This window comes from Cucumis sativus, chromosome 3, assembly GCF_000004075.3.
Source record: "Cucumis sativus cultivar 9930 chromosome 3, Cucumber_9930_V3, whole genome shotgun sequence".
In the NCBI taxonomy this organism is placed as follows: domain Eukaryota; kingdom Viridiplantae; phylum Streptophyta; class Magnoliopsida; order Cucurbitales; family Cucurbitaceae; genus Cucumis; species Cucumis sativus.
In genome coordinates, this window is record NC_026657.2 from 19,537,798 (window position 1) to 19,651,399 (window position 113,602).

The window sequence follows — 113,602 nt, forward strand, 5'->3', positions numbered from 1 at the left end:
TACAAATATCAACCAAAATGTATACTAATAGCAATTGTCAATCACCAATATCAACCACATCTCAATGAATATCAATAATATAACTAAAACATGAATACCAATAACATACCTAAGATACGGCTGATATTTACCTAAACTTTTATTCTTGATATATAACTGATAAGAAATGGTCTACTTTCAATTTCTTTGATGCTTGTAACTACGCCATATATGCACTATCATTGATGATTGACATCGTCCTAATACACATATATCATTTATATCTACCCAACTTTCTATCACTAATTCACTGATATCACTGATATCTTTGATACCTTGACGCCATTAGTTTCTACCCCATCACTAGTCGTATCACTAAGATATCACTAGTACATAGGCATCATTAATAGATTGAAATTACTCATATCTACTCTTTCTATCGCCAATGTACCAATACATGTGTATTTTAAGCTTGCAAAGGATTAATTGATTATCTTCACACAATAATAAAAAAAACCCTTTACAAGTTTATGAAACAATTTGAGTAATTTATTTTTCTTATGGAAAGTGTGAGTCTACTTGATTTTTCCAACGTGGAATTCTCAACATCTCCAACAAAAATCAACAAATCAACAAATCAAAGTGAACTAGTTGAAAAAGCAAACTTGTAAAGCTTTGGCCAAAAACCAAATTGAACTGAATTAAATCATGCATGTTTCTAGTAGTAGAAATATTTGGAGCGCGGCAATACCTGGAAAAGAATAACAGTTTCAATATCATTTGTAATAAAACGCTTAATGTGTTTGATCATTGTATCATGTCTTTTGAAACCAAAATTATTTTCACTCATTTGTTTAATTGTTTTAAAACTATTTTTGTTACTTAAATGGTTCTTATGTAAGAAGCTAAGTTATGAAAAGCGTAGTCAGAAAAATAATAGTGAACACATGCATGACACATAATAAGGAAAAAGTTAGTAAGAGGTGGGCCACAATTATTATTTTTATTTGCATCATATATTATTACATATTAGTATTAAACTTATGATAATTTTAAAACTCTTTTGCACCTAAGCTAGCAAAGAACACAAAGCTAGCTAGCTAAGCAAAGAAGAAGAAGCACAACAACTGTGGCCTTATTTTCCCTTTTTCATGTTTTGCCATCTCTCTACTCTTCTATTACTCGCAAAACGATGCTTTCAAGACCTGCGGCTGCGGCTGAAGCTACTGCCGCTGGTTGGAGGGAAGAGGAAAGTGTGTTGCCTTCTTGTTTGCTTAAGTTGCTGAGCCTCAGCTGTTGTGATTTGGAATGATTGTTCTAAGACTTGAAGTGGTAAGGCTCTGAAGAAAGATGTGTAGCCAGCCACTGGGCTCTTCATTGGCTGATTTGATGTCTTGAAAGTTACCCATTCAAACCCTTCTTGCCCAGCTCTAGCTAATGCAGGGTAGAATTGAGGAATCACAAACATGTTTCCTCTTGATACTCTCTCATTGAATACTTGGTTTCCGTAGTCGTCGGATATTTGAATTTCGGCCTCTCCGTCTACTACGTACACCATTCTGTGATCCGTCATTGACCAATGCAAGTTGTGTTGAGCATTCTACAATTACGAAAATTCGAAATCGTTAGGTTAATTATTATAGAGAAAATGACATCTAAAAAATGAGTGTTTTACCGCGAAAAGGTGGCCTTTCTCAGCACTCATGCCCAAGAATCTTAGGATAGGGAGCTTGAGTTGGTTCAAGATGTTAACTCTACCAGCTTCTCTAGAGAATAGATCAGCTTCTCTTTGGGTGTTCATGTTGTGTTGAACTCTAGCAGTGCATACGGTTTCTTCTATCCCATTTGAGTCTTCTCCTCTCCTTCTTGAAAATGACGTTTCGCTTAATTCTTCCTCTTCTTCCTCCGGAGTTAAAAAGGACATCTCTTCGTCACACTTCACAATGAGCCCACTGCTCCTTTCTTCTTGCATTCTCCTCACTAATTCTGATGGAATGTTGTAAGCCTCTGAAAGAAACTCTTGATCTAACCCACTGAAGATGTTCACAAGATTTTCTGATTTTGATCCTCTTATTTCCCTTCTTGATTCACTTGGAACTCCACCAGCCAAGAAAGATCCCTATAAAAAATAAATAGCACGTCAGGGTCAAATGCAGAACCGGTTCTTGCGAGTTTTAAATTAGGTAGAGAATTGAAATACCCTGACGCGGAGGTCGAGTTGGTTGTCATCATTGTTGAGATCCAGGAAGGCCACGGCAATGAGGTCTTCGCCGCCATCGTTGTAGCACCATTGGACGGTACCAGCGGGAATGACGATCATGTCACCACGTCGAACTCTGCGAATCTTTTGGTGTTGGTCTTCTTCTGTTCTGCCGGCGCCAATTCGTCGTCCCATGCGCCTTGTAGACCTTGAAGATTGAGCTGACTGTGATTCGTATGTCTCTGCGCACCCTGGGTAGTTCATCCCGAAAAACGCTTCACCTGTTCCACCCCATTTGTAAACCATTGCTTTAGAACATGAATAATTGACTTTCGTAACATATATTATTCATTTACATGTAATTGTAACACAAATAAATTTTTAATTGTTATACCATTTGGATGTATGAAGAATATGAATATAAATGATTCAATATCATGTAACCTCTAGAAGTTTAGGGCATATTTGGGCGTTTTGTTAGGTTTAAAATTAGTTTGAAACATATTTTTAATGTTAGGTGATTAAAGACATATTTGGAAGCAATTTTGTTAAGAATAATATACCTTGCTCGATGTAAACAAGCATAGGGGCATTGTGGAATTTAGGCAAAGAGAGAGAATTGGGCCTTATGATGTTTCTAATGGCACCAACTCCAGCACACTGAAACTCTTCATCAGCCTCATCCCAAAGCTCAGTGATGCCTCCCTCCGACTCGATCCTTCGTGATGGTGGCCTAACCCGAATCTTGTCAAGCTTGCATAGCTGAGCTTCTGTGGTGAACCGAAACCCACGCCTCTCAGATGGGTCCCGAGCGTTCACGAGAGACTCGCAAGCAAAGAAACATAGTAGAATCGCCAATAAAACTTTAACAGCCATGGTTGGATGGAGGAGTACCTCTTATCAATAGAAGTAAAAGGGAGATGGTGAGATGAAATGGGAATTGAGGAAAGGGGTTAATTTATAGGGCAAAGGGGAGTATTTTTGGTGTTGAAACAAGGCAACATTTGGAAATAGGGAATCTTGGACGTGGTGAATGCATGGAAACGCTTACTGATTGTACCAAACATTTGTCTTTGTTTTGCTTTGGCTTTTTGTATCTTTTGCTGTTCTTCTTTATGTGCAATTCAACAGTTGTCTATTTGTTTCCTTCTATATGTTTTGCTAAAGTTTGCATGTTAATAATATGTGAATTGTATATGTAAAGTTCATTTACACAATGTTTTTTCTAATCACAAACCTTCTATTTTACTGTTTTTTTTTTTTTTTTTGTTAATTTTATTTTATTGGTTTTGATGTTAACTTATTAATAATCAATGTTATAAAGTTGTGGTGGATTAATTATTTTCATTATCATATATTATTGCTAAACTAAACAATTAGTGAAGCTATTAGTGTAAAGATTGACATGGACAATATATGATGGTTCAAATTTACATATAATTTCTCCTTTGTACTAAAACAAATTATAATATATTACTAATGTATATGTATTAGGAAAAGTTTAAACTTTTGTACTAAAATGTTCAATTTAGTTTGCGTTTGAATATCTTTAGGTTTACATTTTTGTACAATTTTTGTCAGTCAGTCAATTTTTCTTTTATCAATTATTAACCAAAAGAGTTGATGAGTAATTATTGTTTTCACAGAAAACCACTCAATCTTCTTCTTCTCTTACGCAATATTCTTTGCACCTTCTCGCTTTAGTTTGTAAACTGCGAGCTCCTTCTAATTGGAAATCATAATTAACGTAAGTCTGCAAGCATGTGTCTATTAATTTTTTAGGAAAAATTATCACATACACACAAACATACTTTCTTGCATTTTACTTAAGCACCAATTTAGTTTCCAAGGAAAGAAAATAATAAATAAATCAAGTCCTCCGTAATCTCTCTATCAACTTAGGAGGTTAAACATTAGTTACACTTTCATTTTTTTTTCTTTCTAGAAAATAGCAAAACAAAAAATTGTTTTGAATTACAGCATAATGCATGTATCATGTGAGTTCCTTGTGTGTTAATCCTAAATTGTTCGGATCAAATTATTATTATTATTATTATTATATGCATTGTAATTAATCCAATGGTTTCACTAGTTATAACATAATTAATTTATCAACCAATCAATCCACTTCTCTATCAACTTTTTTGTTCTGTTACTCCTAAAATACACTTTACACCTTATTTTAATTGCACTATTATTTTTTTTAAAGGAGACAAAGTGCCTAGATAGACCGGTATGGATTAAAAGACCCACCTTAAGATCAAACAAGATACCAATATTATTGATAAACAAAGTGATTACATAAAAGGCTAGAGGGAAGCCCAAGAGGAGGACTCTTAAGAGAGAAAATCGGATAAATTAAGAGCTAAAGAACTAGGAGTTGTAGTCTTTGAATAGGTGATGGTGGTTACACCAAGTACCTATGTAGTTACAATAGTATTTCTAAAGGTTTGGTAAGCTCTTTTGCTTCTTAGCAAAAATCTTTCTATTTTTCTTTCAGTCCAAATGCATCAAAGAATTGCCACGGTTACATTGAGTATAATTACATTTCTCATGTTTGTTGGATTCAAATGGTTGAGGGAATGAAAAATTGATTTTAGATCATAGGTCGTTGGCACCTATTCTGTATAAGGAGAGTATCCCATAAAAAGTTAGCCGCTCTGTAATTGACTAAAAGGAGGTGATCTCTAGTTTCGCAATTGGAGTGACACATGACACATCAATTTAGGTCTAAACAGGTATGAGGGAGCCTATCTTGGAGAACCTCCATGGTGTTAATACTTTCATGCAGGATAGACCACGAATGTAAAATATGCATTTCTTTGGGATACTGACTTTAAGAGATTCTTGAAGATATGGGGTCGACTCCGTTGTTACTATTCTGTGGGTGAATGGAAGCAACCTTCTTGACAGACGTTATGATGAAAAACCAGTTTTTTTTAGATTCCACAATGGCTTATTAACACCTTTGTCTTCCCGCGGTCTAAGAAGTTATGTTATGATTTGATTTCAAAGATCCAGCTCTATGTCGTTCATCATTCTACAAGGGGCGATATTTCATTAGATCTCAGTATTGTTTCAAACTTCCTTCTCTGAATTGTTTTTTGTTTGAGAAAGAGCATAGAGTCTTGGATAATTGGTAGAAAGAGGACCATTTGGACTTCATTTGTTGTGCCAGAAGGAGACCATCTCTCCATTATTAACCTCCCAAGCATAATTGTCTTTAAATCAGTTAATGCCTTTAACTATAGACCTCCAGCTAGGGAACTCTAGGAGTGTTAAATTTACCACTCCTTGGTATTTTGCGAGGGTGAGTCTCTTTGTATTTGGCCATGATGATTTTTCTCAAAAGTGCATTTGGTTCCATATAAGGAATCTCCACAACCATTTAGAGAGAAGAGCGATGTTTGTGTCATGTGAAGCTTTGTTACTCCTAAACCTCCTTTTGCCTTTAGAGTTCTGATTTTAGCCTAACTAATGAGATAATCAGAGCCTTTTGCTTCACTGGATCCTTTTCAAAGGAATTTTCTCTAGTATCTTTCGATATTTTTGCAAACTAATGTAGGGGCTTTAAAGATGACAACTGATAGGTGGGGAGGCTAAAAAGAGTAGAGTTGATAAGAGTGAGCTTTCCGCCTTTTGATAGATGAGAATATTTTCATTTCTTGAGCTTTTTATTAATTTTATCAACAATATTTCCCCAAAAAGCAGATCCTTTTATGGATTACCTCCAAGAGGGACTCCCAAGTAAGAGAGCAGTAATTGTTGAATAGGTATATTCCAAATGTCAACACGTGAATTTGCACGCTCCTTTGACACATTTAGAGGGCATATAGTGTAGACTTTGATGTGTTTATGTTTAGCCTAGAAGCTTGCTCGAAGAGAGTTATTTCCATATGCATATTTTGTAGAAAGAAGTCATTGTCTTCTATAAATAGGAGGCTATCATCGGCAAAAAGGATATGAGATAAGTAGCAATTGTTGTCGAACTTGACTCTCTTTATAGAGTTGATATTTTTCAGATCAGTTAAAAGTCGGTTGAAGTAATTAATCCACAGCTTAAACAAATACAAACAGTGAGATGAGATCACCTAGACGAATGCCCCTATTTGCTTGGATACGGCTATGAGGCTTACCATTGATGAGGATGGAGCAATTGATGTTGCTTATGCAAGAATTGATCCAATTTCTCCATTTGATTGGAATTTTTTTTACTCGAAGCATGTAGTTGATGAAACTCCAGTTTATCTTGTCGAATGCCTTTTCATTGTCGAGCTTTATTAAAAACCCTTGGTCTTACTTGCTTTCCAAAAGCCAATTGCTTCATTAGCCATTAGGATTGCATCTGTTATTTGACGACCTTTCACAAATGCAATGATTTTCAGAGATTGTAATTGGTAGAGTGGTCTTCAGCCTGCTTACTAAAGATTTAACAATGATCTTGTAGAACGAAGTTGTTAGGCTAATTGGATGAAAATCCTTCGACGTAATGAAATCTTTCTTTTTATCAATCAAAGCTATGAAAGTATTGTTTATAATTTTATCGATGATACCATCTGAGTGGAAGTCCTTAAAGATCCTCATGATGTCAAACTTCACATATTGCCAGAAATCTCTGTAGAACTTAATTGAAAAACCATCGGACCGATGGGCTTTATTGTTATCAAAAGAGAATACGATATTTTAAATTTCATCCTCTTGGAATGGGGCAAATAGGGAGGAATGGAAAGAATCAGCAATTGGGTTCCAATCCATATTTTCAATGAGAAAGGATTCTCTTTTGCCACCATTGAATAATGCTCCATAATACTTGATGAAAGTATCTGCTATCGTTGCATTTGAGATATGTGAGATATGTGAGGTGCTATGTTCATCTTTAATCTCATACATGAAGTTTCTCTTTTGGTTGGTCGTACAAATCCGATGGAAGAAGCTAGTGTATTCCCATCCCCATCTTTGGTCCATAACTTCTTAGATCTTTGAGCCCAAAATGAGCTTCTTTTAGGGTGATTTGACTGAGGTCGTTCTTGAGAGACAATCTTCTAAGACTATCATTTGGATTCATGGTGTTTAGCTCTTCTCTGTTGTCAATTGTATCAATTTCTTTGACGATTATTTCTTTGGCTTTGATCATGAATTAATTTGATAAATTTCTCTAATCAAATCTCATATTATAACTTTTTACTTTATTTATATATATATCTTATTTTTGGTTAATCCAAACTAAATCATAGTTTTTTTAAAAAAATGCTCATATAATTTTTACTATAATTTCTTTTTAAATATGAAACATGAAGATACGTATCGTCTTTTACCAACTTTTCTTATTTTAAAAATTGGAATTATGAACTAATCAACATATTAAAACAACATGTATCTTTTTTGGAACTTTGATTTGTCTTCAAATCCCTAATGCATGTGTTTGAAACTTTTCCTCAACCATGGTTGGAACACCACTGATCAACAATCTCACCCTTAGAGGATGGATTTTTCTTTTAAAAATTTTCAATATTGGTGGAGCAACTTTGTGTTCGGATTATAACCTAAAACTCATAGATAATAAGTAATTCGTTAACCGTTATTAATAAAGTGTTATTATCATAGTAATTTCAATAAAGTGCGATTGATTTTATTATTATTTTGTCTTAATAACCTAAATTCAATAAACTTACGTACATCCTTTGTTTAACGAGTCTTGTACTGTATATAGAAATATACAGAGATCAATGTTCGAGATATAGTTTAAACTATCTATAGTATATATTTAAGATTGAGTACCTTATCCTAGTAACACTATGGGTATATACAAGCCACTTTGCAATGAGTTTACATAAGAGTGACTTGCAAGTGAATTGAGAGTGAGGATATCTTATACATTTGTGTACGGTGACTTGCAAGTGAGGACATCCAATGTGTTCGTGTAGGGTGACTTGCGAGTGAGGATATCATATGCAATGAGTTTGCATAAGACCGGACCACAAAATATTAACCACCAGATGTAACTCTGTTAACTAGTTAGGTTTTTATTTTACTAGAATGATCTTGATAACTTATAAGTCCTAATATTGAGTGCATTAGTACTTGGCACTAATAAGCTTACCATTTTCGGAACAAGATCGATGGGAAAGCTGGAAAAATAATCAGATGAGATGAAATTCACTAATTCATGTCTTTAGGGTAAGTAGATGATTGTTTCCTTAAGTGGTATTTCTATGACTTGAACAAAGAGTCTTTTCCTCTCTATGACACAAGAGGGGTTTCTGTTATTGGTTGGACCATAAACAAATTGTTCATTAGAGGAGCACTAGTATTTAACGCCTAGAAGTTACCTGGGAGTAAAACAGTAATTTGACAGCAGTTGATGTTATGGACAACTTATAAAAGACAAACTTATTGTTATTGGTGTATATCCTTGGATACCAAAATATATCTACACTAAGAAGAGAGTTTATTTGTGATTCTTTAGTGTAGTGTACACACAACTAAATAATATTGATTAATATGGTTGATGAGTTTAACCAATGAATTTATAAGTTCATTAGATCATCTTCCTAGCTCGTAAAGGGTAATGTGGTTTATATATATTGGATGCAATTTGAAATGTTCAAATTTACTTAGGAAATTAATATAATATATACATTAAAATATAAAATTTATATCTTAATTAAACTTTATTATATAAATTTAATTTTGGATATGATTTTAAATTAATTTATGAGAAAATAAAATATTTAAATGAGATCAAATATTAATTTAATGTGAATTGGATTTATATTAAAACTATAGGTTAAAATTTAATATGTATGTAATATGTATTAAAACTATAGATTACGAAAGAAACTTATGTATGAATATGGTTCAAATTTTGATTAAATTAAATATAAGATATTTAATTTAGAAATTAGATAATTAAAAAAAGAATTAATAGTTTTAGTTTAATTTTTTTTAATTGAATTTGAGAAATATTCATTTAAATAAGAAAATTAATTATTAATTAAACATAATTTAATAAAGGAACATTTTTAAAAATACCAAAATAAATTAAAATATTTGCAAGTTATAGCAAAATTTTGGATTATTTTTTTATAAGGGTGTGCGGGTAGGTAGTAGAGAGTAGAGAGAGTTTGGAAACAAGTTTTTTTATTTAAGAAAATAGAATTTGATGCGAAACAAATGAAAACATTTGATTAGAATTTAGATATAGAGTTTTACTGTTGGGCTATGGTGTTTTCTCATGGAAGTCTGAGGAGGAAGAAGTATTGATGAAGAAAATGGTTTTGGATTGGAGGACGTCCACATTTGTTAATTCTTTTTTGCTTAAGAGGATGATGGTGCCAAAAACTTGATCCTACCTTTTACGGATTAATTATTCCTTATTCATGCTCTCCGATTGAGGAGCAATTTTAGGACAACTTTCCTACTGATATATTATTTTTAATTACTCTATACCTTTCCATATATTAAAACAATATATGTTTTTAAACACATTCTTGCTCTCATTTCATTTTATAATTAACAAAAGTAACCAAATAAACTTATAAAATATGGCTTTCACATTTCTCAATAAACTAACCCATTTTTCAAATTATCAAATGGTCATAAATGGGATAAGTGAGATGAAGATTGCTATTTTAATAATAATAAAAGACAAAACGAGTGGTTCTAAAAATATTAAAGAAAACATGTTAGTTCTAAAAAAATTCACTCAATTTCTTTCTATTTTTTATTCTAACTGTTGGAGAGTTAACGACGAATTCAATATGTCACGTCAAATGGAAAGACGTGAGTCATATGTTTTTTTAATCCAACAAACAAAAGAAAAATAGTGACTGATTTGAGAGTATTGTCTTAAATTAATGGTTACTTTAATTATTTATCTTTTTCACATTACAAAATTAAAATGTATTCTCTCTTAGGATATCTTTTATAAATTATAGGATAATTATTGGAAATATGTTTATAATATTTTCAAATATAAAAAATCTCCATACTTTATCAGTACTGACTTTTGGATAAGTATATCAAAATAAAGAATGATCGAAAAATATGAGCGATTTTAATCTAAAACATTTTGTACTCGTGTTTAAAATGTTGTTAGACCCTTAATTTTAAAACAATGAAGAATAAGTCTTTTGTTAAGTTATAAACTACTTGTGAATGCTTTCTTTCATAGTGGTGATTGTGTGCATAAATACTTTAAATCTATATAATAGATTAAATCCAAGATATCATTTAATTCATGTCAAATTGTCAAGAATAAGTTACATACTTGATTCCATTGATGATGACTATAAAATGGTTGTTGGCTGATGGCTATAAAATGACTATTGTTTTCTTCAACCAAAACCTTGAATATTCTTAGTGGGATCTTTCTCTTGATTGGATGCAAGAAAGACTGGGTTGTTATTGTTTTGGTATATTGAGGATCATAGCCCTAAATCTTTAATTTATATACTAGTTCAATTAGGATCCCCATTAAATCCTAATCAATCTAGGAATATGCTTCTACCAATTTAATTCATACTCAATTAGGAATCTTAGGCCTTAAATAGAACACATCATGGATCTAATTTAATAAAATAACCCAATGTGATAGATTATTAATTTACATACATAGCTCATACTTTAATTAGACGTATTATTTAAATATGCCTAACAATCTCATTCGGGCTATGTTTGAATTCCTGATATAATTAAATTACATAAACCTTAAGTACGTACAAACAAATTGTTTTAATAATAGAATTCCTCTTTAGTTCAATCTGGTCCATCTCCTGCATCAAAATGTTACCAAGGCGGCTTTTATCACTTTAATTCCTTGTAACTAAATCTTCCTTGATCACCAATTCCAATACATTCAATGACATATATCAAGTATAGATGGATAGCATGAAAACTATTTGTAAAGTGATCAAGATCATGCTTGTTTTCAATTGGTCCAAATTCTTTAGTCAGATCATTCTAAAAAAAGCTTTATCCTAAATCGCATTTGCAAAACTGTATGCATGATAAATAAGTTCAGATAATAGAGCATAAACCATCAACTTTATTTTATATAGAAAACAACAAATTAAGATCAAAGAACATCCTTAATAACAAAATCCCACTAAACCATGGAATAAGAAAATTGACTAATGCTTGTCAGTTTTGTGTTTGGACTTAATAATTTTGTTTGTGTAAATCACAAGTGCAATATGTCATTAACTCAGATTATTTCGCGTAATGCGCTCACCGTAACTCTCTGTATAACACGGTTCAATTCTAGGTGATGAGTCATGGGTCATGATCATAGCATGTAAAATGCTCACTAGCTATACGTCCCTTCATCACATGATGCTTAAGTCCTCGTTGAGTACAAGTTTTCCTACTGCTTGTCCAAGCGCAAGTGAAACAACAAGTTTACCTAGGTAATCTAGGATCGAACACAGGGAATTGTTTACAGAAGTTAGTTCTAGGATCCACTTATCATTTAGGTGAATTGAAAGAATTAAAAAATAACAAATGTAAGACTTGCTAACTACACAACGATAGTCTGTAAAGCGATGCTCAAAAGAAGGTGTGATGATGCAAACTACCTTGTCTCCAAGAAATGAATGGAGGAATATCTATGTATTATCATGCAACTAGTAATATGATAAACTTAATGCGACGTAACTCATTAAACCATATTTATGATTAAGGCATGCTTCTCTTGAAGTTATTATGTGCCACACATGGTCGCTTTTGGAGATTCATATGACTAAGTACGACTTTGTGAGTTATATCTAGAAGAATTTACTTATAACCCATATAGGCTTTCGCGATTACGGATTGCTACCTCTTAGTACTATTGTCCAGACTTGCTCTCCTTCTGGGATGCAAATGTTAGGAATAACCTCGCAAGGAGAGACAAAATCTTTTTCACTCGCAGTAGTTAGATTCTAGCTACTTTCCCTTTCGGGTAGTTGGCAACTAATGATGGTCCGATGATACAGTTACCTCAACTAACACAATATAGCTTTTAAGCAATTCTTCTTATCAAGAACTTATCATCTACCCAAACTACAATGAATACACTAACAAATTGAAAGTATAGAGATGCTGGATTGAGAAGTTGTGTGTGTTTAAAGAAATACAAAGAATGAAGGTCGTAGGCCAATATACAATATGTGCAACACACAATATAAAGAAACTACTAAAGGATCATGACAGTCATACATTATTGCATTAACATACTCCCTTCTATGTATAACTAAAATAGTTCTTCTATTAACATAATCTATAATAAAGATAATCAATAACGATCCAACAATAAGTGTCTTTATCGAAGACGATGTTTTGTTTAATATAATTCATTTATGTATATACTAATCATAAGAACATAACCATGAGATAAAATCATAAACAATAAGCAAATGAGCTTAAAGTGTCAAATAACATAATCTTGATTTCAATAATGATATCTACTAACGTGAATACGAATAGCATGATTATTGAATGTCTTTGGTGGCAATCCTTTAGTTAGTAGATATGCAATCATAAGTTTACTGCTAATGTAATTGATCGACACGTTTTGTTTTTGAACTTCTTCTTTAACAACAAAGTATTTTAATTTCATAAGTTTAGCACCTTTAAAATACTTGTTGTTTGTTGAAAAGAAAACTACTACAAAATTATGACAATAAATTCTCAACGGCTTGGCAATACTGTCGACAATTCCAAGCCTTGAGATAAAGTTCTGCAGCCATAAAAACCATGAATTATAGCCTCAAAGCATGCTACAAATTCAACCTTCATAGTGGATGCAACAACAATATACTACTTCGCACATTTTCATGAAATTTCTCTTTCAGCTAATAGGAACAAATAGCCAAAAGTGGATTTTGGTGTATCCACATATTTGGCAAAATCTGAATTTGAAAATTCAATCATGTCAAGAGGATAAGATCTCTTTTAAGTAAGTATATAGAACAAGGATTATGATTAAACTTACTCCACTGATCCTTAGGTATATACATAGATCAACGATGTTTTCTTTAACACCAAAAGATGTGATGATATCAATTGCACTTGAAATACCATTGTCTAGAAGCTCGTTTAAGTTCATATGTCAACCTCTTTAATTTACACACTATATGTTCCTTTCTTTCAACTATAAAACTTTTTGGTTGATCCATGAACACTTCTTCATCTAAATTCCTATTTTTTAGGGTTTAGGGTTTAGGTCTTAAAGACAGTTTTCACATCTATTTGATGAAGCTCTAAATCATAACAAGCTACTAAAGCCATAATAATTTTTAATGAGTTCTTTTTCGAGACATAAGAAAAGGTCTCTTTGTAGTAAGTGTCATCTTTCTGAGTATAACCTTTGGCAATAAATCTAGCCATGTGACGTAGTTCAATATTGTCATTTGAGTCATGTTTGGTCTTAAAGACCCATTTACACCCAACTTCTGTAGGCAATTCTACAAGGTTTTAGACTTCATTATCATTCATTGATTTTAACTCTTCTCTCATGTCATCTAACCATTTGACAAAATTATCTTCTTTAATGGCTTGTGAAAATAAAACTTAATCATTATTAATACTTAAGTCAAATTCTAACTCATGCAAATAAACCACAGTCATCATAAACAACTGAACTTCTTTGTCTTATAGATCTTCTTAACTCTATTTCTTGTAGTGATCCCTCAATTACAGGTTCATTTGTTATAACATCATTATGTGGTGTTTGATCATTAATTTGTTCTTTTTGTGGATTGTTAACAGAGTCAATAACTACAAGAACAATAACTTGAGAAGAAGTTATAGATGAAGAATTTTCCACCTTTACTTCTTGAATTTCCACTTTACGTGGTTCCAAACTTCTACTAATTAGATCATTTTCAATGAATCTTACATTTTCAGTTTCAACTATTCTTGTATTGTGGTTAGGACAGTAAAATCTATACCCTTTTGATTTTTATGGATAACCAATGAAGAAACCACTAGTTGTTCTTGAATCCAATTTTCTTTCGCATGAATTATATAAAGTCTTACTTTCGCTTGACAACCCCAAACATGCAGGTGTCTTAAATTAAGTTTTCTTCATGTCCACAGTTCAAAAGATGTATTTGAAACTCTATTGAATAAATATTGAGCGGTTCTTAATGCATACATCCACAAGAACACAGATAAAGACGAATTAATTAACATACTTCTAACCATATTCATTAATGTACGATTATGTCTTTCTACAACACCATTTTATTGTGGTGTTCATGGTATTGTATATTAACTGAGCACATATACCATGATTTTCTAGGAATTTAGTAAATGGGTCAACAATGTGCTTTCTCTTCATACTTTCCATAAATTTTATAAAATCCTTGGCTTTCAATATTGTAATTGTGGACTTGATATTGTTTGCTACACTCATTTGCATAAACATTAGGCTCAATCTATTTGATCTTCTCAAGCTTTATAGAAAGATCTATCATTATCACTGCTAACAAAAATAAATGTTGGAGGTTTCTCACGTAAGAGTGTCAAATCCAGATCCAAAACTCTAAGATGGAATCATATTTATTTGTACCAATTAGAGAAATTGAGTCCATTAAACTTGATCATAGATGTAGCATGTGAATGAGTAGAAACGGGAGCAATTGCTACAACGACAAAATAAATACGCTTATACATTATCCCTTTAAGAAATAAACATAAAGACATGACATGAATTCAGATAATATTAAATAATCATTAATGTATACATTGAAGTTCTTCTTTGAAAGACACACCAATGTACAATCTTTATACTTAAACATAATTGGTAATTTAAATGCTTAAAATAGATACATTAGTTATCTTTGGATATACTAACAATATCTAACCAAACACTTCAATTAACCACAATAAGATCCAAAATGATAAAACTATTATTTATCTTTGGACAACTTAAATATTTTATAACAACGAAAATCAATACACTTATGACAAATCATTTATGTTTCATAATATCATCTCCTTCATTAGCATTGAATGAACATGAATAATTGAATCAACTTTAATTTGATATCTAAATGTTTACCAATTTGGCCACTTTGATGACTAACAAACCGTTCATAACATAGGAATATCATGATAAAACAATTTCATTAACCACAATAAGATTCAAAATTATAAAACTACTAATTACTTTTGAGTAATTTAAATGTTTTATAATAATGAAAATCAATAAACTCATGATAATATCTTTATGTTTCATAATATAATATGATTGTTTAGCATCACATAAATATGAGTAATTGAGTTAACATAATTTGATATCTATTGAACTTACTAATTAATTTGGCCACTTTGGTGACGAACAAATTGTTCATAATATAGATATCATATTAAAACATTAACAAATAATTATTTCCTTGATTTGCAAAACAATATCAATGGAATATATATCTGTAAGACATACCATGGCCACTTTGGTGACTAACAAATTAATCATAACATATATATATATATTACAACAAAACAATTGCAAATATTGATAATTGAATTAACGTAACTTTAATTTGATATTTATAGAACATTTAATAATTTGGCGACTTGGGTGACCAACAAACTATTTATACTATAGATATAAAAAATAATCACAAACAAATACATGCTTTAAATTATTTTGTGATTGGACAATAAAACATAATTATTTGTACCAAAATTTATGGAATTTAAACCTGCATAATTTATTATATTTTAAATTTAAGCAACTCAATTTTAAAAAAAAAGTAGTAACATTAATGAAATAATTAAGAATGTAATTAATCTCCAACAACTTTAATCTAAAAATAAAATTTTGAATTTTGGAAAACTCTAATCTTGATAGTATGATTATCTTGTGATTATCTTTTGATGATATCTTAATCTTTTTTTGTTTTTTTCATAACAAGAAGATAAAAGATTTTTCTTTGAAAAATTGCATTAGATGACAAAAAAATTTAGAAAAAAACAGTTCATAACACCTCTTTTTTGCAATTACAAATTTGACAAATCAAACGGTAATCAATTTTTAAATTTGTTATTTTTATAATTTTGACAATGTAAGTGACAAGGGCTCTATTATCATAATTTTTTTTTGTTATTTTTGAAAACTCTCATTTTTCTTTCCCATAATAAGAAAATAAAAAAAAATATAATTTTATAATAAGAAAATTAAAAATTTATCTTCTTCGTAATAAATAATAAAATAAAGATTTATCTTCTTCATGAAAAGAATACAAAATTTTTTCTTCAACTTCTAAAACTTATTTGTTTTCCCCAATTAAGTTTAATTGGATATCTACACAACATACTAATTTGGTCACTTTGGTGACTAACAATTATTCCTAACATACAGACATCGAATAATATAATTCCCAAGTGGTTTTAATCGTAAAATTTGCAAAATTATTAATATTGCAAATAATTTTTATCAAAACGCTCCTTCAATCTAAATGATATAATTTAAATCACTAGGATAAATGGATACTTTTAATCATACTTTATATCATTTTCATTATATATCCATAACACATAAAATACAATTGATACATAATTGATGTGATCATCATAAAAACAATTCCACATAATTTACCTCACAATTTGTAATTTGTAATTAGATACTGTAATAATTTCATTTAACTTCATACAAACATACATTATTCTTCAAAATTTGATTGCACAATTTAAATTTGAAAGATAAGTGAGTAGTTTAAACAAAACATATGCATAACAAGCATCAATTTAAACATAACCAAATATGTTTATATGGAAATCATCAATCAAATCAATTATTAAAGAAAGAAAACAATCAAATTAATAATTGATCATTTAACCAAAACAATCAAAATTATGATTATCATTAAACAGACAAACGTACACTCATGCACTATGGCCAATCGTCCCGTGGTTTTATGCGCATATATATATATACATCATTAAATTTCTTTCTTCCTCCCACATTTTAAACTTAATTCAAATTAACAATCAATAATTAAATAATTTTTAATCAAATAATCTTACCTCAAATCCATGAAAACATGCCGCCCAAACATTTAAAACAAATTATTAATTATCCACATAAAATCCCAAGATCTCACGTCAAGGTTCTAATATCACATGCAAACTTTAATTTCCTGATTATACAATAAAATTCTAACATTATATATGTTAGTAAGTGTCAATGATCTTTGAACTTTAGATAAAGAATAACTTCCATTAATAATCTTCTCGATGAATTATATTTCTCTCACTTACCTTCTTTTAGATCTTAATTACATTTTTCAATGGAAAGAATGAGCTACCTAGTGCGAGATAGCGAGAAGACAAATTCTCAATGTTCTATTTATAAACATCATCCATCATGGTGTTTAATTAAGACATTATCTTTTTTACCTAATAGTTTAATAAAATAACATACAAGCCATATGGGTCACATTATATTTAAAATAAATCTAACATTCTACACTTTCTTTTTCGAAGTTATATAAAACATGTTTAATCTTTTACTATAATACATTTAGGATTATATGTCCATCGTTTATCCTCCACTCTGTATGTTGTAATAAAAATATAAAATCGGCCCAAGTACAACCAAGTTTGATCCAAAGAGCCATGCCCAAGGTTGGGCCATGGGCATGAGCTCGGCTATTGAAGGTTGGGTCAAATCGATCTAAGCCCAAATTAAACAATGCCTTAGGCCTTTAGGTTTGGGTCCAATTGAGCTTGACCCTCCACTTTTTAAGGTCTGGTTAGATTGGATGGCCCAATGATAATGGTGACAATGATGTATTTAGTTTTTCTTACACAATTTTGCATACAGAGAGGGGATTGAGTTTTTATCACCATTCATATATTGAATATAAAATTAAAATCATTTGTGATCAATTTTCCACTTAGTTGTAAGTATGTTTTTTCTGGAAAAAAATACATTACACGTAAGTGCACACAAGCATTCCTAACAGATTACCACCCTTTAGCACTTCTATCATCCTAAGAGTATATACAATACAAGATGATACTAGAAAATGGTTAAAGGGAGAAGCCATATAGGATATAACAAAACAAACCAATTAAATGAAAGTATTAATGTTAAGAGCGGGACGAATTGTAGTTGAAGAAGAGAAGGTGTCTATTAGACCTAGCATCCAAAATGAGTTTACAAATGCCTTCTCAAGTGTTGATAGTGCTGGATGGTTTGTTGTTAAAAATCTTGTTGTTTTGCCAAACCAGTCTGGGCATAAATCTTACCTCATAGAGCTTTCGTGGTGGGACACGAAAGAAACAAATGTTCCATATCCTCGTTGTGCGCATTGCAAAGAGAGCACCAATTGGGATTGAGGTAAGAGTTGGGGAGCTTTTTCTGGAGAGTATTCATAGTGTGGATGCATCCATATGGATCAAGATCCAAATACACAATATTTGCAAATATTTGCAATATAAAATATATTTTAATTTAGTCATAACTATGTTGATATTCTCAAATATATATAGAATATTTGCAATCTGCAACAATTCAAAGTTCTTTAAAGAAAAAAAAAACACATTCTTGGTTCCTCTTTTCCATCATTTTGTAACAAACACGTTATGTTATATGTTTATAAGAACTTAACAAAAGTAACAAAATATATGCATATAAAGCTATATGCTCGTGAAAGATCGACTTCTCTTTATTGATAATATTTTTCTTTATTGACATTCTCTCTTCTCCCTATCATTGAAAAAAAGACTTTCTTTTCATTGTTCTTTTCTAAGGAAATCTCCTAGTGCTAGTTGAAGGAGGAAAAAGGAAAGTGTGTTGGCTTCTTGTTTGTTTAAGTTGCTGAGCCTCAGCTGCTGTAATTTGGAATGATTGTTCTAAGAGTTGAAGTGGTAAGGCTCTAAAGAAGGATGTGTAGCCAGCCACAGTGCTCTTCATTGGCTGATTTGAGGTCTTGAAAGTGATCCATTCAAACCCTCGTGGACCCGCTCTTGCAAAAGAAGGGTAAAATTGAGGAATTACAAACATGCTTCCTCTTGAAACTCTCTCCTTAAACACTTGGTTTCCATAGTCATTGGCTATTTCAATTTCTGCCTCTCCTTCTATCACATATGCTAATCTGTGGTCTGTCATTGACCAATGAAGGTTGTATTGAGCGTTCTGTAAGGCCACAATAGTAGTGAATATAACATGTTAATCAATAGTATACCAAGTTTAATATGTGTTAGATGATCTGCATTCAAATGAGGACAGTTCACAATTAGTATACAATACATGGGTTACTTCTATCTTTTTTTTTTTTTTTAGCTCAATTGGTCTACAGATGTCACTTTATGTTTTTCTAATATAATATTAGAGTCCATGAAACTCAAATGATATTTAGTAAACAAAACAAAAATCAACTTTGACATTTGACCTAACAACAATGAACCAAAAAAGACAGCATCTTAAACAGCACGTTAGTGCTAATGTATTAATACATGTGTGAGAAACAATCATAAATGGTCGAATAACTTTTTGTTCTTCGAAAGAAGATTAGGATTATATTAAAAAAAAAAATGCAAATATAGCAATTAGATAATTAAAGTATTTTGATGTTATAGAATGATCTAAAAGAATTTGCAAAAGTAAGAAAGTTTAAATCCAACGTGCTAAGAATTTATTAGTGGATAGATCATATCACTAATAAGAGTGATCTATTGGTGATATGGTCTATCACTAATGGAAATCTACCAACAAAAGAGTATTTCTCATAAAAATTTGTTATATTTCTAACTTTTTTATTTTAAAATGTTGTCATACATTTAACTATTTTTTTAAAAGTGATAGAATTGTAAATGACTAGCGACCTAGAAATAGGTGACGAATCAATTTTTTATTTTAAGTCATGTTAGAATTGTAAATGAGAATGATTTCTATTGTATAAAGTAATAGTGTAAATGAGTATGTTTTACCGGAAAAAGGTGTCCTTTCTCGGCACTCATGCCCATGAATCTTAGAATAGGAAGCTTGAGTTGATTCAAAATGTTAACTCTACCAGCTTCTCTAGAGTATACATCTGCTTCTCTTTGTGTGTTCATGTTGTGTTGAACTCTAGCAGTGCAAATAGTTTCTTCCAGTCCATTTGAGTCCTCTTCCCTTCTTGAAAATGGCAAGGCGCTCAATTCTTCCTCCTCCTCCTCTGGCGTCATAAACGACATTTCTTCGTCACACTTCACAATCAAACCACCGCTTCTTTCTTCTTGCATCTTCCTTGCCAAGTCTGATGGAATGTTGTATGCCTCTTCAAGAAACTCCTTATTGAACCCATTGAAGATGTTCACAAAATCATCTGATTTTGATACTCTTCTTGCTTCTCTTGGAACTCCACCAGCCAAGTAGGAGGACTGCAAAAGCAAATAACACCTGATCGATCTCTTGCTTTTTCATACTATGGAGGTAAGATTTTTAATGGAGAATATTGAAATACCCTAACACGGAGGTCGAGTTGGTTGTCGTCGTTGTTGAGATCCATGAAGGCAACGACTACAAGGTCTTGGCCACAGTCGTTGTAGCACCATTGGACAGTGCCAGCGGGGATGACTATCATGTCACCTCGACGGACCCTGCGAACCTTTTGGTGTTTGTCTTCCTCTTTGTCCACGCGTATTCGCCTCGATGACCTTGAAAGTTGTGCTGATTGTGCCTCATACTCCTCTACATTACACCCTGGGAAGTTCAGGCCCAAGAAACCTTCACCTGTTCAATATTTGTAAACAATTGTTTATAATATGCTGATAAGAAAGTGAGTAATTCTTTAAGCTAGTTAATGATACACAAACATAATCAATTATATTCCCAAATGTGGGGACGTTTTTTATTTTGAGTGAATATGTTAAGAAATCGACAATCAAATAAACACATCAAATATAAAAGAGTACAAAAATTAACAGATAGATATACCTAGTTCATTAACATAGTTTGTTAACTACGTTCATGACAGAAGAAAGAAGAATTTTATAAAACTACGTTCTAAAAGTTTACGTAGCATATTTCTTCGAACCAATAGTACCAAAATCACAAATAATGTAAATAATATAAATTTGAATTCTTGGCTCACTAATTAACGAGGCAGCAAGAGATTCTATGTTTTGCCAACGTGAATGACAAGAGATAATAGATTCAAGTCATTTTAACAAATTTCAATCAAAATAAAGCTTAAAATAATGTGTTTGGAAGGTGAATACTATTAAAAGTTTGATACCTCGCTCAATGTAAGCAAGCATTGGGGAGCTATGGAACTTAGGCAAAGAGAGAGAGTTGGGCCTTATGATGTTTCTAAAGGCAGCAACTCCAGCACACTGAAACTCTTCATTAGCTTCATCCCAAACCTCAGTGATACCTCCCTCCCACTCGATACGACGCGATGGTGGCCTCGCCTGAATCCTGTCCAGCCTGTATTGCTGAGCTTCTTCCCTGAACCAGTGCCTCTCCGGTGCGTGATGAGTGCTCACCACCGACTCAAATGCAAACAAACACAGCAAAATCCCCAGTACAACTTTGGTAGCCATGGTTAGAAACAACCTCCCTTGTTAAAGTTGAATTGAAAAAGCACTTAATATATAGGGCGAAACAAAAGAAAATATTATCAAAATGGAATAATCTTTGGTTGTGGTGTTTGCATGGAATTGGACTAATATATACACCCACCATGTGTCTTTATTTTTCTTTAATTTTTGTGTGCACCCACCAGTTGGCTTTGTCCTTCTTTTCTTGCTCTCGCTGAAGTTCTTCATGGTAATTGAAAAAATATATCTTTTCTTTCTTATTAGTTCATCTAATTTAATTTATTTGAATTTTGATAATGAGCTAATGTTAAAGAAGTTTGGAGGTTTGTGTTAAATCCAATCCGTCCTTAATATACTGTTTAAGGGTATATTACCAAACTATAAACCCTACCGAAGTGTTAAATATTCAGTTTCTAGAAATTAGTTGGCTCAGTTCGATTTTAAGGAAAATTTTTGAAAATTTTAGGATGGCCTAGTTTAGCTCTTTTTTCTAATTTACTTTGAACTTTGGTTCGGTCTCGGTTTGCTCTCAAACCAAACCGAATGGTGGGTTTTTTTATACTATAGCCAAAAAAACATATATCATATTAACAAATGAGTTAGAAGTTTCATACATCACTTTTGAGATGTTGAACTCTTAAACACAAAAAATCAATACCCGTCCCATGGAAAATAAATGTGAATAAATATTATGGAATGATAACTTATAGATCAATCACAAATTGTCACGTTATTTTTCGAAGAAATGATCAAATTTAAAACTAATTAAAAATAATCTTATGTTTCAAATTAAAATTGAAAACAAAAATGTGAAATAAAACCGGAATAGTGGCAAAAATAGCAAATAGATTTAAAATAATTAAGTATATAACAACATTTTTAAAAAATTACTGATATAACAAAATTTGTCAAAATCTATCAATGATAAAAGTCTAACACGATAGACAATATAACAAATTTTAGTCTATTATCGATAAGCCATAAGAGTCTATTCGTGATAATTGAGATTGTTTTGTTTTAGTACTTGAGATTGTTTAGAAAATTTTATAGTTGAACTGTATTCACAAATTAGTAAATTTTAAACATGACCCAGATATAAATTTTTGTTTTCTTTGAGACTTTGAAATTATTTGAGATTGAGATTTTGTGTAAACTCGGGTCTTTATTTGAAATTAATGACTTCGACTTACTTGGAAAAGTTGGGTCGTTACACTATTATTCCTTTCTCTAAGAACATGAATCATTCCTACACATAAACTATTGTGATGTCCACATCATCATTAGCATCCCCTAGAGAATTTTCCAATTCAATTCTTGTTGCTTAGGTTATAATACAATACACTCCTTTCAACGCATTGACCAACTTCTTATTGCCAAGTTATCCTTTCACCTCATGGTTCCTTGACTCATTATGTGCATGCACATAATAGCTAGCTTATGATAGGGATAAAACTAATGGTTTACTTGCATAGATGAAATTCATGCAATCATCAAACACGAAACTTTAGCCAAGAAAATGTTCGTGCTTTATCATAAACATTAACAAGTTAAACATGCATTAAAACAATACAAGACTCATAAACAATACTTCTTTCTTTTAGAAAATCACTCAGAAAACACTGAGTTCTTTCATGTGAACACCTACTCCAAGTCTTCTTCTTCTTGTCTGGTGACTTACTTAACAAGAAAACACTTAAGTAATATACTAATTCTAAATCATATTAGTCACTTATATATTAAGCTCCCTTAAAGTTGCTAGCTTCTACTTGATACTTTACACGTGTAAGCTTATTAGTTTTCCTAACCATGATCAACCTAACCCGACACATCATCAGCTGTCTAATCAAGATTAGAAATTTCCTTTGATTTTCCTAACTCTCAATGCATACTCTTCTCGTGTTACAACACTAAAACATCTACTTACTTGCTTCATTAAATTTTAATGCACACTATTCTTATCATGTTGTCGACTTAACAAGATATGCCTTTCAAAACGCCTATTTCAAAAGTGCCTTTTTCTTCAAAATCCCTTCTTTTTAAGACACGATTCTTACATTATAAGTGATATCTCTTAGGTAAACATATCAATTTTAAATTAACGAGGTTTAATTCGGCTATCAATTGATATTTTTTACAGTCTACTGTCAATGATATTCTTCTATTGCTATCCTAATAATATCTATCAGTGATCGTAGCAGAAGGATATCTGTCATAGCATCCATAATTAAATAATATTCCTAATAGGCTACTATATATCAACAATATCAAGGTAATGCTATGATAAAGTGATATTGTGGTTGTTTGTTTTTAGCATAAATGGACAAAGAAAAGAGATCTGATTCGCATGCTATCAGTAATCACTTTGAATCGCTAATAACATACTATTCATATGATAACTTCTATTGCTAATAGTATAAATAAAATTGATATAGTTACAATTTTGGTTGAAGTAAATTCATGATTTTAGTTTTTGCTATCAACATTTATATCATTTAGAAATTAACAGTTCAATTGTTGGTGATAAATTCATGAAAAACATATTGACATATTAGGCATAATGTTAGTGATATTAGTGATCACAGATAGCATGAAAGGAAGGAAACTGAAGGGCAAAATTGACATTTTCAAAAAATTCATGACATGTAAAAAATTGCCATTTTTGTAAATATTGTTCCTTTTTGTTGTAAGTTTATTTATTCTATAATTTATGCTACCTAAATATTATTTAGTTTGGTTCACATTTTATTTTACAAAGGAGACCATTTTTATTTTGTTAGTATAATAAGAGGTTGAATGATTCAAACCATAAATCTGATTGTTAATAAATATTGAGTGTCACTTCAATTATGTTTATTTTCGCTAAAATAGACTACTTTTATTTCTTTTTGAAAATGTTTCCTTAAATCTATATATAATAGAAAAATTTTAATACTAATTTATAGCAACATTTTATGAATCTTAATTAACCTCATACTGAGCTAAAATTGTAATCGTAGAAAATGAGATCAAAGTTTCACGGGTGAATTTGGGGCTACTGGAATAAGTCAAATATTAGAAAAAGATAAGATTAGATGAGATATATTTGTAATGTATTTGAAATTACGAATAACTCATATTTCTTAATCCTATCTCTAGCGAGAACAAGTTCACGTAAATACAACATTATTAGTTTCATATGAAATAACTAAAAATTTGAAGCGTCTCTTCTCTCTATTGTAGAGTTTTCATGTTGGCTTTAGCATCATAAACATTTTTAATTGTTTTGGTCTTCTCTTTCTCAAATTACAAATTTAACACTGCTATTGTTGAAGGTCAAGTGCCATTTTTTCTGTCAAAATTTTGACATCAACAAAATAAAAATAAAATGACTAAAATGAACCTTTTGAAAGAATAGATATCAAAATGGACAAAGAAGTTGTAGATGAAAATTAAGAGGAATAGTTTGAAAGTATAAAAACCAAAATGAACTAAATTTGAAACTACAATAACCAAGTAATATTAAAATTAAAAAATATAGTACCTAATGCATTGTTGATGTCAAAATTTGGATAGGAGAAAACACATCTAACCTTCACATGATAACAACGGTAAATTTGTATTGAAATTCAATTTGGAAAAAAAACACAAAATACAAAGAATATAAAGAAAATGATTAAATCTCAAACGTATTAGCATGCTTTTCCAAGGACGAAGGAAAAAAAACTAACATTTGTATATTATTTCCTTTCTTCACATAAATCACCCTCCAATATGTAGAACACCACTATTGAAGTCTTTCTTGTTATTCTCAAGGTGAGAATCACATAGAGGCTAACGTGTGTTTATGTGTTTTTATTTTTTTTTTGGTGAATGAAAAAAATCTTTCTATTTCTTTAGAGAGATCTTCCATAGAATAATTGTCGAGAGATTTTGAAAACCAGAGAAGTGGACTTTCCCATTTCCTCTTTATATCTTAATGAATTTAAGAACGAGGGAGGGGGAGTTATCGAATAACTCATTCCCTCCACTAACGTTATTAATTAAATTTATATGAATTAAAATAAATTTTACATATATTTACACCATACTATATCTAATATAAACTTTATGTGAAGCCTCAATCGAGAAAAGGAAGTCTTGCGGATTGACTAGAATGATATTATAGATGGAATGCTTTGCTTGTCTTATGATTTTTAGTGCGGTGAAGGACCCTTGTCGGAAGGTTCTTTCGGATAAGTGTTGAGACATCCCGGAAGAAAGGATACAAAAAGAGAGTAGGCGATTGAAAAAAAAAGGCGTAAGCTGAAGGTTCTATTGGGTGAATGTAAGCAACGCGATGAGAATGATTGTGAGGAAGTCATTCCGTTAGGTGCCAAGAGTGACGTGTTTGGAAGGATATTGCAGAAAGAAGTATCTGCGCCAAAAGATTGAGGCGAGGAAGTAAATGTCTTGTCAAAGTGACACGACAACTCGATTTGGAAAAGAAAACGACTGTGACAATTTTGTGAAGAGAAAAGGGTAGTCGGACAATTAAGAGTTTGACTTTCCAAAGAGATAAGCTGTGTGTCTTAAGGAAAAGTCAAATCGCTTATTAGGTGTCAAGATCGGATTGGTGGCATATGTCGACGTGTTAGTAAGGTGACACATGGAAAACATGGAAGTGACCCTTGGAGGTGAAAGATCTTTATAAACAGGGTCGAAAGCCAAAAGAAAAGGAAAGTTTTTGTACAAAAGAAAATGATAGATTTTCGGATGAAAGTGATAAACTTGATTTATAAAAGTTTTCGATGACTGATTACTTTTCTGTAAATAATCAAATATGTTTGATATGTTTGTTTGCTGCAAGCGATAAGATCCGTTTTATAAATGATTGTAAACAAATAAACGCTTTTTATGAATAGATATGAGCATTCTTCTAAAGGCAATAAAATGACATTTATAAATGGTTGCAAATGACGAATCGAATTTTGAATGTAACTTCTAAAGTTTGACCCCCATTTTGGAAAAATAGGTATTCTACAAACGTGATATTGAGTATTCTTTCCTTTCTAATTGTGTTTATAAGTTACCTTACTAATTTGTGATGATCTGTACTAAGAGTAAGCGGTGAGTCCTTGCTCCCTTAATATATTTTCATGATTGTAAGATGAGACGTTGGTTGAGCGTGACTCTCAGATCTGAGAATGATTAAATGTAGCCGGATGTGGTGGAAACCCCATGTAATACACATGATACTATTGAATGTGAATCTCAAGTCCTAGAGTTGAACTTGTTATGAAATAACCCCAGCGTATGGCATTGTAAGGCTCGCTATGCAAGGTCTAAGCCTGATTGGTGACAAGACATTGGTTGAGTGTGACTTCTAGGTTTGAGATGATTGAATGTGGCGGGAGGCTTGTGAAAATCCCAAATAACTCGTGTAATACTGGTGTATGTGAATCCCAAGTCTAGGCGAGCAGAAAATCCCAGATCTTAGAGTTGAACTTATTAAGAAATGATTCCAACGTAGGACGTTGTAGCGCTCGCTGTGAGATTGTTCAAATTGTTGTGGTTGATGCAGATGCATTAGTAGTGGTGGTTGATGTGATGTGCATTATTTGTTGTGGTTTGATGCAACGTACTTTATCTATTGCAGTTGACTTTTCTATTTGTGGATTCTATATGTTTTCCCCAAAAAGGTTTTCTCAAAAACCCCTTACTAAGTTTGTTTGACTTACATTTTAAGTGTTTCTCTTGTCCAGGTTCTCAGACGTTGAGGCCATCCGCAGGTTGGTTTTGAGGTGTTGTAGTCAAGTTAAGAAGGAAAGACATAGTTACTTTATAGTCTTACATGGTACCCTATCTATGACATCTCAACAGACGATTAAAGAGTCGGTTGTTAAGGTTGTTGCTCCTTAATGCCTAAACCTAAGTTAAGTAGGAAAGAGAGAGTGAAAGAACTAAAGAACCGAGGCAGGGAAAGAAAGCGCTGAAGATTGCCTTTAAAATTGGAGTGGTTGGGTGGAGAACTTCACAACTCTAAGTACCCTACCTCAAGGGAGCAATTGAAGCGGCAAATGAGGAAAAGGAAGATCCGAGAAGATGTCCTTAAGATGGATAGTGGACGATAAGGCAAAAGAAAATGGAATTAGAGTCTTAACCACCCCGACATGAAAGGTTACAAGTTGGCTGAGAGAAGGATGTGAGAAGATCATAGTTGGTTTATTTTATGAGAAGCAAAAGTTGTAAATTGTATTTGTACTTTGTAAGCGTTAAGTTAATAAAAAAAAGAAGTTAAGTTATTTCACTTTGTTTTTGTATTACTTAATGTCTTTTTTTCGTTGACAAATATGTGAAGGTCTCTAAGGATCAATGGAAGAGTATCACGAAGAGAGGAGGAGAATAGTTGTTTCGCTCACTAGGTGTTCGGTGCATTATCTCGCTAGGTATGTGTTGAATGTCTAGGTGGCACGCCCTCCATTTGGTGGTGTGGTGTGACATTTGGGACGGGTCATGACAGGTGTGATAGAACTAAGTCATGCACAGCGGAAAAAGAATCGAATTTCTACTCTAATTGCCACAATTAACATGTAACCATAAACTAATCAAATTAGGGTTTTAAGAAATATTACCTTTGAAGCTTTCAAAAGGTTTGATATCTTCTTACCAATTCTAACCGAGACCACCACTAGTACTCAACTGCTATCTCTAGACAAAGAACCGGGTTGTGGGACCCAATTTTGGTGTAGAAAGTAATGGAGATAAAATGAGATTGGAAGCTTTCTTTTTTCTTTTGTTGAGATGATGAAAATGATAAAAGAGGCAAAAGTCCTTCAACATTTGAAAACATCTCTATTTATAGCCTAATTACATGCAAAAATGCATGCAATTCATTTGCCAAATCTCAACACCTAATGTTCCACTAACAATTAGTGGAACTTAGTGGGCTAGGTGTCTATATCTCATATAGCCACATATCCCACTAAGAGTTAGTAGGATTATCCAACAAAATGTTGGATTTTCCCACTAACTTAGTCCAAGGGTAAAATGGTCATTAGATATTTCTAGTCAAAAGTCAAACTTTGACTTTTCTTAGTCAAAAGTCAATATTTTGACTTTTTACCATTTTGTCCGTCTTGACTAATTCCAACCTCCCAAGCATGAATCCGCATTCATTTTTCCAAAATTCAAATCACATTTGAATATAAGGCCGGTCAAAGTTTGACTTTTCAAAGTCAAAAGTCAACATTTTGACTTTTTACTATTTTTGACCAATTCCGAGCTTCTTAGTATGAATCCGCATTCATACTTATAGTATGTAAAACATAAAGCTCTATTTCTAATTAGAAGACCGACGACTATATCACTGTATATGTCGGTTTCCCTTTCTTCTCCCAATTCGAACAATTCGACTTATTTCATCACACTGTTCTAAGTTTAATCCATATGAGCTAGCAGAGGAACCTAATGGACCTATAGATCATGGGCTCCAACGATTCAAGATTAACTAGCTAAACTCTTTTAAACCGAGTTAATCAACATTCGTTAACTAACGGGTCATTCCACTAAAGTCCCGTAGTTGCACTCCCCTCACTATAGATATATTTGTGTCCATTTGATAAAACCATAATCAGTAAGTTAATCCTTCACAGGTTGCTCGTAACCTTGGCTGGGTCAAAATACCGTTTTACCCCCAAGATTACATCTTGCTCCTTAAGTCCCACTAATCCACTATTGAACAATTGGTTTAAGGTTCAACCTATAAACTTAATCCCTCTCGGGCCAATGAGAGGGTGGGGCCCCTTGTTCAAGACTTGGATTCAGTGCTTAAGAGAGCAACCTATCTACTAACCCTAAAGCGGGTAGGAGTGAATTCCATCTTGTACCCTATGTTCCCAGCTATCCACCCGATCTTACCCCTGAAATGGGAGGCTTATTAGGCCAACGCTGATGAGCTGCCCTCACCTATGCAGATCTAAGGATAATCTCGTGTGAACAGGAGTTCATAGTTAACTCAGGATTAAGACTAAGTTACCTAGGTCATCAATAATTGAGATAGTCAGTTTTAAACAGTAAACGGTGTTATAACGTAAAAATGACTAATTCATGGTTCAGTCTTATGTAAACATTTTACATAGGATGCCCCCACTTTCATGTCTCTACATGAACGATTAGGATCACTTCGTTTGTACTACAAAGTGGGCTGCATCCATAGTTTCTCTAAATAAGGCGCCCAACCTTTATTTCATATACTATAGACTATTTAGGCTATATACTCGAACTTGATCCACGTTTATGTTTACACATAAAGTTCAAGTTTATTAAAAAATAGCCTTGGAACTTGATTTATTGGATTTAAGATTATAATATTTAATTTCTCAATAACAACTTTATTGAACAGAATATGATTTACAAACTACGAGTTTTAGGACATAAAATTCCAACAAGGTGGTATTAGAGCATAAGTTTCTTGGAAAAAAAGAGTAAGAGTTGAATGCAAGGCTGAGTAGCTTGATACTAAGTAGTATCAAAGCAAAAGTTTCATGGGACAAAAAGAGCAGAGCTAAGTGGTTTGGCATCAGGTAATAACAGAACGCAAGTTCTTGTAGAGAAAAGGATAAGTGTTTAGGTTAGGATTTAAAGGATTGATGCCAGAAGGAAACAACGCATAAGATCCTTAGAGAAGGGGTAAAGATAAGAGTAGAGTACAGTTAAGTAGTTGACGGCAGGCAAAAGTCAGTTTTGTCTAGTTCGCTGAAGAGAGGGACAATCTTTAGTAGTTAACCCAATTAGTTTGGCCGTGTAATGCGAGTTGTTTTACTATGTAAAGTATTGTGAACAAGTTTCCATATGACAAATGCAATTCAGGTCAAGTCATTTAAGGACTTCTTGGTGAAATATAATCTCTTCTAGTGACGGTGTTAATAAGTGAGACTATTTGTTTCATGGTCTGATCTTATACAAACTCTTTGTATAATCCCTTGCTTTAATATCTCGACATGAATGATCATGATCATTTTATTTGTAGCACTTTAGAACGCTTGTAACAACTACAAAGTACTTTGTATTTGTAATGTCACCATCTATTATAGACCGTTTAGGTTATAATTTAAATATGATCCACTTGTATGTCTCCACATACATGTTTAACCTTGGATGTTAGTTTATTGGTTTTGTAGGTTAACGCAGAAAAATATCAAATAAAACTAAACACTTTATTTTATTAGATAAATAAAACGTTTGTACAAAACAATTACAAACTACAAAAGTACAAAGTTTAGGACATTAATCCCAACAACTAGACAAAGGTGAAGCGCATTAGCTTGGGCCAAGGCTCAAGTAAGGCAGTTTCACTTGAGCTATTTTGGTTTTAAGTTGCCAATTTCAGCTTGTATTACATGGGTTTGTTTGTTTGACTTTTTGGATGAGAAAAATGAATATCGTGATAGAGATGATCATTGCATTAGAGTTATGTGATCATCCATAGCATATCAATAAAGTTTTCGTATGTTTTCAATTTTTCTCATAGTTTTGTTAGATGTTTTCATAAAGATAAAGATCGTAACAAGGATGGTCATCATGTTAGAGGCTACAATAAACATAGTCATCTATAACGCAATAAGTTATAAAATGCGATAGTGTGGGTTATGACATAAGCAAAATGCTATATATCATATGCTTACATTATGAGGGATGAGTCATCAAATCATATAGATCCAAACACTAGCACAAAAACTCAAAATTGAATCCCAAATTCATAATCGAGACAACTGGTGATTGTTAGTCAAAAACACATTTTACCATTTAATTTTCTAATACTGTTGTGGAGACATATGTTATCACTAAATTTGAATCCTGATAGTGAATTTTGAAATGAAAATAAAAGTTTGAGATTATCTAGATTTTTTCCATGGGTCCATGGAGTATTTCAAAACACAATCTAATCAACACAAAGAAAGAAAAGCTAGAATGCGTTGAAAAGTTTGATTTCTTATTGGAAGAAAAGGAGGAGAAAATTATGGCAAATCAAATCATTGATGGAAGTTTAAAGAACCCACCAACCCATTTAATTTCCATTTGTTTAGAAATAAAAAAGAACCTTTTTTTGGCGTCTAAAGAAACTCTGAGAACTAAAACAATTGCTCACTTTTAATGTATGTAATCTTTTAAACCATTGGATGGATATAAACAATGTTTGATGTGTGCTAACAAGTCATCAGCCAACTTTTTTCTTTATAAATAATGTTAAAACAAATAAGAAGAGAAAAACAGGAAAATTAGTTATCTATCCCTACATAATACTTAATTTAATAAATCTACCTATAGATTTGATCAGCAATAAGATACATCTTTGCCATATTTCTTTTCAGGGACTTTCTTTTACATTTAAAAATATATATATCATTATTGGTGGTATATTTTTAGTCTAATTTTACCATTTTTGTTAATAAATTTTGAGTATACTGTTTACATTTGATCTAACATTTTATCAATCCATAACATTTTGAAATCTTCACTAGTCTTTACTTTACTTTGATAGCACTGAAAATATTATCTAATTCTCCTTAACTTGAAATGGTTCCATGATTTTACGTTCTTTATTATTTGACTAGGTTATGAACAATTCAAAGGTAGAGTCGGGTGTTGTGTAGATTTAAGCTCAAATGAGAGATATTGGCATCAACTAGGGATCAAGAGTGAAGAAAAAAAAGATATTTTGGCCTCTGCCTTGTGGTGCCACAATGCCTTTACATTACTGCCGTAAGGTAGTAGGCATGATAATTTCGAAAAAGCACCCCGAACTCTGCCTGCAACATTGTCTCTAACGCTGCGAGGCCATCATAGTTTTATAAGAGAACATTTCATCAAGTCCGCCATTTCATCTTTGATTCCAAAATTCCAAAGCACGTGTTCTTCCTAACTTTCTCCTCTTTTCAATTATTTTTATGCACTGAACCTCTCCCTATTGCTAGACATGTTGAGCATGAGGAAAGGGACTCTAGTCTAGCTTAGATTCTTAAGATTTCATTGTATTTCTTGACTTACGACGAGTGTATGAACTAAATTATCCTTTTCTCGGTTTTCAATTCTCAAATGATCGGAGGATTATTATTCATATTGGGCACATTTGGATTTTTATGATGTTTGCTTGATAGCTATGTAATTCTATTGGTTGCATGATATATAATTTTGTATGAAACAATAGGTTAGATTAGCTTTCTAGCAAATCATTTGACCAATATTGTTCTAATCAACTTAGAATTGAACCATCAAATAATTGGTTAGAGGCATAAAAATTAATTATTTGTCCTAACTTTTCCTAGATCTTGATACAATTAGGTTGATTGAAATTGGTATGACTATTTAATCAACTTATCTAACTAAATAGCTTAGATGAAGACAATCAATCCAATATAGTGATGAAAACCCCATAAGCAAACCTGAATAAAATGAATTTGGTAAACTCAAGCTAGGTTCTTTTTATATTGAATTCCCCAAATTTTCTTGTTTTTGCAATTTATTTTCTTTGCAATTCAAACGATCAAATGCCCCTTCGATTACCTCTAGTTGAAAGCAATTTATATGAGAAATTCAATCTACTCCTTGAGTTCGACTTGGTCTTGCTACTAAGACTAATTCTTCTGAACAGTTCGGTTAAATATTTGATCAGAATTTGGAAAAATATTCATTTGATCATACCCATCAAATCTTTATTAAAAGTTATAACTCTTCCTCCATTGCTCAAAACTTGACAATTTTCATGTAAGTATACCAATATTTTAATCTTTCTTTTCACATATTGATTAATAAAATATCATTTTTTTTTCTAAAACCACTTTGCAATATGTTGTACGAAATTTTTTGGAAAGGGGTAAGCACCTGACCTTCAAGTGACATGGACAATGAAATTGTTTGAAGAGAAGTTTAAAGAATGAAAGAGTGTGGCATGCTAAAGAGGAATCCTACACACTAGTGTGGTGCTTACTACATACACTCTGATGTCTAAGTTGGAGAGTGAAAGAATGTGGAAGTTAGAGAGAGTTTGAGAAACAAACTTAAGTTACTCATATGAAGTCATTATTGTTGGAATTTATATCATCCTAAAAGTCATAGTCTGTAATTTAAAATCATATTTTATTCAATAAAGTTGTTATTAATAAATTATTAGTAAAATTGAATATTATAATCTTGCATTTATAAACTAAGGTGCTCAGGCTATCTTGAGTAACCTTGAACTTTATGTAGAGACATAAACATGAATCAAGTTTGAGTATATAACCTCAATTATCTATAGTATGTGAATAGGATTGAACGCCTTATTTTAGTGACACTATGGATGCAACACACTTTATAGTTAGTACAAACGATGTGAATCGTTCATATAGAGACATGAAAGTGGAGGCATCCTATGTAAAGAGTTTACATAAGACTGAACAAAAATAGTTACGTTTTTACTTTATAAAAATGTTAACTATACAAAATTGACTATTTTGATTATTAATAACCTAGGTAACTTAATCTTGAGCTAATTATGAACTCTTGTTCACATGGGATTATCCTTAGATTTGCATACACTACAAGAAAATGGGGCTCTTCCGACGTACAAAATTGTAGGGAGATATATGAAGAACGTCGAAAAAGCCTTTTTCGACGCATAAATATACGTCGGGAAAAATGTGTCGGAAGAGGAACTTCCGATGTTATATGAACGTTGAAGACGATGTCAATATAACGTTAAAAGAATACCTTCCATTTTAAATGGAAGGTATATACATTCATTTCTTGTATTCACTCCCCTCCCATTAATTCTTTATTCACCCTTCTTTAATTATTAATTCAACACCCCCTTTCTTGAAAATTCTAATCCAACCCTAAACCGCTTTAATTTTCAATCAACGATTCTAATCATCCCCTCATAAAACATAATATTATTCCTAAAACATAATTCAAAATCCTATTCCTAAAACAAAAACTAATTCAAAAACAAAATTTCTAATTCCAAACATAATTTCTAATTTAAATCATAATTTCTAATCTAAATAAAAATAAATTACATCAAACTAATATAAAATAACCCTACTTACCAATATGCGACAACGAGTGGCGGAAGACGACGACGAAATGGCGGCGAGCGGCGGGCATCCACGGTGAGGTGAGATCTCCTCTTCTTCTTCTCGGTCTCCCTCTCTCTCGTTTTTTCTTTCTCTTTTCTGTTTCGATTCTGTAAAACAAAAGGATTTAATAGAAGGAGAAATCTTGATGTTGCCCGAATAATCGGGATAGCCACCCTAATCCCGATGCCTTTAGTGATGCGTCGGCATTAGGTACTCTTTTTTCCAACATTACTAACGTTGAGTCGGAGGAAAGCCAAATGGTACAATTAATGATCTACCCCTCATCTGAAGCGACACTGTGGACATCGAAAAAACTCTGATATTTTCGACGTATCATTTATGACGTCGGGAAAATATATCTTTTTTACCGATGTTTTTGATGTCGCATCGAAGGATATTTAACAGTATAATTATTTATTCTGAGCAGTCCCGACGGAATTCACATGCGTCATGGAATAGGACCTCCCCCGACGTCGACATTGGTGCGTCAGTAGAAACCACCTTCTACCGACATTCGGTTTCTCCACGATTTTTTGTGCGTAGGAAAAATCCCAATATTTTGTAGCTAGTGATAGGTGAAGGCAACTCAACAACGTTGTCCAATAAGCCTCTCATTTCATTAGTAAGACTTGGTGGATAAATTGGACATAGCTTGCTGGACTTGTTTCTTTGCTTCAACAGAGTTTCCTTCGTCTCGGTCTTGAACACTTTATCCACTGGTTTTGCTCCCGTTTGGTGTCCTCGACCTTGTAGCCTAAAGTCTCTTTACTTCAACCTGCACTCCTCGACCTCTACTCTTCGCTCCAACTTGATCTTCTAAATATTGGTTGCCTAAACCTTATCTCTTCCTGTCAACTACATCTCTTAGACATGGGTTTCAGTGTTTGCTCTTTTATCTTCAACTTAGTCTCCTCATCCTATGACCAAATATGGATATGTGAGCTATGTTTAGAAGAAACCACTTATGCTTCTTATAGTATTTCGTGTTAAGGATGGTTACTTCTCAGTAACCATTGTCCACGCTTGCTCTCCTTTCGAGATCCAAATGTTAGAAACACTTTTGCAGAGAGTTCCTCTTCACACGTGATAGTTAAGTTCTAGCTACTTTTTCTCTCGGGTAGTTAGCAACTTATGCTGGCCAAGCATTCACAAAAGTACAATTAACACTTTAAAATGTATAAGAAAATCTTCTTATCAAGAGCTAATACCTACTCAAACAATTGATAACACGTTAACTTGTAAAGGAAGAGAGATAATGGATTGAATGACTATATTTATGTAAAAATATCAAAGAATGTGAGTATAGGTTCGTAAAGAATATGTACAAGATGAGGTATAAAATATAAATGAAAATAACAAAGATGGAAAGAATAGAAAGGAGATTGCTACTACAACTTAGTAAATCAGTGACAAAGAATCTCTTTGTTCATTGCGGTTGTATACTCTCTAGGTAGCTTGCTCAAGCTCTCTCTCTTTCTATATATATATACAGACTTCTTCGGCCTATTCGGGCCTTCTTCTCTTGGTGGAGACGAAGTGCTTGTATAGGCTGCTTTTTGGTGGGAAGCTTCTATTCCTCTAAGTGTGTTTGTTTTATCCTCTAGCCATGTGAGGTCACATCGTTTCAACTACCATTCTTGTCTTTTTGTGAGCTTTCCTCACTTGATGTTTTGGTTCCTCATCTGTAGTTGTTAATCGCCAAGTGAGATTCATCGCATAGCCCATGCGCGAGATGTCATGTATGAGCTGCTCCTTTCTTCCTTTCCTACATGTCCTGCATTTATGTAAGTTGTATTTCTAAATACTTATATGTTTACAACATAAGTCATGTGTTTTGATCATCTCATTATTCTAATAAGAAAAAAGCTATAATAACGGTCATTCTTGCACATTATCAGCTGTGGAAAAGGAAACGACGGTGACCTTTTCGGGAAGAGAAAATGGCAGTCTGACAATTAAGATTTTGGCTTCCCAAATTGATAAGATGTGCATCTCAAGTAAAATCATCGCAGACGATTATATTACGTGTCAAGATTGACTTTGGTGGCAAAGTGTGGCATGTTAGTAATGTGACACGTGTAAAGCATGGAAGTGACCCTCGAAGGTGAAAGACGTCAATAAATAGGGCCTAAACCCAAGCAAAAAAGGAAGTTTTTGACAAGAGATTCTATATTTTCTGATTAAAGTGAGAGGAGAATGTTTTATATGTTGAACAGACGATTTCTTCAACCATCGAACGAGAGGAGAAAGCCAAAAGTCGAGAAGGAAGAACTTGAGGCTAAGTATCTTTTGTATGTGATAAAATGAATTATATGATTTGTTTGTGCATTGATACATTGTTTTTCAAGTATTGTTTGAAAGTAATAAATCTGATTTATAAACTTTTGCAACGATCGATTACTAGAGTGTGATTAATCAAATAGGTTTTACATGCTTATTACTGTAAGTAGTAATATTTGTTTTATAAATGATTGTGAATGATTAAACATTTTATGTGAATGGATATGAGCATTCTCATAAAGGTGATAAAACGAGATTTATAAATGGTTATGGATGACAAATTGGATTTCAAATGTAACTTCTAAACTTTGACCTTGATTCTGAAAAAGAGACGCTCTATAAATGTGATTTTTTGGGCATTCTTTCCTCTATGGTTGTGTATATAAAATGCTTTACTAATATGTGATAATCCATGCTAAGGGTAAGCGGTGAGTCGTTACTCCCTTATCGTATTCACGTGGTTGTCTTATGAGACACTAGTTGAATGTGACTCCCACATCTGAGAATGAATGAATGATGTAGGACCCTACTGAAAATTCCAGGTAACTCGCATGATTTTGGTGAGGGCGAATACCAAGTTTAGGCGAGGGAAAATTCCAAGTTTTAAAGTTGAGCTTGTTGGTAAATGAATCCAGCATATGGCGTTGTAATGCTCGTTGGGTGAAGTTTGAGTAAGACGGTGATGAGACGTTGGTTGAGTGTGACACCGAGGTCAAAGAATGATTGAATGTGGTGAGATGCTGGTGGAAATCCCATGTAACTCACATGATACTGGTGAGAGTGAATCCCAAGTCTAGGCAATGGAAAAATTCAATGTCTTAGAGTTGAAATTGTTGTGAAATGATTCCAGCATATGGCACTGTAGCGCTCGTTGTGTGATCGTTTGAATTGTTGTGGATTATGTAATGTGTGTTAATTATGCGATGCGACGTACTTTATCTGTGGTGGCTTGATATTATTATTTGTGGATTCTATGCATTTTTCCCAAAAGATTTTCTTAAAACCTGTTGTTTGACTTATGTTTTAAGTGTTTTTCCTCCCCAGGTGTTGGTTCTAAGGTGTTGTAGCCTAGTTAAGGAAGGAAGACATGGATACTTTGTAGTTTTACATGGCGTGCTAATCACAACATCTCATCATACGCCTAAGGAGCTTGTGGGTAAGCGAATGACACCTTTGTGCCGAAGGCCCGACTCGAAAGGAAGGCAAGTGCATTGTCTAGGTTGTGAAGCCTAACTCGATGAGTGGTGGAGATTCAAACTCAAGGTTGTTTATATATATATATGCATGATTAATTCGACGACAGTTATATAACATGCGAAATGCTATGTGATAAGTCATTGGTTTATATATATATGCATGATTAATTATAGACCACTGTTTATATATATATGCATGATTAATTCTATGTGATAAGTCATTGGTCATGATCATTGCATGCGAAATGCTCATTATGTACCTCTTCATCGCGTAGTAGCTAAGTCCTCGTTGAGTACAAATATTCTCACTGTTTTTCCAAGTAAAAGCAAAACAGTAGGTTTTCCTATGTGATCCAAGGTCGAAACGGAGAAATTGATATCAAAGCAACTAATTTTAGGGACTACTTTTTAGCCAGTCGGTATGAACGAATGTAAATTTGAACTATAACTACTTATCTACACTAGAGAATTCTATAAAGGGAACTGAGATGGATGCGAGATGGAGATAAGAACTAACTTGTATTAAAGAATGGAGTGAAGGGACGTCTAAGTATTACTAGGTGATTAAGCCATGAAAATCTTCATGCGATATAGCTTTCTTAACTAGTTTATGGTTAAGGCGAGCTCCTCTCGAAGTCTTTAAATGCCACATATGGTCACCTTTGGGGATCCAAGTGATTCAGCCTAGTTAAGTGAGATACATCTCAAAGGTTTCACTTATAAAACATATAAAACTTCACGTTTAAAGGCAGCAACCTCTCAACACCTAATGCCCACACTTGTCCTCCTTTTAGGGTACAAATCTTGGATGTTGTCTCGCCAAGGTAGAGTTTGTTTCCAAACTCCTCCTTGCACACGTTAGCGTTGTCCTTGTTACTTGCCCTCTCAGGTAGTTGGCTATATGCACTAGCCAAGTGATGGAATAGCTCAACCTAACGCGATAATAGTGATAAGCTAAACTTCTTAAGAACTTGTCACAACCCTAAACTATGGATAACACATTTACAGGTGAAAGGTAAAGATTTGATGAATTGAAGAGGTATAAACATGTGGATTCTTCTCTACCCAGACTAGAAGCTTTCACTTTACAATGTGACCAAAGAAGAAGAAGAAGAAAAGGTCTTTACAGGAGGTGGAAGGTTAACCTTTCCACCTCTCTCTAAGGTTTTGGCCCATTTAAGCTTTCTCGTAAATGGTGTAGAAGGATTCTTTTTATAGACAATATTTGGGCGGAAAACTATTCTTCTTGATGTGTCAGCATCGAAAGCAGTATATGCCAACAAGTTACATCACTCCAACTACCAATTTTGTCTCTTAGTGAACCTCTTATTGCGTCTTGATATGGCCTTCTTGCATAATATACGCATTTTGACACTTTTACTATGCATTTTGGCTTCATTATTCTACCTAAAATGCTATAATAACTTCAAGTTATCAGTGAGCTAAAGAGCCAAAGTTTTGAGTATGGGGAAAACTAGTCCTAAATGCGATCCTCTAAGAGCGATAGTTCTAAGAGAGATAGTTAGGCGACCATGGTGGAGGAGGAAGTGCTACCTTTACAGCTCTAGATACCTACTATAAGGAGCAACGTTTAGAGATGGAGAAAGAAAAGGAAAACTTCAATGACTGTCCTTGGGTTGGATTGTATATGACCAAGAAGAGGGAGAAAGGACGCAAGCAAAGTTAAGTGTCCCCAATGACTGTTACACAGAGTAGCATTAGGCAGTGGATGAAGGAAGGAAGGTGTGTTGCCTTTTGTGGGTAGAAGAAGGATGTGAGAAGATCAAAGTTGGTTTATATGTAAAATGAAAGTTTTAAAATTATCTTGTACTTACGTAAGTTTTAAGTTAATAAAGAAAAGAAGGTAAGTTATTTTCTCTATGTTTTGTATTTCTTTGATTTGTTTTCCACTGCATAAGGTGTGAAAGTCTCTAAGGCTCAGTGTAAGAGCTTTTCAAAGAGACAAGAAGAGTTAATATGCTCACTTGGTGTTCGACGTATTATCTTATGAGAGATATGCATTGAATGTCTAGGCGGCACACTCTCCATTTGGCTGCATGGTGTGACATTTGAGGTGGGACATGACATTTACCTTTTGCTTAACTTGGTGATCTTCTCAAGTTTTTTATATGGTTACCTTCAACTGGGTTTTGTTCTCGTCCTTCCTTCTCATGCTTCGTAAGGTATGCAAATTGTTAATAGAGCATTCTCTTCGCGACATATAGTGTCAATTATTAATGCCCAATTTTGGATAGGGGTAAGTGTACCTAACCTTCACATAACACTACTAGTAAATTCGTTTGAAGAAGCGTTTAAATAGAAGAAGAAAATGACCTACTAAAGAGAAAACCTTAACATTGAATAGTGTTTGTTACAGGCACTCCGATGTTTAAGTCAAACAGTGAAATAGTGTGGAAGTTAGAGAAAGTTTGAGAGTCGGACTCAAGTTATCTCACATATAAAGTTATTATGATATATTTACAGACAAAGTTGTCTTAGGGTATTCATAAGATATTCAAGTCACTATAGGATAAAGATGACTAATTGGGCCAAAGGGATACCTGGTTTTGTGTCTGGCTAAGGCCAGCCTTGGTCAATATTCTTTCTTAAGCTATATCTTGGCCTAAAGTGTTTATTTTATGGATTAGGTGAACATAAAATATGCCTCCTTGGACATTTGGCCAGGGTCAACGCCAACCAAACTTCTGGTTTGAGCCTGGCCCAAATCAATCCTTTTTCTATGTCCACTTCAGTATTTAGTTGTGGCTTTCAGCCTTATGTATCATGCTTATTCTTAACTTTATCCTTTCTAAATATCAATTATATTCTTTAGTCTAAAATCAACTATAACACAATCTATAATCAAATAAAAACTTATAAAAGTATAATATTTTTAACTTACAGAATATGAAAGATACATTCAAAAATTCAAAATTGAAGTAAGATGAAAGGAAAGTTAAAAATAATAATGAAAGAGGTAATATAAAATATGTAATTAATAAAGGTTGATAAAATAAAATGAAAAACCATAAATTATATGTAGAAAATGTTAAATATGGTTGAAGAATCCAATTTGAATACCTCTTATATAGAATTTGATATGTCATATAGTCAGTCACCCACAAATATGTCGGCATTACTATTTGCAATAATATAAAGTTTATATTATTGGGATATAGATTAAGCACTTTTAAATCCCCACACACATTAGTTTTTAGGTGAAAAAGTTGTAGACAACCTAAACAAAATAATACGAATATATTAAAAATAACAAAAGCAATGTTTTTTTTTCTTTCAAAAATGATAAAAAGTATGAAAAGTTGTACAATTTTAAGAATAATAATTAAGGATATAGCAACATTTTATAAAAATTGTAAATTTAGCAAAACTATCACGGATAGACTTGTGTCATTGATATATTTCGTATGATCTATCAGTGATAGACCAATATTATTTAAGATCAATAAAATAAAAAATCAACACCCATCCTTATTTTGTAAATACTCTACCAATTTTTACCATTTTTGATCATTTATAAAAGTAACTAAATAGTATATTTCGTACAATTATAACAATGTTATGTTATTTTGATTGTGTTAGATAATTATTTTGTTTTTCTATTATTTTTACTACAACGTTTATTTAAAAAAAAAATTAAACAATTTTCCTATTATATGTATGTATACACATCTTTTAAGAAATTGACATTTTTAATTAAAACACACATGAGAAAGTGTAAATCCTATTTTTAAGGGATAGTTACAAATTTAAGAATTAAATTCAAAATAATTAAATATATAACAACATTTTTAAACAATTGCAAATATAGCAAAATTTGTCAAAATCTATCAATGATAGAGTTTATCACTGATAGATCATGTTGTAAAAATTGGTCTATCACCGACAGATCATACGAGTCTATCAGTGATAGTTTTGTTATATTTGTAATTTTTTTAAAATGTTGCTATATCTTTAATTAATATTTCTCAAATGACCATTTATTATAATTACCTTATTTTTAAATATATGTATTAGGGTAGCCGAAGATGTCTTCTATTTTTGTGGTTGAAATTTAAATGTTAAAATTAGTTTGCTTTTATGCTAAAAAAAAATCTTAAGTTTGTTGATGTCTAACTAATATTAGGTGAAAAAATAATTCTTAATAATTTTGGAAACAATGTCTCATGGCCACTTTTTCTTGAAAATTATTATTATTTTATCAAATTCAATAAATAATAACTTCAACTAATTAACAATAAAAATTATTCTTTCAAGACTTTTCTAATTGCCACAAAATATTTGTATAACACTACTATAAATTTATTGGATGTGTTGTGACATATTCAAATTTTGATTTCTTCATGATCAATCACAAACAACTATAAAAACAATATAATTTTCTTGATACAATATTTATCCTAACAGCCATCTACATCAAAAAAAGTTCCCTTGTTTTATTAAAGAAGTACAAAAAAAACGTTAAAAAAATGTAGATTTTTTAATTTGTGATGGACAAAGTTCTCTTAGTTTTGTTGATGGTCCACAAGCGCCAAGAAAATTATTTCTCGATGGACAAAACATCAAAGTTATATATTAGTAGACTGACAATGTCCATCGAGTTAGATATATATGTTTTCTTGATGGACGAGACACATCAAATAATGAATTTTCTTGATTTGCAATAGCTATCATCGAAAAAAAAATTAATATATTTGTTTTGGTTTTCTTGATTGGTTTAGAGTTTTCTTGATGAGTTTAGAGTTTTTTGATGGACAAAGATAAAAAAAAGATCATGGACAAGATCCATAAAGAAAAATGATATGCCCATCAAGAAAAAAATTTATAGTTATGGGTTTAGGTATAAGATCATGTGCATGAACCATAAAAAAAATAAAAAAACTATTTTTCATGAAGCACGAAATTCGGACCCTCGTTAAAGGGCTCAAAAAACACGATATTCATCAATAATATTCTTAAAGCTGTACTATTTTTTTTCAATTATTAGGGTCTGTACATATCAATAATATAATATTATTTTTTTAAAACTTAAGTGTTGTAATTATAATTAGATTGAAATAAATGACTTTATCCAAATTAAATTAGTTATTGTGTTCAACTTTATTGAGTTGAATTGAAAGTTTATAATTTAGCATTTTTAAAATGTGTAGAAGTGGTAGAATTGTAGAACATGAACTCAGCTCAACTGACACCTATATATATTTTGTGGACAACAGGTCTTGGGTTCTTTATAAATTTGAATATCAATATTACAATTGTTAGTATAATTCTCATTGAAATTGATAGTCGAACTTTTTTGTTGTCTACCTACTTCACGAACAAAGAACATCAATGTACATTTTTAAAATTAAGATAGACATTTATAAGATGAATCAAAATTAAAGTTTGTAAACAGTTATAGAATGAAGTAATTAAATATAATACGTATAAGTTCCATCAATTCAATTTGAAAGTACAGTGGATGACTTTTTTTTGTTTTTAGCATTGATGTTATTTGGGACCAACTTAAAGGTATGTTAATAATTTAAGAAATTACCAACTTGAAGAACAAACCTAGCTCAATTTTCTCAAACTTTTTTTTTTCTTTTTTTTGGTTTCTATTTTTCTGATTTTTTTTTTCTGTTCTGATTTTTCCTTTCTAAACGTTGTGATGTGTAAAACCCCATAAATTTTGACAACTTTTGGAATGGTGAATACAATCTCTCCCCCTAAAAGGTCAAAAAAATGGAAAAAAAGAAAAGAAAAGTAGCCTATTGTCATTATAACCCACTAAGTTTTTCCCACCCAAAAGAAAAAAAAACTAATTAGCTTCATCAACCTCATAATATCATATCTTTCAACTCAGATAAATCCCCTCCTCTTGAAAAAATATTGTCCAAAAATCCGTAGTCTCATGAGTTGGCTGCTCATTTGTAAGATTACCAAGTTGACGTTCACTAGTTTCACCTTCAAATCCTTGTTGGTTTCCCACCGTTGCCATTTGGTCGCTGCCCAAAACTTCCCTCCAAAAATTCTCATCCGCCTCCGGTAGATTATTCGTCCACGACTCACCATTCTCCGCCGTGATGATGGAGGAGCTTTCGCTGGAGCAATGAGGTGGTGAAAAAGCCAAAGCAGAGCTCGGCATCGATCCATAGTTTGTATATTTGAAGGGTTGTTGTGCTATGGATTCTTCTTCGTTCATGACGGGGTAGTTTCTGAGCTGTGGAGTGGCGTAATTTTGTCTTAGTCTTTTCTTCAAATGGGTGTGCCATACGTTTTTAATCTCATTGTCTGTTCTTCCCGGTAACCTTGCTGCAATTGCGGACCATCTAAAATCCAAAAACAAACTTTAGTTTTTTTTTTCTTTTAAGAAAAATAATATAAAAATGTGTTCTTTGTTGTACTACACACTCGGGCACAAGCCATGATTACATCAAATAAAAGCATAAGACTTTTATTATGGGTTGGAAAAACATGGTTGTTAATTTCAATATATGGTAATTTTGTTTCTTAGTGTCACATGATGACATAAAATGGATTAGAAGACAATGCACTGATCGAGTACAAGGATAACTAATTAATTAGCAAATGGTTAAAACCTTCAGCCTTTTTCGAGGAAATCAGAGTCACGTGAGTGTAATAAGTTGACAAATTATGAAACAATAATGTGCATAACAGTTTTAAATTGTTTTTATGTATTACGAATTTATCTCCAAAAGTTTAAAATAATATATAAACTTTTAATTGTTATGTGATAAAAACTCTAGATATATTTTGGAGGACTACATGATAAATGATTCATGTTTCTTGGTTTAAATTTTTTTATTCTCTCATGATGTACCGACATGTCACATAAACAATCGATGTATATATAAAAGCATGTTTTAGATATATTTAAATGTATTTTCTATAAATTTGAATCTATCTATTTCATTCCTTTCTACAAATATAAAGAAAATATGCTTAAAATATATAATTATAATACAACAAATTAAACCCTTTGAACACCTTTTGATGTGGGAAGATAATTGAATATTTTGGCCACTCCCACAAGAAAATTGAGGGAGGGAAAGATTCTGAATATTATTTTCGATTGTTGATATATAACTAAGTAAAAGAAATTGTTGTGATAAGCTTTTCAATATTAGAACAATAATATTGGATGCGTTATGGATAGTTCCACTTATTTTTACTCATAAATATTTTAAACAATTATATGAAAGAAAATTTCCATGAGACAAATTGTTATTAGACACTAAATAGGTTGAACAAAGATAGGTAGACGCAATACATTCAAATATTTATTTATAAAGGTTAAGATGGACATAATAAATGGTTTGGAGATCAGAAAAGAAGAAAGAGTGATGGAACAAAAACCTGTTTCCAAGCATTTGATGTAGATTAATAATGGTTTCCTCTTCTTCTGCGGTAAAATTTCCTCGTTTAATGTCTGGCCTTAGGTAATTTGTCCATCGAAGTCTACAACTTTTTCCACACCTTAATAAACCTGATAAACCCCAATAAAATATTGTGAGAAAAAACTCTCAATCCATTTTAAGAAAAATAAAACATATCGTTAGAAGTAAAGTTTTTCGAGACCTAGTAATCCTTTTGAGATAAATGGAAAATCTTCTCCTTTCCTCACTCATATCGTTCTTAGAAAACAAAAAAAAATCCTCAAATTTTGAATAAAAGAAGAAACGTTACTCGTAATTTTAAGTTTTATTTCAAATGACTTGTTAAAAGCTTAAACACTCAATCGGTAAGCGCATGATTTTGTAAAGATGAAGAAGTTAAAAGATATAAGATGATGACAATTACCAGCTTGTTTAGGGAGGGCTCTCCAATTTCCATGGCCATAGAGGTTAATATAATTGATGAGAGTCTGATCTTCTTCAGGAGTCCAAGGGCCTTTCTTCAGCCCCATTTTCTCACAACATGGAGCTCTCACCATCTTGTATATTTCCGTATTGAGAGTTATTGTAAAAGCTCTAAAAGAAAGATGAAGGCTAAAATATATATATATATATATTTATATATATGAAAGAAAAGAGGTGTGTGTGTATATATATATGTATTAATAAAGAGAGGAAAGTGGGAAGAAGATGGGTACAAAAAAGGGTACAAAAAAGAGGGCGCACTTGTGATTGTTGTTTATAAAAGGGGAAAGAAGAAAAAACCAGCCTACAAAGTAATAATAATAATAATACAATATATCCTTCGAGGAAATGTCGACTGAAGAGCAGTCTTTCTTTTTCTTTTTGTATTGTGGGGCTGTTTGATTGATGTGATCCCAATAGAGCTTTTTTTTTTTTCTTTTAGTCAAATTAAAACGTGCCCTTTTCTTTTTCCACAAATGCATTCACTTTTTTCATACCCTTTGTTACCCAAAGAGAAATCATTTTCAAATGTTGAGATAGATTATAGTAAAAATTGTATGGATGATCAAAAAGTTGGGTCCAAAATGGTAAATGATTCTTTACGTTACATTCAAGTGAAATTATAAAAATAAACTCCTACACCCAAAAAAATCTCTCTTTCTCTCTCCCTCTCGTGACACTGTCGTTGTTCTTTTCCTCACCCATAGATCACTCTCCTTTCTCAAAGTTGAGGTGGAGAACGACTAATATTGAAAGAAGAAGTTAGGATTTGGAGCTTGGGAAGGAGAAGAGGATGATAGGAAGTGTACGATTGAGGTAGTGAGGTAGGAAGCGGTTGAATCGATAAGTGTGAAAAACTGAGAGGTTGGATGCATCCTATAAAGTCCAATTTACGTTAATATTTGAACTCATTTAAATATTTTATCTCTTATCAATTAATGTGAATTGAATTCATATTAAAATTATTAATTACGAGAGAAATTTATATTTGAATATGATTCAAATTTAATTTAAGGTAAATATAAGATATTAGTTTAGTTTAATTTTATTTAATTAAATTAATATCAAACTATAAGATGTTTGAGAAATATTAATTAAATATGATTTAAATAAAATATTAATTAGATATGATTTAATTATTTATTTTGTTAATTTATAATTAATTAGTTTATTTGAAATTTTTATTAATTTAATATTTTTTAAATGAATAGAATCTCATGATTCTCTCCTACTTCTTTTCCTACTCGAGGAAGAAAAGAGAGTTAATATGCAGAAGAAAAATAGTTTTTCTTAATCAATCAATGAAACTAATGATTTTGCTTTTATGCAAAATAATTTTTCTTTAAACTTTTTTTCATTCCAATCGACTCCCACAAACCAATCTCATCCCAGAAGATAGAAAGGTTTTTGACAGGTGGTGTTCCCAATTTGGTGGATCATAGATTCAGGGATATCAACAAGAGTAAGTTCTATGTATCTTTTAATTTTAAAATGTGTTTAGATTTTTGTTTAGAATCTTGATTCTAAATATTGTCAATGTACTGTTGTTTTGAGATTCTCAAATTAAATTGAATAATGATTATGTAAAATCTTCCACTGCCAAGGGCTTTTATCCCTTCAAAGTGACCCACAAGTACAAACAAAGATAGAAGAAAGAATACTGAAAAATTTTACTCAAAAGATAATTGAAACATTAGGGTCTGCATCGAGGGATTTAGAGATGAAGTAAGGAATAAAACGGCTAAAAGCTTTAGGAGCAACAATATATGAAGGTCCAATGGACTCTGTAGATGCTGAGGTGTAGCTGAATTTGGTAGAGAAGTGTCTCAGGGTTATGGGCTGCCATGAGGAAAGACAAGTCAAGCTAGCTTCGTTTTTGCTACTAAAAGAAGCTGAGGATTGGTGAAAATCCATCGAAGCTTGACGAGGCGATACAGATGTCATGGATTCGAAAACTGTTAGATATATCTTTGAAGAAAAATATTATCCTAAGGTTTATCATGAGAAGAAACGAGAGGAATTTATGAAGTTGGTTCAAGGTTCGATGTCAGTAGAACACTATGAAAGGATGTTTATAGAATTGTCGAAGTATGTTGGTTCAATAATAGAAACTGAAGAAGAAAGGTGTAGGAAGTTTGAAAAGGGTTTAAGTAAGGAGATTTGTACCCTAGTAACAGTTGTAGCAGCAAGAACGAACTTTTCTCAGTTGATTATTACAACTTTACGAGTTGAAGAGAGTCTGGAGGAGGATGAACCTGAGGAGGAGCAAAGACAAGACACTTCTATTAATAAACATCAAAGGCGGGAGTAAAAAAATTTGTTTGTGGAACATCAGGAAGGAAGAACTTCAATACTTGTTCTACGGTAAGCACAAGAAGTACTTATTCAAGACAAGGACAAAGAAGCTTTAGTCAACTAGCAAAATTAGCTATAGTTTCACAGTCAGGATAAGAATCTATAGCTAGCACGACAAGGAAACAATTGTGCAATAACTGTGGAAGTATAATTGCGGACAACGTCTAGTTGAAGTGGATTTTTGCTTCTAGTGCAAGCAATCTGGGTATTTTAGAAAGGACTGTCCTCAATTGAAGTTTGAAGGACAAACGAATTCACAAGTACAGTCATAAATTGTTATTCAACCAAAGGTCACAACAATTAGAGAAGGAACAAGTGATGTCAAGCACAAAAGAGTTGTAGGCAAACCACGACATAAAGGAAAGATGTATGCCCTAGGCCAGTAAGAAGCGACTGAGACACTTGATAACGTGCCAGAATGATTGTTATTGTAGCCTATTATATTAGAATAATGAGGGTAAAATGCAAACGGAGATGATCAGAACGCATGAATTATGTTTTAAACGTATAAGTATTTAGAAATACAGCTTACATAAATGTCGTTCCTGTTTTATGTTGTTATCATGTTTAAACGCAACACAGGTGGGAAAGGAAGAAATGAACAACTCATACATCATATCTCACGCAAGGGCTATGCAATGGGTCTCACTTGGCTATTAACAACTTCAGACAAAGAACCAAAACATCAAGCAAGGAAAACTCACAAGAAGACAAGAATGCTAATTGGAACGATGTGACCTCAGGGGGCCATAGAACAGCACTGAGATACTTCGTCTCCACCAAGAGAAGGAGGCCCGAATAGACCAATGAAAGTTTGTATAGAGAGAGAGAGAGAGCTTGAGCAAGCTACCTTGAGAGTATGCAACATATTTTTACATAAATATAGTCGTTCAATCCATTATATCTCTTCTTTTATAAGTTAACGTGTTATCAATTGTTTGAGTAGGTAATAAAAAATGATAAGAATAGTTGCTTATACATTTTGACGTGTTAATTGTACTTTTGTGAATTCTTGGCCAGCATAAGTTGCTAACTAATTGAGAGAGAAAGTAGCTAGAATTTAATTATTATGAGTGAAAAGGAACTTTACCTCTCCTCGATTGTGTTTCTAACATTTGGATCCTTAAAGGAGAGAATGTGTGGATAGTGGTTACTGAGAAGTAACCATCCTTAATCACAAAATAGTATAAGATGCATAAGTGGTTTCTTCTAGACATAGCCCGTCTAGCCATATTTAGTCATATAGATCTCTGAAAAGTAGTCATATGTGGCATATATGAATTTGAGAGAAGCATGCCTTAATCACAAGTGTGTCTTAGCAAAGCATTTAGCACATGTGTCTTTTTTAAGCATGCATTATTAGTGTTGTGACTATTGGTTGAGTCAGGTTAAGTTGTTTGGAAAAGTGTTATCAAATTATAGCAATGCTTGTCAACCCCCGACCCTCTTTCTGGGTCAAGTTAGGAGTTAGAGTTTTGGGATGGGGCGTGACATTGTTAGTTGTTGATAAAATTAGATTGCATAAAATAAATGCAGAGGGTAAGAGTTAAGAAATTATATTAGAACACCTTATTCAGATTTATGTTCTAAAACTTGTAGATTGTAAATATAATATGTTGACCATTATTAATAAAGTGGTATTATTATAATTTATATTATTAGCTTTCTCTTAATAACCCAAATCCAATAAACTAACGCTCTAAGTTGTTTGATGAGTCTAGAACAGTATATAGAAATATACAGGGATCAATGTTTGAGATAAGCTTAAAGGGTCTATAGTATAAGGATAAGGTTTGGTACCTTATCCTGATAACACTATGGATATGAATCACTTTATAATTGATACAAACACAATGATCCAACATGTTCGATCGTGTAGGTAACATGCGAGTGAGAATATCTTATGCAATAAGTTGGCATAAGATCAGGTCACGCAATAGTAACCACTAGATGTAACTTCGTTAACTAGTTAGGTTTTTATTTCATTAGAATGACCTAGGTAACTTAGTCTTAATCCTGAGTGTATTATGAACTTCTGATCACGAGGATATGTCTTTTGATTTATATGCGTGAGAGTGGCTAGATTGTCAACTCGAGTGGAAAGTTGGGAACAAGATCGAGTGGGGAGTTGGGAACATAATTACACAAGTTGGAATTCACTCATTTGTAACTTTAGGGTAAGTAAATGAGTGTTCCCTTAAATGGTGTATTTGAAACTTGAACAAATGGTCTTATACCCCCTCGTGAGAGGGGTTTCTGTTTATTGGTTGGACCATAAACATGTTGTTTATTAAAGGGGGATTAGTATTTAAGGATATGAAATAACTTAGAGGTAAAATGGTAATTTGACCCAATTGGTGTTACGAACACTCGTGAAGGACCAACTTGTTGTTATTGGTCTATATCCATGGACACAGAAATATATCTATAGTGAGAAGAGTTCAACTGTGAGTCTTTAGTGGAATGTACACACGGTTAACGAATATTGAGTAATGTGGTTAATGAGTTTAGCCAATTAATCTCATATTATTGTAGCTTCTCATAATTCATTAGGTTCCCTTTCCCGCTCGTAAAAGGTAATGAGATTTATTCATATTGGTGGTAATTTGAAATGTTCAAAGTTACATTTTGAGAAGTATTATGATAAGTATGTCTTGATATAATTTGAAATGTTCAAAAACCAACATTATTTATATTGTTTTAATGTAGCACCATACATTATAATATAAAATTACATTTTAATCAAATTTTATTTTATAAATTTAATTTTGGATATGATTCAAAATTAATTTATGAGAGATAAAATATTTGAATGAGTTCAAATATTAATTTAACGTAAATTGGATTTATATTAAAATTATTGATTATGAGAGAGATTTATATTTTAATATGATTCAAATTTAATATAAGTTAAATATAAGATATTTAATTTAGCTATTAATTAATTGGAGAATTAATAAATAGTTTAATTTTATTTAATTAAAGTAATTTAAAACTATAAGATATCAGATATATATTTATTAAATATGATTTAAATAAAATATTGATTTAATATGATTTAATTAATTATTGATTAATTAATTAATTAGTAGATTTGAAATTTTTATTAATTTAATAATTTTAAAATTAATAGAATCTCATGATTCTCTCGTACTCCCTCAAGGAAAAAGAGTTATAAATATGCAAAAGGAAAATAGTTTTTATTATTCAAAATTAATTAAGTCAATGTATTTGCTCTCAGCATAAAAATAGTTTCCCTCTAAACTTTTTCTCATTCCAATTGGTTCCCAAAACCAATTTCATCCCAGAGAATAGGAAGGTCTTCGATGGGTGATGTCCCAATTTGAAGTTTTTATTCTTTTAGATTCAAAGGCGTCAAACTACGTAAGTTTTTCTTTCTCTAATCTATAATTAGAAAACATGCTAAAAATTAATTTAAGTTATAATAAGCAATATTTACTAAAACTATGATGGTGTCGTGGTGCTAGGGTGCAACACCTTAGCACTAACAAGAGAATTTTTCACGCATTAGAACTCGAAGCACTCAAACACACCCCACCTTCGCCAGTCTTCCTAACCCCTGTCATTCTTATTCTCGGACACCCCATCAACCATTCCCTATCATTTCATTTCTCCCTTTCTCTACAAGTCGATCCCCCTCCCTTCACTTCATTTATCCCTCGCACCAGACCATCATTCATGCACCTTGTTGGTGAAGGTAGAACTGGATAATGCAATGAAGTAGGTACTAACAGCAATAATTAGATGAATGGATGTTTGGATGACACCTAGATCAAAAGACCCTTGGAGCTCAACAATTATCTGGTTGGTGAATGTCTAAACTGAACTCCTAACTCCAAAATAGAAACTTATTAGATGACGATCGAGTTGCAGATTACACTTTCTTTAGGATATTATATTTTGAGCTTTGCTCAGAGTGCAAACACTTTTTTATTTGCCACATGGTCTCCAGTATAAAATACTCAAAAAATTCAATCGGAGTTGGATCGAAAATGAGATGAAGAGAACATTATATAACGATAGGTTTGATAACACCTCAATAGTCATGGTCAAAGCATAATGCCTCAACGCATTGAAAATCTCAACGCAATCACAACTCATTGCCTCACTTCAACGCATTCACCTGTCAACGCGTCAAAGAAAAACTTTTGAAAAATAATTTTACTAGTTAAAAAAATTATATATATATTAAATAAAAATGATATTAGTATTATTCCTCACTGCACCCGTCGGTCACTAACAATAATTAGTTTAGTTAAAAAAAAAAAAAAGGTTAACGTTTAGAATAAAAGCAATTTGATATTGAGATCTCTTCCAAAGTTTCAACCTACTCTCTTTTAACTAATACCTTTTTATGTTTACTTTCTTTAATCAATCATCACTTACACTCATTTTCCACTCACTTTTATTTACTCTACACATAAAATCTCTCTCTATATATAAACATTGTTTTCATTGATATACTTTTCACAAAATATTTTGATAGTTCAATATTGTAGGATGACAGGTATGTAATACTTAAATTGACATTGCTATTGTCAAACAAAATAAGAGAAAAAAGAAAAATAAAAGTTGACAATGTTTTTTCTATAATTTTTTCCATACATAGTTCAAAAAGTATATCTTATTATTATTATTATTTTGTTTTGAAAGGAATGGTGCTGTCTACGTTGGCTTGAGTATGAGATCTCTGTTTCATAAAAACTTGGTGGTCTTACTAAAAACATAGCCATATTTGAAAACTGAGTATGGTTTTTAAAATGGTGGGTAAATGTAGATGTGGAAGCAAGAAAGAAAAAATAAAATAAAAGGTGAATATGGAGAGCCTTTCACATTTTTCCAAGTAAATAGCTGTTTTGCAATAAAATTATTGAATTAATTCTCTGACCAAAGTCTTTCAAATCTTAGACTTTAAAACACCCAATCAAACATATAAATTTTGAATTACTAACTTTTTCAACACCTTACCTTAATTAATCTTATTACCACCAATACATTAATGCAATCCATATAATTAACACCCAAAAGTTTCTCTTTTTTTCTCCAACAAAATAATTAAAAAGAGGTAATACCTTATATCAATTCATTACAATCAATTTAATTCTTTTTCCTTAACCACCCAATCAATTAATTTAACTGTGTCAATATATTAACCTTTTCTTTTAATTAAATAATCCTAAATTTTCACTACAAAATGATGTTTATTCGACCAAAATAATACAACTCACATACAAATACTACCAATTTTGAGGTTAATAACAACTAAAAAGTTTGTATGTATTATGAGTTCTTCATTCTTCATTTCAATATTCTAACTTACTAAGAAATGATATTATACAGGGAGATTAATTTGAACCTAAAAAGCTATCTTGCTTGGTAGAAAATATTATTAGCCTTAATTACTCAACTAAGCTTAAACATTTAATAAATATAAACAAACAATATATATAAAAAAAAGTGGGTCAAGTATGGATGTGTGTGTAAACCTAAAAAGGATTTATATGTAATAATTTAAGTACACGATTTATTGTCACAAAATGAAGCAATTTTGACATTTTGACGTTGAATTTTATAAACTATGATGAGATGGGATTGAAGTTCAACAATAGAGGCTATAGAGTGGCTGGCGGATATAAAACAATATCAATTACATTTCTTTTTCTTTTTTCTTTTTTCTTTTTTCCTTCTTCTTTTTATTTTTTGGCCTAAAGTTAACAATAATTCATTTCTTTTTGGTGGCTTCTTATTTTCTTTTTTATATAGTGTCATTTGTGTAACCTTATCATTTTCTAATATTTAACCAATATTTAGTCTACAATAACTTTATCTGAATTAACACATAATCATAACCTTACTTTGATTGCAAGTAATTGTAACCATCATATATAAATTATATATTTAAGAATAAAATTTGATTGACAATATATATCATCCAAAACGCAACAAAAATAATTAATAATAATGTGTGGTATGTGTTTATTAAGTTGATGATTGAAGCAATAAAATTATTAATTAAGTTGTTTATTTTGTTTATATGAGATGCCAATTTGGATGGAGCTTCTCTTTTAAGTAATCATTATTCCTCGTTTACTAGTTGGATTTGCCTTTTGTATTGTTTTAATATTGGAAAAGGATATGTAGTAGGCCTCATGTTGTTTATTTTGAAGAAAAATCAACATAAAAGAAAATGTTGTGTGTGCACCAAGGCTGAGGAATATTCTTAATTTGTGCCAAATATCACTCTTTACCCTATTCGATTAAGTTTTAAAAAGATTATTTTCAAATATAACAAAATGAACTAAAATATTTATAAATTATAGTAAAATATCGTCTCAGTTTTTCTACGTGGATTGTGGTAGATTACTATTAACTGTGTCATATACCTATATCATGGTAGACGCATATAGTAGTCAATTCTAGTTTATTATGATCTATCACGAACAAATTGTGATATTTTTTAAATATTTTTAAAGCTCAATAACCTATTAGTTAGGTTCCAAATAAAAGGTTAACAAGCTATTATACTGCGTCGACTAATTAATAGAAAAAGCAAAACATGAATGCACGGATAACCATATTCAAATGTGAGGAATATATATATAGGAAGCAAAGTAAACTATGGTAAATGTAAAAAAATTGGTGAAAATATTTTATAAATATAGAGAAATTAATGCTTTCTATTAGTTATGGATTTAGATAGACATCTATTACTTTATTGATGAATATTACTCGATGTATATCTTATTCTATTCAGTCTATGACAAATAATGTTGAAACACTTCGATGAAGTTGTACCTCAAAAGAATAAATCTACAAAATAGAAACTTGTTACTGGTATGGTTGAGTTGCGAATCTCACTTCCTTTAGAAAATTTTGCAGTTCTACTTGGTATGTAAATAGTTGTGAAATTGCCCCGTCGTCCTCGAGATAAAACAGCCTCTGTTCGTCGATTGAAGCTACACCAAAACCGAACACAGAACCAACACTCTAATGGATACTTGCTCGAAATTAAAAAGAAAAAACAAAATAGAAAGTGAGAGAATAGTTTTTATTTTTTGATTTGGTGATCTCAAATGAGAAAAGAATTGTGATATATTTAGTGGACAAAATCTAACTTTGTTAACGGTTCAACGGTAAAAAACTTATGTAACAGTTTAACAGTAAAAAACGGTTCGATTCACAAAATTAATTAAGAAAAACAGTTCAAGATTAATTTTGGCAAAAATATAAGTCTATCATTATTTACTTCACCACACCTTGTTCGCCCACCCGATCAGACAGATGGCGGCATGCATGTATGGAGATATTGACAAAGCCACATCTGTCTATCTCCTCGCACTTGCTAAAACTTGGGTACCCCTTTGGGTCCCAACCCACAACTCAAAGTATGGGTATGTAAGGGAGCTTCCACTTTGCTTTTTCTAAGTAGCGTGGGAATTCAATTTTGAATAAAATAATAATATATTTTATTTAAATAATTTTTCATCAACAATCCCTCACTTGAAAAAACTTTACTCACCAGTCTTCCACTTGAAAATTTTTCTAAAACATTTTCATTGAATAGTATCCATCTGGGTAATATTGTGCTTAAGCAAAGGTCTCTTACAATTTGAACCTTTACGTAGTGACAATGATTTAAAATATTGTAAAAAAATTTGCCTCTAACAACATTGCACACACAACATTATTTGAGTGAAGTTCTAAATGGTCGTACTTTAAGGTCTTGCATGTATATCCTAGTTTAGTGGATAGTATAGAGAATTTGCCTAAAATTCCATAGGAAGCGACCCTCACTTCCACATCCACACAGGTGAATCTATCAGGAGTATTCTTGTTGCTGTGTACTCCATTTGTCATCATAAATATAGGATAACCTCAAATTCTTGTAGTGCATGTTTGTATTCCGTGTTTAAAATTGTTGGTTGTTTTTATCTCCGCTTACTAGACGTATAACGTTTACCTCATGGGAGTTATGCATTGAAGTGACTTTGGGGTGGGACGTGTCAATTCCTCTTGAATTATAAAACTCATTAAAGACAACATAATCATATTTTGTTCCTCTATCACTATGAAATCTCTTAATCCTCTTACTAAACTGATTTCCTACTTTAATTACAAACACTTTAAACATGTTGAATGCATCACTTTTATTCTTAAGCAAGTAAATAAATGTGAAATCAAAACAATCATCTATTAAGGTTATAAAATACATTTATTATTCCTAGTTATCATGTCATCAAATTCACATAAATTTGAAAGAATCAATTCGAGTAGCTTAGTTACCCTAGTTATAGATTTATGTGAAGTCTTAGTTATCTTAGCTTGACTACAACATGCACATTTATCAAATTCGTGAAAAGATAATTTAATAATCATGTTTAAAGCTACTCATGTTGCTAAATTAACCTTTTATTTACAAAATATCGCCCAACATGCCAAATATTAAAAGAAGACAACATGTAAGCAGAAAATAAATTCTTATTGATATCTAAATTCATTTTAAACGTGTCATTCATTGCATAACCTTTCCACATAAATACATTATTTTTTTAAAGTAAAGAGATCTGATCCTATGGTTTGTGTAAAACCCACTTTATTGAGGAGATAGCATGCGATTGAGTTCTTACGAATTTCAAGAGTATGCAGGACTTTCTTTAGAATAAGTGTCTTGCCAGGGGTGAATTTGAACTCTACTTTCGCAACGTCAGCTACTTTTTGGGTGTGAGATGATCCTCATAAGAATATTCTTATCCTTAGTTTTATTATATTTTGTACAAAGACTAAGGTCATGACAGATATGGCGTGAACATCGGTATCTAGCCACCAATTCAGGTCCCAATCACATTTATCTCTGTGAGCATATAAGTTACTAAAAATCTTCTTCTATCAATTTTACCTGCACAACAAAACAATTTATATTTCTACAATGTTTGGCTAAATGTCCAAGTTTATTACAATTAAAACATAAAAATTGTACTGTACTTCCAGGCTGGGGTTTCTAAGAATTCTTCTGGTTGTTGGAACCACAGTTCTTTGTCTTCTTTTTCTTTCATTTCAATTTCAGGTTTGGTTTTAGAACATCAATGAAGTTTTCTTGGGACATTGTTTACCTCCTTTTCGGCATGCTAATGGGCTTCCTCCTCAATTCTCAATCGAGTGATTAGACTCTCTAGGAAGAACTCTTTCGTCTTATGAATTAGGGTATTCTTAAAATCCTTCCACGGTGAAGGTAACTTGTCAATAATAACAACTTGAACTTGTTCATTAAGTGGCATGCCTTCACTAATTATTTCATGAGTTATCTTGAGCAATTCGTACGATTGTGCCTCTACTGACCTATCATTAGTCATCTAGTATCGCAAATATCGACTTTATCGCATACATCTTAGATATGGCCTCGTTGGTACCATACTTTATTTGTAATGCATCCCAAACATCATTTACGGTGGACAGAGTATTGTAGTAGTCATATAATTCGCTAGTATGTCCATTTAGTATTAAATTCGTACATATGAAATCTGATTCTCCCCATGTGTCAAGACTCTAAATCTACACCTAAGTTGGATCGTCTTTTGGAATTGTTGGTTTTTCAGTAATGCATACTGAAACAACCTTCTTCATGGTTAGGAAGAACAACATCTTCTACTTCCAATGCTTGAAATGAGTTCCTTCAAAGCAGAATGGTCGGTTGAGATCTGAAGACATCATATCACTCTAGATTGAACCGACCATTGCATCATAATTGAAACGTCTTAAAATTGTTGAAATATTTTGATGGAGTTATACGTCAAAATAATAAATTTGTCAAATAGAAACTCGTTAGTACAATGGTTGGGTCGTAGATCTTGCTTTCTTTAAGACATTTTGTGATTCTACTCGATATGAAAATAGTTCTAGATTTGCCCCATCGCCTCCAAGATAAAACATTCCCTGTTCGTTGATCAGAGTTGCACCAGAACCGAAAAACCAACACTCTAATGTATACTTGCTTAGAATTTAAAAAACAAGATAGAGTAGAAAGAGAGGAGATATTCCTCACCTTCTGTAAAACTTGGGTTCTCTTTGCTCATTTTACCATGAATGAAAAAAAAAATAAAAATTATTTGTACTTATTAGAAAAAATTATAATTGCTCTTAAATAAGATGCCTGCTTGTTTTATTATATCTTTTAATCATAGCCATTTATATCATAGTTTGACTTAGGAAGTGACGTTGGACAATCATCAAATTTGTTTTAGAAAGCATGTGAGTGATAACAAAGAGTGTTAATTAAAAATTGTGTTTTGGTATATGTTGGACAATTTTCATCCTTGAAAATAACTGAAACCAAGTAAGAGGTCAATTTTTCCGTGTTGATTTTAAATTTCAAATCTTGAACCTTAGACGTTATTATGAAGATTAGACGCGTTAAAGTTCAATAACTCAAAATAAAAAAAAAAAAAACAGGACCTAGAATTAGATAAAATTAGTTTAGGGTTGGAATTGAGGCAAAATATTAGTTCCCATGTTTTCATTTATTTATTGCTAATATCCTACAACTTTTTTTCATTCATTTCATCTTTTCTTTTTAATATTTATAAATTATATATCTCTTGATTCTATTGGATTTACTCAAGCAAACAACATTCCGTTAATGATGTGAACGAGAAGAATTTTAAGAAAAGAAGCTGTTCTAATTCAACCTCGGAGTTAATTATTTTCAACAAAATGGACCAATATTTAGAAAGTCATAAACAAAGACATCCACTAATTAAAGGTGTGTGTAATTATGTTTATGGGGACTTTGAATTAAGGTTAATTAAGTAAGATTAATTATTCTTTTTCGTTTCAACTCTACTTTAAGATCTGCCCGTGAGCTATTTTTGACAATATATTAAATAATTAATTGTTCAAAGAATTCTTGGTAATGATGTCATAAAATCTAATTGAGGATTAAAGAAAAAATAAAAAGAGGTTTGGACGTTGATTATTTTCAATTAAAGTGAGAAAAGTGGTTGGAATCTGCCAAATAAAATTAGTCAGCATCGTGTTTGCAATTTAATATAGTAAAATACATTATTGTTTTTCTATCTCAAATGACTAACCCTACTTATTGTGTTACGTGTTAATGATGTCATTTACATTTGGTCTAAAAGCTTCCCTCCCACCTCTTACACGATACTTATATTTAATTCGTTTAATATCAATGCTGGCTATGGTATGTTTGAAAGATAGTTAGTTTGAATGAAAGTTAATTAGTTCCAATGGGTTATGCTAATTACTTCCCTATTTCTTAATGTGTACCTTAACATAAGGAACTAAACATGATTTTTACAACTACAAGATGGAAATATATATATAGATTTAACTTCAAAAAGAAAAAAAAATTATCAAACAGATCCTTGGCATTTAAAATGATAATTTCTCCGTATGCCAAAAGCATAAAGCAGAAAATTTGGTTAAAAAGTAAACGTCAAGGGGAGGTGATAAATTTCTTTCACAACGAACAAATTAAAATCTTCATATTTTTATTAACTAATAATAGAGATATTTTTAAAAATAGTAAAATAAATTAAACTATTTACAAGCTATAACAAAATTTTGGATTCTATCAATGATAGAAACTGACATACTTCTATCATTATCTATCAATATCACTTATACAAGTATATCAATGTCTATTATTGATAGAATCAGAAAATTTATCCTATGTGTTGTAAATATTTTGTCAAAATTGCTATTTTTTATAATTCCCTTTAATAACATCAGTTTTTGGTATAAATTGCTTTTTATAAATGATATGTTTTATCTCAAAAATAAATTGATCTATCTTAATAGATAATATGAAATTTTCTTATCATTCCAAACGTGAATCCTCGACACGTTTTCTCAAAATGTTGCCTGTTTAAATTCGTCATTTTTCAGTCGAATTTTATTTTTATTGAAGGTTCATCATTTATACTTTATAAATACAAAATAAATTAGCACTATCAAGAATAACACATATATTTTGAATAGTTACGCACATATCTTAATAAAAATGACAAAGATATCAAAAAAAATTCAACGTGAGATGTTGCATGAAACTGTTAGATTTCTTTTAGTTTTGAAAAATTAAAACAAGCATGAGAATGAGAAAGGGTTGTGGTAAAAGCTAGGAAAAGAGAAGAGAATGGCACACACATAAATTAGCTTTAAGGGCCAGATCTTGTCAAGATCTACCGTTGCCTTCAACTCTGCCGACAATAGTGTCCAAAAAGACTTTGTAGATAATTTATATTCTTTGCTTTTTACGCATGGCCCTTCCTTCATTCATTATCCTATTGCATGCATTGAAGTTTTCTCTTTATTTTAAGTACTCAGGATTGAGGGGAAAATACAGTGCAATCTTCCTAGGGATTTTCTTACCCATTTGAAAAAAAAAACAGCAGTGAGGTAACTTGGTAATTCAGTTTGGGATATACCACTTGTGTTTGTAGGACAATGTGTGCAAGAAAGATGACCACTAATATTAAAGAGTTAAATAGTTTACAACGTAGTACTATCTTATCTACAATACTTGAGTACTACAACAATTCACGTAGAGTTTAACTCATTGATCGCCAAGACTCCCCTACATATGAGATTCTCTCTCAAGTGTATTTGATTTAGCTTCCCTAAGTGTGAAAATCCTTTCTCAATAGCTATGGTTTAGTGTATCTCTCGCTAAAACGAGATTATCTTTAGTGTGTTGCGTTTAACGTATGAAGAAACTTGCACAACAGGATAGCAAGCAAAGAGCAAAAAGAAAATCTTTTAATTTAAACTATGTAAGTTATAGTAGATTCAAAGGCTTCAAACTACATAAGTTTTTCATTCACTATATCTTTTAATTTAAAAGCATGCTTAGCCTTTTAGAATTATGTTTCTAAATATTGTCCATGTATTAGTATTTTGGGATGCTGAAATTAAATTAAGGAATGAATCTGTAAAATCTTCCACTGCTTAGGGCTTTTATCCCTCCATTTTCAATGTGAAAAAACAATGCATTATAAAAGGGAATGCCAAAGTAAAACGAAGTTAGATGAGGAAGGACAAACGCAAACAGGAATGGCATCCCACAGAAGCTTACGTGAGGAGGCTCTGCGACAGATAGGGGAAAAAAGGTTGTAGATGTAGAGATTAGAGGAAAATAAGAAAAGAGAATGGAGGAATAATAAATTTACGATTTTGTAGCTTATAATTTTGTTGCACTATGTAAAGTTATAGACAGAAAAGTTAATTAATAAAATAAAATGTTATGAAAAGTTTTGGAGTTAGCTTTTGTTATTTAAATTTCGAGGATGAAATTTCTAAAGATGAGAAGAGTTTAAGATTCCCGTACCTACATTAGAATGACTCAAATTTGATGAAGTGTTTAGAGAAGGCAGTGAAAGGCTGCATTAAGAATCTAGCTATTCGAGTTAATTCGCCTAGAAGTAAGATGACACGATAAGACATTTTGCGTTTAAGTATTATTAAACGATTAAAAGTTCTTCGGTAAATGAGAAAAGGCAAAGAAATGTTTAATCTTGATTTGATAAGAGTTTACGTGTAAGGTTAAGAGTTAAGCATGTTTAAGATAAACATGGAACTTACACGTGTGCCACTAAGAGTAGGAGCTGGCAAATTATTAAAGAGTTTAAGGACAACTAATCTTATTTGGAGTTAGTATAAATAGAGGAAAGAATCAGATGAAAAGAGGATTTTGAAAGTTTGAAAATAAAAACTAAGTGTTAAGTTGTTGTTGAAAGACTACGCAAGAAGAAGAAGTGCAAAAGCAATTTAGGTTCAAGTCAATTAAGTTTTAGTGAGTAATATTCTTCTTAAAAGAGTTGGGTTATATTAATAGGTTTTCTTTAAAGTTCTTATTGATTTGAAATTATATTTAAGATATGAATGTTTTAAAGAGGTTTTGAAAGAAAGTTTATACTATGTTTTATATGAATGGAAAATGAAATTATGTTCAAACAATAGTTCTCGTTCTATCATTGAGTTAACTATTATGTGCACATAAGGGTAATGGCAGCCATGTAGAAAGTGACTACATGGTGGAGTGAAGTTAGTCAATGCATAAATGGCGTATATTGTGCTTAGTGGCCTAATCAACAAGAAGTGAATCAGGATATTCCCGAATGCTATGGATGAAAAAGACATCACAGTAGTATTAACGCGAGATGATAAGACTTGGTATAAGAAATGATTCGCGTTCTTGGCAAAAGGATTGTTTGAGACTAATGTGTTTTTATGCTATATGATGTATTTATGTGAAATGTTATGAAATGATGATGTTTGTGGAATGTGTTCCAAAAAGCTTTTCTTACTTCCTCACTAAGTCTTTTGACTTACGTTTTAAGTTTTCACTTTCCAAATTACAGGCGTTAAGGCTAGAATAAGAAAGGGTGAAGAAGTTGCTAGAGTAAGGTAGTGGCTTGTTTAGGCATCTGGTTGGTCCATTCAGACGTCTGACCTTCTCTTTTCATGGTAAAGATGCAGTTCCTTTTTATAGGAAGATTTAGACGAAAAATCTAATCTTGTGAACATGTCAACGTTGAAAGTTGCCTCTCTTGTCAATTCATGTCAGCTCCATCTACCACTTTTGTCTTCTAACAAACTTTTTCGCGCATTCTGATGTGGTCTTCTCACCTATTTTTCACGCTAGTTCCTCTGCAATTTGCCAACTTCTTCTTTTGTTGATAATCTTGCGTTTAGATACTAAAAATGGGGTAAAGTAAGCATATTGCTTATGTAAAGTTTATTTTTAAATATTTATGCATTTACAACATAAGCTAGGCTTTTTGACACTCTTATCATGCATTTTGGTCTCATTTTTCTATCTAAAAGGCCATAATAACTTGTATTTCTACAAGTTATCATTTTCACCTAATAAGAATGTCCACAAAGAAGACATGACAAGCAACAATGTAGAAGATGTGTTTGAGTTCATTGGCAATATTGTTTGCAAGCTAATGAATGAATCTTCTGAGTTGTTATTAAAGGCTCGTGATCATCTCATTTGCGCATCCAAGACTCTTACATGGAAACTAAAAACGCGCGACAAGAAATTTTGATTTACATCGCACCTTCCAAAGTTTCAAAAACAACTTCATAGCCCTATATAGACACTACAAGAAATTCTTGCTCTTCTAATGCATATTCACATCGTCGGAAGAAAAGGCATTAGAAGATGGGACATCTTTCGAGCATTAATTGGAGCATTGGAAGAAATAGTTTCTCCAAATGCATACAACAAGTGTTGGCAATTAGTAACCAACTTTCATGTCAGCCATGCACGACGTTGGGAGATGTAGGGCACTCCCAATGCTCTTACACCACATTTGAAGATAGAAGATAATCCATGACATCACTAGTAATGGCATTGGGAATTGATGGGAAGCTATTGATTTGTTAATGCATGCGTCGCCAGGTTGCCTTTAAAAGCATTACCAGATATATGAAGAAGAGCTCAAGAAGAATGAAGAAGGGCTTCGTTTTCGAGACTTTTGAAGAGGGGAAAAGGAAGGGTTTATGGTGTTGTCGTTGCCGCTATCACCTCTATCTCTTCTAGTATGTAATATATTTAAAACGTTAATTCATTCTATGTGTGCTTTGGAGGGCTGTCATACTTGGGGTATTGCTACAATTTCTTTGAATTATTTAGGGCCTTTTCTTCTTTCTCTTTGCTTCTTGAATTTCATCCCATGAAAATGTATATTCACAAATCAATAAGTATTTTGTAGTTGTTCTTTAAGGCTACATAAGTGTTTATTGTCAATGTTTGAGAACAGATTAGGTTGCTTAGAAACTACTATTACTAGTTTTATGTTTTCGTTATTGTGTTTTGTTGGGTTTCGACCGATGATTGCCCAAATGGAGATTTTAGTTCCCTTTCAGTGTGAAATGAAATGGATTCCAAGGTTTCATAATTTTTTTATCTATTTAATACTTTGAAATGCAGAGTTTGGACTATTGACTGTGGAATGCTTCTTAGATTGGTTACCTTCTTGTAGAGGTTCATAGATGGTATACTCATGTTGTCTTCTCGAGAAGAAAACATGGTGGAGCTTTAATTTCCTTGTTAATTTATGATTTAAAGTTGGAAAAGTCGCCTAAGAAACATGTTAATCAACCGAAATTCAAAGGTTACTTTGTGATGTGCATTACCTTATGTTGGGGTTGTCTCAAGGAACTTCTTCTTGAAAAAAATATTATAATTAGGCCCTTGCTCAAGTAAGCTTTGAGAGCTTACCAATATTTTTTTGTTAGAAAATGATGTGAGACTTTGAGTCTCTCTTCTAGTCTTCAGCTTATTGCTTCCTTATGTTGCTATTCTACACACTTATAATAAATGTGATACACACGAGAGATATATATATATTTTGGACCATCTGCTGATTTTTATTCCACTTATATGGGGTTTCTTTTATTTTTTAAGAGATCCATACTTGGAGGAGATTTGGACTTTTGGTTTCCTTTATGTTCTTTTAATGTTTGTTTTGCTATATCAATTTTGATTGGCATAGGGTTTGTTCCTCGTTTCTTCCCTAAAATCTATGCTTGACCTAAGTATGGTACAAAACCATACCTAATTGTTTCGTTTCTAAATATGTTTTCCAAGATATTGCCAAAAAGGCCAAAGGTACATATGTTATCTATTTTTCCTGTACATTTGAGATGTTATATCGATTTTAGTATGTGTGTATGTATATATATGTATTAAAATACCATAATTATATGTTCTAATTTTATTTGATGTGAATCATGAAACTGTATGTGTTGCTCTAACTTGGCATAGTTGTAAATTCCAAAAGCTTATTTTCACTTTTGATGGTAACCTTGCAAACCTCTTAACTAAAGACTAAAACTTTGATCACAAGTTTACCCTGTTGCTACCGAACTTTGATGGAATGGTATTTCTTAGTTCTAATTCTTTGGATTCTTTCTCGTGATTAAATGGTCTTTCCGATTCCTACAATTGAAACGTGGTGTCCTATTTTACACATTCAATTATATTGATATGCTCTGTAACTTTGAAAATTTCAAGCTAATTGTCCTTATTTTGGTTGACTATGATTTGTTTCATGATCAAGATTTTCATTCTTCTATATATCTATATTCATCCTATTATCATTTAGTGTTGTTAAGGTGCAGTCGGGCGCTGGCCTAAAGTATGCCTTCTATACATTTCACAGACGTTGAAAATACCTTTATTTTATTTTAATCTTGACGTCATACATAGGCGTTGAGAGATTGGTTATAATTTTGGATGCCTAGAACGGTGAACTTCCGACGTCATACTTCGTCGAAAGTTTGTCGATCTCCCAACACTTCTTTTCACAACATCGAGAAAACCTCTCTTGACGTATTTCGCTCGACCTTACTCTCAATGTTCGTTTATGTATCGCGATATCATTTTCCAACGCATTTTTATATATTTCTTGACAATTTACTACTTCTAGGATCCAAAATTTCTTGTGGTGGGAGAACACGAGGTTTTGGAAAACAAGCTTGACACCCTCATGAGCAAACACAATGTTCCATCTTTTGCAATCTCAGCTCTTTCTTCCAAGGTCCAAATGCAATCAACCATGATTCGGAGAGTATCTAGACGATAAGACCACTAGTTCTGAACTATAATGAATTATATTCATGCGGTGTTTATTCAACATGTTTCTACCCCAGTCATCCTGCCTAACTTAGAGGAGCACCTTTAAAAAGACAATGACAATCATATACTATCCTTGATGCTTCTTAATCATGGCACGATGCTTCTTTTGATTTAAATTTACATCTTATGTACTTGGTAATCTGCTTATCTCATTATCAATACATGGCGTTACAAGTTTATACACTTAGTATATCGCACTTCCTTCCCTTGTTTGTTTCAATTTTATGCGTTTAAAAATTCTTCTTTTCTTGAGCCTCGCAAAAATAACTTTGATGATATTAACTATGTCAAATTAATTACAACTTAGTCTTTTAGACGTTCAGTCTTTAGTCAAGAAAACTATTTAGAGACATTTTTTGAATTCTTGTAGGCAAGTAAGCCTGACCTCAAACCTATCTTTTGTATGATTTTTCTAAGTTCATCTTATCATTCACTTTCAACAATGAGGACATTGTTTGCACTATTAAATTTGAAGATGTACGAGGTTCGAGTTAAAGCGTTCAAAAATAAAAAGTAATAATTAATTTTCCATAATGCTTAGTTTAAAAAAGAAAAAAAACAAACTAACATTCTTTTAACGCAATTCATTGAAAATAAGATTCCAATGTTATGGCACCCTAGCAAAAAAAATAATTAAAAATCATAGCTTCAAAACTTGAGAGTTTGTAAATAAGGGATGTGAAGATGAACAAATTGATAGAATAGGAATAGGAATGATTGAAAGAAAAGTATAGATGTGAAAAGGTGTTGAATTCATAATAAAAGAAAGAAAATGAAATGAGAAAAAAATGATTGGTAGTTGGTAAAATGAAAAGTAACACGTGGGGGGGGATTTAAGAATATTGTTATGAAGGGTGTGGAAACGAAATTGAAGAGAAAGAGAATGCGGAATGTTGGTAGCCATTTCAAAAGAAACATCACATGAGTGACATTCATATCACACTCCCCTTTCGCCCACATCTCCCAATATCACCACTTTCTTACTTATAACAATAATACTTTCTCTCTAAAAATACCAATCTCTATGAATCAAATTTACAAAACATATCTTCAACTTTCAATTTTATTTTATTTTTCTTATGCTATGTTTCTTTTTTAAACAACTTTAAATTTTTCATTCATTTTTATCCATATATTATATCTCCATTCACAAATTATTCTTTATTCTTTATTTATATGCTATGTTCAATTCCTCTACCCGTATGCTATTCAATACCTCTGCGTGATTGTATCGACATAAATTCTGAAGTATTTTCTCTGTCCATGTTTTTCTTTTTATCAGCAGAAAAAACATACAAAATTAAACCTCACATACTATGTGATATTCTTAGTATTGTTGTTTGAGTCGTATATATCCATTTTTTTTTTGTAATATGTATTGCCTTTCTTGGTTCAAATGGCAAAGTTATCTGGTTTGTTTTCATCATTTATTTATTGATTCACCCTTATATTATGCCATATACACTCTTCATCTATTTGTATCTGCATGTGTATTAGAATATAATATAGAGAGAAGAAAGGACCAAATTTAAATTAGTTTTTGTCATCAATTACATCACCTAACAAATTTCTTTCAAAAGAATATTGATTGAGAGATAAGAAAAACACACACAAATATATATATATATATATATATATATATATATATATTTCTTATTATAGTGGCAAACTGCAAATTAAATATGAAAAAATTGACACGAATTTAATATAAAATGGAATGGAAAATTTAAAGTAACAATATACATGATAGTTAGTGGGGTGTTACGTTTGATAATTAAAAGATAAAACATATATATATATAATAATGTAGCAAGGGTTAATTAAAATATAATGTGAATGAGTCATGTGATTAGAATGGAGATGAAAATTTAAGATATCAAATAATTGACAATTGAGACACACTGATTTGTTTTTTAAGACTTTCGATTTGATTATTATTTTTGAAGAAAGATAAGTTAAATTCTGTCATCCACAAATTGTTGAGAGTATCCAAATCCACCGCCTGAGAATCAAACTCCACTACTTCACAAAATCCTTTTTACATATAAAAACTCACCTTCCTTTCATTTTCCTAATAAAATACATCTCAATCCAATTCATTGTTTTTAAATACACCCACAGAGCTCGTTTTTCATAAATATCACAGATTTTATTTTAGTTTTTGTAATAGATAACAATTTTGGTTGTAAACGATCTTGAATCAAATAACGATCTTTGTTGAACTATGCAAGTTATGGGATAAGAATGTTTATGCCTCCTTTCTTCTACATCGTTAACTGACTAATTCTTTTAGGGTTGTTGCTTTGAAATTATGTTGTGTTTAATTATGTCTTGAGTTTTCACCGAAAAACAAAAAAGAATTCTCAAACTTGGAAGGAGCCTGAGTTCTTGTTCTTGACGTAAAGTGGTTTTCATTTTATGATGAAAAAATAAAAGTCATAGTTTAGAGTCAATCTCACACTTAACCAGAGTCCAAGTGTGTATTAGAAAATACATTTTTAATTATTTAGTTTAAAAAATAAATAAGTTTTTAGAAAATTAAATGTTGGTAACCACTCAAAATAACTTTGAAAGTGTAATTTAAATGTTTTTTACCAAAAAAAAAAATTTAATAAAAATAAGCTTATTAAAAAACATTTTTTCTTAAGTCATTCCAAAAAGTGTTGTATTTACAAATAAGTACGTTATATTGTTGTAATTGTTTAGGTGTTGATTACTGAAATCATATTTTCAAGAGATACTACTTATAAATACCATTGAATAGAGGTGGATTACCAAATTGTGCGGTATGATATTTTTTTTTACCGTTTTGTGTTTATTGGTAAGGTTGTTGAATTTGTTGTAACACGTAGTTTTCTTTTATCGTTATCTAAGTAAATTTGATAATTTTAATTTTCTTTTTTAATTTCATGATTGTATTAACTTTTTAGATGACGGTGGAAAAGAAAGGTGTCAATGTCAAAGTATAAGAATTTTTTAGAAATTGTGGACCAATATGTAAGTAGACTTTTCAATGTGATTTTGATTATTCTAAAGTCTTTAGGTTCATTGAAACGACAATATTTTCATTGAAAACAAACCTTTTAAATATATGTATCATTCTCTTTGCTCAAAAGTAAAAGTATTCAACGAGAAAGAAAGAGTTATGAGGGCTTTGGAAAATGATGTGTGGTAGGAGGTTAAACAATAAAAGGGCCACAAACAATTGCTTCTTCAATAAGTGTTGAATTTGAAGAGTAAATTAATGTCTCACCTCTTTCTTACAATAAGAAAATTAAATTTCTAACTTTGACATTTATGTTGTAATTAACCTCAATTTCCATACTTTTTCTTTTAATTTAACATTTCCACCGATGATGACAGAAACCATTAAAAATTCTACCTTCATAACTTATATTATGATTAATTTTCTGCTTTTCTTTCCTTTTGCATAGAGGCAGACGCAAGGTTCAGGAGGTTCAAGAATAAAGTCAAGACGGGTGAGCTCTTCAAAAAAGCTCTTGCATCCAATAAGCTTGAGAAGGTTATGAAATAGTGCGTGCCTCTTCTTTTAAGAGGAAATGAGAAAGTATGAAACGGTAAACTATTTATGGTTCGTGTAACATAATGAAAAAGTCCATGAAATTTGTCAAGTTTTTAAACATTCTAGGTTTGTTCTATTTTTTTTTATCGTTTTTCTTCTCTTCCTCTTCTACCGTATTTCTTTTATTTTCTTTCAAAATATTATTTGGTTTAAGATCGTGTACCAAATATAAAATATCTATTTTTTTTATTTTTTTTCAAACTATTATTTGCTTGTTTCAAATATATAAAAAACTGCGAAACAAAATTACCAAAATAGTCAAATCTAAACGATGGTGTACAAAAATTCTTTTAAAAAATCATTTAAATTTGGGTAGCCAAATTTAAACGATCAAATATAAATGATCGTGTTCCAATTATAAATGATTGCGTCCCAAATATAAAGGATCATTTTTTAAAATATAAACGATCGTGTACCAAAAAATTATGAAAAAAATTGTAAATAATTGTGTACCAAAAAATCTTGAAAAAAATCGTTTGTATTTGGTCAAATGTAAACTATCGTGTACGAAAGAATAGTCAAATCTAAACGATCGTTTTTCAAATATATTACGCGTGTTGGATGTCAATTAATCACATGACATTTTTTATATTTTTCATTATGGACCTATGAGCTTTTTCTGTTTTTAAAATTAGTCTATATCGTGTAAATATTTTACTAGTTTGTTATATTTTTAAAAAAAGACCCCTTATAATATATTCCTTTATAGTACACAATTAATATCAACCATGAAGTTATAATATATTCCTTATTATTATTGGACTAAAGTGAATAATCAACTACTCATTTCAAATATAACAAAACAAACTAAAATATTTACAATTATAACAAATTGTCATTGTTTATATGTGATAGACATGATAAACTACTATTATTCATCATTGAAAAACTCAGATAAATGTTGATAGATGTTTATTAGTGTCCATCATTGTGTATCACTATCTATCATTAATAGATAGTAAAATGTTTTGCTAAACTTTTGGCAGTGTTGCCATTTAGAATAATTACCGAAAAGAATGTGTTTCTTCCCCAAAAATTTACCTTACTTAACACAAATGATTACAATATTAAGATTAAAATTACTTTTCAATAAAAAATTTACAATTTACCATATGAATCTAATATATATATTATTTTATCAATATACTTCAATAATAATTGATATATGTATACATTCTAAACTCGAGATGAGAAATTAGCTAGACAAATTCTCATAATAACTCATTGTGCTCAAAAAAAAAAAAAAAAAACACACGGATACGTTTTTTCTATTTTATCTTTTGATCCCACACGTAGTTAGAATATATTGATATATCAAAGTTTCACTGATCATAGATCGTGCAACGAACTAAGTTGAGGTCACTATTTAACCGAAATAGCATTTTAAAACTCAAAACAAAGCAAAGTCCACTAATTTCATTAAATAAGATATAAAAAAATCTCAAAACAAATGTTCGACAAACCAAATAAATATATATAAAAAAAAACAATAAGACAAAAAAACCTAATTCATGCCATATCTAATTTTAAAGAAAGACATAAAGTGTTCGTAAACTTTAAAATAAAGAAACATCTATCAATCATGTCATGAACGATCTTCAAAAACAAGAAAACCATAGGCAGAGACATGAACATAGTCCCCGTATGGCATGTCAAGGGTTATTGTCGCTTGACAGTTTGTCCTTCCCTTTACTATTGGTCCCATTAGGTAAACTATTAACTTCCAATTAGCTGGTATGCCTTAAATGATAATATCAGTCTTGTGATCTCCGTAAGAACCACACATCAGTCATAAAGTAAACCTAAAGGTACATAACAGTCAAACAATCATAAGTATTAGTCTAAAAGTGGTGATCCAGAGGGACACTGTATGTGGAGGGTACACTAGCTTGATAACTAAAACTAACATGGAGAATTGACAAAAAATATGCCAAAAATGGGGTAGAAAAAGAGTTTTAGGATTGATTGTAAAAAAGTTGAGATTTAGGACAAATTATGGGTGAAATGACGAAAATACCTTTATTTAATTTTACTTCACATTTGCTCTTCTCTTCCAACTTCTCTCTCTTCAATGTAGATTATGTAAAGGAAAAAAAAAAAAAGAATTTCGAATTTTTGTGTTCTTCTCCTCATAGATTACGTAAAGGAAAAAAAAAATCATTTGCAGTTCTTCTCATAGATTACGTAAAGGAAAAAAAAAACCATTTACAGTTCTTATCCTTTCTCAAAAGTTTGTCAACTTTCTGCTTTACTCCGGTGTGGTTCATCCACTACTCCGACGAACATCTCACGCATTGTGGTTTGTTTTAATTTTTTTTTAATCTGAATCGTGTTGTGTTATATGTATATATATTTGCATCTTAAATGTATAAATCAAATATAATTTTTAATTGTTTCAAGTTGATTTAGGGTTGATTTAGGGTTGTTTTAGAGATGTTTCAAAGGATGTTAGCAAGTTATTATTATTATTATTTTATCTCGCAAACATCTCACAAGTTCTTAAATTCAAATGTTTAATCTGAAATGAATTGATTTAGGGTGACTTTTAACTATTGTTTTTTGTATCTCGCAATATCGTAAACATTTCGTAGCTGTCAAACTTCAAATGTCGAAGACTGAATTAGTCATATACTTGTTTAGGGTGTGGCTATGCACATTTTATTTAGTGTTTAGCTAATGTTTTTAAATTTCACAAAATAAGTCAATAAACTTTTTTTATGTGATATGTCAAATTCTAACTTCAAATCAGTTTTTGCAGTAATTAAAAGTATAAGGTGGTTTAAGGATGTCAATGTTTCCATGTTAGTGCATTACAGCGGTACATGAGATGAGGGGCGAAGAAAATATGAAGGAGGCATGTTAAAAGGCATCGTTGTCAGTAAAGAAATCACACATAAAGATTTACAGGTAGAATTATATGACCTTGCAGAAGTTGACCCTTCAAAGTTCGACGTAATGATAAGATGCATATATGAGATAAAAGTGGAACATGAAGCTCCTCCATTTGAGTTAAGCAATGACCGTGATTTGAAGTTTTATCTTCTTAGTGAAAATCCATTAAAGGTCTCTTTATACGTCTCATTTGAGCCTAAAAGTAATCAAAGCAAGAAAGTGTTAAGCAAAGATTACAATTCAGTATCTGGAAGCAACCAAGCTCATAACTTAAACCCTCATCCTCCAATTGTAATGGATACATTAAATGAGAATGAAGTTCATGTTCGTGAAGTTGAAGTTGGCTTGTGTGATAACATGATAGGGACCACTTCGGCTATATGGGAATCATATGAGTCATATGATTCGAAAGATGATACTTTTACATGGGAGCCAGTAGAGACGAATAGTGAATCATTTGACATCCCACAACATAGATATGCTCCTACAAAAGATTGCAAAGGAAAATCTAAAGTTCATTACAGCTCTTCTAGCCGAAAGTTGAAGACAACATGAGTGATTGGTCCGAAGAAAGCTCTACAAGTGAGGAGTCTGTTCCAAAAGAGATTTGTCAATAAGATTAAGTGTCTTGGCAATGAAAAAAAAATTCAGTTTGTAGTAAAAAAGTCTACAAAAGAGGTTCTCTTTGTTAGATGCATTGACAACAAGTATGGTTGGAGACTGCAAGCGATGAGATTGAAGGATTCAAATATATTTAAGATTAAAAAGTATGTCAAAGTTCATTCGTGTTCTCTTGACGTTTTGAATCGTGACCATAGGAAAGCAAAATATTGGGTTGTTGGAGAATTAATAAAGTCAAAGTTCAAGGGAGTCGGTCGTCTATACAAACCACGTGATATCATAGAAGACATGAGGCAAGACTATGACATAAATATGAGTTATGAAAAAGCATGGCACGCTAGAGAAAATGTGTATGAACGAGTGTGATGGTATCCTAAAGAGTCATATAATCTAGTACTTAGGTATGGTGAAGCTCTCAAACTTGCAAATCTAGGTACAATATTTCACATGGAACTTGAAGATGGTCGTTTCTTCAAATATCTTTTTATGGTTGTTAGTCCATGTGTTCGAGGATTCTTAAACTGCATTAGACCGGTTATAGTTATGGATGGAACATTCCTTAAGAACAAATATCGAGGTCAGTTGATAGTTGTTGTTTGCTTGGATGGTAACAATCAAATTTATCCTCTTGCCTTTGGAGTGGTGGACAGAGAAACAGATGCTTCAATACAGTGGTTCTTAGAGAAATTGAAAGGTGCAATAGGAGAGGTGCCTAATCTAGGCTTCGTGACAGATCGAAAAACATGTTTTTCTAAGTGTATTGCATCGGTTTTTCCCTCCGCATTCCATGGACTTTGTGTCCAACATTTGACTCAAAATTTGAATGATAAATATAAGAATGACACAGTAGCTACTTTGTTTTACAATGCATCTAGAACATATCGTGAATCAACGTTCTCAGAAGCGTGGAGAAGTATTCTTGCATTTCCAAATGGTTTAGGAAATTATTTAAATGACGTTGGAATAACACGATGGTCTTGTTTTCACTATCCAGGAAGACGATATATTATGATGACAACAAATATAGCAGAGTCCATGAATTCTATACTGAAAGAACCTAGAGATTTTCCTATTGCTTCATTCCTTGAACATGTTCGAGTTTTGCTACAACGTTGGTTTTGGGAGTGTCGAGAAGAAGGCATTAAAGTAACGTCTACATTGACTAAATGGGCAGAGTTATATCTACAAAAGAAACAAGAACGAGCTTTGACAATGAAGGTCAACCCAATTGATTGTTACCAAATCCATGTTAAAGATTTAGATAAAGAGGAGGTCGTAAATCTTCATACTCAAGAGTACACTTGTAAGGAGTTTCAAGCTAAGCAACTACCATGCGCACATGTCATCGTTGTAGCACGAGATCGCAATATAAATGTTTATAGCTTATGTGCTAACTATTAAACTAATGAATGTTTGTTGGCAGCATATTCGAAGGTCGTCTATCCAGTTGGGAATCAGTCGGAATGGAAGACAAGTGAAGAATATGTACATATGACTGTCTTACCTCCGAAAGTAGTCAAAAGAGTTGGTCAACCGAAGAAAAAGAGGATTCCAAGTGTCGGTGAAGCACCAAAATTGCATAAATATGGTCAATGTAAACAAATAGGCCACAACAGATTAACGTGTACCAATCCAATTTCATACATTCAGAAGTCGAGCATACAAGATTAGTCCCCGTCTTGGTATGTAGTATTAGTTTTATACTTGCTTTGTTTGTGCTTGAGTTGTTTGCATGATCACGATGTAAAAAAGGTTCATTGTTTTAATGCAGGTGGAAGATGCTTATAAAATTGTGTCATGTGTTGTTTGCAAGATCACTAAAATCATCTCACTGAGAAATCTAATTTGAAGACGTTCCTTCTGCAACTTCAAGACTTTCCTTCTCTTTTTATTTATCCTACTGTGAACATTTTATAGAATATTTATTTATTGTATTTTTTTTCACAATGTTTGTATTACTTTGCGTGTAACAACCATTTTATATGATATTTGGTTTTATCTCATTAGAATTGCATGTCCTTTCAACTTACTCTGGTTTTGTAAGTTTTCCTTTCTCTTTGCTATCTAATTGACATTCTCTCCTTCATCTTCTTATTCAGTTTTCATTTGTTTTGTTATATTAAAACAATATTTTGATTGTTATAGAAACTGGGGTTTATTTTGTTTTTCTTTCCTTTTTTCCCCATTAAAAACATAACCTTTAATCACAGTTTATGAAATGCATCGACAAATGGAGAAGATGGGTATAACTTGAGTAATGACTAATAACTAATGACTAGTGGGAACATAGAGTAACCAAACTGTTGGCAGGAGTCTGGCTAGCTTGTGGTGCAAACTGTTGACCTTGCTGTTGTTGGACATTAGCGGATCTGCTGCAGAAGGTTTTCGTGTTGACCTTGAGTGATGAGGGCTGGAACCTGAGAAAACTGAAAAATGTATGAACCTAAATGCTATAGAACCTGAATGCTGTATGAACCTGAACATATAAATATACTATAGAAAAGAAAAATGTAGGATTAATTTGCCTTCTTCTTTCCTTGTTGATTTGTTAGTTCAAAATCGATCATTTGAATTGAGGTTCGAGGTTCTTCTAAGTGTTCCTTAAATCATTCTCTTCTTTCTAAACTTTTTTTCTTTCCATTATGCAGCTAAGGAGCTCAAAGGGTGAGACTCAAGCTTTTGGGGGGAACTAGGTTCCATCCCATCTGATTCTTTTCAAACATGAGAAGACAAAGAGTGAAATATGGATCACTTACATTGAAGTGGAGACAAGACGACTGCAATTTAAAGTTTATAGCAATTCAACCTTGACTTCTGTAACGTGATAAAGAGAAATATTGATCTGAATATTTGATTACAATGTCATAGAAATGTTCAATGTCTAACAGATGATCAATAAGAAAAGATCAATAACAGTTTCTATTTTAATGTCATAGAAATGTTCGAGACTCTACTCTTCCAATGTCATAGACTGTATTTTCTATAGGATTTCTTCCAATGGAGGTGGAGTAGTATTTGAAAAAATGAATGTGATGAAAGCAGAGGCATGGCCCCCTGTGCCTATAATAAAATGAGATGAAAGCATTATTTCACATCCCCTTTTTTCGAGAGTTTTCTTTTCTTTTTCTTTTTTTTCCCTATGACATCAAGACAGTCTAACAAAATTTCAGAATCAACATGGAAAAAAGCAAACACGGTTGTGTTTCCTTCTGAACATGTAAAAGGAAAAAAAAAATCAGCAAAAAACTTTCATAGTACAAATTGAAAAAAAGACTATTGTTTTTGTCTCTAAAAAAGATGATCATGAATCAAACAAATGTAAAAGTGCAAGGAACCATGACAAAATGATCCACAAAAGACCAGCATTGTGCCTACTTCCTACCACTTAATCACACAATAAGCTGGCAAAATGATTCTTCACCCAGAGCCAAAAAAGTTGGTTGGATACCAGATTTTTAATTATATCTCTCACTTCAACACCTAAATTAATTATGGCTAGTTCCATTTCTTTCTCTAACCAAACTCAAATGATGTTGGTCCATAGCAGTAGCCCCTACAAAAGACCAATCACCTGTATAGTCTTTATATTATCAAAATGCAAGATAACCACATCTCAAAATACTGCACACTTGACAATTTTCCCAAAAGAATAAAATAAAATTTTCAGACCATAAAACAACAATGGTATTCATTTCATTATGTAAATCTATTTATGTACATAGTTCAGAACATATACAATTCCTTCAAAATTTGCAACTAAAAGTCAATACATGGGATTGTTGGTCCATAATTGAAATGCCAATTGTTTTCTAAAATATGACATGTTTTCTTGACATAATGTAGCTACATCTAAACCAGAAGCTTCATATTCAAATTACTTAATGGTAAATACACAACAATCACTATTGTTCCGTTGCAGTGGAATGGAGTCAACAATGACAAGTGGCCAAGGTTCCTTGTGTGTTGATGATCCGCTTCTCCTAACAAAGAATCTAGTAGTATCTAGCAAATTTGACACCATCTCTCGAATTGGCATTAATATGCTTCTCATATCTTCGGCACTCGTAAGTGATGGAAGTGAATCCCATACCTTAACTTGACAACTTACCAAGTCCAAGCATAATAGAATCCAATGATTGTCATGGATCTTGAATGGAGAGTAAATTTAATCAACATTCACCCAGGGATCTTGAAAGTCTTGTTTTAATCCGACAACATAGTCAACCAACCGATACTCCTCCTTCCAGTGAAATGGTATATTCTCTTTAACGCATTCTTGGTATTCAGGCCACTTTGCAACTAATAGTTGCTGGAAAGAACAAAAATACACATGCATGTATATGTATTTATGTCAGACCGAAATACAATAAGACAATAAGACAAATATCATAAGCAAATTCATTACATAAAGTATGGTTGCAAATACAAACCATGAAAAAGAGTGTGCCTACAGTTGTGAAGTTTTGAGCAAAAGGTATCATGGATGTCTTAATGTTGAAGCGAATGAGAAGAAAGAGTGCATCCAAATGCTAATAGAAACAAAAGAAAACATTTAATTCGGTTCTGCGATCAAACCAACTTCCTAAAGCTACTAAATTTTAGTTAACAAACATGGTTTTACTAAGTACTCTAAACTTGTAAAGAAGAAATAATAAGAAAAGTCCTTACCTCATTTGCCAACCACCGACGACACATGAACAAGTCTCTGAAAAATTCTTTCGATTTTTTTCTTGAAAAGTTTCACGCACCTCATCTTTCGTACGCTTGTCTGTAATCCAAGCTCTGAGTCGATCTAAATGGGCGTCAAGTATTTTATGCATAGGATCATAAACGGATGGTTGAGACTGAGAGGTGGTGGTGGTTGATTTTGTAGGCCATTTAATTAAAGTTGTGAAGGGAGTTGACAAGTAAACACTTGCATGCTTGCTACGTGCGGGTCGAACGTGTGGTCGTTTAGTGGATAAGGGTTCTATTTCCATGACGTTTGAATCAAAATAGGTAAGACTTTCTTCTCCAATTTCCTCGTTGAAATTGTCAACAACGTCTATTGGCTCCTCCAAACCAATATGAACCTTCTTCTCCAACTCGTCCATTGTGTCATCCTCCCTGCGGTCTGCTTCGACACCCTATGGAAGGTCAAAATGCATTAGTAAGGATAATAATATAAACTAATCATCAACATTAGCTATGTCAAAATAAAGCATTAGTAAGGATGATTTTCACCCATTACACAACTTTGATTCCTAACCTTTTTTTGAAGTTCAACGTGTTTCACCACATTACTTGTGTCATCCTCCTTTGGCATCCTCAACCAAGAAGGGGTACCGGGTGTGTCAACATCTTCGGTCTAGGCATCATGACCTTCAAATCCCGTGCAGTCTCCTTCACCCTTTGAAAATGTTAAAATGTATTGGTAAGGATGACTTTGAAAATGTTAAACAAACTTTACTTCATAACCTTTCTTTGAACTTCAAGGTGTTTCAATATAGTCAACAACATTGATTTTAGGCTTCCACGTTCATTCTTGAGAACCGCTACTCGATATTTGAGTTTTCGAACAGCTTCTTTCATCTTAGACTTCCACTTCTTTTTCTTACTCTTTTTACTCTTTTTGCAGTCATTGTCATCATTACTAGCTTCTCTTGGTCGTTTTGAATCACCATTCTTCTCAGAAACGGTGTTAGATGGATGAGGTTTGTCAACAAGTTCCTCTGAAGACATTCTTAGATGCTCCTCCTCTTCAGGAATCATCTCAATTACCACATTAATTATGAACTACAAAGTAGCAAAGCAAATGTAGTTAGGCAAAACAAAAAGGAATAAAGTCATGCATTTGGTAAGTTAGTTACTGTTGGTTGCTACTTACCATTGGCGAGTCAAACACCTGGCTCTGTAGGACATGAGACTTTGGCGATAGTTCGCACACCCACCTCAGCATTCGTGGTATTGCATCGTTGCTTACTTTATGTACACCACATTCAGTGATGGTTGGTATAAACTCATATGCCCAAACCTATTCCATGTTCGACAAAACAAGTTTATCAAGATATATGTATATATAAATATATGCATAAGTTTGTGCTTAGAAAGTAAAATAGCATACTTGTAACGCATGTGAAAATCCCATGACAATATATTTTGTCTTAGTTGATTTATTCTTTCCCTTGGCATGTTGCATGTCCAAGGCTCGTTTTAAGGCATAAATTGTGTGCGTCCAAAAACCAACCCTCCCCAATCATAATTGTTAAATGTGGTCCAATCATCTGCAATCCTAAATAAAGTTCGGTCCACTTTGGTCTGTCTATCTTTTCCTAACAATGACAGCTCTATAAAGTACACTAAAGGTAAAACTATGTCATCGTCATCGTCATCCCCCTCGTATTCCACAAATGTGTCCTCTAAGTCACTTATATAAATACATTTTCTTTGTTCGAAGAACTTGTCCAACAACCTACTATTCCCAACCAATTCAATAGGCTCTGTTGGAGAACTCCGTAGACTCGTCATGATATTAAACTCTCTACTACCAAAAGTGCACACAACTTCCCCTATCATGAAACTGATATGATCATTCCTTTCATCTTCCACCTCCCTTAACAATAAGTAGTGGATGAGCGGCCCATTAAAGACTATATTAAGATCCAAAAAGTGGCCAAACTCTATATTTCTAAATAAGGTTAATTGATCCGATTTCAATTTAGCCTTTATATTACGTGTACTATTTTCTAAATGAGATAAGCTGCTTATTATATACTGAAAATGAGGAGAAGGGTCAATCTTGTACATAGGACCGTCAGTTGATGTCAAAGTCATACTGAAGCTTGCATAAAAAAAAAACAAATTAAATATAATTGCATAAGAGACTTACTAAACATGGATGCACTCTCATCTTGAGACTTCTAATCAAATTTTGGTAGATGCGAGATAAAAAAAATTCAAGGCTATTACTTGCTAAGTCTAATAAAATTGCTAACCCTAAACCCTTAAAGCTCAGTAAACTAGCTAAACATGCATTCTAAACGGTTTAGGAAGGGTAGCACTCTCATCTTGAAACTTATACTCAAATTTTGGTCAAGTAAAGGCCAATAAACATATGTTGTAACACCTTTACTAAAATGAGATTGCTAGTAAGGGGTTGACAAGTTCATAAGAGGCTTACCATAGCAATAAACATGTGAAAGGACATGCTAAATAAACATGTGATAGGGGGTTGACAAGTCATAAGAGGCTTACAAAACCAAATTGCTTGCACTGCTAAACCAAATTGTAACACCTTTACTAAAATGATTAATAGTAGGAGGAAAGCTTACATGTATGTTTAGGAACAAAACTAATTGAATCATTTGTCTTCAAATTCTCTCTAACAAATGAATCCTAAATAAATTGGTTTGCCAAGGCAACAAAGATTGTATTTTATTGGAACTACATCATTAAAAACATTAACAAAGTAGAGAACAACAATGCAGCTTATGATAATGTCTTTCAACATTGTTCTACTGGTAGCTTTGCTGAGTTTAGATGGGATACCAAATATGTTGGAATTCATGTTCTAAACTCCAAGGTATGTATATATATATATATATTTGTAGCATGCACATATATAATAGATTCTTAACCCAATTATCTATTATTACAGTACATTGCAAAGGAAATGGTTTTTCGTCCAATATGTTTATTAATTATATGCTTCTTCTTCCTAAAAACAGAATGGTTCCCATGGCTCTCTATGTTTGTGTGCCTGTACTACATATGCATTTCTTCTCTACAAATTTAATGATATATCTAAAATGTGCCCAACAAAAAACTCATATCTCAACAAACAACTTAAACAAAGAGGATGTATATTGTAATAATAGATAAACATATCTCAACAGACTAACTTAAAAAAAAAAAATCAGATTTTATTACTCACTTGACTTCAAAGAGGAAGAATACGACACTACCAACGGAGAGGAGTGGAGAAGAAATGGAGAGATCCGATGAAAACAAAGCTGAAATCAGAAAGGAGTGGAGAAGCGTTCATCGGAGTTGAAGTTGAAACTAAAACAGAGACCCGTGGAGAAGAAATGGAGAGGTTCGGTGAAAAAGTTGAAATCGGAAAATAGTGGAGAGTCGTGGAGAAGAAATGGACGAAAGAGAAGAGACGTTCACCGGAGGCACTAAGTTGAAGGAACTGTAGAAGCGGGAGGTTCAAGTTTACGTTTTTTTTCTTTTAATGTTGTTCTCTGTTTTTAGGTTGAAGAAAAGGAAAAAGAAAAGAGGAAGGGGGAAATTAAATAAGGGTATTTTTGTCATTTCACCCATAATTTGTCCTAAATCTCAAATTTTTTACAATCAATCCTAAAAATCTTTTTCTACCCCATTTTTGGCCTATTTTTGTCAATTCCCCAACTAACATCTACCATCAATCCAAATAAGTCTATTGCAATCAAACTTAGTCCAAAAATGGGCAAAAATATAACATACATAAATCATCCAACATTCACCAAAATTACATATTGAGTCAAAATAAAGCATGTCAACATGATATTCTCAATTTTAGTCAAACCATCACGATTCTGTCGTTGTTATTTAATCCAATGCATAATTTGTTGGTCAATCCATACAAAACAACTTCAATCTTAAATTGAAGGTCCAGAAGTAGAAACCACTACAAGAATTTTCGTATTAGTCGATGTAGAAAAATGTGGACAGTTAGTATGAAAATCGTGGGCAGAGCATTTGCTGACGTTTTTTTTTTTTTTTTTTTTTTGCATGAGCACGTTGCATGGTTGAAAAATCGTCGTCTTTTTCTTTGTCCACGTTTTTTACATTGTGTTGGTAGAAATGCTCATGCAAATTAAAATCGTGGGCAGAAAAAAACTTTTCTAGCCACAAAAAAATGTCGATAGAAAGGTATTTTTGTCCACATTCATCATCACGTCGACAAAAAGATATTTTTTGGGCACGAAAAAAATGTCGGTAGAAAGGTATTTTTACCCACGATCTTCATCACGTCGGCAAAAATATATTTTTTGGGTACAAAAAAAAGTCAGCAGAAATGTATTTTTACTCACGATCGTCATCACGTTGCCAAAATTACATTTTTTAGCCATGTTTGTTTCGTGGGCAGAAACTATTTTTGCAAACAAAAAGATTTTTGTTGACGAAAACAAAATTTCTCCCCACTTTAAATTTGCCGATAAATATTATTTGTTTCTTTTTTTCCACTTTCCGAACATCACCAAAGCTTTCTAATTGCCAACATGTTTCTAACCACACAAAGAACGTGGCAAAAATGATTTTTAATTTTTTTTACATTTATTATTAATATTGTATGTTTCTAAATGAAATTCCAAATATATAATGAATTTTCTGCCGCTAACAAAATATATTGAATACTGCAACAAAAAATTTAAAAATAAAATATTTCCAATCACTAATATTTTGTTAAAATATGACAAACCATAGTTCAATACTTTGTCAAAATATGACAAACAATAATTCTCTAGTGTGTCAAGGTTCAAGAGCTATATTAAATTTCATTTCGTCATACCAAAATGAACTGAAAAATATTAAATACACACAAAATGGTTAACTCAGTTAGAAAGTCTTATAAAAATAGTCATTTCCAGCTCTTTCAAACTGCATAAACCTGAAAAAAGGTACATTAAAATGAATAAGTCCCAAGTGCGACTTTGAAACTAAAGTCTAACTAAAATTGAGCAAAGTGTCTTAACTCTCAAATCCAACTTACAAAACAAGTTTCAAATTCATAAGTTTGATCACAAAACGCAAAACCAACCATGCAATAAATATAAAAAATGTCTTACTTCTACAACTCATCCAAAAAGCTAAAAAATGTCATATACTTAAAATATCATGTATATTTCAAAGTATCCAAAAACCTAAATTTTAAAATGTCATAGTTTTCAATCAAAACAACAAGCTTAAAGTCCTAGAAAAGTGAAGGTTCAAACAAGATACAATTGGTCTAAGTGTCTAAGTGATACTTCTATAAACCATCCAAAAAACATACACGATTGACTACCGTGACTACAAGATAGCCACACATAACATTGAAACATGCTTTAACATTATAATTTCTTAAATTTTAGTTTAGAAAAATACCTAAGTGTTTGAAGGTGCATCATTTTCCTCTTCCTCTCCTAGAACCCTTTTTTTTTAATTTCAGCCACCTTTGTTCCCATTTTACAAGCTCATTAGTTAACTTTTTCATTTTCTTCTTTAAGATATGTCATCTCATTCTTCTCTTTCTCACGTGTAGATGAAACATTACTACCTAACGATTCACCACTTTTTAGGTTGACAGTTTGCATTGAGCGACTCCTTAATACAATTTTGCATGTCTTCGCACTAGAGATAGTTTGAACACCAGCTTTAGTTGACTCTGCAATGATTCATTGTATTTTCAACTATATAAAAGATCTAGTTAAATTAAATATATTGAATAACACATGAATTTACTTAGTCACGATTATATAATACATACTCACGTATGCATCTTTGGCCTTATCATTGATCCATCCTTCTTTTTCACAAAAGTGTGTTTCATGGAATACCTCTACCTCATCAACATCACAACACCTTTTTTCTTTTTCTTTAAAAAGAATGCAATTGAGATTAAAGAAAAAAAGTCATACAATAGTACAAAAGATAATTACAATGCATACCAATTCATGTCAAACTTAGAGGAACGACTTCACCCTAGTGACATGGTTAAACTTGACAGCAGAACGATTTCTTTTGTCTGTCTCTTGTTTTTTCTAATTAAAGTAGTTATAAGAACAAGTACATTATATTCATGTAAAATAGTTTTTTGAACTAAGAAAAACATATCTTCCATGCATCAGTTTCCCATCTATCACACATAATCTTCCAATCCTCATGTGTTATTTTGTCCTGTGGATTAGCACGAGCTTCAATAGGGTCAACAAATTCACAGTAATCTTTGTGCAAGCTTGCTCTAAATTCTCTAAAAGTATTATGCATCTTTTCTTCCAAATACTTTCTCACAACCATGTTAATGGGGCCTCAAATTCAAAATGTGTCTGTATATTCAATAATATATGTATAAATGGACCGCTTTTACGTTAAAAAAAGTATAAGAACACATAGGTTTTTTTTACATTGTCAGAAAAAACTGTCGCCAGAGATAAAAATTCTTGCAGTGAACCCTTTACCTTAGCTTACCAAAATTCCTTTATGCAAATTAAACCACAAAATAAAGTAAGTATAAAGAAAATAACTAATAGTTTTAGTTAATAAATTTATAAACTATGCTCAAATCAATCTTCATAAACTTACAAAAATGGAGGATGAAAGCTAAATTCCAAACTGGATGGAACGTCCATAACTTAATTCAAAAACTCTCCAATTGACTTCAATAGGAAAATGCCAAATTAATTCCAAAAATAAACTTAAGTTTAGGACCTTAAATAAACTTTAATAGGTATTAATAGGTGACTAACGGTGACCGATGACCGACGGTCAATTTTATCTAAGGTCAACTAAAAAACCCATCAAACTCACCACATTCCAGTGATCAACCGCATCAAAGGGACGACCGACATACAAAGGCAACACAACTCGACTTTGAACGACTGGATGAACAGAGGCTCAGCTTCGCGTGGATGAGGTGGCACGCATCAGCTGGCTTCGTTAGCTGGAGGGGGCTGGTGTTTGTCAGCTGGTAATGGCTCTTGGGTGCACAAGAAGAGTTCCGCTTCTTTTTCTTTTTTTCTTTTCTTTAATGCACGCAACCTACCCATTTTTAACAAAATAAATAATAAATAATAACAATACTTTTTATACCTTAATTTACATATATACAAAAAAATCATAAAATATTTGCGTATAAAAAAAAGTCCATCAACTCAACATTCTTTTTATTGTTGGTTATTAATTTCTCGAGATGAGTATTGAATTCATGCATATCTTCTTCATATTATTACTTCTCCTTCTTTGTATCCTCACTTCTTCTTGTTTGTGATTTCTTCATTTCTTCATTTCTTCATCTAGAATTTCTTTCTTCCTTGTTCTATATATCTCATCTTTTTTTTTTTCTTCTTCTTCTTTCACTACATGATAGTGAACCAAAATCTAAACAATCAATCGTTTATTTCAAATAGACAAAGATAGATCACTATCTATCCCAAATAAATTTAAACGATCGTTTGCCAAAATCTAAAAGATTGTGTACTAATATCATTTAGATATGATATAAAATTGTATACCAAAATCATTTAGATTTGATATCAAACATGAGTATTGTGGCAGCAAGATGTTATAAATTAACTTCCAATATATGAAAATCAATGCAAATTTGATGAAATATAATAAGTATATATAATAAATTATTAAATTATATAGAGTATATAAAAAATAATGCAAAACGAAAGAAAATGATGTGGTATATATACCTAACTGACGGTAAATAAAGGTATACACTGTAAATCACGTGGCATATATACTCCATTCACCAGAAGAATTTTTGAACAAAATCACAAAAAAAAAAAAATTAAAGAATAATTTTGATTATAATATTACCATAATAGAATTAATCACATACCATATTGGCATACAATATCTAATAAATGCAAATCTTAATCACATGCAAGGGTCCACTTTCCTTATTTCATATTTTCATATTTTTAATATATTATTAATAATAAAGATGAATAATTTTGTCTTTTAAACTCTACATTTGGGTAAAATTGAAGTAACAAATTGATAACAGTAGGTTCAAGAAGGGATAGTAGTTAAAATCTCAAATAAATGTTAGGGTGAACTAGAAGAATAGCAATTTTAAAATTGTCATTTTGAAAAATAGCAAAAACTGTTTTTTCTTTCAAAAATGGCAGAGGGCAAAAAAATAAGAAAATATAAAAATTTGAAAATTTCAATAATACCCATGTCTACATGAATTACCCCTATTTTCTCAAGTAAAATAGAAGAAAAATTACACTTTCATAACCTTTTCTTCTTCCAATTTCAAGAATCCTTGGTTGCACCAAATTTTTTTATTATACTTGAGACAAATCAGGAAATAAACACAGAAAATCATAGTGGTTTGATGAAGTAAAGAAAAGGTTGAGTTTTACCTTTGAGGAAGAGTCCATGGGAAGAAGAAAGAGGAACTTCAAGCAAATAAGGATGAACTAAAAACTCATACATTTTCACAGTTTGTTAACTAAAAATGCAGAAACCAAGAGAGGAAGAAGAAGACGACGAAGAACACCAAATTTCTCAATTTCTTTCGGAGAGCAATGAAAAATGGAAAGTCTTTTTCCGCAAATTAAAATAGCCACACGTAAAATCCATTAGTTAAAATATATTTTGTTTCTTTTTTAATAGTTTAAATTTAATACAAATTAAATTAGATTTATCTGATATTTCATTCAAAAAATAATAAATTAACTAAGTCTATTTTATTGAGATTTTGTTAATTTAATAGATAATTTAAATGAACTAGATTTAAGGGACATCTCATTAGAAAATAATAATGCAATTTAATAGATAATTTGTATTACTTAATAAATAAAATTAGCTAAATCCATTTTTTTATATAATTAAGAGGGACAATTTTTTTTCTATAATTACGAGGGACAGAAAGAAATAATACTATCACAAGTGCAAGACGAAGTAATCGATTAAAAGTTTCAGGGGTGATTGGAAGACGGGTCAAACAATCTGACACGATCGAAAGTTTAAGTAGTTCTAAAGAGGTATTCCATTTATAACAAAAAACAGTTCTTAAATTCATCCTCTAATTGAATATGTTTATTGATACAGGAAACAAACAACCAAATTGAAGCACCATCAGTTGCAAGAATGAAATTAAAAGGAATGAATAAGAGAGCAAGATTTGAAGTAACAGGTGGTATGACTGTAACAACCAAAAAAATAAGAGACGAACGTAAACAAATTATTTATTCAATTAAATCACATTTATCACAATGAAAAATCAATACACTATATAGTATAATATATATACATTGTTTTACATAGTATTAACCAACCAGAAGAAATTAAAAGAAAGGAAAAAGAGCTTTTGGATAAAGAAAAGAAGGTACTAAAATTTATTATTATGTTGTAATTATACCCTCTTTTTTTACCAAAAGGCTTATATTTTCTGCATAATATAATTCAAATGCAGTTATTTAAAGTGCAGGATCATAATAACGAGGTTGAATATACTGAAGATAATACAGACGAGAAAGAACAAAAAGAAAGGAAAGAGATTGGTGAACAGTACTTAGAAAGCCACAAAGAAATTACTTCAAAACAACATAAGACACCAATTGTTGAAGAAAAAATTAAAAAGGTAGTGTTTCTTTCTATTCTTTACAAAATAGATGTGTGTAAAACTTAATACAGTGTTCAACCTTGAAGACAAGATCAAGGAAGACTAAACATGCTTCAGAAAAAGTTGTTAGTACTAGAGAAAGAAGTGAGGTTTGTAATACATACAATGCCTTCTATATATATTTCTTGGCTAAATAATTATAGATTAATTATTCTTTACTGCATGTATTTGTGTTGGCTTAATAAAAAACTGAATATGTTTTTATGTTGTGACTAGCTGCATAATTATATATTATTATTTAACTGCATATATATTTTTCTATGACTGGCTGCATAAATAGAAGAACTGCATATATTTGTGTGGTGACTAGTTGCATACTGAATTTGTTTGTGTTGTAACTGGTAGCATAATTATAGATTAATTATTCGAAGTGCATATATTTGTGTTGTGACTGGTTGCATATTCATTATGTTTTTTTATTGTCTTAGGATGGATTATACTTGATGCCCATCCAAAAGCGAAATGGACCATTGAGAATAAACCTTGAAACTAAGTTAGAAGTAATTGAAAAAATCAAGGAAAAACTAGGTGATAATCTCTTAGAAAAATTTAGGGAAACATCTTTTGGACACTTCCTTGACTTTGCAATTATCAATCAATCCTCACAATTATTGATGCATCTGATACAAAAACAATAGAAACCAAAGTCTTCCAAAGAATTAAACTTCTTAATAGGAGGAAGAGTCATAAGATTTGGTCTTAGAGAATTTGCTTTAATAACGGGACTTAATTGTGGACCTTTACCAAAGATACCCAAAGATGATATCAAGGGAGGGGGTCATATAAAAGACATGTATTTTGATGTAGAAAGCAAAATAATGAGGATGTATATCGATGTAGGGTTCAAGGTTAGTAAGACTGGGACTGATACTGATAGGTTAAAAATGACTCAACTATATTTTTTGGATAGTTTCCTTTTACCTAAACAGGATAGTGTATATGTAGACATTGACCGTGTGTTGATGGTTGATGATGAAGAACTTTTTAGAACATATCCTTGGGGTAGGTTAGCTTTTGACCTTTTAGTTGATGCAATGCACAAAGCAGCATCTAGCAAGTGTGCTACAGGCATGACATTGGGTGGTTTTGTCTTTCCAATCCTTGTATGGGCTTATGAAGTAATCCTCACTTTGACCTCACAATAATTTTTTTTTGCAAAAAGAGTCTGAATGAAGATCCCAAGACCAATAATCTGGGCAGCTGATAGCCAACCAAAATGGACGGACTTGCAGAAAAAAGTATTTGAATCACCTGAGGTTATATCTTTTAAGTACTACAAGATAATTTTTTTTTTTAATAATCAACATCCTTTAAATAGTACACAATAATCTGTATTTTTTTTATGTTTCTTATCCTATAGCTTGAAATATGTCCACTTCTAGCAACAAAAGAAGAAATGACAATGACATGGTTTGAACCATTCTTGGAAGAAGAAAAAAATTCATCATTGAAGTGGAAGCAGAACTTCATAAAAGTAGATTAGAGTCAAATGTAGTGGATCTAACAATTAATACAGGGGGCACTACTTAGTTGATAATGATCTTATATTGGAAAGGCTAGAAAGAATAGAGAAAAATCAAGCGATAAATGAAATGTTGAATGAAAACCAACAAGTTCTGATGAGGACTCAAGCCTTACTGAAAGAGCAAATGGAACTACTGATGGAGAAAATGAATCTAATGGTGAATAAGATGGAAAAAATAGAATGGAATGTAAAGGAACAGGTTAACGACCAACAATTTATGGTATGTAGTATAATTACATTTTAATTACATGTTCTATTACATATATTACTCAATAAAAATATTTACATACTGTTGCCTTTGAAATCTAAACAGGCGGCTACTGAATTTCAAAGGAGGCTTGATAGTATAAAAGAAGAAGAAGAAGAGGTGAATGTAAAAAACCTAGATGCTAATACATCTAGTGGGGTGGACAAATTTCAACCAAAAAAATATGATGAGAATGAAGGGGATGAAGGGGATGAAAATAAACAACACCAGACAACATCTCCTAATCTAGTCAACCAACAAATTGAACAACCTAATGAAGACAAAGAATCAAAAAGAGAGGGAGGAAGAAACACAAGCCACAAGGTAATAAAATACAACATGATCTTGTTTAAATAAATTAGTCAATGATATTTGATAATCTTATGTCATGAAATAGATTGTCGAAGATCCAGACGATATAATTGACGATGTCATAAACTCAATTAATAAGGAGGAGATATATGAAAGTTTGTCGAAACAAGCAACATCCAACACCATTGAGAATGTATGAAAAATTTCTTGATTCTAAAATATATTATTGAAGTAGTTAATGAATGTATACCTAGTAAATTTTTTTAATTTATTGACTATTAGGATTCAATCGTTGAAAAAGTAAAATATGAAGCTGGTGGACTTCACCAATTGAGGGGCAACAAACTGAACAAATCAAAGAAAATGGTCAACAGAAAATTGAGTATGATTGATACTAGCTTGAAGTTAACACAAATCATCCTACGACATGTAAGTCTAAATAATTTAAAGCATAATTATAAGTTTTTTTTATGCACTTCACATAATTTAGAACTTGTACTAAGAATTTTTATTTTATTTTTTCACAATTAGGTACAACTGTAGAAGAAATAGAGAGAATGAGAAAACAAAAGGAACAACTTGAAGCTAACAAATCAGAACAATTACAGAAAGTACCTAACACATTAATGGGAGGTATATGGATCGATGCGTTGGGGGAAGATGCCCAAAGAATTGAAAGAAAATGTCGATATGAGTGCACCATCGTTTGATCTTCATTTGAATCAAGCATAAAGAGATGTGAAGTTGGTTTGAAATTGAAAACATTGATTTGTTTTGTTTTGTTTTTATTTTATATTAGTGTTTCAAGATTTGAAGATTTTTATTACTCCTCTAGAAACTGCATTAGTGTTTTATTTCTTCATCATATCACATAACTTGTTTCTTTTTTTTTTTTTTTGGTAGATTTTTTGGAAATGGATATAGTGATTTGGTAATACATACTCTTGAAACCATGTTAGTTAGTAGTTTATTTGTCAAATATTGATGAAAATTATAATTTAATTAATGTTATTCAGTCAAATGAAATTTTTTATCTTTAAAACCTTTGAATCCAATTAATGCAAAAAAAAATGAATTCCTTTTAACCATTGGTGTCAATTAATGGTATATCTCTAATTAAACTTTCATGTATGTACACAATGTTATCTTTGTACTATAAATTAGTTTGAGATCAATAACAAATGTTAATAAACAAATTAGGCATAAAAAAATAAAAATGAAACAACCATTATTATCCAAAATTACACAAAAGTAAACACACATAAACATTACTTCACGATAATTACAGTGTAACTATTATCACAAATATATAATCAACATAAGAAAATCCATAAGAAAACTTTTTCATAAGTACTTAATAAATGTTCCAAACGAATAACAATAGTTGAAAGTGAACAAAAAAGATACTTAAGAAATGTTCTAGACGAATAACAATAGCTAAAAGTGAAAAAAAAAATTTTAATAAATGTTCCAAACAAATAACAATAGTTGGAAGTGCAAAAAAAAAAAAAAAACAATAACAATGATAATAATCAAACTCAACGAGGTATTGGATTTGTACATGCTCTTGAATTGTGACTACTACCCCACAACGAGAACATCGTATTGTCTTCTTATTCTTTAAGCAAGATTTGATCTTTTTTTTTCTTGGTCTTCCAGATGGACGTTTCACTTGAGGAGGACGTATAGGATCATCATTCGAACTATATAGATTGGAAATTTGTTGCACATTACCAATAGGTCGGGTCTCTTTGCTATATAATAAAATTGAATTGGAAACATGATAAAAATTATGTATGTATGATCCCAATCCAAGGCTTCGAAAAGATAAGGCACTGCAAGCATGAAAACATGGTATATCATCAAGATCCCAACGATGACAGGAACAATTTCGAGTGAGAATGTTGACCAAATATTGTTTGGTACCATTATGGACTTCAAACTCATGTTGGTTAATGGGATATCTCTGTAATGAAAATACAAAAAATTTAAACCAGTGAGATATAAGTATGATAAATTAATTAAGTATATAAACAACTAGTAAACCAATCACATCCATTGACCTACTATCCCTTAATGCCTCTCGTATTACACCTTCTGCATAAGAGGTTAATTATGAACGTTGAAAACTAGAATTACTACGACGTTCATAAAACCATCGTTGAATCAAACTTCGAATAAATTCAAGAAGGCCAATAACAGGTAGTTCACGCGCATCCTTAAGAACATTGTTCAAACTTTTAGATATATTCGTCGTCATCAAATTGCACCTTTTTTTTTGTACAAAATGTCCTGCACCACTTATGTTTGTCTAATCCTTTCTAATTCAATTCTTATGAAAGGTGAAATATCATCCAACTGCCTCATGTAATATTCATACTCAATAGTTATATAGGTCCTAGCACAACTATAGAACGGTCCTTCAATTGGAGCTGACTTGTAAGTTTTTTGAAGATTCTTAAATATATGAAAACAACACAACCCATATTCAACTGAATTGTAGATAACACTTATAGCCTTTCGAATACAATATCACTACACTCACCAAATGCAGCTTTAAAATTTTGGAAAATCCAACACCATGAATCATCATTCTCTGAATCAACTATACAAAAGGTAAGGGGAATAATTTTTGAGTTACCATCCAATGTGCATGTAGCTAGTATAGTACCACAAAATTTGTTCTTCAATGTTGTACCATCAACTAAAATGATCGGAAAACAATACTCTCATGCATGAATTGAAGCGACAAGAGCCATAAAATAATATTTGAATGTGCCATCGTCATTTACATCATGTGTTGTATATGTACCTAAATAAAAAAAAGTAACAATATGTATATATAAATATGATTAAGTGACACTGTAATTATAAAGTAAGACCTACGTGTGTGTTAATAAAAATATGATAGACTTTTTAAATTTAATTTAATGATACTGTAATTATAAAGTAAAACATACCTGGATTATTTTCAATCAACGCATTGGAGAATGCAAGCAACAATACATATGATGACTCTGGAGACCCACGCACTGAGTCTAATGCAAACTCACGTGCTCTCCAATCTTTATCATAACTAACATCAACCTCATGTTTTTATTTCATAAAGCTTATTACATCTAAGGGATGACATGGAATCGTAGAATTCATATTGAATAAAGTCTTCATACACTCAGATACTATCCACGAAGTTGTTTGTCTATGAGAATTCTTTACAACGTCGATAGCACATTCAATGAACATTGAAAAACTTTCGAACAATCCACAAAGAACTCTTTTTATAAATAGAAGATCTAAGAAACCAATGACAAGAAGTGTCTTTGCAAGAAGTTCAAGAGAAGTTTGATTGGAGCGGACAGTCCTAAACTCAAAATTATGTTGAATAGCAAACAAATAAACAGCTTTTTTCAAGGCATTTTTGTTGCTAAAATTTGAACCTTCTTTTATGTCGAAGTCTACAGCACATGAATCCAAATCTACTAAATCAACGACATTAGATGCGCAATTGGAAGTTCTTGATGGGGACCCCAAAATAGGAAAATTTGATGAACAAGATGGGACATGGTCGACAACAACAGAAATAGGATCAGAAGAGGAATCCGAAATGAGAGACAATAATAACCATAACACATCATTGTCTTCAACAATAGTAATGACATTAGGATTGCTCCAACCATCACAATACAATGTAATTCGAGAAATTAAATATTCAGAAGATGGAAACATATTAGATTAAATTAGATTAACAAGGTGGTTGAAAGACGTGTACAATGAGACATGCATTTAACCCAAATGAAAGTTATGATAACGATTGTTTTCATCCCATCTACCATTGAACAAGACTCTTAATAGTTTATGGTTCATGATAGACAATTAGTTTATTGGAGAGGATGAACACATGTCGAGAATCTCCAAAATAAAAGAAGCTAGCTCTAATATGGAAACTATTTTTAATTTGCTATTTTTAAAACATTATTTTTTTTATGTAGCTTTTTTCAAGGATTAAGACTAAATTTGAGATTCTTTGAAATTTCATTAACGTTATTTGATAATTATTAAAAGTTAAGATTAAAATGTTGTCTTTAAAAACAAAATGAATGGTTGAGATTCTCTCAATTTTAAAATAATTAATAATTAATTTTATTTTAACATAAAATAGAAAATAAGTTAGATTCTCAAATTTTGAGAAATAATATCTTTCTGCTAATTTGAAAAAATAATTAATAATTTTGTTAATTTGAAAAGCTTTAACGTTATTTTGAACTTTAATTAAGGGTTATGATTAAATGTTGAGACTCTCCCAAATTTTTATGGCACGTTATTTGCTACTAATCAACAGTTAATGTTATTTTAAATAATTAATAATTAGATTATCTTGATATTCAAACAATTATTGTTATTTTGAGATAATCTAGCTAAGTTAATTAAAAAAATAATTAATGATATTTTGTTATTTTGAAATTTAATTAAGGGTTATGATTAAAACTTTATGGTGAGAATTTCAACTAATTTTTATTGGACGTTAATCAATTACAAAAAAAATAATAATTTTTTTTGATAGTAAGTAAAAAAACAAATAATTTGTATATAGTTTGAATCAAAATTTAAAAATAATATATAATTTGAAATATTATTTTGAACTTCAAATTAAATAGAACGAAAGGTTACTAAAAAGTTATATGATTAGTTGAGTCTTGAGAAATTAGGAAGAAGTTACGAGGTAAGTTGTTATATCTTTATAAGGTGGAAAATAATTAAAGGCTCGTGATATTTTATAACTCAAATTAATTACTACGTAAAGATGAAATAATTATAGTTGATGAATATGAGTATTTTGTAAAATATCATGTACGTGCAAAAAATGTCATTTGCTGAAAATTGTCATTTTTCAAAATAACCCCTAAGAACGTTGCTATATCTCTTATTACACAGATGGGTTTAAAGTGTTTGAAAGAAACAAAATTGAGAAAGGAAGAATGGGTGTGGTCTAGAAGAGGCCCTAGTGGTTGGGCTAGGGCCGAAGTAGGTCAAATTGTAAGGGCTTGACCATGGGCCTAGGAGCCACCTTATTTTAATTTTAGTATTTCTTTGGACATCAGCTGTTTTTATTTGAATTATTAGATTAGATTATTCAATTTTAAATCCATTGAATTTGTATTCAATCGCATTATTAACTCCTTATATGCTGTATGTCTGACTAACAATAGTATTCGGTTCCTTATATGCTATATGTCTGACTAACAATAGTGGGTTGACTCGGGCCAAAGCCCAAGCCAAGTTGCTCAATTCTAATCAAAATGTGTCATCCTTTGATATATTGGAATAACTTGTGACCATCTACTCTTGCAAAATCATCCTTATAGTCCTACCAAAACCAAACGCTAATTCATTCTTTCAACTATTCAATCCAAACATGTAATAATGGAACAAACAGTACATTGGTGTGCACATCATAACTTTTTCTAAATTCAATTCATGTTATTATTTTCTCTTCTTCTTTATCAACTTATGGTCTTAGTCACCCTTTTCTTTTCTTTACATCATTATAACAATAAATTAGAAAACAAAATTAGATTGTTGTGGTCAAACTTTCTTCGTCATCTACTCTCCACCTTTATGTTGTTTTATTAAAGCTGTCCATATTTATTTAGAAGAAAACATCTCAGAACAAGAAAATAATGTTTCCTCTTCATTCAAAGGCCTTACATTATTATTTAAATCACATAATCTACAAATACTATGAATTCCTATTGTTCTATCAAATACATATTATTTTAAAATATAAAGCATAATCTAAATTATCCATCAAACATTTTTTTCTTTTTTGTTACTTATTATTTATGTTTTAAAAAGATTATATAGTAGACTCATGCACCATCAAAAAGTAATAAATTTCATCACTTTTCAATTTTCATTGCCTACACAATCAAACATATGAATGAGCCTACATCTACAAAATTAGCATCTTTTAATCGTATTGGGATTGGATTAATTATTTGTAAACTTAATTACGTAACAGTTCAATGGTATGGGAAATTTCAAATATTCTATTAAAAAAAATTTAAATATAATAATTAAACAGACATAATTCTAAAAATTTAGAGGCAAAATTTCTAACTTAAATATTACTTCTTCATTTAGAAAAGGAATCAATGATAATTTAAGAAATATTTGATAACATAGTCTCGTTTTTTTGTTTTTGTTTGTGAAACAATCCTTTTTAAAAAAAGAGGGTTGCTGTTTCTTATTTTAGTAAATATTTTGAAGAACAGACTAAACTCATGAAACTATCATAAGTTGAAATGGATGTTCATGTTATTAACTTATTCCTAAATCATATTGTCAATAAACGAGGAGATAGTAAAATAATAAAATAATGCTAATTTATAATTTACCATTAAGTGTAGTGAGATTTTGTAGATTTTTTATCAACTAAGTATAAATAGTTTTTCTTTTATTATTATTCTTAAAAACAACTCCATCAAAATCATTAACATTTAAATCCTAAATCTATTTTACCTTTAAACTTCTAAAATTAACAATTTTGTTCCACTGTTGTGGTTGAGAATCTTTTAACTCAAACAAAATCAATCAAACGGGTGAGGTGACTTTTATACTTGAACAAGTGAGATGTCAAAAAAGATAATTATTTCTAATAATCTAGGATTTTAATTTTTTAGTTAAAGGCTAGGATGATATTGATGTTTTATTAGAGAACTCAAAAAGTCACTTCTAGGTTACAATTTTGATGCATTTTCATTCTAGTTCCCTTTATGAACTCATATGTTCGATGCAATTCATCTACGTATTATTTTTGAGATATTCTGCAATTCATGGGTGCTGTTTTTTTCTCTCTTTTGCATTATTTCTTAAACAATTTTATGAAATTTTATAATTCATTATGGGAATATTTGTTTACAACTACATAGATATTTCAAACAAGTGTTGAGGTTATTTGATCATTTTTAGTTTATTTTACCTTGTGATTGATATTAAACACAAATATATGAATCACATATTATTTTTTTATTCTACTCATCATATGATTGGGTTGAAGATTTGAATTTGAAAAATAAATAAATAAAGGGTGTGGTGAGTTGGGAAGAGATGTGAGTGGTTTAATTTTTGAAGAAAAGGAACAAAAAATAGTTTTAAATTTGGGTTTATTTAATTTGTATAATTCAATATAAAAGAATTAGAGAATAGATTTGGAAAATTGATTGATAATGTGTGAATTTAATGAATATGATAAAGGTAGATAATGGAGCGAAAAAGATAGTTGTTAAGAGTGTAAATTAGAAATTTAAATGATGATTAAATATTAAAAAAGTGGGTGATATTTAATGAAGTGAAAAATAGAAAAAAAGTGAAATGTAATTGGAAAAGGTAAATAGTAATAAAAATGAGATACGCGGCGAAAGAAAAGGTGAGGAGGAGATTGGAGTGTACAAAGTGGGACTCCACGTGTCTCTCCTTCTTTCACCCTACATTACACCCTTTACTTTTTCTGGTCCCATTTGACGGTGCAGATTTGTTCCCCTCGAATCTCAAATATTATATGTATCTTTTTTTTAAGAAAAATAAATGAATAAATAAATAAATACGGATGAATTATATTATTTGAATTAAGTGTGTTGAAGAAATTTCTGAAAGTTTCTTCTGGATATGAATTTTGTTGTGGTATAATTACATGAAGTGTTTTATATAGAGATGAATAGTTGATGTAACAGGGAAGAAGAGAAGAGAAGAAAAGAAAAGAAAAGAAAAGAAAGGGTGTGGAGAAGAGGTACACGTGAGAGGAATTGAAGGAAGGTGGGGTCGTAGTGGTTATTAAAATAAAAGTTAGAAAGGATAACAATGTTTGAGCCACCAAATATCCTCCTGGCCCCCACCCCCATTTGCCCTTCACACATTATTAAAGACAACCCTGCGTTACTACAACGCATCCCTTTTTTTCCTCTCTTTTTCCTCAACTTTATCATTTCTTTTCATCTTTCTTTTTTTTTTATATATATATAATAATATATAAATTCCACTCTACATTTTGTTTTAAACCTATAATTCATGCACAAATATACTATTGTAAGGGTGGAATTGGAGGGGGACCAAGTATGGACTTCACTTCTTTTCACTCCTCCAAATTTCTTTTCTTCTTTTTATTATTAACTCTTTATTTTCTTATTGGTATAATTTAAAATTTTACTATAATAAATATTTATGTTTCATAAAAATTAATATCCAATCTTAGTTGAGTTTTGCATACTACAAAAAACATGATGACCTAACCAAACTACAAAGATCTGAAATGGTAGGGAGAGAAAGATATTAAATGCATTTTTATGGCATTTCTCTAAGTTTGTAAAATCAAGGAAGAGAATACTTGTTTTCCATAACAGTAATATAATGAATCAAAAGCTTCCCCATTATTGTGAAGGTTTGAAATAATTCTGTATTGTTTGCTTCTCTCATTTGATAAGAATCTTTATATAAATTACAAATGAACGAGGGAAGAAATTATAATACAATCAATTTACGATGAATGACAAAATAATAGGAAAAAATTATGCATCTTCAAATATCTCTTAATATCATCCATCTCCTCCCTCAAATTTGAGTCATCAATTTGTCTCGAAGATGAAGGAATGTTGGAGACAAGAGTGGCTTTGTGAGTATATCAACAACTTGGTTGGTGGAAGATATGTAATGAATGAAGATATCTTTGCGAAGAACTTTTTTCGAACAAAGTGTTAATCAATATCAATGTGTTTGGTTCGAGCATGAAAAACCGAATTATGAGCCAAAGATATAGTGAAAACATTATCATACCATAATATTGGTGAGGTCTTGAGAGGAACACAAAGATCACAAAGAAGCTGTCGAATCTAGTAAAGATCGGCAATAGTAGTGGCAAGCGAACGATGTTCTGCTTTTGTGGGGGAACGAGAGACTGTAGGTTGCTTTTTAGAAGACCAAAAGATTGGATTAGATCCAAGGAAAGCGATGAATCCAGAGGTGGAACGTCGATCAGAAGTGTGACATGCCCAATCAGAGTCACAAAATTTGTGTAGAGAGAACAAACCTTTTTGAAATTTTATTCCAAGGGTTGAAGTACCTCGTAGATATCTGAGGATGCATTTAACTGTCGAGAAGGGAATGACAGTTGGTTTGTACATAAATTAACTGACACGGTTTACAGAGAACGCAATATCAAGATGAGTAAATTTAAGGTATTGCAAGGAACGACCAACTAGTTTACGATAGAGGGTTGGATCATTAAAGGGTGGTGCAGTTGTATAAATATCAAGAGAAGTAGACATGGGTGTGACACAAGATTTTGCAGAGATCTTTCTTGATGTGTGAAGAAGGTCATTGAGGTATTTGGCCTGGTTAACAAATATGCCATCAGTGGAGAAATGGATTTCAAAACCAAGAAAGTATTTTAAAGGGCCAAGGTTAGATATTTGGAATTTAAGGGCCAATTGGATTTTGAGAAGAGAGATGTACGAGTCATGACCAGTGACAATGATGTTATCTACATACAAAGGTAAGTAAGTGAGAGAAGATTTGATTGATCGAATGAATAATGAGGGGTCAGCGGTAGAGGCAACAAAACCCAGAGTAAATAAATAAGATGTAAAGCGTTCAAACCAAACACAGGGGGGCCTGTTTGAGACCATAAAGACTCTATGTAGGAGACACGTGTGATTTGGATATGTTTTATCCTGCAAATCAGTAGGTTGAGGCGTGTACATTGTTTCTTGGAGAATACCATAAAGAAAGACATCTAATTGGGTCAAGAACCAATTGTATTAAGTAGCAAGAGCAAGAATTATGCGTATGGTAGGTTTCTTAACAACAAGACTAAATGTTTCATCAAAATCAAAATCTTGTACCTGGTGCTAACCTTTTGCAACTAGTCTTGCTTTGTGCGAGCAACAGAGCCATCAAGATTATATTTTGTTTTGAAAGCCCATTTACAACCAACAACATTCATAGATGGAATTCGAAGTACTAAGGACCAGATACTTTATACTTGAAAAGCATTGAATTCCTCACACATCGTAGTTTGCCATTCAAGATACTTGGAGGCTTTTGTGTACGATGTGGGAGTTGGGAGAGCAGATGTGATGTGAAAAGCCTTTGGCTTAAAAATACCTAAATTTTCTCGAGTTTGCATAGTATGAGTGTTCCGAGGTGGAGATGGAACATGTAAGGTGGTTGCCGCAACATTTAACTCATTTCATGTATCGACGGTAGATGAAATCTTCAAAGACTGATAATTGACATTAATATCCATAAAAGATGAGTGAGTAATGTCAACAACGGGAGGGTGAGGAGGTGGGGTTTGGATATTGGGAATGGAGACATAATTTGAGGGTGTGTATGATGTGGAATGTTTAGTAAGGTAAGTAATAGGCTTGGATCAGAATTAGATAGATGTTGAGATGGAAAAGAGGTGGTGGAATTTGCATAAGGAAAGATGTTTTCATGAAAGATGACCTGTTGTGAAACTATGGTTTGTTTGGTTAATGAGTTGTACCAAATATAGCCTATGAAATCGTGAGGATAGCCTAAAAATACGTGCTGTGTGGTTTTGAGTTCAAGTTTGTGTTTGTGCAAGACTTGAGAAGGGGATAACATGCACATCCAAAAACTTTTAAATGATGCAAATCAGGAGTATAACCAAAAAGCATTTCAAATGGTGATGACTTTTTAAGTGAGGAAGAAGACATTTGATTAATAAGAAAAACTGCAGTAGAGAAAGCATGATGCCAAAATTCAAGGAACAGATGAATGAAAAATTAGAGACATTGCAGTTTCAACGATGTGACGATGTTTACGTTCGGCAACACCGTTTTGTTCAGGAGTATGAGAACATGATTTTTGGTGAGAAATACCTTTGGAATAAAATATGTATTGTAAGGTGGTGTTGCAAAATTCACCACCATTATCTGATCAATTTTTTTTTTTTCATTTTTTGAGATATTTGATTTTCAATAAAGGGAACAAATTTTTGAATAATAGATGAAATATCAGATTTGTAAGCAATATGAAAGAACCAAGTAAATTTGCTAAAATTGTCAATAAGAAATTATTGGAAAGTGTACCCATACATCGCTTTGAATAAGATCAAGTGGTGAAAGAGAAGTTGATAAAGACACAGAAAAAGGTAATTTTGTCATTTTTGCTTTTAAACAACTAATGCAATTGCAAGTAGAAATGGAAGAGGACATAGATAGACCAATACAGATAAAATAGAATTAAGAATTTTTGGCGCACGATAACCAAAACGAAAATGCCATTAATGATGAATATTCTTGTTTGGATTATATGTCTGAATCCATCCATAACTTTTAACTTTTCATATCGATCAATAATGACTCAATTGACATGCATCAAACTATAACATTTTTGTCAATGTAAATCATATCTTGTGTTATAATTTTATTATTTTTTTTGGCAAACTTGAAATTCATTTAAAATTTCTTAATACTTATTCAATATATTCTATGTATAATTTTTTTTACCCAAGTGTCAAATCAATTTTAGTATAAAAAATGAAACAATAAATTTACACATTTGGCTTGATAAATAATTGTGTTTTTTCATGTGTACAAACATATTATAATGAAGTTCACTAAAATTTGATAGTCTCAAATTTTACACCCAATATTTCTATAATAATGATTTAAATTTTAACATTGAATTCTTAATGTGATGCGCTTGATAATAATTATATATGTAATGATATTTATGAGCTATTAGTGCAAAAATTTAGAGAAGAAAGTCATTAACATACACAAATTACTTGAAGATCAATCAAGTTGAACATAGTTTTAATTAGTTATGACATATGTACTGTTCCTATTTTTTGGCTAGAAAATTATCTTTTTATCTTTTGCCTTTTGGGTTGTGATCTTCATGGCTGCCCTTGTCTATTTTCTTCTTGGCTTTGAATATAAAAAAGCTATTCCTCCGTTGTTCTGTACTTATAAACATTTTCAAATTTCTAGTGAATATTATTTCTCCATTTCGGGTGATGTTACCATGAATTCAATTACCAACTTGCATGTATCCTTACACTTACTGTTTTTCATTGCATTGGAACTTTAGATCTACGGTATATCTCTAGGTTAATACTTTGTTTTTCAATAGGTCTAAAAAAAATAAATAAGACATATATCTTTGACCAAAATATCACGGGTTTGAAATTTTCACCATACTATCCTAAAAGAAAGTTGATAAAACTATTTGTTAAATTACTAAATTTAGTTTTGGAGACAACTAGAATTTAATCCATGCAACTTTAAAAGTCCGTAGATTCCTTGTTATAAACTTGAACTCATATTTAGCATTATGTACCTAAGCGTTTAATGTATGTATACTGTTGGATTTCTAAAATTTATACTAAGTTTCCATATTCCTTATCAAGTTCTTAACACCATCATTTTCTATTCTTAATTAAAATATGAGTTTAGTTTCTAGTAGGCATTGACATTTAAAAGGGACATATTAGAGCCTATATGATTGAATTTAATGTATAATCAATCCTTTTTACCTTTGAAATTATTTTTAATTAGTGTTTGATATAAAAATGTGTACCGACAAAATATAATTAATACTTACTATATAATCAAAATTTTAAAATGTTAAATTCGATGAAAATAACAATGTCCCAATTTACAAAATTGTCAATAAAAATATCGACAAAATGTAAATACTCACGTAGAGATATATTATGAAAAGTTACGAAAAAAAGAAACTAAAAAATTTAATTCATAAAAAAAACATTTTATAATTCTTAAACAAGTTACCAGACGTTTAAAACTTATATTGAATCCATGAAAATGATTTAACGTTAGAAACAAATTTCAAACTTTAAAATTAAATTAAAATTTGAAGCGCTTTCAATCAAATCAAATGATAAAAAAAATAAATATACTTTGAAAAAAAGAAATGAACTTGAGATTAAAAATTATTTCACCATATTTACTACATATTTTTTTTAACAAAGTGGGAAATAAAGGTTTTTGTAGAGAGCATCCAAAATTCAATGTCTAAAATAGACTATGATCCATATAATAAAGAAATAACTATTGTTGATGTCACAAAAACGGATGATACAAAGTATGAGGAAGAGAGAGAGAGAGAGAAAAAAAGAGAACGGGAAGAATGAAGGGAGAAAGAACCGTATGGTGTGACACATTGTGTATTTGAATTCATATTGTGTATTTGAATTCATAATGGTAAGTAAAAATAAGGAGAGAAGGAAGAAAAAGTAAAAAATGTAAGAGAACGAACCTCATTCTTACGGTGAAAATTGGACGATAGGTACAAAAATGTGAAGAAAGAGAGGAATATTTCAATTTGGTTGGGAAATTGAGAGGATTGGCTAAGTCACTGGCTCTAACTCCCTTTCTCTTTCTCTTCTTTCTATATCTTCTGTCTTACCCTCCGATTCTTGCCTACCACTTCTGACCTTTCTCTTATTCCATCCTTCTTTCTCTTCTTTTTCCTTTTCTTCTTCTTCTTCTTCTTCTTCTTCATTTTCTCAACTCTTACTCATCCCCTTTCTCACACCCACCTCTTCTCCGATCATCATGTCGTTCCGAGGCCTCCGACGGGTATCTTTCTTTATGTTCTTCCTTTTATCTTTTCTTTACTTTAAACTCAACTGGGTATCACCTTTTTTCAATTGGGGTTTCTGGGTTTTCTTCCAATTTAATCCTAATCATGTTTATCTCAATATTCTTAGCCCCTGCTTCAAGTGAATCCTGCATTTTTCTGTATTTTGTGACCTTAATTTCTTTCTCTCCCCTCTTCTGTGATGGGGTTTAGTTTTGTTTCCTCAAGAATGGTGTTTTTTGTTTTCTTTCCTTTTTTTTCTCTGAGGCATAGTTCAAAAGATTAAAAGAGTACTGTGGATTCAGATGAAAAAAGTTGGACTAGAAAGATCCTGTCTTTGATTTAAGGTTCTTGTTTTAGCTCAGAAAGCTTTGATTTAAAGGGAAGAAGTCATGATCCTTACTGATCAGGTTTTGGTGGTGAAGGGTGGGGTCTAGTAAGTATATGGGTTATGATTTTTTGCCAGTCTGTTGATGGACTTCTGTCTCCTTTGAGTTCTATGATTTTTTAAGGAAAATTTCAACTCAATATTATAAAATTAGAATCTATTGGGGTTCTCAGGATTAATCATGATGTTCTGCTTCTTAGTCAAATTCAACTTTTGGTAACAAGAAGAGAACTCAGTAATTGAATAATGTTATAGATCTATCTCATGGTTTAGTTTTTAAGGGCTTCTTCTGCTGCTCTATTTTGCTGAGGATTCTTACTTTGTTGGCATCATTTCCTTTGAAATCTACTGATTTGGAAATTTCTACTCTTACCGATAATTTTTTATGCTTCTTTCATGGATCTCTGCTTGGTTGTTTGACATTAATGAATTTACCTTTGTAGCAAAACACTTTATCTGCAATGGGTGTGAATGAACACACCAAGAAAACATTTTCTGAACTACAAAGAAAGAAAATGTATCGGTATGTGATCTTTAGGGTTGATGAAAAGAAAAGAGAGGTGGTGGTTGACAAGATTGGCAATCCTGCAGAGAGCTATGAAGATTTCACTGCTGCTCTGCCCGACAATGATTGCCGCTACGCTGTTTATGATTTTGATTTTGTGACATCCGACAATTGTCAGAAGAGCAAGATATTTTTCATAGCATGGTTAGCTTTCACCATCATTATACATCATGAACCTAATCTTATTTTTCTTACTGCTATATTAATGTCTATTGATCTGTATTATTCATTGGGTTGGCCCCATACAAAATTTTGGTCCATACTAAGGTAAACATTAGTTATCCCAAGGTCATAAGGTTTTGATTCTATGATGACTATCATTTCTAAGCTCAGCCTCTAGGTTTTTCATGTTTCTAGTCAATTGCTCATTCATTGAACTGAAAAGCACTCATAAAGTGCTTCTTAGGCTTAGAAATTGGTTAATTTTATTGTGAATATGTGTTGTTGATGCTTTTCTTTGACCTTCCTAAGGATATTTTCGTTATTTTTTGCTCTAGTTTGCCCATTCCAGTCTAAACTTTCTGTTCCTACAAATTTAACAAAGAAATGCATCATATAACAAAATTTAACAGCAAAATCAATTAAATTCTAAGCCTAAGAAAAGACTGTTTTAGTGCTTTTAAGGAACTCATCTGGTGTACTTGCTAATTTCACTAAATACCTTCTTCGGGTGCATATGCTTTACTCTCCACACTGCAGAAGTTGGAGTTTAGTGGTTAGAGCTCTATATGCATCTTCTAATCTCGCTAAAGATCATAGTACATCAAAAGTTTTGGGCAAAACTTGAAGATCTTGTCATATTTTGTCAGAATAATTCTCCTTTTTGTTGATGATCTAGTGCACTCGTCCAATATCTTATTCTGAGAACCATTTAAGTTTTGACCTTGATTAGAAACAACAGGAATAGTTTTAATCATGTCATACCAATGATTATCGTGGGGTATCTTTTCTCTCTTGATCTCACACTACATTGTTGTACTTCAGGTCTCCAGCTAGCTCACGAATCCGTGCTAAGATGCTCTATGCAACATCCAAAGACAACTTTCGGCACGAGCTTGATGGCATCCACTATGAAATTCAAGCTACTGACCCTGCAGAGATGGACCTGGAAGTGATCAGAGACCGTGCTCAATGAACATTCTCTGTTTGTTTAATTTGTTGTTCCCTTGGGGGTAAGCTGCCTTGTATTTTGGTTACTTATGAATTGGTTTATCCCTGCTTCAATATGTGTAAAACCGATCGTTGGAAAATGAAACCATTGCACAAAACCGTAAAATAAACTAACATCTGCAGAATGCTGATATATGGTGGATCGACATGATGTTGCTGTCTGGTTGCTATGAATGCTTCTCAGATGAAGATAAGTTTGTAATAGAAAATGCCTTAGAATCTATCAAACCTTATTATCATTGGAAATTTGTTCTATGATGGATCTGCCCCAATGTCTGGTTTTTTTCATTATGCCTTTAGAATTTGCACTTTATGATGTGAAATGAAGAACACGACTCGGTGTACCATCGGACATGGCATGTTTTGAGCTGTCTTTTTCATGGTTTGTGTTTCAGATCGTCCTCAATGGAATCGGGCACAAACAAGTTTCTTAATGAACATGAATTGACATGTTAATCAAGAACATATTTCCGTCAAGTCTTATTGCTAATTCATTTTGTTAGCCAAATATAAGGCAAGAAATAAACAAAGGAAGGCAGATAAAACATGGACAAGCAGGTGGGTTTTTTTAATTACTTTACTATCATACTTCTTGTATTCAACACAAAAATTCTGATAAGTCACTACATGTCTGTGAATGATGGTACATATAAGGTCGCGGTATTGTCTAGTCAAATGACCATTTAGATTTATTCTAATGAGAATTGGATAGATTGAATCATGGTTGGCCCCCAATTCTCCAATGGTTCCATCTTCAAACAATTCTTGCTCCTCAGGCACGGGGAAAATAAACAAAATTTCGCGAAAAATTAAGTCCACCCCATCAATAGAAGTGAGTTATTGACGCCAATGCCAGGAGGATATCTTGCATCAGTTTTGTTCTTGTCCTGGATTTGAGCCAAATAAAGAAAACCAAATGCACCCACCATAGCTCTAAGCGTCCCAAATGTTGATGATATTGGGTGGCAATTACAACAAAATCGGTTCAACAAAGATTTCTGCTGGGGCGACAAGTTCTTGCATTCGATCCGAAATTGAAAATGAAAATGAACGCTATGAGTAGAGAACAGAAGTCAATCTGATTGTCCTTGAGTTCAATGATGGTATGGAATGGTTAAACCAAAGATGAAGGCTGTGTCATGAAGAAGAATTTGAATGGCAAATCTTCTCATTTTGTCAATGAAAGCCACTGCAAACCAATAGCCAGGGACAGTTCGACAGAGAGCAATGAGTGTTGATCTCTTACTATTCTAAAAACTTGAATTTCATTCAATAGTGGCTGCTGGTGGAATTCATCCAATTGAACTAAGGATATCTTTTAAAAACTTGTGACTGTAAAATACAATATGAAGTAAAAACCAAGTTCTAACTACAAGTAAATGAGTTCCATGCTGATACAAAAACTCTAGAGAACAAGTCGTTTGCACTTGGACCTGCATTTTCATTTGACATTTCAGCAGCAAGCTTTTGCGCTTCTGCTTTCCAATATCCATTTGCAGAACTTTTGGCATATCTGAAGCTGCTTGAGTTGTATCTCGCGAAAGGAGTCGTGTAACTTGTCGTTTCAGGCATTTTCATCCTCCAATAGCAAGTAAGAGGAGCAAGAAGAGCTCCAACCATTAGGACTACCCTTCAAATGAAATCAACTTGTGGCATAGTCGAGTTAATTGGATCAACTGCTTCAGGTGGAGCAACAAAAAATCCCAAAGACAGGAAAATAGCAAATATATACCTCCACCCAAAATACCAAACCCTTTCATAGCAAACACCATAGCAATGAATGCACCACAATTCTTCTTATTTGAATACTCCGACACGATCCTCGTCAAAAGAGGTAATCACCATCAATACTGAAACCAAGCCGAAATCGAAAGAAACAAAGTGAATGTGAATTGTGACCAACGGAAAGTCCTGAGCACATATAACCATAAGCACTAGAGACTTTAGAGTCATACCATAAACTCTCTTTCTTCCCATTTTGTCACCGAACCAACCAAAGAAGAGTTTTCCTGATAACGTTCCAACAAATGCCACACCATTAACAGCAGCAGCAACATTTGGAGGCAATGTCCCTGGCTTTAGTGCACCATCAACATGATAATATATTCTTCCAAGTAATTTGGTTACAAGAGAAATACAAAATAGATCATATGCATCAGTGAAGAATCCCATTCCAGTAATGATGTTTGCTGTAAAGTGATACCATTTTGTTTTAGCTACATCAAGTGCATTTAAAACTTGTAATTGGTCATTCCACATTTGTTGCTTTTTTAATTTCTTCTACAAAAACTCCAAATTCTTTTTCTTCTTTCTTCCACTTTTAGATATCTTGTATTTCCTCTACAAAACAATGAGAAAAGAAACTAAATTGATTCATTTCTTGACAAAAGCAAACAAAACAGATCCAGAAATAACCAACATATTTGTTGACCATTCATTAGCTATCACCAAGTGAAATTCAATCAGAAAAGTAGAAACAAAATATAAAAAATGATTTTTTAAAAAAAAATTCTGGAAAGAAATGCAGTGCAAAATTCAATCATTTGTGGTAATTACAAAGAGACAAGAAAAGAAACAGAGAACAATATGATTGGATTAAAAAGATTAAGAAACAATAGAAAAAAGAAAAGAAAAGAAGTGGAATGGGGATGAATAATATATTTAGTTACCAACCTGAGAATTTAAAGATGAGGGAGAAAGGGGAGGACGTTGGAGTTATATATATGGAGTGAGGATTTAAGTAGATCTGAAATATTTTATGTTGGAACATAATGTAATAAGTAGAATGTAGATCAAACTTAAATGGTTGTACGTATATAACATATTTGGAACTTATAACTGCTCTTCTTTCCTAATTCGTAATCTAATCAACACATGCTTCCTCAAATGCACTACATATTTATCTATTTTATAATTGAATGGACTTTAACAAAGGAAACTAAATTGAATCTTAAGCAGTTGTGAAATCAAGCTAGGCAAAGCAAATGTCGGGGTCGATGCATTGAGTCGGAATGATGAACTTGCTACTCTCATTGTGAGTAGACCTGTTAGCAATTTCTTTGAGCAAATCAAAGAAGACATGAAACTCGATACCCTAGCAAAAAATCTGCTAAAGTTGGCAAGACAAGGAAAGGCAATGTGATTTTGGAAGCATAGTGGCACCCTCCTAACACTCAATGACCATCTCTTTGTGCCAAGATGGAGGTCGTTGAGCAAAGACATCCTAAAGGAGTGCCATGATCCTTATGGGCTGGCCACCTGGGAATGATTAGAACCTTTGTCTTAGTACATGATAAATACTATTGGCAGCGAATGCAGGATGATGTAGAAGCCTATGTGAAGACGTGCTCAGTTTGCCAACAAGACAAAGGAGAGCAACAACTCCCTGTAGGCCTTCTTAAACCATTGCCAATTGCTGAAGGGTAGTGTCACCATGGATTTCATTGTGGCATTACCCAAGTAAAATGGCTATGCGAGTATCATGTTGGTGATGGACAAATTTATCAAATACGTCACATTCATACCTTGTCCATCAGATGTTAAAGTGGATGAAGCAGCCATGTTCTTAAAAAATGTCGTGAAACTATGGGGGGATGCAAAATAGCATTATTAGTGATTGCGACCCCTACTTCACAGGCAAGCTTTGGCGAGAACAATTTAAGTTGGTAGGGATAGGCTTGAACTTCTCAACTAGCTTCCATCCGCAAAGCAATGATCAAACAGAAATGGTGAATACTTTGTTGGAGCCTTACTTAAGACACCATGTTAGTGCTCATAAGAAGAATTGGGCAGCCCTCCTTGACATGCATAGCCCAATTTTAATACAACCTCCAGCGAAGCCACATGCAAGAGTCCCTTTGAACTGGTGATGAACAAACAACCCAACACACCAAGTGCGCTAATTGATCCCTACGAAGGCCCTAATCCTTCTGCCTACAAATCTGCAAAAGAATGACAAGAATAGCAAGCCATCCTTACGGCATTTCTTGAGAAAGCTGCTAGAAGAATGAAGAAATGGGTTGATAGGAAAAGAAGGCCGAAAAAGTACCAAGTGGATGATAGAGTGATGGTGAAATTGCTTCCAAACCATTTCAAGTCCCTGCGAAAAGTACACAAAGGCTTAGTACGAAAATATGTAGGCTCATTTCTTATCATAGAAAAAGTGGGCAAGGCAACTTATCGGTTGGAACTACCTCCTAAACTCAAGATACACAATATCTTTCATGTAAGTATACTAAAACCCTTTCATAAAGACGAAGAAGACCCTAGTTGGAGTGAGTCCTCCCATGCATTGACTATGGTAGTGACTGAGTTTGACAAGAAAACCAAAGAAATCCTAGTAGAAATACAGATAAGGAGAAAGGGGAGTTCCAAACTACAAAGAATACCTAGTCATGGGTGAAGGTTTGAAGGTTTGTTAGAAAGCGAAGCAAGTTGGAAACATGACGACCAACTTTGGCAATTCCATAAAGAAATTGAAAAGTTCAAGGAAGGCACAATGGGGACGTTTCGAAATTAAATGGGGGAGTGTCACACCTCATCCCAAAGCACTTTCTCATTATGCTCATAATATGGCATGAAGCCGACCAACATTGTTCTTCTTCTAACAATATCTGTCAACCCTGCTTAACATGTGACTCTTATTTAAGTTCTCTATGACTTTAAACATGAAATGCGGAAGAAAAGTCTATCTTGAAAACAAAAGTTTAAATTTTTACAAAACACCTTCAGGTTTACCTAATGATTGGACAACCTATTCACAATCTTATATAGACAAAACTAAGTTCAAAGTTCAAGTTATGGTAACACCAAACAAAACTCAACAAATTCAAACCCTTATACTATTTTATTACAGACAACGACAACTAAGTCATCTCTTAACTCAATTACAAATTTATCATCCATGCATGTAATGAGGCATACAAAAATGTAATCAAACTTCTAATAGAGTAGGCGAAGCTTTAACATGCGTCGAAACCATGATCTCTACATGTAAGGGAATTAAACATTGAAAGGATGAGTTATAAAGTCTCGTGAGTGACAAATTTTAAAACAAAGTATGATAAATGAAAACTTTGAGCAAAATATACATAAACTTAACAAAGCAATTTTCTTTTTAAACTTAGTTTTAACTTTCCTTTTTCTTTCTTTCTTGTTATACCTTGAACTCTTTATATCTATCAGATGAAACTCTAGGCTTGAAAGCCCTATCCTTCAATACAGTACGTGCGAGATGAAACTCTAAGTGCCAGTAGCACTCTATCTCGCTATAGCTATCATGAGATGGAAAATCAAGGCGTTCGTAGAGGCCCTCATCTCTTACCTAGTCAATGTGATGGAAACTCTAGGCATCTACTAGATACCCTCATCACACAACCTTTATGCACAAAAGAATCTCCCTCAAAGGGTTGCTATCAACTCAGAACATCTCGGTATAGAATTAAGCATATTTAGAAATTTTGTGCTAAAACTTTAACTTACTTAAGTTAGCATGCTTATGAAAAACTCTTGTTGTAAGTAAGTCTCAAATCTAGCTTTGCTTTAAATAATCTATTCGCTCAAATATTTGTAGAAACTTAGCATTCAAACACATCATCATAAATCTTATGTTTTAAAAAATATTTCTCAATTTGAATGCTTTAAGACTTTAACTCAATCATGCTTTCTCATAACTCTTTTCTAAAATTGAAACTCACGCTTTGTAAATAATTTCATAAATTTAGCATGTGTGAATGCCTAAACTTAAAGCATGCTTTAAAATATAAATTCTTAAAGAAGTGTTTGCAAAAAAATATAATTTTTTTTATGATAATAGGGCTCATGCCACTACATTTTCTAAATTGCAAAAGTAGAAAATTTAAAAGTGGATAACCTTCTAATAGTTCTTTGATAGCTCTTTGATATCTAATTACTTGTTATATTTGTCCTATTTGCAAATGCAAAAAAGAGATGCTATGGGCTACTTTTTCTAAATTATTTTGTCATCTGATGCAATTTTCCATTCTTAAATCCAAGCTTCAAAATTCATTTTAAATTCATTTTAGTCACTCACAAATTTTGGCTAGATTCTTGGTTTATAGATTTTTTCTATTTCCTCTTGCCCTAAAAATAACAAGAAAACTCAAGTAAATCTTTGGTTCCAACTAAAGGATGCTTCTTCAACTTACATTTTCCCTTTTCTACTAAAGAGAACTATTTTCTTACTAACCTCGATTTCTTTGAACTCTTTGGGTGGTCTTAGCTTGCTCAAGATCGATGCTTCAAGCTTGCTCTAACTCAACACGAGCTTCCATTAGAGACCGTAACACAATAAGCCCTGACTTAACAAACTCGCTCTTAAGCTTCTTAAACAAGGAAGAGAAAACTTGAACTTACTTGGATCTAACCTTAGACTTTACTCTTCCTCTTTAGCTCATACTTGCAACACCCTTGACTTCTCAAATATCTCTTGATCGAACACCAAACTGAAAAGCTTGGCATCGAACTACTTTCTTGCAAGGAAACTCAACTTCTCTCAACTTCTTCTCTATACTTGCTCTTGGACTGAAAATTGTAAGAAATGAGGGCCTTTTGTATTTAAAATACCTCATTGCGTTCGAAAAACGCTAACCTTACACAATAGAAATTTTTAGACATTTGTCTGTCACACATCCATTAAGTGATCTTGATCGAGATCATCTCGAGATCTGCACTTTTCTCAACTGAACATGCCTAAAATCATGCCAAGAATCCTGATAATTTTCTTTTTTGCTTTCAGTCTTGACTGAGCACGATCCTGAGATGGCGCGAGATCCATCTCTAAAACCCTTATGTTTTTCATCTTGGTCTGCCATAACCGTTTTTCATCTTGGTCTGCCATAACCCTAAGATGGTGTGAAACATAACTTTGAACCCTCTCTGTCTTTCAACTTGATTAACAAGCACTGAGAAGCTCCTGCCTTAGCATTGAGATTTGCTATCTATTTTCCATCTTGCCCGAGATTTCTTAAGGTTGGCCTAGGATTCTCACGTCTATCTTTCAATGCCTTTTCTCTCGATCGAACAAGGACGAGTCTAAGCACTCTATCTTGAGATCTTTGCTTTAGCCCGAGACTCTTGTACAACTTAAAAGCTTAACTTCTAGCAACCAATAGGATAGAAGATACAAGTATTACAAGAAGGATGTCACACCCCAAAATACACCTAACTTTCTTTTCTTAATTAAGGCTTCGTAGCACAGACCAAGAGGATCCAAGACATGCCCACATAGTCTTAAGTCCCAAATTGCAGCCACACGCATGCTATGCGCAACCTTATATGATGGGCACACACATAGATGGATAAGCATATATGGGCACACACAAGCTTAGGTGGTTGATGAGTGCGCGCATCTTAAGGGTGCTTGTCCAGCCATCTTAAGAAGATACTAGAAAGCTCCAGAAGCTTTGATGACAAACAAGAGCCTCAACCATGTCTAGAAAAGCCTAGAAAGCCATAGACGATGCTCGCATGCACGCAAGAGATTTATATGGCTTGAGAACTTTCTTGAGCATGCTAAGCATGCCTAGAAGTTTATGCAAGCGACTAAAAGCTTTTATGACAGTCCAAAAGATAAATTTTAAACTGCTAAAATTTCATAAGAAAAGATAAATAGCTTTAAAAGTGCTTGTCGAATAAAATTGGGATTTCGGTAAACTCAGTGTTGTTAGTTTTTATTCTTAAGTTTTTGTTTCCTTTATCATTGTCTTGTCTAGTTGTTTGTCTTTCTTTGTTTATCTAGCATAATTTTTGAATTTTGAATATTAGATTCTTAATTCTAGATATCATAATTTTTTTTGTTTCTTGTTCAGTTAGTTGAATCTCGAACATTAAGTTCTTGATTTCTAGTTTTTCATTTTGTTCAATTCAACTGGTTCCTTGCTTGAGTTTGATACTTTGCAGTCATTCTTGCTTGTTTGTTGTTGGCTTGCTCTTCTAATCTTGATTGCAAAGCTCTATCTCATTCCTCTTCTAGGGAGCATTCAATTTTATGAGAGAGATGTTCAATCAAAAAGTGTAAACACAAGTGAACATCACCTAATTAGGTAAACACATGAGAGAGTGATTTGTGAAGTCCACTTTTCTTTCACTTGTTTATGTTTTGCAACAATAACTAGCAATGA

At 31.9% G+C, this 113,602-nt stretch overlaps 6 protein-coding genes across 7 annotated transcripts; 2 read left to right on the plus strand and 4 right to left on the minus strand.

Moving 5' to 3' along the window:
• Positions 1-974: 974 nt before the first annotated feature.
• LOC101217399 (11S globulin seed storage protein 2) lies at positions 975-3,089 on the minus strand. The gene is made up of 4 exons (XM_011654493.2): positions 2,743-3,089; positions 2,180-2,460; positions 1,655-2,098; positions 975-1,579 (listed from the first exon to the last, which is right to left on the minus strand). Exons 1-4 carry the CDS (start codon positions 3,053-3,055, stop codon positions 1,178-1,180), a joined length of 1,440 nt encoding a protein of 479 aa, XP_011652795.1. The 5' UTR covers positions 3,056-3,089; the 3' UTR covers positions 975-1,177.
• Positions 3,090-18,813: 15,724 nt separating this feature from the next.
• Positions 18,814-21,697, minus strand: LOC101217162 (11S globulin seed storage protein 2). Its single transcript, XM_004151999.2, has 4 exons — positions 21,391-21,697; positions 20,617-20,885; positions 20,102-20,533; positions 18,814-19,307 (listed from the first exon to the last, which is right to left on the minus strand). Exons 1-4 carry the CDS (start codon positions 21,695-21,697, stop codon positions 18,918-18,920), a joined length of 1,398 nt encoding a protein of 465 aa, XP_004152047.1. The 3' UTR covers positions 18,814-18,917.
• A 22,017-nt stretch (positions 21,698-43,714) lies between these two features.
• Positions 43,715-46,266, minus strand: LOC101220946 (transcription factor MYB4). Its single transcript, XM_004151937.3, has 3 exons — positions 46,065-46,266; positions 45,621-45,750; positions 43,715-44,572 (listed from the first exon to the last, which is right to left on the minus strand). The coding sequence occupies exons 1-3, from the start codon at positions 46,195-46,197 to the stop codon at positions 44,098-44,100; spliced, it is 738 nt and encodes a 245-aa protein (XP_004151985.1). The 5' UTR covers positions 46,198-46,266; the 3' UTR covers positions 43,715-44,097.
• A 27,441-nt stretch (positions 46,267-73,707) lies between these two features.
• On the plus strand, positions 73,708-74,661 carry LOC116402432. Its single transcript, XM_031881683.1, has one exon. The coding sequence runs from the start codon at positions 73,708-73,710 to the stop codon at positions 74,659-74,661; it is 954 nt and encodes a 317-aa protein (XP_031737543.1).
• A 28,397-nt stretch (positions 74,662-103,058) lies between these two features.
• LOC101220554 (actin-depolymerizing factor) lies at positions 103,059-105,841 on the plus strand. 2 transcript variants are annotated; one of them, XM_004151935.3, is made up of 4 exons: positions 103,059-103,337; positions 104,170-104,435; positions 105,276-105,463; positions 105,585-105,841. In XM_004151935.3, the coding sequence occupies exons 1-3, from the start codon at positions 103,314-103,316 to the stop codon at positions 105,424-105,426; spliced, it is 441 nt and encodes a 146-aa protein (XP_004151983.1). In that variant the 5' UTR covers positions 103,059-103,313; the 3' UTR covers positions 105,427-105,463; positions 105,585-105,841. The 2 variants fall into 2 exon arrangements, with proteins under 2 accessions (XP_004151983.1, XP_011651442.1); XM_011653140.2 differs by having other exon boundaries at positions 105,276-105,813.
• Positions 105,842-106,971: 1,130 nt separating this feature from the next.
• LOC101216693 (inorganic phosphate transporter 1-4-like) lies at positions 106,972-107,823 on the minus strand. Its single transcript, XM_031882741.1, has one exon. It carries the CDS (start codon positions 107,718-107,720, stop codon positions 107,259-107,261), a length of 462 nt encoding a protein of 153 aa, XP_031738601.1. The 5' UTR covers positions 107,721-107,823; the 3' UTR covers positions 106,972-107,258.
• Positions 107,824-113,602: the final 5,779 nt, after the last annotated feature.

What these genes read in the sequence shown, in the direction of transcription:
- LOC101220946 (XM_004151937.3), bottom strand. Translation starts at nt 46,197, where the DNA reads ATGGTGAGAGCTCCATGTTGTGAGAAAATGGGGCTGAAGAAAGGCCCT. An exon ending in AGCCCTCCCTAAACAAGCTG is followed by an intron (nt 45,751 to 46,064) that starts GTAATTGTCATC and finishes GGGGTTTATCAG; the next exon opens with GTTTATTAAGGTGTGGAAAA. An exon ending in CATCAAATGCTTGGAAACAG is followed by an intron (nt 44,573 to 45,620) that starts GTTTTTGTTCCA and finishes TTTGGATTTTAG; the next exon opens with ATGGTCCGCAATTGCAGCAA.
- LOC116402432 (XM_031881683.1), top strand. Translation starts at nt 73,708, where the DNA reads ATGGAACTTGAAGATGGTCGTTTCTTCAAATATCTTTTTATGGTTGTT.
- LOC101216693 (XM_031882741.1), bottom strand. Translation starts at nt 107,720, where the DNA reads ATGTGGAATGACCAATTACAAGTTTTAAATGCACTTGATGTAGCTAAA.
- LOC101217399 (XM_011654493.2), bottom strand. Translation starts at nt 3,055, where the DNA reads ATGGCTGTTAAAGTTTTATTGGCGATTCTACTATGTTTCTTTGCTTGC. An exon ending in GCTTGTTTACATCGAGCAAG is followed by an intron (nt 2,461 to 2,742) that starts GTATATTATTCT and finishes GGGGTGGAACAG; the next exon opens with GTGAAGCGTTTTTCGGGATG. An exon ending in AACTCGACCTCCGCGTCAGG is followed by an intron (nt 2,099 to 2,179) that starts GTATTTCAATTC and finishes TATTTTTTATAG; the next exon opens with GGATCTTTCTTGGCTGGTGG.
- LOC101220554 (XM_004151935.3), top strand. Translation starts at nt 103,314, where the DNA reads ATGTCGTTCCGAGGCCTCCGACGG. An exon ending in CGTTCCGAGGCCTCCGACGG is followed by an intron (nt 103,338 to 104,169) that starts GTATCTTTCTTT and finishes TTACCTTTGTAG; the next exon opens with CAAAACACTTTATCTGCAAT. An exon ending in AAGATATTTTTCATAGCATG is followed by an intron (nt 104,436 to 105,275) that starts GTTAGCTTTCAC and finishes GTTGTACTTCAG; the next exon opens with GTCTCCAGCTAGCTCACGAA.
- LOC101217162 (XM_004151999.2), bottom strand. Translation starts at nt 21,697, where the DNA reads ATGGCTACCAAAGTTGTACTGGGGATTTTGCTGTGTTTGTTTGCATTT. An exon ending in AACTCGACCTCCGTGTTAGG is followed by an intron (nt 20,534 to 20,616) that starts GTATTTCAATAT and finishes TTGCTTTTGCAG; the next exon opens with TCCTCCTACTTGGCTGGTGG. An exon ending in AGAAAGGACACCTTTTTCCG is followed by an intron (nt 19,308 to 20,101) that starts GTAAAACATACT and finishes GTGGCCTTACAG; the next exon opens with AACGCTCAATACAACCTTCA.